The sequence below is a fragment of the Misgurnus anguillicaudatus genome, chromosome 13 (genome assembly GCF_027580225.2).
Source record: "Misgurnus anguillicaudatus chromosome 13, ASM2758022v2, whole genome shotgun sequence".
Lineage (NCBI taxonomy): Eukaryota > Metazoa > Chordata > Actinopteri > Cypriniformes > Cobitidae > Misgurnus > Misgurnus anguillicaudatus.
Window position 1 is genome coordinate 3,655,891 of NC_073349.2, and position 109,530 is coordinate 3,765,420.

General features: G+C 38.8%; 1 protein-coding gene and 2 long non-coding RNA genes across 5 annotated transcripts; 2 read left to right on the plus strand and 1 right to left on the minus strand.

Annotated features, from left to right (window-relative positions):
* Window positions 1-9,522: 9,522 nt before the first annotated feature.
* Window positions 9,523-73,521, minus strand: LOC129430434 (alpha-2,8-sialyltransferase 8F). Of its 3 annotated transcripts, none has more exons than XM_055187617.2 (7): window positions 73,205-73,521; window positions 64,429-64,515; window positions 62,406-62,492; window positions 22,633-22,777; window positions 22,229-22,341; window positions 11,162-11,242; window positions 9,523-10,167 (listed from the first exon to the last, which is right to left on the minus strand). In XM_055187617.2, exons 1-7 carry the CDS (start codon window positions 73,336-73,338, stop codon window positions 9,705-9,707), a joined length of 1,110 nt encoding a protein of 369 aa, XP_055043592.2. In that variant the 5' UTR covers window positions 73,339-73,521; the 3' UTR covers window positions 9,523-9,704. The 3 variants fall into 3 exon arrangements, with proteins under 3 accessions (XP_055043592.2, XP_055043591.2, XP_073730956.1); XM_055187616.2 differs by lacking the exon at window positions 73,205-73,521 and adding an exon at window positions 72,704-73,015; XM_073874855.1 differs by lacking the exons at window positions 9,523-10,167; window positions 73,205-73,521 and adding exons at window positions 12,081-12,297; window positions 72,704-73,097.
* Window positions 49,166-52,582, plus strand: LOC129428219 (uncharacterized). The gene is made up of 3 exons (XR_012372824.1): window positions 49,166-49,320; window positions 50,390-50,540; window positions 50,650-52,582. It is a non-coding gene; the product is annotated as an uncharacterized lncRNA (long non-coding RNA).
* A 12,834-nt stretch (window positions 73,522-86,355) lies between the features above and the next one.
* LOC129432770 (uncharacterized) lies at window positions 86,356-89,631 on the plus strand. The gene is made up of 4 exons (XR_008640254.2): window positions 86,356-86,485; window positions 87,055-87,218; window positions 87,687-87,803; window positions 88,477-89,631. It is a non-coding gene; the product is annotated as an uncharacterized lncRNA (long non-coding RNA).
* The last annotated feature ends 19,899 nt before the right edge of the window (window positions 89,632-109,530 follow it).

Genomic DNA, 109,530 nt, shown 5'->3' on the forward strand with positions numbered 1-109,530 from the left:
GATGAACACGGCGTAACCGACCGAATAGTTTGAGTTTAACAGCGACAGGACTAATGACCTTGACAATGGAGAATGGACCAACAAAGCGGGGCAATAGTTTGCGAGACGTCTCCTGAATAGGGAGATTTCGGGTAGACAACCAAACCTTCTGACCGCAGATATATCTAGGGGACCGAATTCTGCGGCGGTTGGCAGCTCGACGCGTGCGTTCTCTAGTCTGACACAATCTAGATCTCACCCTCCTCCAGGTACGCTTACATCGCTTAATAAACGCCTCGACAGACGGGACCGAGACTCGAGACTCCTGAGCAGAAAAAATAGGCGGCTGGTAACCGAGACAACCCTCAAACGGAGAAAAACCCGTAGCGGACGAAGGGAGAGAATTATGTGCATATTCAGCCCATGACAGCTGATCACACCATGACGCAGGACTAGAGGCGGTAAGACTACGCAACATGCGACCCAAAATCTGATTTGTCCGTTCGGCCTGACCATTGGTCTGAGGATGGAATCCCGACGACAGACTGGGGGAAGCCCCAATCTGGCGACAGAATTCCCTCCAAAACTGAGAGGCAAACTGCGGACCTCTATCAGACACAATGTCCAAGGGGAGACCGTGGATCTTAAAAACGTGATCCACCATAATCTGAGCTGTCTCCTTAGCAGATGGTAATTTAGGAAGCGGAATAAAATGGGCAGCCTTAGAAAAACGGTCCACGACGGTAAGAATGACCGTGTTCCCAGCTGAGATAGGGAGACCGGTAACAAAATCCATGGCTATATGAGACCAAGGACGTGTGGGAATAGGAAGAGGTCTGAGAAGACCCGCCGGAGGGTTATTACTGGACTTAGTCTGGGCACAAATAGAGCAAGCAGCGACAAACCGCCGAACGTCACGCTCACGAGTGGGCCACCAAAATCTCTGACGGATCGCGGCTAACGTACCTCTGACCCCTGGGTGAGCGACCAACTTAGACGCATGACCCCAACGAAGGACAGACGGACGGACGGACTCGGGAACATATAAAGTTCCCTCGGGAGAAGGAAGGGGTCTCCTAATCTGAGAGAGCGCTTGCTTAACCGTCCGCTCCACCCCCCAGACGGCTGCCCCGACCACACAGTGTTGAGGTAAGATCCCCTCATCGGTCGGGACTCCCTCTGGAGGGTCGAACTGCCGGGAAAGCGCGTCGGGCTTCTGATTCTTCGAACCGGGTCTAAAAGAAATAGAAAAATCAAACCGGTCAAAAAATAAAGCCCAGCGAGCCTGACGAGCGCTCAAACGCTTAGCCGAACGAATATACTCCAAGTTACGATGATCCGTCCAGACAATGAATGGAACACTGGCTCCTTCGAGCCAATGTCGCCATTCACCGAGCGCGAGACGGATCGCCAAAAGCTCTCGGTTACCAACGTCATAGTTGCATTGCGCGGGAGAAAGACGGTGAGAATAAAAAGCACAAGGATGAATGCGATCATCCTGGGAGGAGCGCTGCGATAAGACAGCTCCGACTCCAATACTAGAGGCATCGACCTCCACAATAAATTGACGCTTAGGATCAGGCGTGATCAGGATAGGTGCGGAGGTAAAAAGTCTCTTAAGCTGATCAAACGCAAATTGAGCAGCCTCGGTCCAAGAAAATCGGGTCTTGGATGAGGTGAGGGCAGTAAGGGGGGCGGCAACCTGACTAAAACCTTGAATAAAGCGCCGGTAAAAATTAGCAAAGCCCAGAAATCTCTGAAGCGCGACTCGAGACTCGGGAACCGGCCAATTTAGAACCGCCTGGACCTTATCAGGATCCATACGAATCCCCTCTGCAGAGACCACCGAACCGAGAAACGTGACAGATTGAGCGTGAAAGACACATTTCTCAGCCTTAACAAAAAGACGATTCTCTAACAAACGCTGTAAGACCCGGCGAACATGTTGTACGTGTACCTGGGGAGACGGTGAGAAAATAAGAATGTCATCAATATACACGAAAACAAAAACATTCAGCATGTCTCTCAGGACGTCGTTAACTAAAGCCTGAAAGACGGACGGAGCGTTTACGAGACCGAACGGTAGAACCCGGTATTCAAAGTGACCGATAGGGGTATTAAAAGCGGTCTTCCACTCGTCCCCCTCTCTAATGCGCACTAGATGGTAGGCGTTACGCAAATCCAATTTAGTGAAGATCTTTGCGCCCTGTAAGATCTCGAAGGCTGATGACATAAGAGGCAAAGGATAACGATTCTTCACCGTTATCTCGTTCAGCCCTCGATAATCGATACACGGACGCAAAGACCCATCCTTCTTCTTGACAAAAAAGAAACCAGCGCCAGCGGGAGACGAAGATGGAACAATAATCCCCGCGTCAAGAGACTCTGTGATATATTTCTCCAGAGCCTCTCGTTCGGGCGCTGAAAGGGAATAAAGTCTACCGCGAGGGGGCGTGGTGTTAGGATGGAGATCAATGGCGCAATCGTAAGGACGGTGAGGCGGTAGAGACACTGCCCGGGAACGGCTGAAGACAGATCGCAGATCATGGTACTCCTTCGGTACCCCAGACAAATCACCTGGTTCCTCCTGGAAAACAGAAACAGAGGTCACGGGAGACACAGCAGACACTAAACAATTAGCATGACAAGACAATTTCCATGAATGAACCCCCCCCTTAACCCAGTCAATCTGAGGATTATGAAGAACAAGCCAAGGGTGTCCTAACACAATAGGGGTAAAGGGAGATTGAAAAATAAAAAAAGAAATAGTCTCTTGATGATTACCGGAAACAATCAGACTAACCGGACAGGTAGAGCGGTGAACAGTGGTGAGCTCTCTGCCATCCAGAGCGAAGACGGAGGTGGGTTGAGGCAATTCGACCAATGGAATCTTGTTCCGACGGGCCCACCCCTCATCGACGAAATTGCCCTCGGCTCCCGAGTCAATGAGAGCAAGACCAGCGGCAGAGTGCCCAAACCAGCGGAGATTAGCAGGAATCATAGTCCGGGACCGGGGAGAGGAGGAGATGACAGATGCGCTCACCAGTACTCCTCCGTCTACTGGCGAGCCCTGGCTTTTAAAGGGCAGTTGGAGGCGAAATGACCAGCGGTGCCACAATAAAGACAAAGGCGGTTGATGATTCGACGTTGACGCTCCTCTGAAGAGATGCGGACGCTGCCCAACTGCATGGGCTCGGCTTCAGCCGAGTGACGGGAAGGAATAGCTGGAGATAAAGAGTCAACGACAGAGCTGGGAGTACGAGCTCGTCTTCTCTGCTCGAAACACCGATCCAGACGGATAGCCAAGTCAATCAATGGGTCGAGCTCCGCAGGAGCGCCTCAAGCATAAATCTCCTCTCTGAGCTCCAAACACAGACCCTCCAAGAAACGGGCGACCAGGGCAGGATCGTTCCACCCACTGGTAGAGGCAAGAGTACGAAACTCAATAGCCACAGATCTCCTTCCCTGACGTAGAGTAGCGAGCAGACGAGAAGCCTCACTGCCAAATACAGACCGATCAAAAACCTTGGTCATCTCCTCCTTGAAGAGACTGTACTTGCTACAGCATATGGCGTTCGCCTCCCACACAGAAGCTCCCCACTCGCGTGCTCGACCCTTCAAAAGGGAGAGCACAAAGGCCACACGAGCCCGATCCTCCGCATACGTCTGAGGTTGAAGAGAAAAGACAACCTCGCATTGGATAAGAAAGGCTCTGCACTCAGCGGGCTCACCGGCATAGCTGGATGGGTTGTTAACCCTGGGCTCAGCGGGATGGTGCTGATTAGATGGCACGGCCACCCCCTGATGAAGATGAAGTAGACGAGCAGACAGATCGGCCACCTGAGCAGATAGGCGCCCCACAGCCTGATGTGCGGCGGCTAGTTGTTCCTCATGCCTGCCAAGCATGGCCCCCTGCACCTCAACGGCTGAAAACACAGACTTCTCCTCTGCAGCCTCCATAATTATGGTCGGATTATTCTGTTACAATCGAAATGATAAATCCAAGGCAGGAATCACAGGGAATGAGTCTTTAATGAAAAAGGTAACAAAGGCAGTCTGGAGATATCACACAGCACTGGAATGTAACAAAAAGATGCTTGACTCCCAATCCGGGAAAACGAAAGAAATATTCCCTGGAGCTGGCCCGGGGCGCAGCAGTTGACAAATCAGGTACGGAGAAATATATCCTCAGCCTTCACACACAGCTGAACATCAAACGAGATTGTGGTGGTACTGGACAGGACAGACAAGACAAGGTGAGCTTAATCCAAATACACGACACGACAGAGTAAAGCTGTAGAGCATACAGAGAACATGTGTAATTCAATAATCCGACAAAGATACTGCCGAAACAGCCACTAGATAAATGCTAAGGGCAGAGTGGGAACAGGTGTCACAGCAATCAGCGCGAGCGCAGATTGTAATGACAGACAGGTGAGAGGGGAGAGAGAGAGAGGGAGAGAGAGAGAGGGAGAAAGCGTGTGTATGTGAATAAATGAGTGTATGTGCATGTGTTTTGTGTGTATGTGACAAAAAGGCAGACAGAGAAAACCAGATTCATGACAATATGTTAATAATAATATTATGGTGTTTTCTGGCTCGAAGAGTGAAAACTCGCTGTTGTATGTCTCGAAAAAAATAAAATAATGCATTTTGTGATTTATGTAGATTAGATATTGCACTTAAAAAAATGAGACTATAAATCGAGGGGATGGGGGCAGTGGTGTCTGGAGAAGTGGGTATACTCCTAATGTATGCCCTCAGTAGAAGTGGGTATACCCCATGCCATCAAATAAAAAGGTGGGTATACTCCGTATACCCTGCACTACACCACTGGATGGGGGCCTCCAAAACCTCTCAGCCCCGGGGCCTCACATTAGGTTAAGGCGGCCCTGACTGTTGGGATGATGAAATAGTATTTTTCCAGAGCAACTTTTGTTTCATCAGTCCATACAATATTTTCCCAGTAGAACTGGGGTTTGCGAAGGTGCTGTTTTACAAACTTCAGGCTCACAGCACAGAAAGCTGGGATCTAAGTTCTTATAAAGTTGTGATGTGAACAAGAGAAGGTCTGAGATCACTTCAGTTCTGAAGAGCACCAAAAAAAGAAATGGGTCCTCTTTTGAGTCCACTTTATTGTGAACACCAAAAGGACTGAGGTCACATTCAGCTAGTTCCTTTTCTGGTTCACTTTAAGTGAACTGGGTTTGGTTCTTTTAAAATTAACTATATGTGAAAACCCCCTTAAACTCTGTGCCCCTGGGGGGTGAGAGCATCAAGGAATACATTTCTTCTAGATTTTCTCCTGAAACCTATCTATGACAGTACTGACATACTGAACTGACATGCGATACCAAAAAGACCTTTAGTAGAAATTAAGCAGAACACTCATCTTTTTCTTTAATCCCCAATAAATGTAACCATAAATGCCTCGTAGTGGCTGCCATAGATTGACCAATAGCTTTGGCTGTCTCCTTGGTAGACTGGAGAAACAAATCTGCTGCCTTTCTGATTTCTTCCACTTATTCTGTATCCACAGGTTTACTCTCTCTAATTGACCTGTTGCCATGTATGCTTTACCCAATAAACTAGATGTAGTGCGACACGGTTTAGGGAGAAATGCCGGGGGCTTCATGGACAATGTCAACCCGGGGGACAAATAAATGACCAGGTTATGCTGGACTTGTGGCATTGCCCCGTAACTATTTTCTCTATAATCCATTATGTACAAAAAACTACATGTAAATCTTGTTTTTATATGTGAAGAAAATGGTTTATTAAATTCACAACCTCTAATAACTCCTCATAACTGGAGGAGAGAGATGGTTCTCTTCCGAATCCCCGGCATTTAAACTCACAACATTTATCTCCTAGGAGCAAGAGTATTGCAATCCCGGATGGGAAAAGGCACAGGTTTGTTTGACCTCCCTTTTGGTTCTGCCGTCATGCGTGAAGTCATCTCCTGGCGCTATAAAAGGCAAGATAGTTCAACACATTATTCAGGCAAGTGCATAGTGTCATAGAGAACTGCTAACTCCTCCAACCGTCAGCTATGTTTTAGAATGAATCGACAACTACTCTAGATCAGAGAGGTGAAATAATAACAAGACAAATTCTATATTTTTCTCATTAAATTATAGTTATTATTATTTTTACACCTAAAAATACTGAAGTTGGTCACACCCTCTTCCAGTTCACACAGACAATAAACCATCTTTAAAAGCAAGCTGTTGGTTTGGGGATCCTACACAACTTGCATTCTTCGCATATATGGAAGTTCGGGATTGATTGTGCCAGCAAACTTCAACAAACTTGATTGCAGTTTTTTAACAGTTAAAGGAATAGTCTAATATTGAAAATGAGTAGACCATGTTATTACCTTAACTAAGAATTGCTGATACATCCCTCTATCATCTGTGTGCGTGCACGTAAGCGCTGAAGTGCTGCGACACTTCGATAGCATTTAGCTTAGCCCCATTCATTCAATGGTACCAATCAGAGATAAAGTAAGGGTGTTTTCACATATACACTGTTTAGGTCGGCCCAAATGACGTGTCGCTCCGAGTACGGTGCGTTTGGGTCAGTGTGAACACAACAGCCGCACTCGGGTGCGCACTAAACGGCCGCTCCGAGACCGCTCTAAACAGGTGGTCTCGGAGCGGCTGTTGCCAAACTCTGGGGCGACCCACCTGTGGTGTGAACACTGCCGGACCTCGGGCCGAACCAAATACAGGAAGTTCTCCACATGTTTGATCCACTGGGCTTCCGTTGTGACGTGAGCCGGGTGTTATATTGTGGGTTAACAACAAACAAGCCAATCCTGGGGCCCGTACCATGAAAATGGTTAAACAAACTCAGGGTTACAGGATTAGTTTCAGATTGACAAAACCAAGCCAATGTGCAGGCCTTGTTGGTAAAAGCTATTTTCATGGTACCCAAAACCCAGGATTTGCACAAACTAATCCTAAACAAAGCTGGCTAACCAACTAAACCAGCTTCATGGTATAGGCCCCTGGTCTGCTGCATAGAGAGTCGCTGTCTCCTTTACGTTTGAGCTGATGATTTTATAAATGCATAGCTGTCCTCCACACACAAATAGTGACATTACGGGCTTTTTAGCAAACGGCTCCGTGAGAAAGGCTTTAATAGAACAGCTACGCAATTTCGCGTTAAAGCAAAAAAAAATTTGCAAAGACGTGCATCGTTTATCTCCACATCTTGATAGCTGCGCTCTCCCTGTCAGGCTGGTTGTCGTGGAAACGTGGGGGTGGTCATGAGACGGTAAGAGCTGTCAGAGACCAATGACAGCGCTGACCGTTGTCACATGGCGTACGGTGCGGCATTTCGAGTAAAGTAAAAAATATATATATGTGAACACGGACCGCACTAACTGAAAAATGATACAATGTATTTTGGTGCGCTCCAAGGCCGCACCACGGTGCGCACCAACATATGTGAAAACAACCTTAGAAGTGACCAAGCACATCAACGTTTTTCCTGTTTGGGACGAGTGGTTGTGCAGGCAAGTTTGGTGGTACAAAATAAAACGTAGCGATTTTCTAAGCGGATTAAAAGAGGAACTATATTTTATGGCGTAATAACACTTTTATGAGTACTTCGACTCGCCTGAAAAGTCCGCTCCCCTTCTCACTCTCATAATGGGAGAGGGAGGGTGTTACTGCGCCGAGTCGAGGTACTCCCAAAAGTGCTATTACGCCATAAAATATAGTTACTCTTTTAAATCCGCTTAGAAAAGCGCTACGTTTTATTTTGTACCACCAAACTTGCTCGTATAACTACTCGTCTTAAATAGGAAAAACGTTGATGTGTTTGGTCACTTCTAACTTCATATCTGATTGGTACCATTGAATGAATCGGGCTAAGCTAAATGCTATTGAAGTGTCGCAGCGCGCTCCAGCGCTTACGTGCACGCACACAGATGATTCAAACAACGTTTACAGTTTTTTCCAATTGCTAACACACAATTTTGCAAACTAGTCTGGTTTTATCAAAAAACTTAACACAATTTACAAAACCACACACCCTAATAGCAAAATACCACATATATCCTGCAAAATGAAGCACTCCAACCTAAACTACATACAACATTATCAAAATCAAACTTTGACACAAATTGGAACACACTTCATTCATATTACCAGATTTTTGTCTAACCAACTACACACAGTTGGGCATAATGAAAAGTGCACTTTTCTTTAGTATGCTTTGCCATAATACTAAAATACTGTATGTATTAGATTGTTCACATGCACAAAAATATTTGCAGATACACACACATGATGTTGAATTTTTTTTATTTTTCACCAAACAAGTCACAACGCCTCGTCCACATCACAGGCAATATTCCCTTGCCAGACATCGAGGGAAGAAGCACCTTGAGCGCCTTATCCATCCCTAAATTGCACCAACATCAATCCCATCACATGCCTCTTCCATAGCCTGCAAAAGATTCATGCGCACAAAGGGCTGCTGGTTATATACCTTCCATATAACTCTTCTATGGGGTTCAAAAATGACGAGTATGGTGGGAGGTATTGCACGATAAATGTTTGGTAGTCAGCAAACCAGTTTTGGACTGGAGCTACACGATGAAAGCTCACGTTGTGCCATACTACAACATACCGGTTTCTTTGGTCTACATCATTCATACACTCTGATGGTATGAGAATGTTGTGGAGTCTTTCTAGAAATGTGAGAATATGGGCTGTGTTGTATGGTCCAAGGTTGGCACGACGGTGGAGGACACCATTCATATTGGAGATGGCAGCACACATTGTGATGTTCCCACCACGTTAGCCAGGAACATCTATAATGGCTCTGTGGCCAATGACGTTCCGGTGGTCTTTTCTAGTGCTTACATCCTGATTGAAGTGTTAACAATTAACCATTCAGGTGTTTGGGCAGGTGGCACATATATTGGCCATTTAGCTCGTGTAGTGTCATTTTGAATGGTAGTGTTTTGAAAAGGCAAACATGTGACTTTATGTCAGATTGTTGTGTCTTGTGCAGGGAACCGTGTTCAGTGCATTTACAAAGTGCCATTGTAAATTGCAAAATGTGTGTAAAGCAGAAAATGTGTTTAGACTTTTGGAGACTTGAGAAGAGGTGTTGCTCTCTGTGTGTCAGTTTAAATAGTTGTGCTGTTCATGTCATTTTAGTGTGTTAGCAATTGGAAAAAAACTGTAATATTGAAAATGAGTAGACTATTCCTTTAACTTTAGTATAACAATAGGTACATTCACAGTGTGAGGCATTTTAATGTCAGTAATGAGACACAGAATAGAATTTATATTTACCGTTTGAGGAAAAGGAGTGAAACACTTGCAGAAACATTTGCACAAATCAAAGTAACTTTTTAAATAGAAAACGTAGTTATGCAAACAGAAATCGCCCATTCAGTGTTTGCAATCTTATAAATAAGCAAATTATTATTTTTTTAAATACAGCATGAAACAATAAACTCTAAACACACACAGGAATCAGTATTTACTCAGGGGGAAGTATAAACTCCACAAAAGAAGATAACCCAAATGTATTTATTTAAATATATAGGAGTTAACTGTCCAAGGTCACAATTCAAAATAGAAAATATTTAAATAGCTTTATGTACCAAAGAGCAAACCAAAGGTAAGAAAACATTCACAGCCTCCCTCCTCACCAACCAACCATTAAATAATACAGTGCATTCAAATCACTAACAGCTGTTATAAGCAGGGCTGTACGTGCAGTGTTAGCGCCCCCTGGCTGTGGAGCTTCAGCAAGTTGAGAAACTCTTTTGGCATTTCATGAACGCCCGGTTTGGGTCCTACATTGTCGAAATAGTGATGTGTAAGTTCCTGCTGCTCCAGATTAGTGTCAAATGGCCAGAATCCATAAACGTGCACGTGATCACACACCTCTAGTGCCACATTAATTAACATGAACCCGGTGGAGAGACGAACAGGTTTCAGGCCCTGTCTCTTCCAGAAACCATGCAGGTTCTTCAGGTAAATGGAGGAAAAGAAGACCATCTGTTGTTGAGGTCTGATTGGCTGGAGCACTTTGAATGAATTGACGCATAGCTCAGTGTTGGATGCATATACAAAGGGTGAACTGATGATTGACGAGTTACCATAGACACTCACACGCTCCAATAATGGACCTGGATTAGACATAAAATTTTTATAGCTGTAGAGAAACACAAAAGAGACACATTCACAATCATCTTAAACAATAGTTTATCTGCTTGTCAATTACATGATTCGCCTGAATCCAGAATGTCTTTTTTAACACCCGTGTAAAAATTCCCAGCCGAATTACCCACTGTCATGTGGTAATTTTATGCCATTTTAATCCACATATGAGTTTATTAATTATACAACAGAATTCCATATACATATAAACCAAGTCTACAGGTCATGTGAGTTTATTTAACCAGATGAGCAGAGCATTAATCTAGGTGTATAGAATTATAAACACACACATTCACCACAAATGTATCTTCATCCAAATGCATGAGTTTTATCGTGGAGGCATGCAAATGTATGTTTGCAGACATCCTCATGAGAAACAATTACCATTTGAATAAAGTTGCTACAATGAAAGTGAAATTTGTACAAATAGGGCATTTTACTGACTGACTAAATAACCTTTTCATTGCCATAATGGACTCTGGTCCTATGAATTATTTGAAAATAATGCACACCGGTCCGCATTACCACCTTGGTTGTGCATTATTTTCAACAGCCCGTTGAAACTATTTGCTACATAATAAATATCTTTTCATGTTTAACTACCGAAATCATAAGTGACTGTAGACAAATGTTCTGTAAACGTGATGCATTTTACAGTGAAGATGACAGGGGATTTTACCTTTACATTTCAAGACCTGAAAGTTCAAAGGGCCTGATTGTTTTTCTTGGTATTTCAATTAGGGCCCAAGCACCAAGGTCCAGATAGGTGCGAAAGCAACTAATCGGGCCAGTTGGGCCTTTAACATGAGTAAAAACTCTTAAAAATTGGCACGCACATCAGGCTGGAGAATTTGGAGGGTGTCGCCTTCATAAAGTTTCGAGTGACCTCCAACTGTAGACAGGCGTTTTTGTTATGCATCTTTACAGAGAACAAATAAACGCTCCACCCTGTGAATTATCATTAGTAACTGCTGTTATTGGATTCTCACCGTGCGAGCTGACTAGGATTAACGGTGATTAAATCAGTCTTTAGCCCTACATCACTGTCATTAATGGGAGCCATGTTAAACCTGCAGAAACAGAAAAAGACAGAAGATTAAAGGAATGCTACAATTTCCACAAAATATAATTTCGGTGTATATTTACTAGCCTCTAAACTGACTTGACTTACAGATTTGATGGAATTACACTATGTTTATGGTACTTTGGCATTATTTTTCGTACAGGTATATTGTATTTTCTTTAATTGTTTGAAATAAATAAAGTGCTCTGTTCCCCCTATTAAAGAGTATTTCTTGCTAGACAAGAAATATACCAGAGAACATGTCTAGCTCATAACAGCACAAACTACTGCAAATTTACTGACTGTTCACACGCTCTTATGTGCAATGTGTTAATATTGTGAAGGGTCAAGCCCTGACAGACCTAGAAACAAAATTCATTTTTCCACCTAACATCTGGGCACATCTAGAGTCGAAAGCATCGTTTTTGGACAATACCTCAAAAGCTGGTGGATCTGACTTGAAGACCTATCATGTGCTATTATGACAAATTCAGCATACGATTCACCTACGGAGACTTGACCACTGAATGGCAGAGGATAGATGTAGGCTAGGGTGCATCGAAAATCACAATTCTTGAATTTTGATATGGCTGGGTGCTAAAAGTGTTCTATTATATGTAGAAACAACACATGCAAAATATTTTTCCAGTACATGATGATTGTGCCACCGCAGATCTGTTTTTGTTGGATAAAGAGGTTAACAGTGCTCCATGGTCGCCATGGAGATCTGAGGTAAACAACACTACAGCTCAAGAAAACTGAGCTGATCTTTCTGTTTGAGGTGATCTTTCTGTGTTGGGTATGTATTATTAAATATTACTATCATACCAGTTGTATCATCTTACAGTGGTGGTTGGAGATGCAGAGTGGCTGAAACTGCAGGCCATTGCGTCAAACACCGGCCATCTCACAGCAACCTGCATTGCCATACAGCTCTCACTGGGCCGACCACTGCTTTGGTCTGGGTGTCGGAACCACTTTGGTGAGGTCCTCCTGAACCAGGTTTTCACAGACCTGAAGGAGGAGTCATCACGCTCACGAGAGATTACCTTGTTCACATGTCTGAGAGAGAAATGGAACCTGTTACCACAAGAATCCAGCAGCCAACGGTCCCGCTACATTCTTGGCAACACCGAGCAACCACTCCTGGGCAATTTACGTGCGCAAAAGAAGTCACTGACCACAAGCGAGGTGATTACTATGGGTTTTTGTGCAGCTGTGTCTTGTGTCTCTGGATAGCAGACTACAGTGACCTTCCAATGACCGGGAGCACTCCACAAGGCACGATGGATGCACTATAAAAAATTTCTGTAGAAATTACAGTATTACTGGATATTACTGGCAACTATTACTGCCAGTAACTTACTGTAGATTTTACATTTGTTATTTACTGGCAACTGGTTTGTTCAAAGTTAAATGAACATGAAACATTTTCAGTCTTTATCTTCTACAGTAAGTTACTGGCAACCAGCTGCATAATTACAGCAAATTTTTACAGTGTGGTTGACCAATGCTGCGTTCAAAAAAGTGAGGTCAATGTACGTGCAATGAATGTCCAACTTTTTCACAGTGGCAAGGAAGGAGCAGCATCTGCAAAATGTGCTGTAGGCAGTTGAACATGAACGTAACCAACAGCCAAACCTTTCGCCGCTGCAAACTCAAGTGACGTCACTCTTGGGTGGCAGGTGGGGAGACATATCTAGGGAGAGACGCACTGGCTAGGCTCAGAGTTCAGGTTCCATTTCCTCTCTCTTTCTCCCTGGTGATGTTGCTCAGTGAATCAGACTATGGCACAGACTAAGCAATTAAGTTTGAAGTTAAGCAGCCATATCACCCTGTAGCCCAAGACAGCTTGCCCACTGAAGCTAAGCAGGGCTGAGCCTGGTCAGTACTTGGATGGGAGACCACCTGGGAAAACCAGGTTGCTGCTGGTAGTGGTGTTAGTGAGACCAGCAGGGGGTGCTCACCCTGTGGTCTGTGTGGGTCCTAATGCCCCAGTATAGTGACGGGGACACTATACTGTCAAAAAAGCACCGTCCTTCGGATGAGACGTTAAACCGAGGTCCTGACTCTCTGTGGTCATTAAAAATCCCAGGATGTCCTTCGAAAAAGAGTAGGGGTGTGCCCCGGCATCCTGGCCAAACTTGCCCATTGGCCTACTAATCATCCCCTCATACTAATTGGCTATATTACTCTGTCTCCTCTCCACTAATAAGCTGGTGTGTGGTGAGCGTTCTGGCGCAATATGGCTGCCGTCGCATCATCCAGGTGGATGCTGCACATTGGTGGTGGTTGAGGAGTTTCCCCCATTCATATGTAAAGCGCTTTGAGCACTGGAAAAGCGCTATATAAATGTAACGAATTAATTATATATATATATAATTTTATTATATAAAGTTAGTGTCAGCTCTTACCATTAGGCCTTGTTAGTTGCCAGTAAGTTAGCCACTATTACTCTAAAAACAAACTAAAAGTGGTTCACTGGCTCGTAATCATAGGGGAACCATTTTAAGTGCCATATAACACCTATGTAGCACCTGTGTAGCACCTGTATAGAACCATATTGTGATATATAGAACCATATGTGGTGCTATAGTGGTGCTATATGACCCCCGTATGGCACTAAATAGCACTATATAGCACTATGGCACAGACTAAGCAATTAAGTTTGAAGTTAAGCAGCCATATCACCCTGTAGCCCAAGACAGCTTGCCCACTGAAGCTAAGCAGGGCTGAGCCTGGTCAGTACTTGGATGGGAGACCACCTGGGAAAACCAGGTTGCTGCTGGTAGTGGTGTTAGTGAGACCAGCAGGGGGTGCTCACCCTGTGGTCTGTGTGGGTCCTAATGCCCCAGTATAGTGACGGGGACACTATACTGTCAAAAAAGCACCGTCCTTCGGATGAGACGTTAAACCGAGGTCCTGACTCTCTGTGGTCATTAAAAATCCCAGGATGTCCTTCGAAAAAGAGTAGGGGTGTGCCCCGGCATCCTGGACAAACTTGCCCATTGGCCTACTAATCATCCCCTCATTCTAATTGGCTATATTACTCTGTCTCCTCTCCACTAATAAGCTGGTGTGTGGTGAGCGTTCTGGCGCAATATGGCTGCCGTCGCATCATCCAGGTGGATGCTGCACATTGGTGGTGGTTGAGGAGTTTCCCCCATTCATATGTAAAGCGCTTTGAGCACTGGAAAAGCGCTATATAAATGTAACGAATTAATTATATATATATATAATTTTATTATATAAAGTTAGTGTCAGCTCTTACCATTAGGCCTTGTTAGTTGCCAGTAAGTTAGCCACTATTACTCTAAAAACAAACTAAAAGTGGTTCACTGGCTCGTAATCATAGGGGAACCATTTTAAGTGCCATATAACACCTATGTAGCACCTGTGTAGCACCTGTATAGAACCATATTGTGATATATAGAACCATATGTGGTGCTATAGTGGTGCTATATGACCCCCGTATGGCACTAAATAGCACTATATAGCACTAAAAATGGTTCCCCTATAATTACGAGCTAAGAACCACTTTTAGTATTTTAAAATACATCAGTGCCCTTTGTTTTGCCTCAAAATGCACACAAGTAATGTTTTTAGTAAGGCATGTTTGTTAAAAATAAACAATAAGGCCTAGTCCTGGTTTAAGCTAATCCCTGTCCGGGAAACCACCCCAGCATGTGTGTCCGACATCCATCACTGCTTCACAAAATTCAGGGTAAGGCCACTTGAACATGTCCCATTGACTTCCATTTATTTTGTATATAGGACAATTGAATAGAGAATCTTCAAATTTTCATAGCCAAAGTTCATGTGTTGGGTGGCACCACTAAATCTCAATGCAATTCCTCAAAACTTTGCAAAAGTCATTTTTATGTTAAGTGGAACAAAATGCAATGCCAGCTAAATTGATATTTTTAATTAAAATTTCCCTTTTAAATTGATGCACCCTAATTTAGGCATTGTCACTGGCTGCACAATCTCAGTGATCTTGTTTTCCGCTGCAATTAACTTTTATTAAATCAGTGGAGAAAATGTGTCGAGGCGCAGTGTTGCCAAGTGACATCTAGCAGGTGCCTATAAAAGCATTCATGGATGTGTGTAGTAATGCAGGACTGTAAATAACCATTTATCAGGTGATGAATATCATTACTGCTAATAACAGATGTATTTTGGTGAATAGAAAATCTATCTTCATTGATGATTGGTGGAAGATGCTTGGAGTGTTAATTGAGAATAATTTCATATGTTGTAAATAATTTGTTGTTGTTGGTTACATTTTACATTTACAAATGTAATTTTTGTAAAACTCCTCCACGTTTTGTAGTGTTTAAATATAATTTTTTCAAAATATTTGAAGATTTTAAAAAGTATGAAAAGTCACAAAGCAAGATATTTATGTACCTTAATACAGGATTTTGAATTGGAAATGTGAAATCCCCCTACTACGTTGTTTATTTTGGATGTATTTTTTCTCTTTTCATTTTATTTACACTAGTCAACATTTGAAGTGGATCAAAACCTTTTCTAAAAGTTTTCTTTAAACCAATATCCAATACCCATTCTTGTTTAGGACAAATTTGATGAATGTTTTTGATCCACTTCAAATGTTGACTACTATATTTATTTATTTATTTTTTTACTTAATATGTACAGAAGATGAATGTAAATTTAGTGTATGTTAGTGTAGGCAATAATGCGTTCCTCTAATTAAGAAAAAAAAGAATATCATTACTGCTTGGCTAAAATGCTGAAAATGTTACTGTTGGAGTCCACTACACAACATGAAATAAATGCAGTGGTGTCAAAAGTATTCATATTCATTACTCAAGTAGAAGTATAGATACTAGGGTTTAAAAAGACTTTTGTAGAAGTTGAAGTATCAACTCAAGCCCTTTACTCAAGTAAAAGTGAAAAAGTACTGGTTTCAAAACTACTTAAAGTATAAAAGTAAAAGTAATGTAAGGAAAAAAATGTCATTATGGAAAAAAGCCTAGGCCGCGCCACAGGGGCCTTTTGTGCACTACCCTATCTCCTCTAAAAAACGTTTCTAAAGGCCATAATAACTAAAGTGTTATATTAAAATGTTAATGTTAAAAAATGTGGGATGCACTCGGGCCAGGGGTATGCAATGTCCGTCCTGGAGTGCCGATGTCCTGCAAATTTTAGCTCCAACCCTTATAAAACCTGGCTACCTGTAGTTTCAGGTGACTTTTTCAGGGGCTTTTGATTAGACCTGGAACTAAACTCTGCAGGACATCGGAACTCCATGTTGCCTACCCCTGCACTAGGCTATCTGTTTCAACTGCATACGGTATATGCCCATTAAAAATGAACGCATTTTAGTACAATGCAAACAAGTACATTAAAGCAGTGGTTCTCAAACTAGGGGCCGCGAGATGGTGCCAGTCTTATAATAATTTATGAAATACTTTATTATAAATTCTGTGTAATTAAACCTCAGAACAATAAGGCTACTAAACAAAAGCAATACATTGTATAATTTAATATGTTTTGTTTAATTCAAATTTTATGTTTTAGAATGTTTTATGTCATACATTTTCTTTGGGAGGGGGGCTGCGAAGGAATCCACTGTACACAAGGGAGGCCACAAAAAAATGGTTTGTATACCACTGCATTAAAGAACCTTATATGTGTACTAATGAGCATTATATATAAATATTAAGTATTGTAATGGTGCAAAAAGTCAAACTTCAGAGCAGGGCCGCTGTGTGAGGATAGAAATATGCTATTGTTATCATTTATAATTGTATTTTGACAGCAACACTAACTACAATTACACACATATGCAATTATATATTAAAGCCTATATTTCTGCATCTGTACCAGTGTAGCTAATGGACTTCAGCTTAATCTAATGTGACAAAGCTGATCTTACATGTCAGTATATATCCAAGTAATTTTGAAGATTGTCTTTCTTGTAAGTAAATTAAAAGTCAGGTTTAAGGAAACAGCTGATGTCTATTAACAAAGGCAAAAGTTGGTATGTATGGTTATGTGTTTGATTGATTTAACACTCAAGCATTTAGCTAAGTAGGTTTTGTTAATGCAAATAAAATTTAGGACAGTTATTACAAAACAACAGATGTCTTTAGCATATCTTTGCCATGCTTCAAAACGCAACGCAGCACAATGTCATTTAAGTTGAACAACTGAAGTTACATTATATAAATTGGTACATTGTTATGCTATTTAAATCACACAGATGGGTTGGTGTCAGCAGCCAGCTATATATTTACACAGGCTTGTGAATGTGAACTGACCTGAAAGTGATCCGCGAGTTTTATTTCGTACTTTCCATTTGAAGGCAGAATGCCGCGTTCTGTTACTGTACAAACAGATGGCGGATGATATCAAAGCATCGCGAGAGCAAAGTGCTCCGCATGCTTTCTAATCGCTCTCGCGGTTCTTTTATGTTTATCTTTGCAGCGCTATCAAACAAACTTTTGATCATCTGCAGTCAGCTGGGGGGGCGGGGATTGCGTACGGCGGGGATTGCGTACAAACCAAAAGGGTGTCGGAATGGTGTATGTTTATACTTCTCATCCAACCACAATCGCATTCATCCAGATGATGTAATTTATCAAGATAGGTTTTTACGCTGACAAGCCGGAATGTAAAAAAAAGAAAACAAGCAGAAATTAAAAGAAGTAACAAGGCGATTTTTGAAATGTAAGGAGTAGAAAGTACAGATAATTGCGTGAAAATGTAAGGAGTAGAAGTAAAAAGTTGTCTGAAAAATTATTACTCAAGTAAAGTATAGATACCCAAAATATCTACTTAAGTACGGTAACGAAGTATTTGTACTTCGTTACTTGACACCTCTGAATAAATGTACTATGAATCTGTAAATTTGAGTATAATGTGGGTTTATATAAGTAATTAACTAATCAAGGTAATCATTCACACACAAACACCAAAGGTTGCGATAGACTTTTTCAATCTCCATCATTATTTGATGAACAGCGTTGTAAAAATCCCATCATAGTCAATTATTATAATAATTTAATTTTATGTATTAATGATAATAATTGTTTTCTTTCACATGTTCATTTCTCATCATGAACTTACAAGACGAGCATACAGGTCAAAATGTGTTTGTTTATTTGTGTAGAGAACAGATAAACAGAGACCGTACATCAGAAGTCCAGAAACCATGTATTAGAGAAGGGATGTATCAGTTCCGTTTTAGGATAAAAATTCCATCATTCCAACAGTCCAAGAGAGACCACTGGAGAGTTTGTGAAAGTGGTACAGAGGAGAATTCAATGACAAGCAGAACGTGAGATGATTATCCAAGCAGACACATGGATGACAACCCTACAGAAGAGCAGCCTACCTGGCAAGTATAAGACTTGGGGTTACCAACATGGGGTACTCCCTAGGCTGCTCTTGCCTCTGTTAGTTTATGAGATACTTGTATCCACTCTTGAGGGATTGGAAAGGAAGATTAACACCTATTTGAGGAGGTGGTTGAGCGTTCCAAAAAGCTTCTACTCCATTGGCTTGTACAGCACAGATGGCAAGCTGCAGCTTCCAGTGACGTGGTTGAGGGGTATAAAGCAGCAAAGACAACGCAGGCTGCCAGATAGTAAGAGTGAAAGACTAAGTCAAGCAGTCATAATGATCAGCTAACAGAGTACTGAGCTGAGCTAACAGAGGCCGAGACACCAAGGAAGGTTGGTCCCAAACTGATGACCTGCTGCAGCTCCCAAACTGTACAGCTGTGAGATGCAGCCAAGCCCTAGCCTGGCCAGGGAGAAGCGGATTGTGCTTGAATGGAGGAGAGAAGGAGAGGAGAAAGTGATGTCACTGGCTCACAGATTTCGCAAGGGAGAGTACCTGTAGTGTCAGACCCTGTACTAAATATCTTTAACTCATCACTAGAATTAGGATACGTTCCAACATCTTTTAAACTAGCAGTTATTAGACCGCTCATTAAAAAACAAACCTTGACGAGGGAGATATTAATAACTTTAGACCAATCTCAAATCTACCTTTTCTTTCTAAAATATTAGAAAAAGTAGTGGCAAGCCAGCTACGCACATTCTTAGTAAATAATAGTACATATGAAAAGTTCCAATCATGATTCAGGCCCCACCATAACACAGAGACAGCACTGCTTAGAGTTACAAATGACCTCCTTTTATCATCCGATCGTGGTAAAATCTCAATCCTTGTTTTACTAGACCTTAGTTCAGCCTTTGACACAATAGATCACACAATCTTACTCAATAGACTAGAAAACTATGTTGGCATCAGTGGTCAGGTGTTAGCCTGGCTTAGATCGTATCTAACCAATCGCTATCACTTTGTTTATGTAAATGAGGAAGAGTCATATCATACCCGCTTAAATACGGCATACCACAGGGATCAGTTTTAGGCCCTATCCTATTCTCGTTATTCTCGTAGGAGATATTATCAGGAAACATAACATAATTTTTACTGCTATGCGGATGATACACAGCTTTACATATCGTCACATCCTAGCAAAACCCAACAGTTTTCTAAGCTAACAGACTGCATTAGTGATATTAGGGGATGGCACATAACTTTCTTATGCTAAGCTCCAATAAGACAGAGATACTTATTATTGAACCAAATCGCTCCAAACACAATATGTCAGACAAGTTGCGCATAGATGGCTGCACTATGGTAACATCTTCCATGGTTAAGAACTTAGGTGTGATGTTCGACAGCAATCTATCTTTCGATAGTCATATCTCCAACGTCTGCCGCACAGCATTCTTCCATCTTAGTAATATCTCAAAAATACGCACAATGCTGTCTGCATTAGATGCAGAAAAGCTTATCCATGCTTTTATGACCTCTAGAATAGACTATTGTAACTCGTTACTCGGGGGATGTCACGCAAATCAGGTAAACAAGTTATAGCTGGTTCAAAACACCGCCGCAAGAGTGCTTACTCGATCTAAAAAGTATGACCACATAAGTCCAATTCTGGCATCTTTACACTGGCTACCAGTTAAATATTGCATACAATTTAAAATATTACTAATCACCTACATAGCCTTAAATGGTCTAGCACCCTCGTATATTAAAGAATTACTATCAGAAAACAATCCATCACGTACACTGCAATCACAAAATACTGTCCACTTAATTATCACTAGAATATCAAAAGTGTCTAAAGGTGGTAGATCCTTCTCCTACTTAGCCCCTAAGCTCTGGAATGATTTACCAAATGATGTTCGAGTATCAGACACTTTAACACTTTATCAATTTAAATCTAAACGTAGACATTCGTCTTTAACAAAGCATTCACATAAAATGTCCAGTAAATGTACCTATCCCGCAATAGTTCGTTTGTCCAGAACAAAGCATTCACATAACTCATCTAGGTAATATACTTATGCCGCAATAGTTAGCCTGGAACCGAGCTGATTTAAACCACAATACTGTATGACACTTGCATTACATGTGAACGGCCCCTACGCTAATAGGATTCTGTTTCTCTCTCCTTGTCTCGTCCTCAACCCCGAGGACAATGAGACAAACAGACCCAGTTCCTGCTGCCGTGAAGGTCATCACACCACTGATTTACTGACTGTCCTTTAAAGTGATGCCCAGCCGATGCCTGACCAATGACCACCGGTGGAACCAGTTTAATCTGCTTACCTGTTCACATACCCCGATAGTATTTATATATATAATTATATATGTATCTCTCTCAGGGTTTTTTCTCCTCCTAGGAGTTTTCCCCCTGGACTAGCCAGGAGGGTTTTTCTCCTAGGGTTTTTTCATCCCCTGGAGAGTCTGCCACCATTGGCTTAACTTACTTTACTGTATTCGTTACATTATTACTACGCTCGCTTTTCTATGCTTTTTCTACTTCTATTAATGTAAAGCTGCTTTGAAACAATTAACAATTGTGAAAAGCGCTATATAAATAAAATAAAATTGAATTAAAGGTGGGCCAGTTTCAATAACAACATCATATTTAAAATAAATAAATAAAAATAATGTCTTGGATGACATTGGCTTGAGTAAATAATCAGGAGATAGAGTAATTTCTTTTAAAGAGCAAGTATTATCCAATTTATGATTTTAAAGTAAACGATGACGCAAGTAAACGATGATGCAAGTTATCAGATTGTAGGCAACAGTTTACTTCCTGGGCCGGTTGACGGGTCCCAGGAAGTTTTGTGCAGTGCAAAGTAGTGCTTGTTGTTTGTTGTTTCTACGACCAGAAATGCAGACATGGGTTAACGTTTTAGTATCCTTAACTTACCAATCTGTTATGTTCTGCTCAAGCCGCACTGACAAAGTTGATCAATCAGCTTGTTCATCAGCATTTTCTGGATCAGATTCGGTTCGTATTGATAAGGTAGTAAAGATGATATTAACTCCTGTCAGTATTGTATTGGGAGCTAATCTTCAAAACATGGTAAAGAGCGTCACATTTCTGGCTGACGTCAGAGGTATTTAGGCCAATCACAATGTAATGGTAAGCTGTCCAATCGGGAACACAGAGCTTTTCAGATCGATGAGCTTTGTAACAAATCAGAGCGTTTGAGGAAGACAGGGCATAAAGAAGCAACGATAACGTAAGGTCTGTGAAAATAATGTGTTAACCATAAACCACGCGTGCACATTGTATTATACCAAATACACAAAATAACGTTGTTTTTTTTAGCAACAAAATAGGTGCTCTTTAGCTTAAGAGAGATTATACAAATTGCGGCTTGTTCTGTATTTAGTATAGCCCTGAATAAGTTATAAAAACATGCTAACATAGAAGTAACAGATTAATTAAAAAATAACCCACACTTCATTTTTAATACTTTGATGTAACCTGGATGATCAATTACTGTTTTTATATTTTGTGAAAGTTCTTATGTTATGTTATAGATTCTTTAATGACTCAGATCAAACAAGAGGCACAAAACACACATTATCTGCTCTACAGAAGACTTAACACATCATGAGATGTGTCCTTTAATACCTGATAACATAGTCTGCAGTGTCGATCTCTCTTCCACAGCTACTGTTCTTCAGAATCCCTGCATTCCCAACCACAGCACAGTGACCGAGAGTACGTCCACTCCAGGGAAAATCCTTTAAAGACAAAAGTTTACTAGCCTTCGTTATTAAACAAGGCATTATATCCACATGTACATTTTAGATGTGCATAGAAAAGCATATAAAAAGATCTGACGTAGCTTTAAAAGGAAACGGTTTAGCAAATACTAGTACAGTATATACTAGTGATGACAAAAATTAATCAGGAGATAGAAATTAAACAATTTAACAATGAAAATATTTTCAACCCAATGACCTGCAAAGTTTAGGAGGGTTAAATACCTCCAAATTAAAATATTGAATAAAGACATAAAAATGTCACTTCACCTCAGGAAGAATGTTGTGAAGTTCCTCATTTATTTGATATGTCAGTTTTGAGTCCGTCTCATATGTAATATTCTGATTGACAGCCGTGTTCTGCTTTGTGTAGTAAAAAACACCTGTTGCGTTACAACAGGCGCGCAGTCTTACTCTGTAAGAAGAGTGTAAGATGATGTAGAACATGTAAATGTATTTATTTGGATGGGGTATATAGTATTAATGTACAGTTATGTTCAAAATAATAGCAGTGCAACATCAGTAACCAGATAAACCACTGCTATTTGTAGTAATATTTCTGCATTGGAAATTATTTACTTTCAGATGTAGTAGTGTAATAGAAAAACAATAGGGTCATTGGTAATGAAATACAAAATACTTGTTCTGAGTGCTTGACTTATTTAGTGAAAGTGGCAAGATCAAAATAATAGTTAATTGTGAGGGTTTGACAATGAACAAGAGAACCCAAGCGCAGACGATGTCGGGGAAAGTGAACAGTAAACATTTATTAACATGAAACACAAAAAACAAAAGCCCACGAGGGGGCAACTCAACATTAAACATGATATACAAAATACTAACATGACATTACCGACTAGACTTGGATATAAAACTAAACTGAAATCAAACATGAACTCAACAAAGTACGACACGTCGGTACACAATGAACCAGCGCAAGACGAGAGAAAAGAGGAGATTAAATAGGGAAAAACTAAACAAGATAACGAGGGCAACACAGGTGAATGGGATAAACTGATTATGAATAATTAACAAGGAGAACAAGGGGGCGGGGACTAAGAACGAGAAACCAGAGGCACATGACCCAATAAACAAGGCCATGAGCCTCCACATGAAACAAGAGACTGTCAGAACCCTGCCATCACGATAAAACATAAATATAAAACAAGACCTTTATGGCAGAGTCCTGACATTAATTCTGTAGTTTCTTTTTGTTCATTATTAGGAAAGAGGGGAAGCAAATGTTTCAGATTTTTACATGCACCCTCATAATTTGCTTATAATGGGATTTTGGCAATTTTGCGATTATACTTTACATCATGTAAAACTCAATACTTGGATGGCATTTTGATGGGTTTACATTAGCAACAGCTAGTGCAATCACACATGGCCAGACACCTCTTAGACTACTTTTACATTAGTGCATTTCCAAGGGCTCTTTTTAATCACACATAAATGTGTATTCATGCCACAAACACCCAAAACAAGAACATAAGTACTACAATAAACAATTTTACTGTACGTACACACCACCTCAGGCCTCCCGGTCAAGGACCCTTGTCAAAAAGTACGAGGAAGCTTGTTGACGCTATGGCCGCTCTGAAGTCTGTGTCACTATGAAATGTTAAACCCAATACAATGACATTATAAAACTTTTATTATTATTATTATTATTATTACTACTATTATTGTTTGCATCTGTGCAATTGGTTAAATCTGTGTTACAGTGAGCGAATGAAACATGAATCACGGATCAACTACAATAGCTACATATTTTTCCTCCTATGGATTCGTACATTGTGATATTGATGCTTAAATGATACACTATGCAGTCCTACTGGCTACACACAGACACATTTGAATATCTATTAGTAAAATATTATAAATCATCAGCACACACCAACTATACCAGCTATTTTATCCCATGCCTCGTTCTTTTGTAACTGGTCCCTATATGAAAATAAAGTCATATCATAAATGATAGGAAACCCAGCAACAGCGATTTTTCATTTCTCCTCCATTTTCATTTTAATGTCTTGGTAGGAACAAAAGTTTACATCGCATGTTTTTCCGGAATCAGCCGCTATATTCCGATTGGTTGCTGGCGTTTTGTCGCTGCTTGCCGCTGAGCCGTGTCATAGCTCATTACCATAAAGTTGAGCTTCTTTCAACTTGTTCTTCGGGGTGATTACAGTCTTAATAGCTAAAAAAACATTTCATTAAAGGAGACATTTCCCAAGATTTTTTAAGATGTAAAATAAATCTTTGGTGTCCCCAGAATGTGTATGTAAAGTTTAGCTCAAAATACCCCACAGATAATTGATTATAACATGTTAAAATTGCCACTCTGTAAGTGTGAGCAAAAATCTGTTGCTTCTGAATGTGTCCTTTAAAATGCAAATCAGCTGATAACTAATGCAACTAATCGCCATGATGTTGGTTTGTTGAAATTAAAACTAAATTGTATTGTCAATTATTTTCTTTCTCTCTCTCTCTCTCTGCACTAAATGGCAGTGCCTTGGTCAATTTCAATGAGCTATTTTTTCCACATGCTTGCAGACAATGGTTTACCAAAACTAAGTTACTGGGTTGATCTTTTTCACATTTTCTAGGTTGATACAAGCACTGGGGACGCAATTATAGCATTAAACATGAAACAAGTCAGATTTTCATGAGACACCTTTAACCCGCAGAAATGTCCAATCCCATCTGCACTTTTTGAAATTGCGCTCTCATGCTTTAGTTAAGTAAATCTGGCCCCAAGTGTTTAGTTATTTAAAAAAAAAGTTTTTTTAATTTCCTAAAAAGTTGTAGTTTTGAAGACAAAATATTTCGTTCTGATAGTGATGAAAAAGTATGTACTATGTTTAAATGTACACTGTAAAAAAAATCAGTAGAAATTGCACCTGGGTTGCCGGTAATTTACCGTAGATTTAGATTTAAACAGAAAAATGATGATGATGATTTCTGGTTTCCAGAATGCTTTGCATGAGGCTGTTGTTGTATAGTTTTATTCTGTAAAGATAAAGACTTGTTATAATTTAACTTTGAACAGACTCTTGCCGGTAAATAACGTGAATTTAGATCTACGGTAAATTACCGGCAACCCAGCTGCAATAACATTGTAATTTCTACTGAATTTTTTTTACAGTGTAGTTAAACTAGTATTTTTTCATGTGGGTTAATAACTAAACAATGGATATTTTATCACCATTTGAGCAGTACATAAACAATATACTATAGTTTTGAGAATGATTCAACTATTAACTTTCACAAAGTCTGTTAACTCCAACATTTCCACTGAAAGAGTATAGCTGAGATCATGTCAGTGATTTTCTGGGTATACAAGTGAAAGTGTTGACATGGGCAAGGCTGGAGATCAGTCATGTTGACCGACTTAAAATAACAGACTGGAAGCCTTAAAAAAAAGGGTGGTGCTTGACATCAGTGTTTATCCTCTGTTAACCATGGTTACATAAGAATGAAACACGGCTGCCCTCTACTGGTCATGTCTTTCATGCACCAGAACATCACACATGTTACTGCTTTGCAGCATGAAATCACAGGATCCTTCTCACTGTGAGACATTTAAAATGGCCAAATCTGTAGTCACACTATAATGGTGATAGGTTTCAGGAATAGTCAAAAACATTTTTAGCTTCTCTCTCTCTCTCTCTCTCTTTTAATAAACACAAACACACAGTAATAGTGATTGATCTGTTTGTAGCGCAACCTTCTGATTGGTCAAGCTGGTGTAGTCTGTTGTGACTGGTCACTCGCTTGGAGTGTGTGTCAGAAAAGTGCGTCACATTTTTTTATATGGGTTGTGACAAAACACGAGATTCAAATTTGATATTTCCATGTAACGGACTGCAAAGATGCAGGGGCGCCACTAGCACTTCTGGGCCCTATGAAAGAACATGAGGTTGGGCCCTTACCACTCCCCTTTTGCCCCAAAAATACAAGCCAACCTAGTTGTCTAAAATCTTTGTCTGCTGCAATTTAATAATACAAACCTATAAAGTTTGCTATTGTTTTTGATCACTATAATCAGTGTGTAGTCAGAAAACAACCATGTCTGTGGCTATAAGATGATTTATTATTTTTATATATTACAAATGTAAATTTAATAGAAAAATACATTACAGTAATAATCAAATATTCAGAGAAAATGCACCATTCTTCAAACAAAAATTAAATATACATGATATGGTGTGCATGAACCTTTAACTTCATCTACTAGATAATTTTGAGCCTCCCAGCTGAAGTATTTATTTTTGTGAAAATATAAACTTGATATCTTTAATATTCACTGAGTAAGTTCATGTCAGCAATTGAAATTATAGTGACATAAATGTTTGAATTCAAACTTTGATGCTCTTTGACTTACAGACTCACACTTCGATTTGAGACTTTAGTCTGGTTTTCATAGGCAGAGTCTCACATGCATAAGTCCGCTGGCAATGTGCTAACAGGAGAATGCTGGTAAGTGGCTACAAATTCATGATCTATATATATCTGGACAAAAATGATATCCTTCTCATTTTTAACTGTGATAAGCGTAACCTTGACCATTAAGTACGATTAGTGCAGGGGTCGGGAACCTATGGCTCGCGAGCCATATATGGCTCTATTCCGGATTTTATATGGCTCTCCAATTTTCAAATGTTGACTTAAAAGACACCCTCGAACACGATGACAAAATTATTTTTAAACTATTCGCATACTCCATTAATGTATAATTATGAATGTGTAAAATAAAATAAAATGTTTAAAATATTTAGGTAAGACACTCGCAGGCGTTTGGCCTGTAGCTAGCCTACCTGTCAGAGAGCTGAATTTTAATTGGACGATGTGCCTGTGTCATGTCCACCTCAAGTTAAACAACAACCTAACTAAAAATTAAAAATCATCATCAACGAGAGCAAGATGGCAAAAAGAAAAAAAGACGACAATTACCGTTCATTCCAGCCCGAATGGACGGATCAATTTGCATTTGTGGAGAAGTTGGGGTCCGCTATGTGTCTCATTTGCAATGAACGTATTGCGTCGCTCAAAAAGTCAAATGTTAAGAGACATTTTGAGACGCACCATGCAGCATTCGCCGCAAAATATCCCGATGGGGAATGCAGGAAAAAAGCTTGCGCTGAGCTGCTGCTTGCATGGACCAACAAAGGCGGGAATTTGAATTCTGCGAGCTTTGCTGCCGCTCTGGAGATTGTGCGGAGTGGGAAACCATTTACAGACGGAGCCTACATTAAGGGTTGCATGCTCAGTGTGGCTAAAGAACTGTTTAACGACCTCCCAAACAAGAATAAAATTATCCAAAAGATCGAAGACATGCCTTTGTCAGCAAGAACTGTTCATGATCGTGCACTCATGATGGCTCGCCAGATAGAGGAGATGCAGATCAACGACATCAGTTCAGGTAGTTACTTTTCTCTTTCCTTGGATAAGTCTACCGATGTGAGTAATAAAGCACAGCTAAGCATAGTCGGGCGGTATGTGACGGGTGATACAGTGCGTGAAGAGAGTCTCGCTGTTTTGCCGATGAAAGATACAACAAGAGGCGAGGATGTGTTAAAATCTCTGATGGATTTTGCTGCAGAGAAAAAGCTACCACTGAATAAACTTATATCTGTGTGTACTGATGGAGCACCCAATATGTAAGGAAAACATAAAGGATTGGTTGCACTTCTGTGTGAGCAAGAGAAGCGGACCATCTTAAACTTTCATTGCATTGTGCATCAAGAGGCACTGTGCGCTCAGTCGTGTGGAGAGGATCTTCGCAAAGTGATGTCATTGGTCGTTCGCATTGTGAACTTCATTGTGGCCCGAGCTTTGAATGATAGCCAGTTTAAGGCCCTGCTGGATGAAGTGGGGAGTAATTATCCAGGGCTGCTACTGCACAGCAATGTGCGTTGGTTATCCAGGGGAAAAGTGCTCGCCCGCTTTGCTGCCTGTTTAAATGAAGTGAGGGCCTTTCTGGAAATGAAAGGAAATGTTCATCCCGAGCTCACTGACATTGAGTGGCTTCTGAAGTTTCACTACCTGGTGGATATTATAAGTCATATGAACCACCTCAATGTGAAAATGCAAGGCATTGGAAACGCAATCTTGTCCCTGCAACCAGAGCCGGATTAAATAAATGGACTACACTAGGCAGGCTGCATTTTTTGGGCCCCCTCATCGAGGTTATTTATGAATTGAAATCTGAAACTTACCAACGTTACTAATAAAAGTGAATTCACATTTTACATAGCCTAGTCTTTGCTTACAAATTGGTTGTTTGTATACCAAATTAAGTCATGTGTTGTATATTAACCAGTCTATCAGACAATTTTTTGCTAAATTTATTATTTATACGTCATTACACGGCTCTATTAAATGCTATTAAATTATCCTCACCTTATCCATTGGGAGTGTCATTGTTAAGGCAGTAGTACAAGTAAATAACCAATAGGTGTCAGTAATCCACGGGAGAGCTTCGCTGCATATTTCTCTTCAAGATTGAGAATCGCAACGAAATCCTCGTCGAGCAACACGTCCACTGAGGTAAATGTCCTCAAAACACTGGTTATTTATGTTTCAGTTATATGAATTATATAATAACAGTTTTTATATTATGTATAACAGCTTTATCTCGAAGTAATGGTAGTGCTAAAGTCTAATGTATCGTTTCTGAGGCTGCTAGATTTTTCTTTACGGTATTCACGTTTGTGAAGTGAATTTAAAGCACATATTGCTTGCATTTGACTTAGTTAGCCACTATCCATTGGTTTTTTTATCATGTTTGGTATCTAACGTGATTTTTGTGGGGCTTAAAGAAAAAAATCTTGACCCCGCTAGTTCTGCCATTGCAGTCATGAATTATTATGCAAGGAACTGTTTTTTGCCTCGTTATTATACGCAAACATGCCTTATATAACGTAGGGAAATGATTGTTTGTCCTTTATTTATTTATTTTTTGCAGCAACCATGTCTGTGTCCTTAAAGGAACTCTGTCAGGTACAGATTAGAACTATGAACTTGAAAATCAACCATTCTGATGACTGGCGTCCCCATCCGAGTCACCACCTCAGACAACAACAGTCATAAACTCACAAACACAAATACACTCAGTAATGCGCTTAATAAATAAAGACTTAACTATGATTTTATCTGTTTTAACCTATGATATCAGTTATTGATGTATTTTAAATATTTACGTATTACTAGGCTTATCATACATGCATTGAAGTTTTAAAAATGTATCTAATATAATACTGTAATTAAATTGAATGTTTTGGATACCACCATTAAATTATTTTGTGCATGTAAAACACAAGCAGCAATGTTTTTATTGAATTCAATTTTGAATTAAATTGAATGTTTTGCATAACACCATTAAATTATTTTGTGAATGTTAAACACAAGTAAATGTTTTATTTATTGGAGATAAAATGGCTGTTTAATTAATATAATACTTCTGTTTGTTAGGCACTAACAAGTGAAAATAGTTAGGTTTAAGTACATTTATTAAAACTCGATAGCTGTAATGCTTCTGTGCAGAAGAAAGCCCGTGAGCCACGAAGGTAAGTTTGCGAGCAGATTCATTTCCACTTATTAGACAGCAGTCCGCTCATCGTGTTTTGTATTGCATCACTTAAAGATCGTAAACCTTTAAAATCGAGTTTAGTAAGATGTATACTACAGTCAGCTTTGGTTAACTATTGAAGCATCGTCTTTAAGGCTCAATGTGACCGCAGTATTTGTTGAACACTGCTGGCAGCGGCGATGTCTGTGTCCGTACCATTTTATCAATGAGAGCATAAGTTCGTATCTCTCTGCTCCCGAGCCATAAAGCTCGTCTTCAATTGAAATAATGTTTAATAACTTAAAAAATACGGCGTTTTTTTAATTTCCTGAAAAATAATGGTTTTGGAGATACGGGGATCCCGCCCGACAGCGGCGAAATTGTAGATGGGACATTTGTAAAAAAAAAAAAAAAAAATCACCCTCTGTCTGGGCCCCATCCCGCCAATCGGGCCCTAGGCACGTGCCTAGTTTGCCTTTGGGTAAATCCGGCTCTGCCTGCAACAGGCAGTGTTTGCATTTGAAACAAAGCTGGAACTGTTTATCAGGGACATTGAAAGTGGCTGTCTCCTGCACTTCAAAGCATTGCGAGCATACAGAGAGGACTGCTTAGCGAGGGACCCCACTCATCATTTCGACCTCAGGCAGCTCGCAGCCTTTACGTCTGATTTACTGATGTCATTCAAATCACGTTTTGCGGACTTTCGCAGACATGCAGATTTGTTCAAAGTCATAACTCATCCACATGTGTGCACCGTGGACGCACAAAGCCTGAGTGTCATCCCTGGCATCTCCATTGGAGATTTTGAGCTGGAAGCTGCTGAACTGAAGGTGTCAGATATGTGGGTGTCAAAATTTATCAATTTGAATTCTGAACTAGAAAGCCTCGCTCGTCAGTGGGCAGAACTGGCAAAGCAACATAAGTGGGCAGATATGAGAAAACTACAACGCGAAGACAATCTCATCCTGAAAACCTGGAACGAACTTCCAGCCACTTTCAGCACAATGCATCATGTCAGTGTTGCTGTGCTGACAATGTATGGCTCAACATATACATGCGAACAGTCCTTCTCACATCTGAACAACATGAAAAACAACCTGCGCTAAAGGTTAACCGATTAAAGCCTGAATGCCTGCACGAAGCTAAATCTCACCAGTTACGACCCCAACTACAAAGCACTCAGTAAAATGATGCAGCAACAGAAATCTCATTAATGTAAGCAGGGTGCAATGCACTTCTTGTTAATAACTTGTTTATGATGCCTGTTTCTAATTTTTGTGGTGTCTTAGTGCTGGTTTCTAGCACTTCTATGTCAGTGAACAAAATATAGTGCTTTAATGTAGTATTGTTTGTAGTACCCTACAGTTAGCTTGGGTGTAAATGAGTTAAAAATAACTGCGTTATTGACACCTACTGGTGTTGTATAAAACTACCAGAACTACTACCAGTGTAAGTTGTATATACTGCTGTTGTTATTACATAAACATGTGCAAACATTTCTAATACATGAGTGTAAACTTTGCTGTGGCTCTTTTGAAAATTTTCTCTCAAATTTTTTGTTTGTTTGGCTCTTCTGGATAAAAAGGTTCCCGACCCCTGTATTAGCGGTTTGTTATAACTGACGCTAACATTACGTCAAAAGGAAGCTCTGTGAATAAATTACCTTTCTCTAATTAATATTGGGTAATTGTCATCACATTTTCTCTCTCTCTCTCTCTCTCTTTGACCTTTGCAGTCTCTTTTAGTTTCTGATGTCCAGACTTTGTTTATAGGCGGCCGGCCGGCCGCATATATGAAAAAAATACACCTAGCCCTAAAAAAATTCTAACAAAAGGTTTCTCAGCTGTTTTTTGTAGTATTAGGTGTCCTTAATAACATACTAAAAGTTTACCACTAGAAAGGTGTAATTTTCAAGATGGCATCCAAGACAGGCAGGGAGCCCTTAAAATATCCTAACTCCTTCATTATTTGACCTAGCCAAGTAATCTTGGTGTCTAACCCCATGAATTATGGGTCTATGAATCCATTGGGCTTGTCTAAATTGCACTGACATGATAACATACTTATGGAATACATGATTTTGTGAGATTACTATAAGGTTTTATATTTGTTTGGGGGGAATCAGAGATGTAAACGATGTAGCCTATGCCATGTAACTACCTTCATCTGACTTAATGGCTGATGATTTTGCTTCTTTCTTTGTGAAGAAAACCAACACTATCAGCAGTCCATTCTCTGCGCTACCACCTCTTGCACATGCTCAGACTCCTGATGCATGCTTGCTTCCCTCTTTCTCTCTTCTAGCTGAACCAGATGTTTCCATGATCTTTGTTTCTAACCACCTGACCCCTAGATTCCATACTCACCCATCTCCTTCAGGCCATTCCTCCATTGTTTATCCCTGCTCTCACCCATATAACCAAGTCATCTCTTTCCACTGCTCCATTCCCCACAGCTTTTAAATGGGCCCGGATAACACCACTGCTGAAGCCCACAATTAATCCTGCAATGTTAGGAAACTACAGAACGGAATCTCTCCTTGCTTTCATTGCCAAGACTCTTGAGCATGTGGTTTTAGACCAGCTCTTCTCTTTCTTCACGCAACCAGTCTGGTTTCAAAAGCGGTCACTACACTGAAACTGCGCTGCCCTCAGTCATTGAAGCTCTAAGGCAGACAAGGCCAGCCTTCAAATAATCTGTACAGTGGCCGGTTGCATAAACATAGCCGTGACGTTAAGACTGCGTCTTAAGAATGATTCTGACTAACTAGCAACTAGTTAGGGCTAATCAGTCTTATTATTTGGATAGACCAATCTACCTTTCTATGTCACATACTTAAAACAGTTATGATCAGTCTTGAAGAAAAAAATTAATGACTAACTTTTAAGACTAGTCTTAAAGTTTTATGCAACCGGCCACTGATCCTACTAGATCTATCTGCCAATGTTGACATTGTCAATCCCCACATCCTCCTGTCGACCCTCAAGGTTTAGGTCTTACCTCTCAGGGAGGTCATTTAGAGTATCCTGGAGAGGTGAAGTCTCTGAACCCTAACGTCTCAATACCGGGGTACCTCAAGGCTCAGTGCTTAGACCACTGCTCTTTTCTATGACATTGACATGACATTTTTGGGTTCTATCATTCGGAAACATGGCTTTTCCTACCTCTGCTCTGCCACTCTGGATGAAGGACTATCATCTCCAGCTGAACTTCGTAAAGACAAAACTGCTCGTCATATCATCTGGCCCTAAGATTCATCACAATCTTTTCAATCAACTTGGTTCTTTGATCATTACGCCTTTCAGGACAGCCAGAAACCTGGGTTTGGTCATTGATGGTGAGCTTAGACTCACAGAGCATGTTGCCAGCACCGCCCGCTCTTTTAATTCATCCTCTACAACAGGGGTGTCAAACTCAAGGCCCGCGGGCCAAATCTGGCCCGCCCCCTCATTTCATCTGGCCCGCGAGAGCTTACAAATTATGTTAATTATGTGGCCCGCCAGAGTCTACAAATTATTTTATTGGTATTATAAGTTTTATTTTTTGCAGGTTATTTCCTACATAGATTTTTTTAGCAGCCACCAAAACAAATTTTTGTCCCGCCAAAGTCTTTTTGTAATGTAATTACAGTGATAATGTTGATAATTGCAGGAGAGAGAATGAGCGGCCCGCACACGCGCACTACTAGAGTGGCCGTGTCTTAATGCTAAGGCTGCAGCTTCCGGAGGTCGCATTTCCAGGCTGCATACGTCATCAAGACTGTCTTGTTTCAGAATATTAACAATTATACAGTTGAATATTATTCTTCGTTTATAGTAAATAGTTGTAATATGCGTATGACTTGCAAATGTAATGGTCAGTTAACTTAAATAAACCAGGCTTGACGACCTCCGCATATGGAAACGGACAGTATCTGCTCGTACTTTCTCTCCCTCTCTCGCGCACGCTCACGTGACGTTAGGGTTGCCACCTTTGATTTGTGAAAAAACGGGACACTCAGATGAAATTTATTTTTGTTTTATTTTTTGGAGGGGGGATCAACTAATATTTGCAAATATACTATGTTAACAGTTGTAGAACTCTATTCCCTCTCTTACCTATATTTGCCCTGAAGTCGATGCACTCCCTGAAGTAGAGGCACTCCCTGACATAGATGCACTCACTCTGGACTCCTTTCTACATTAAATACATACATTAAATACATTTTTGTATAAACATTGTGTAAACATATACTGCATAATTATATTCTATTACAAAATATAATCATTTGTACAAATATAGGATATATTCTTTAGCAATTAATACATGATTACATGTATTATAATAGATTATAAACAACTTTGTTTTGTTTTTGTTAACTTAGTAAATTTTGGCAACCTAAAACTGACTCTTTTTACATGTGTATTTCTCATCCCTTTTTGCTGCCTGCAGAAGTCTCGGCTGTCCCTCAATGAATGCTTTAAAATTAAACTCCAAGCATGATCATTTAAAGTTTAATCTAATTTGAAGTTCAGCTTTGACCAACCCCATTGATCGTTTTAAAAGCTGACTAGCAACTTAACTCAAACTATTTCAATCAAGATGTGTGCAAAGAGTGCTTCTATACTCTTTGATGTGTGTGTGGAATCTGTGGATGCGACACGTGCGACCAACCGACAGCATAGTTGCTAGGCGATAAGTTGAGCTTCCAATCAAATAAAAGTAAACGCCTGGCCAATCCACTGTGTTACCCGTTTTATTTTACCCGGTTACGGACACTGGATTGGATGAACACAGAAACGGTGGAAGGAAACACTTCAATTTGAAACCAGGAAATTCTGCTTTAAAAGTTCATTTTCACAAAATAACGGGACAATTCGTGTCCCGGGAAAGAATATAAATTTTCCGGGGCTGTGACTCAAAAAAAGAGAACAATCCCGGGAAAACCAGGATGGGTGGCAACGCTACGTGACGTGCATCCAGCGAGAAAATGTTTTCCGTCTCGTTTACAGAAATGTTTTGCGATGTCCAGCTGGGATTAGTTTACAACGCGTCTATTCCCAACAGTATCTGTCTGCGTCCTGCAAGACGGAGGCATGAGTTGTAGTAGGCGTGTCTTGTACTTTTCTAAATCGCGGTCCACCACGCGAGATCTACCTCGAAGTCAGAAGTGAAATTATGAAAGTTTTAAGACTTATTTTAAAAATATGTTAGCAATTTTGTGCATCAATGTGTTTGTAGTGAATTTCTCATTAAATTAGTAGATTTAGAGGCTGTTTGAAAACGGGTCAGGTTAGGACAGGCTGAGGATAATGTAATCACATAAAAAACACGAAAGCCTTTTAATGGTAAATTTCGTTTTGGGCATACATTTGTGCATATTTCAAAAAACGTATGGGTGGAGTGTTTTTGGCACTGTGATTCTGCTGGTTAATTAAATGAAATACAATGAATTAATTTATTAATTACTCGTATTAATAAAATGTATATATATTAACACGTTCAGGGATTAATAATAATTGAAAGTGATGACAATGGCATTTTTCATCAGATGTTTATATTTACAACAAAAAGAAAACGACACTAAGCCAGGGGTTTTATTATAATTTATAATAAATTAAAGAAGTGCCTTATGAGTCTATTTTTTATGTTATCCTTTGTATATTTATAAATCAAACCGTATGAGATACATACACAGCACACAGTCAATTGTATATTATAAACATTATAAGCTTACATACTGAAGTCCTACTACAAACTCTCTCCCGTTTTAATAAAAACACCCTGACCTCTGCATTACATTTGAAGCCTGCAAATTAGGCAATTTTGGGAAAAGATTATTCTCTTAACTTTCGAGATGTACTCGAGGAGAGCTTGTGTGATCCGTGAACCGCGATGTAGACCGTACACACTGCATATTAATTGGGTTGTTACTTATTAATATGGTTGTCACTTATTACTATGGTTGTCAATTATTAATTCGGTTGTCACTTCACCTTTTAATGCTTAATCCTGTTCTGACAACCGCATAATACAACCGAATTAACTTCCGCAAAATGCATAGGACAACCGCATTTATAGAAACTCTGCATAGTGTGTACATAACAACTAAAGTGTTCAAATGTGGATTATGGATATGACAGGTCTCTCTTCTGAAAAACTAAATTTCAAGAAGGGGTAAAGTCTTTTGCGTGCATTGCAGAAATTGACAGAGAGCGTTTGCTGACTAGTGTTGCCAGATCTTGAACTAAAAAAGTGAAAAGGAAAATTCCAATAATAAACCGAAATAAATCCAAATGCTTTACCTCAAAGATCAAAATAGTGGGTCCCGGCACCTTTACACTTTAATAACACCAAAAACTTGTTCGCTTCATGAGCCAAAAGCCACAAACGGTTAAGCGCCAAAACAGTACGTACAAAAAACACGAGGACCTGGCAACACTGCATGACAGCGCGCTGTTTTACAAACGCGTGCAATGCACAACTCCAAGACGGTGGTTTATTTGCAAAACATAATGCTGTTAAATTTATTTGGTCAAAGATTTGAGACGCGAGACGGCAGAACGTTGCTATGGTTATCTCTGTGTCAATCATCACATTTTCGGGAGTGATTCTTGTTCCGTACAGACATGTAAAGAACATTTAGGGGATTCACTCCCGCATTTAAATGCGGTTGTCACTCCCGAAAGTTTGCAGTGTGTAATAGAAGATTTAGAAGAGCTTTTTTTACCGTGAAAGAGGAAGATCTCGCGTGGTGGACTGCGATTTAGAAAAGTACAAGACACGCCTCCTACTACAAGTCACGCCTACTACAACTGACGCCTCCGTCTTGCAGGACGCAGACAGACCCGACTCTCTATTCCCGCTAAATACGCAAACTAATGACTCATCTGAACCGAATACTTTATAAACGATTGAAACTATTGATCTGTAGCCTACAACACTGAACTCATGAGACGTCAGTCAATCAGACACTTAAACCAGGTAAAAAAAAAAATCACAGCTTTTTTGCAAAGAGGGCAAGAAATGACAAGCTAGAGTATCTGTGTCTAATAAATGCATATTATGGTGGAGATTGTAAAACTCTTTATTAGTATCTTAAAATGCCTCTCATTTTCTTACCTGCACTTATGAAGGATAACAGCACATTTTGAGTGTGCTCATATACAACATGTGTTTTTGTCACCACACTTATTTTTAAAATAATCTGTAGAATAGTTGTACTCTATACACTTTGTCATTATTTGCCTGGGATTCTACGTTCAGAGCTAGGTATTAATTGAGTTATTAACAAAACCAATAGTAAGTAAATGCAGAAAAAATTATGCAATGTACAGTAATAAAAGAGTTGAAACATTATACAGTCCTTCAAATACAACCGGCCCTTTGAGAGCAACCGTAATGCTGATGTGGCCCGGAATGAAATTGAGTTTGACACCCCTGCTCTACAACATTAGTAAAATAAGACCTTTTCTATTTGAGCATGCTACACAAGTTCTAGTCCCAGGCTCTTGTCCTGTCCAGACTGGACTACTGCAATGTGCTACTGGCCGGACTCCCAGCCAGCACAACCAAACCCACTCTGAAGTGGTACTAAACTTAATAGAAAAGCTAACCAAGCCAAAGTAAAGTAAGCTGGCACGACCTGACCTGTGGGGTCTATGCAGTGGAAAGACTGCTGCCCCAGAAAGCCTCCTGCAGATGATTCTCTGTAATTGCACAATTGTCTGCCGAACACAACAGTGCAGTTGGAGGGCATATGGACTACTTGTGGACCATGTCAAGTTGGGAATTGTGAAAATCACTATAATCAACCTCGAAGGAAACAACTGAAGAAAATAGAAGATATTTTTATTGGAATCAAAAGAATGGAATTGAACTACAGAAACCACCAACACTAGGCAAAACAATATGAGAAAGGAGAAATATGCAAGTACTTGTAATCACTCATCTATTACGCAAATACGCTTATTAGAATATTACATGGTTAAAACATGTATCTGGCACCAGAATTCCTGGTTTTGGGAATACAAGGGAGTAATGGTCATTTTAAGGACCTGACGGCCGCCAATTTGAAAATGGGGCCTTTCTTGGAGTCAAACATTGGTAAACTTTTAGTATGTTTTTAAGTAGATCTGATACTACTGTAAACCACTGAGAAACCTTTTGTTAGAATTTTTTAGGGTCAAACCATATTTGCAGCTGACTATTATAAGTTACTTGCACTTTGCACCACGAAACGAGTCTCCGCTGATTACGCGCGCGTCTCAAATGGACGTGCCTCTCGTCTTTGGACTCCATGAGACTGGACGAAACCATTCAGTGAAAAGGGGGAATGCATTTTGCTAGAAATACAGATACAAGCCATAATTTATTTGTATTTATCATTCTTTGTTAAATACATTTAGAATGTCAATAACATTACTACTATTAGTGTTACTAATAAAAATTTTCTTTGGGGGCCCCAAAATTGCGTGGGCCCTAAGAATTAACATTAATGCGAGGAGAGTATTACATTTTGCCAGAGGAACATACTTTAAAATAAATATATAGTTTGCCAAGCCATGCATGCTATGTTTAATTTGCTGGAGAAAAGAGGAGGAGAAGTCACGAGAAGTAAAATCAGGTATTTCAAAACTTATTTTACCCTTCATCTTTCGTCCTCCGGTTCATAGTGTACTTTTACTTAGCTGGAATTTCACACTCCGCAGTCCGCATTTTCATTGCCATGTCCTGCCGAGGTCTCTTATTTGCGACCCTGTACTAATTTGCGCTGCTCTTAGTAGATTGCAGTGGTCATTAGAGAAATGTGCTTATGTCATTATTGTGCCTGTGTATTTTATTTGCGACTTTGTAGTAAATCACACGCAAATTTTCAACTCCGGCGCTTATTTGGAATTGACCTCTCACGTCCTTTTTAGTAAGTGCCCTAAATTTACTAAAATCTCAATTTAAGTTATGATAATAAAAGTGTGCAAATAAGTTAAATTATTCTGTTCAAATATAAAGAAAAACAAAATGTGTTAAGGCATTCTCTATAAATACAAAAGACATCATACGGGACAAAATATGTTAGCCAAAAACAATGCAAAAGTTTTTTTTTGCATAATTTGAAAATGCAACGGCAGCGGGAATGAATATTATAACATTATTTAAACATTAATTATAGTTAATAAACTTTGTGTCTTTAGAAACTATTCAGGTTCATTAAAAATAGTCAGATCGTTCTTGAGTTGGACATCGCTATTGTGTTTTGGATCATGCAGCGCATTTACTCTTGACGGCTAATTATATTAATGATAAGATTAAAATTACAAAGTTGTCCTTTTTACAATGCTTTCCTCACAAAAATCAATCGTAGGTCAATGACTGGACAAACGAAAGACATTTTTGTTAAAAGTAAATGAGATCAAAGCAAAATGTAAATCTTTTCGCGTACCCCCTGGAAACTCTTCACGTACCCCCTGGGGTATAGCAACACATAAACAGCATGTCTTATCAAGTCCAACACGGTATATTCTTAAAGACAGCTACAGAGTCAGCAGATGATGTCGTGACTGGCAGATCATTCCACAGTTGGAACAGCCCCTGAAACCGGTCACATATGCTGATTTACAGAAAGGAAAGAATGTCACATTTCAGGCTTTTTGACATACAGTGCCTCAGGGGTGTATAAACAAGTACTCTGGAGGATGTTAAATACAATCCATAAAAATTAGTTATAGTAGAGTGCGAGCTACTCATTGGCGGTTGTTACCCGCGGCCCGTTTCTCCCCCCACTACGCTCGTTTTCACCTGTCGGTTTAGAATAGGGGAGTTTTTGTCTTCAGGTGAATTCACTGCATTTAGCCAGGCCCTGTCTTACTATCATTCCCTTCTGAACTACACAGGGAATTTACTACCTCGGAAGGTACCATTTGGTGCCATTCGATGTTGTGAGTGCGGTCGCTCTCACCTTCCTCGATGGTGTGGCAGCTATAGGATATGTCAGTGTACCCAGATGAGCATGCTGTTGCGGTTCATACGTGCCTGCATACGATGCTATCTGACCGCACAGACGAAGTCTCCCTTCCAAAGCCTGTACATTTTTTGGCACCTGTGTTGAATGCTTGCATGGCTACGGGTAAGCAGCCTCCGCCCCGGACGCCATGGTCATCCTGCATTAGACCAAAGCATTTAAAACATCTGCACGAGGGTAGGTCAGACCACGTGATCTGGCAGGAACTGCTTGCTGTCATTGACCTCACCCTTCGATGATGAACGTGACAGCATGCCCTCTGAGTCAAGCGATGTCCACTTTTGTGGTCCAAGAGAGATGTCTCTGGCTTTACTTGCACAGATGGGAGATGCGGAGAACGTTTGCTTTCTTGTAATACCCATCTCGTGAATAACGCTGTTTGGTATACTGCGCAGGATCCTGCTCAGATTTCAGGAAGCAGATGGAGGCTGTTAAACGTTTCACCTCGGCGTGACTCGACCGTTCTCACTGTCGCAGTCTCGTCTGTCGTCTGCTACCAGGCAGCCTCTGCTTTCGACGGTTTTGGTCTCGCCTTCAATCTACAGAGATGGCCGGCCCCAGAGATCTAACCGCAGGAAGACAGGTCGTTAGGTGACTGTGGGGAACCCTTTTGGTTCCTGAGCAGCCCTGACAGTCCCATTCCAGGGAGGAAATCTTGACCAGGCCCTATGAGCCATTTTTATCGTTATTGGGCCTTTGCGAGACAGATCCCTTTCCGTCTTATTTTCAGTTGGGTCCCCATGGGCCCACATGGTCGATAAAAGAGTAATTTCCATTTTTCCTCCTGGGCTATGTTTTTCTTCTCTTTCAGGCACCGGACGACTCTCAGGAGCCCGACAGTCTACAAGTATGCCTGTCTCCTCCAACAACGTCTTCTCGGGTAAGACGAATGATGGCGGGGGAATGCTTGCCTTCCCCCCACACTACACCATACAGCTACGAAGTGGTGTCTTTCCTCATCTTGGTATTCCTCTCGTGGAGAGGACCCACAGAGGTGCGATGTCTGTGTAGTGTAGTCCTTTTTACAGGAGGGTTTGGAGAAACATCGCTCTCCATCTACCCTCAAGGTGTAAGTGGCTGCTATCTTGGCCCATCACTTCGATATCGAGGGTAATCGATAATCAGAAAAATCACGGAATGCTCTCCTGAAAAAACACAATTTCTCCTCGACCGAGCAAAGAAAGACACCAACATTATGGATGACATGGTAGTGAGTAAATTATCTGGATTTTTTTTAAAGAAAACGGACTAATCCTTTAAGAGGGTGAGGGTGTTTTTTCCAAACCGCCCGTAGGACTTGATTGACATTAATGTTTATTTACAGAGGTAGTGGTATGAGTTTGTCCGCGCAGTGCTCATCTTGTCAACAGCACATGGAGCTCGAGGATGCTCATGACCAATGTCCAAACTGTCTTGGCATTGATCATCTTAAAGAGGCGCTGGAGGATCCATGCATGCATTGCAGCGTGATGCCTCTAGAAGTGAGACGCATTCGATTTGCGGCATTTAAAACGATTAAGGAGGGGGGTGTAAAACAAAAATCATTGGCCTCCGCTTCTTGTTAAAAAAAAAAAAGAAGCCAAAAGAGATATTACGCGTAGAGTAGATGAATTGGCTGATGGTATGGGGAAAATTCAGGACTTTTTGGCTAAATTACATCCCCAGCCAGCTTCTGAGATTTTTGAATCGGGTAGGGAGGAGTCTGAAGCCCCGTCCCTTCCACAACCTGATTATACAGTATCCTTGGATGATATTGACTGTGTCTCCGTGGCAGTCACAGACTCACTCTTCTCAGAAGATCAGTTTCTTTTAGATAAGGAACCAGGGATGATTGATAGTGAGAATGATGCGGACAATCATAGTGAAAGTTCGCTTTCATTTGATGATCTAGTTAAAATAATAAAGACTGCTTTACCGCAGTTAGGTATGGACCCCAGTTGAGCAACGGAAACGTCGCATTCAAATTGCCTTTGCCATTCTTTACCGCAATCCAATGTGTTTAATATTCCTCAATTGCCAGATTTTACGGAGGTATTCTCACAAGCATTTTAATCGGCTCATTTAACCAGACTAGATTGTGTTTTACGTCTGTTGGCAGCAATGCAAGGACCTGGTCCAATAGGGCTAGGGGCGATGCTCACAGTAGAATCTGCCGTGGCATCTTTAATTGTGCCACCCAACGAAGCATTAAGGCAGAATCCGAGATGCCCGAATATGGAGAGCAGAAGGACAGGAAAAATACATAACAGGAGAGTTTAGGTAGAACGGTTAATATACTAGCAAATGTCCTATTAGCAATCAATGCCTCTCTCAACTCACCTAATGCTACAGCTGCAGAGCTGATTAATGTAGCCCTAAGGTCGGTGGGATCAATAGCGGGTCATTGTGGAAAGGCAGTGGGTTTGTTAGTTCAAGCTCGCCGCCAGGTATGGATTGCAAAGTCACCTATTTCAGAACCTTGTAGGGCTGCCTTACATCAGCTTCCATTGGTACCTGGTCAGATATTTGGAAGAAGCATTGGACCGTAAACTGGTGCTTCAGAGGCACGGAATCAGTTGGGAAACAACGCACTTTATTTAAAGCACCCGGTTATCCGCTCTGTTAGTTTTGTGGGGGTAGGTCTGCATTTTCCTCACGCCCCCAGTTTCCCGTTCAGGAGCCGCCACCAAGCGGACCTTACAGAAGCCAGCAAACCCATCCATATGGACCTTCGCCTAGAACATTTAATCGCTTGAGATATATAGGGGCCTCTGATAATCACCCCCCCCCCAAAGATACAAAATCAGCTCATATTCAGCGTTGACTCATTAAGGCTGGTGGCGACGAACAGGCCAAATGGTCAATCGAGCCAAATGCCAGCTTAAGCAGATGAAAAGCATTCAATTTCTCAAGGTTCGGTTAAACTCTCGCGCAATGACTGCGTCTCTTACAAAGAAAAGAGCTTAAAAAAATTTGAGCCTGATAACCAAGATGACACCAGGCAGAGTGGTGAGATATCTCACCCTGCTACGACTAGTGGGTATGCTGGCCGCAGCGGCGCCTGTGATCAGGTTCGGTATGTTGCACCTAAGAACCATTCAGCACTGGTTGACGGGAAGACACCTGTCTGTAAAAACTCAAAAGTACACACTAGTGAGAGTGATGCATGCTGTGCGACGGGCACTACAGCCTTGGCACAGAATGGAGTTCCGTCTTTGCAGGGTTCCTATGGGTCCACTACTGGTGAGGGTAATTGTTACCACAGATGCGATTTGGGGAGAGAAGCTCCATTTTCAGCATATCAATTATCTAGAGTTGAAAGCAGCATTCCTAACTCTACGATATTTTCAGAATCAGCTGATCCACGAACATGTGTTGATACTGTAAGGCCGGACAATATGTCAGCAGTATTCAATATAAATCACCAGGGAGGCACAAGATCCTTAAAGCTGCTACGGGCTGCGCATGAGCTCTGGGTATGGGCAGATGTACATCTAGCCTCATTGATGGCCATTCACATTCCGGGGCAGACAAACACAGTAGCGAACGCTCTGTCACAGAGTATTCTGCTGTCAGGAGAATGGCAATGTCCTCACTCATTCGCTATAACCCATATTCTGGAACTTTTACAAACCTTGTTAACGTTGGGTCGGTCATACTCCACAATAAAGGTTTATGTGGCAGCATTTGGCCCGCACGGTAGGGATAGGCGATATGGCTTAAAAAATTATCACGGTAATTTCAGTTGTTGTTGCGGTGACGATAAAATGACGATAAATTATTTTCTTCTGTAAAATATCAGATTACGTTATGTTTAAGTTGTGTTCCACTGTGACTGTGCTGAAAAACATCACACAACAACAATTACACAATAATAATTCAAATCAATTACAAGTTTAAAATGTAAACACAGATTCTGTATTTACTCTCATGGTGCAAAAATAGTGCAAAAGGAAAAGTAACAATGTCTTTAGATGTGTTTCAAAATTACAACAGAGTACAACTGCAAATAAACCCCGATAAAGTAACAAACATGTTAAAGTAACCTGATAAAGTAAAGAAGTTTAGTGTGGAAAAGTCAATAGTCCCTTTCACACATACAGTCTTTACTGGTAATTTACTGGTAAGTTGCAGTTAACAGGTAATGTGTGAACAGAACGTTTCCGGTAAATCTGTTTTCCCAGTTTAACCAGTAAGTTGTAAGATTACCAGTAATTTACCAGTTAGTGCTATTTGTGAACGAAAAATATAGGATTACGAGCATTTAGAACAGACGACGTCAGACCGCGCTGACAGCTTCGGCTTAGGGCCAATCAGAATTTTTTTTTTATAGATGACGCGTTTACCCCCGCATGTTTCCACACATGTGCTGCTTAAAAGTCGAGCACACCTGAAGTTAACATTCACATTTCTTCACCAAAGTTGTTTCAAACAGCTTAACATCTATTTGCCAAATTGCCGACGTCCTTAGCACACCCTCTGTAGTTTGCAGACGACCCCTAAAGCAGCCTAGGCGGATATGCAGCGAATATCAAACCTAAAACTAACTTTACCTCGCTCCTCTGTGAAGCATAATGTGCAAATGTAGGTTCCGTTTGACGTCGCCTAACGCAATGTTGTTTGGTCACGAGCAACTTCGCGACCATCAGCGTTTGCCACAGATGTGAAAACAACAAAATACAGACGTGGATATTAAGTCATAACCCGCCATTGTTTACAAACACAACACTGAGCTCGCCGGCCGCGTGCCACAGGTAACTTCCGCTTTCTCTCTGAGTTTACCGGTATTTGAAACATGTGAGTGATGTCTTACTTGTAAAAAGACGGAACATCACTGCATGTGTGAACAGCACGTTTTTGTATTTACTGGTAAATGCATTCTGGTAAATTCATGGTGATTTCACCAAGTAGGATGTGATCCTGGATCAACACCATTGTTGCTCCTGGATCAACATTTTCATTAACCAATCAGATTGCCGGATTAGTGTGTATGTTAGATTTAGTTTTAGGACTGGGTTAGAGGCTTTTAAAGAATACTCAAACTATTATTTCACACTAATTTGAGGGTTTAAAAATGGTTAGGGTTTGAGTTAAGGGTATGTTGGGGTATCTTTGATTAAAACGTTGGTCCAGGATCAACAAAAAATGTTGATCCAGGATCACATCTTACTTGGTGAAATGGATGGATGGATGGAAATTATTTATTTGAAACAGGGACAATGCACAATTAAAAATTAAACTTGTTAAAAACAAGAGAACATGTCTCGAGCCATGTTGTAGCAACAGTTGCTAATTTTCACCTGTAGTCCCTGGGCAGGTATAGCCAGAGCCGGACAGTACCAGAGTACATTTACTTGAGTACAATTACTTAAGTACAATTTTGAGAGATCTGTACTTTACTCAAGTATCATTTTTGGGGAGTACTCTTGACTTTACTCAAGTACATTTGAGAGGCAAATATTGTACTCTTGTAAGGGTTTTGTCTTGTGTTCTGTTTGTATTCTGTTGTTAGGTCTTTAATTTTGAAGTCATGTCTCTGGTCTTTTATTTTGATATCATCTCATGTCACACTTCACTATATATATATATATATATGTATATGTATATGTATAAAGCCTGTTCTCACACCCAGACAATCTGCGAAGTATTGTATGTGTCAAGCTGCATTACCAAGCGTTCTCTGTTTATTGCCTTGTTTCCTGTTCTTGTTCTGGATTTTGACCTGTTGCCTGTTATTTGGATTATGATTATGATTATGATTTTGGATTGCCCTATTTTGGATGTGTTTGCTAGCCTACGTGAAATTTATAATAAACCTCCTTGCGCATGGACTCATCTCTTTCTTGCTTTGTGTAAGCAGCCCACGTTACAACTCTTTACTCCACTACATTTTTATCCATAACCATAAGTACCTGTTACTTCTTCTAAAAAAAGAAGGGAAAAAATTGGAAACCCTCAATTTGTTCTTTCCCTTTTCTCAAACGTGATTGTATTGTGCAGGTGCCAGAGCTACCCTATTTAAACCTACATGTTTAATACATTGGCCATTTACTAAAACATCTGGATAAGTCTTAAGTATAGACACAGCGACCATCAGGACACAGAGGTCTCATAGATGGTATTTCTGTCGGGACGCATAAATTAGTGGTTGGTTTTTTAAAAGGTGTAAACCCCCCAGTAGAATTATGATTCTGCAATGTGATCTTAATATTGTCCTAGAAAGTCTTTGTACCTTGCCATTTGAACCACTGTCTACAGCTGCTATTAAATGGCTTTCTTTAAAAAACACTTTTTTGTTGGCCATTTCGTCTGTGTTAGTGAGTTAAACGCACTCTTGGTGGCTTCGCAATGCTTAAAATGGGGTCCAGAAGAATCAAATGTGATGTTGTGACCGAATTCAGCCTTTTTACCGAAGGTGTTGTCGAGTAATTTCGCTAACACACCACTGATGCCACTGGATTTATTGCATTTTGCAGAAAAAAATAATCAGTTTTTATAATAAATCTTTAAAAATCTAATTATGAATTTGAATTTTTTTATGTTATTATAACCTAAAGATGCTATGTGAACGTTTGTAACAGAAAATAGTGGTTTTCATTTTCTCACTTTCTTGGTAAAGAAAATAAATTTTTACCCAAATCAGTAAAAATTGATTTATTGCGTTTTGAAACCAAACTCTTCATATGTAAAAATACCTTCGGCCCACCTGTTAGCCATTGACATTTCGGAAAATCACTCATACTATATCATTATTTTTGCCAAATGGTGATGAAATATGAAAACCTCAATCTGAGAGCTTTCCAACGATATATAGATTCGTGCTGGTTAAGACTATGAAATTATTGTTTTAAATATGTAATGCCAAATGTCACACCTGTGGGACCGTGACTGAATTTTCATTTTTAAGAATTTGTGATCCTGGGGTCTCTCATAATACATAGTAATGATGAGATGAGGAGCATCAAAGTTTGATCTTCAACATGATGTTTAATCTTTAACATGATCTTAGCCAACATTAAAGATATAAAGATTAATACAATGTACTTTACATTATGTAGGATGATTTTATGTAGGATGATTTTATGTAGAAATAGTAAATCTGGGTTTTTAGAGGCAGGGTCACATTTTATTTAACTTAGTTAAAAATAGCATTTTCATTACAACAAAGAGAGCTTATGTGTGGAATTCTTTGCTTAAACCTCTCACTTATACATTCCTCAAAATCACTTCACTACACTTCAATATTTATTTCAGTAAAATCATTCATGTGAGCAAGCATGAAACCAGATGAACAAGATATGACAATTTTTTGACACTTCTTTTACGATTTACTGATGACTTTGATGACATCTATAATGACGTGGCGCTAACATGCACACAATAAAATGCCGCATTAAGACCTTGGGGCGGTTTCCCGGACAGGGATTAGACTAGTCCTAGACATAAACACTTTTAAGAGCTCTCCAAACTGAAAACAACTTACACTTACATATCTTAAAATACATCAGTGCCCTTTGTTTTACCTCAAAATGCACACAGGCAATGTTTTTAGTAAGGATGTTTGTTAAAACTAAGTTTAATTAGGAAATATAACAAGGCCTAGTCCTGGATTAAGCTAATCCTAGTCCGGGAAACCGCCCCATTGTTATTGGCTCTGAGAACAGAGCAATGTTAAATGTCAGGCATTGTTGACAAATGCTTTAAGGTGTTTGTCCCTTGCACACTGGGACATTAGGTTTGGGGTTAAGGTTTAAAAATTTCTCTTCACAATTGCACATTTCTCTTAAAGTGCCCATATTATGAAAAACTCACTTTTTCTGGGTTTTGGGGTGTTATTTTGTGTCTCTGATGCTCCCACACGCATACAAACTTGGAAAAAAATCCATCCATGCCGTTTTGAGTGAGATACAGGTTTCTGAATGTCCTCTGCCTTGAGTCTCAGATTGCGCGAGTTCAAACTCAGCTCCGTTGTTACGTAACAAGCCGTTTCGTCACATTCAGTTTGAATTTTCCCACCCACCACCCCACTCGCAGGTCTCCACCCACCAGGTAGCTAGAGAGAGCACAGAGCAGTCAGTCACTTCGCTGATCCCCTGCTGTTATCATGTCTCACTGAAATAACAGCGCTATTTGGACATTATGGATTATACTCCCGCCTACTTTTAAAAACAAAGTTTTAACGCGTGGTTATTGGAACCCGGAGTAATCTTATATACAGTGTGTTACGACGCAAATAGTCATCAGATTGTAGGCGATAAGACCTTCATGCGAAATCTGATGTAAACAACAGACTATGTATCTATATTTCACGGATTATACGCATTTGTGGACAAAAATGGTCATTGGATGTATTTAATTGGACTTTCATGGATCATTCACACATCTGAAACAGACTGGATTCGATTCGCGATCGTTGTATCAACACAAAAGGTAAGAAGTCACGTTATATTTTGCATGTTGTCATCTTCTGTCACAAAATACTACATTTATGATGCTAGAGCATCTGTATCTCAAAACAGAGATCATACATAGATGCTAATCCCGTAAATTATACCTTTTAAATGTATAGTGATGTTAAAATTGTTTGTAAACAGTAGGCTATATAGATATTTTTGCAGGCTAGAGAGTTTACAGCGTGGTTTCGAAAGAAAAAAATTTTTTAACGGCTATATTTTACAATTCTACAAGAACTAAGTAATAGTGCTTTGCCAAACTAAAAGTTTTTTGCCAAACAAACCGAGACCGGGCCTTACCGCCCCGGCTTTTCTGACGAGGCTAACGTACCCCCGAGCCTCTTATAACTTTACGGTCCGGACCTCCCGCTAGCTTCTAGCAATTAGCACGCGGTCCACAAGCAGTACCCAGATAGCAGTCAGTTCTGGGCCGATTCTGGCTTTTTTCCGCCAGTGTCGGCTGAAAGCCGGACAGATTTTTAGTGTATGCGCCAGAACTGGCCCAGATGAGGAAATAGTATACCAGTAGTAAACACTATTTATAGCTGTTGGCCCGAGTGTAAGCATACTCAGCTGAAGTCCGGGTCTACCAAAGTAGCATCTCAGTGTAATCGGGCCAAATCTGGCATTGTGTAGTCGGACCGACTATGTTGCATTGTGCCTGGACCGATTATGGTTTGATATGATAATGCCAAGATGTGTATGATGTCAGAAATTCAGTATGTGGCCCGATACCAGTGGAACTGACACATGCCGGTTGTAACGCTGTTTGGCGGCAATTTAAAAATGTTTATGCTTCAGACGGACAGTATACAGGACACGGCCCGATTCCGTGATGCGGCAATCAGCCCTCTAGCTGTTGAACGGCAACATCACCACTGCTGTTATGATTTGAATCAAGCAGAGCACAAAGCTGAGCTCCCGTTCGACACAGACACCATCATCAATAACTGGTAAGTCACTGATTTAGTTTTTATATGTTAAAAATGCATGATAACAATAAAAAGGAATTGTTTGCTACATATTCAAAACCGTGAATTTTCCGGCACATTTAGCCAGCTATCACGTTAGCTTAAATATTGTTGTTAGTAAGCTGAATCCATTTAGAAAGATGTAAATAACCAGTCGTCGTTCACGTGCAGGTTAACAGGTTTTTAATAATCAAGCAGAGAATTCAGACACACGTTCGTATCTTCATAAAAAGGAGCAGTACACACAACCTTATTTGAGCTAAAGTAGTTAAGAAGTTAAAGAGCACCCTGCTGAAAAATCCAGCATCAAACCAGCATGGGAATTATGCTGGTCTTTGCTGGTGGTCACCAGCATAACAGCACCAAAACACAACATATGCTGTGGCCTGCTGGTATGACCAGCATGGGATGCGGGTGCTAATGCTGGTTTGGTGATGGTCCTGGTTTGAGGCTGTTTAGCTGGTGTTCACTAGCAAACCAGCACCAAAACACAACATATGCTGGTCTTGCTGGTATGCTGTTTTTTTCAGAAGGGCACATTTTTCAGATTCACGAATTTACACACCCTTTGATGTGTAAGTGTTAAAGACATGTGAACGATGTGCAAATGTACAAAACCCTACACTGTAAAAAATTTGCTGTAATTATGCAGCTGGTTGCCAGTAACTTACTGTAGAAGTTAAAGGCTGAAAATGTTTCATGTTAATTTAACTTTGAACAAACTGTTGCCAGTAAATAACATAAATGTAAAATCTACAGTAAGTTACTGGCAGCTAGTTGGCAGTAACACCCAGTAATACTGTAATTTCTACAGAAATTTTTTACAGTGTAAGTAAACAATGACGCCAGTTATCTTCTTCAACTTAAATCTCTTTTCTTGGACTACAACAAACACACAACAGTTTACTTCTATGGATTGCACACAACTTTTCTTAAATTAGCACACAAAAAATAGCATGCATCACCTCTTTGATATAAGCAATCAACTACTGTATGACCTGTGTCCTGTATGAAACTATGACCAACTATTAAGACTATAAATCTGTTTCAGGTTAACTGGTTGGGGCTTATTGGCGGGACAGATGTACGAGACTGCACATGGCATATATTGAAGAGGGCGACCGACAACTCCCTGGCTTAAAACCTCAACTGGATGGAAAAGACTTTATTTGCCACCCTCTAACTCAGAGAGGTAGTGATTGGTAAATATATCTGTTAATTATTTGTTAATAAAAATTAGACATTTCTTTTTAATATGCTCATTAAATGTTAAAGATTTCACAATGACAATATGGATTATTTATTTTAAAGATGCAGTTCGGAGAAGGTCCCTTACAGTTGTGGAGGGGACAATGAAGAGGTGGCTCGATCGAGAGGGTGGGTGCAAGAGACAACTTTAGCAAAAGAAAAGCAGTTAGTGTTAGCGCCTGTGTTTGAGTCTGCAAAGGAGAATGTTTTGTGCTGTAAAAAGAGTGGTGGTGTTTTGGTTAAATGTGTTTAACTTGTTTTAATTACTTGGCTTGTGTGTGAGAGGTGTGTGTGCGTGTGGGTTGGTATATGTGGTTTATGGGGAATAGTGTATAATGACATGTTTAATATGCTATAAACATGCTTTACAGGGACACAATACTAAGTGGTACTTTTTCAGATTAAAGACTTCCAACAGATTTTTGTTATGGTTGGGCTTAGGGACTGGGGTAAGTTAAGGCAATAGAATATACAGTTTGTACAGTATAAAATGCATTGTGTCTATGGAATTGTCCCGGTAAACCACATATGCCAATGTGTGTGTGTGGTGTGTGTGTGAGAGAGAATTTTTTTCTTTAAATGTTAATTAATTTGTTTTACATGTTGTCTCGCTGTAATTGCTTAAGGGGATAATTCACCCCAAAATTGCAATTTTATCATGAATCACTTCCCCTCTGTCGTTCTGGACCAACAGGTGCTTAGATTGTCTTTAGAACACATTTTTAGATATTTTTGATGAAAACTGGGAGGCTTCTGTCCGTCCCATTGATTTTGGTGGGTTTTACAGTCCGTTTGACACAGGAGAATGAAAGACATTGCCAAGAAGTTCAGTGTTCCATCAGTATTTCAATGAAAATTTTTTTCAACGGGTTGTTCTTCTCCTTGGTCGTTCAAAGCCTGTTAACGACCAGACTGCGGCGCATCCTGCTGACGTCACCTGCTGCTGACGTCACCTGCTGACGTAGTTCCCAGCGTACAGACAGAATAGGCTGCCAAGTAATTTGTACATTTATTTGGGCTGTTAAAGTATTGTTACAATGTTTGCATTATGCTTTAAAAAAAGCGTAGAAAAACAAAAAAAAAACATTGGTAACCACATCAGCAAGTGACGTGAGCTGCAGGTGATGTCGGCAGCATCGCTGTAGTCTGGTCTTGAATACACTTTCAACGACTAAGGAGGAGAACAAATTGTTGAAATCGTTCGTTTTATTTTCTTTGTGCACAAAGTGTTCTTGTCACTTCATAATATTATTATTAAACTACTAATGGAAAATGGACCTTTTTGGCGATGTCTTTCATTCTTTTCTGGGAAACGGATTGTGAGACTGGCTTGAGTCAATGGGACGGACAAAAGCCTCCCGGTTTTCATAGAAAGATTCTGGGGATGTGTTCTGAAGACGATCGGAGCACTTGGTGGTTTGGAACGACACAGGGGTAAGTGATTTATGAGAAAATTGTAATTTTAAGGGTGAACTATCCCTTTAAAAATGTTTATAAAGTGGGTTATGTGCTTGTAAAATGTGTTGTGTAAGAGATATATGTCTGTTTGTATTTGTTGGGTTTTTGTAAAGTGTACTGAATTTGTTAAGAATTAATATGTTCAAAATTACGGTTAATTGTTGGTACATGTTAAAACATGTTCATATTTATGTATTTGTTAACTGTTAATTCACATTAATGTGATGTGTGTATTTTTTTAATAAAAGGCTCTTAATCTTCTTAAATGGGTGTATTTTTCTTGAAAAATAAAAAATATACAATATTTACCAGTTTCTGGGCCACATCTGGCCCAGGGACCATGCAGATGTTGTCAGCCACATAAAACAAAGGGTCTGGGCCAGACTTGGGCCAAATAAGCAATTTAAGTCACTTTACAGTGTGCTAGCCAGACCTGGGCCAAATAAGCAATTTAAGTCACTTTACAGTGTGCTAGCCAGACCTGGGCCAAATAAACAATTTAGGTCACTTTACAGTGTGCTGACCAAATCTGGGCCAAGTCAGTATGTAAGATCTATTTTACTGGGTGTGGGCCACAACTGGCCCAGATTTAATAGTTTGATCCAATTTTTAGTGTGTGGGCCAGTTTTGGGCCGGGGACCCAGCCAGAACTGGGCCAGAACTCAAGCAAATATGTGGCCCAGTGGTGGGCCAGCCAGATTTTGCTATCTGGGTATACATCCCCCGCCGGGTCTTAATTTCTGTAATTTGCGAAAATAATGCGTTTGAAAATGTTTTATAACGGGAATATGTTAGCATTGTCCAGGGAAAACGAGTGTATTGTTGAAACTGCTACATCACAATTAACTCTGGAATCATTGTGTGTCATGATGAGTTTCTGCTCCTGTAGTGTACTTATTAGTGAAACTTTTCTGCATTATTTGTCTGTTGGCAACATAAACCGTTAATAATAATAATAATATATAAAAATAATAACACAGTATGGTCTGTACTGCTCACGATATCACTATGCAAGCGCACATGACGTTAGTAGTGGGGCGTGATCAAAAGAGCAGCAGCTCATAAATATGTAATGACTAGCTCAAAACGGCACAATCTGAAATGCCCTGAAACAGAGCCTACTAGAGATGGGTAATAATCTTTTCCTACAAGCTATTTCGAGCAAACAACTTTTGAAACATGCTTTATGGAACTCACACACCTATTTAACTTGTGGAAAAGCAGTCATAACATGGGCACTTTAATGTAATGGTATTACTACAACCTTAGTCAATTTACTATGTTTTTATATTAAAAAAGTCTAAATGTTCATTTCATCTATACGGAATTTTGGCAAAATTTTTTATGTGCATTATAACACTTTTTTTTGATGTTCAGAATAAGCTTCATGTCATATTTCATGCAAACGGGCTAAATGAGTCAGAAAATGACTGAATACATTTCTTGCATTTTTCCTTAGCTAATTTTTTCCTTATATATGTTTCCTCTCTTCTTGTGTGTAAACAGGTCATTGGCACTGCTGTGTAAGAATTTCACTGATAGACACCTTAAGACATTTTAGTGGGTGTAACTGGAAATCTTTTATGTAAATCTGTAATATTCAATTGCTATGTTTTATGTCTTAGCAAAACAGATCTCAACATCATTTGCTGTAAGTTGTTTTTAACCAGCTGTGTTTTTGATCTTAACCATACTGTCATATTAGTTTTATCGGAGAAAGGACATGCCACCTCTAAGCCATCTGTTTCTCTGTGCAGGGCATGTACATCTAGGATGCGGCCTATCCAGATGAGATTCTCTCCAATGCCAGCAAACCGACAGTGGAAGACACGAGCCAGCACTTCTCCCCCCACATTGCCTCAGGCTTTTGAGATAACCACTTATAACTGCTCCCCCTTCATGAGACCGGATGCTATGTTGGGATCACCGGGGCCTCCATCGCCCGGCATGTACACGCTACATCAGGTGTAGGTAAGACGCACACTAACTGCTTCCATGGTGCTTGTGTTCTCAATGTTTCTGTGCAGGTGCCTGGGATAATGAAGACAATTTGGGTTGTTGTGTTACACGCCAGGTGAACAACATCAGAGTGCGGCAGTCAGAGATCCTAAAGAAGGACTCCATATGTTTAGTCGAGACAGTACGCCGTACATCTCTTATGACGAGTATATTTGTGTCAGGACCGCTTTCCCGATACTGACAAGGACATTTAAGGTTCAATGGACAACTTGCTTTAAATGAATGGTTAATGTCTGTAGCCCTTTTCACACACACATTATGGAAAAAATACAGAGAACACATAAGGGAGTTGTTCGGGATTATTTGATTTTGGTTCATTCACGCTGCCAATAGTTTTCTGAATTTGTTTGTGCTTTCACACACATGCCATAAAGACATGACATATTTAAAGTCTTGCACTTGGTAGTTTTTTTTTTGTAGCATCTGTAGTTTGCTTATCCGTGATTTCTCTCTCGAGAAACCACACGTGTATTTTTTTGTTTATGAAAAGATCATAAAGGAGTGCGTTACACCAGTGCTTCTCAATCCTGGTCGTCGAGCACCCCCTCCCAAAAAGTTTTAGATGTCTCCTTATTTAACTCATCAGCTTGTTAGGGAGACATGTTTACCATTTTGGAAGGAGGCTGATAACTTGAATCAGGTGTTTTAAATAAGTTTTTGGGAGGGGGTGCTCGAGGACCAGGATTGGGAAGCACTACGTTACATGCTGTTTTGTTATGCTGATGAATGTTCGTAGCTGATAGTGACGAGCCCCATGATTTCTTCTTCAGTCCAGTCTGCAGATATTTCTCATTGTGAATGTTAATCTGCATTTAAATCTGCCATGTCAAAGGGGAAAAGGCTATATTTTTGTCGTGATGACACAATATTAAGTTGAATAATTATCGACGTTGAAATTGACACCCCCGATTCTATCGACCAAACGCAACAGCTCTAAGTCTAGCATACACATAATTGCATTCACTAACCATTGCCTCGGGTTATAAATAACTTAATAATCACAACTATCCACTACCTAAAAAGCTATGAACAGCAGTCATGCAAATTTTCTCAATTTGCTTTTCTATTTCTACTAGCAATTATGTGAGCTGCAGTCTGGATCCTGCCTCTGTCAAATGACCTAACACAAATTGAAAGATGACATCGGCCCTTGCAAGGACTTCAGACGATGCCAGCACTGGACTACATACAGTGGTAATCATGTGCGTTTCATGTTTAACTTTATGCCTTTTGGAGATCATTTCATCTTCCCCTCGCTTAAATGTTTACATTAACAGAATTTTTTACCCAAACTTGTGCATGTCACTGTACTGATATATACTATACAAATAATGTAAGTTGAATTTACTTATTTAAAACACATTATACTAAGCACTATACTGCAATGTTGTTTTTAACGTTTGTGCATAATATATTATTTTTTGTCTTTTCATTCATTAGATTTTCAGTAGTCCATGTCAAATTTTATTTCAAGGTAAGATAGCTTTACATGTCTTTCATTGTGCTTTCAAAGCAACAAGATGACTTGGTTCAGACAACTCAACCCTTTTAAAATGTCTTTTATTTAACGGTGCATTTTATCCTTTATCTTAGACAAAGCAGAGCATGTTAATTTCATTTAATACATTCTGGAACAAATCTGGGTCCACTTATCATTTCTACTTACAAATTAACATTTCTGTTGTGCTCCGTTTACAGTGTTTGGGTGAGATCTAGACAGAGGACTAAGGCGTATACTAGGACAGAACTAAGTGTTGTGGCCCACAGGTGAGACAAACTTTGCTACTTGGTATCTGTTAGACACGATACATTGAAGAAGGGCCCATTCATATTATACTTAAACTTGGTCCGGGACCATTTGATTTTTGGTTCATTCACACTGTCAATGATTTTCCGGAATCTGTGTTTATGCCGTAAAGACACATGATGTGTTTAAAGTCCTGCACTTGATAGGTTTTATTCACAGTGTCTGAAGGTTTGTTATTATTGGTTATTTCTCTCTGCAGAAGACTGCATTTTTGTTTATGATAAGACTATAATGGAATGTGTGATGCGCTGTTCTAGTATGCACATGAATTAACCCAATTTCAAAGTGGATATTTGAAACTCCCTGAACTCTGTCCTAGTCCAGTTTGCAGACATTTCTCATCGTGAATGTAAATGTTCATTTAAACCCCCGTTTTAAAGAGCTGAACGGTATATCTTGTTGCGATGACGCACATGTATTTTGTTTAATATAAGCTCATGTGAGCGCCTGACACGCTAGAACTTTTATGCTGCTAAATGATCTCTGCTTCAGCGTGGATAGTGACGAGCTCCCTGATCTCTCTGCTTCAGTACAGTTTGCCGACCTTTGTAAAACCCTTGTTTTAAAGAGCTGAACCATAACTTAAAAACTACGCCATTGTTTCTGCATCTCATTCATAAAGAGGGCTTTCCAGGTATGTTACGGTAATGGTACTAGGTCCTCTTTCCTGGTACAATCCCAGAACATCTACAGCACATGTTTGCCTTCACACAAATGCCTGTCTGCCAATTTTATGGATATTTTCTGGGACCAAAGTGCTGTGTGAATAAGGTTATACTTTACTCGATTACACGAACACTGATGCAAGCACTTGTTCAACACAGTTTGGTGGTAAGCAAGTGGGTGACTGTTATCTTTAGATATCTTTCACAATAAAATGTATAATTTTCAAGACATTTGCATTAATTCCTCCTATAGCACTTATTTTAAGTATAGCTGAGGATGCAATGAAGAATTAACACTGTTTATAATGCACAGCCAGACACATTCAGGAATGCAACAACACAGTAGACCAGATGTTTTATATGCTTACATAAAGTACTGTATGCTTTGTGGACCTTTTTGATTATCTATCCAATATACACGATTGTTCATGTTTGCCATAGGCACCTAAATTTAAATATAAAAATGTGATCGTATGATTAATAATTTTTTTGGATGTTTCCATTTCAGGTGATCCTAAAGCAATAAAATAGGAACCATGGAGAGGAAGAAGTGGTGTCCAGATGTTTAAAAGGCGGCGTTCGGGACAGGAAACAAAGGCAACAAAGAGCAACCTCTAAGGTCTAAAGGCGCTGCTTGCAGAGACGAGTGTAGGAAACAAAGACAGAAGACCTGACGAGAATGTTTTATGATTAAATGTTTTTTGTTATGTACATGCACATTATTATTTACAATATATTTCTAAGATACATAAATATGTGACCTTGTATATGAAATCCAGGCTACTGTCTTAACATCTAATGACATCTAAAGTTTGAATTTACTGATTTAACATTGAGTTCAGTCTTTGGCATGACCTTACTCAGTCAGTATTGAAGATGTCAAGATTATATTTTCAGAGAATGTTTTCTGAATTGTGTAGGATGATTTTATGTAGAAAACAGTAAGTCACAAAGAAATACTTTGCTGGGTTTTCACAGGCTGTGTCCCATTTGTACAACATATGTGAAATATCCTGAGACTAAAACTTCTGAAATCCAAACTGTTATATTTTAGCATTTCAAATGCAGCCACCCTTTGCCTAGAATTTGAAATATATACCCTTGGGTTTTTACAGTATTTTTTTTAGATCTCACCCCGAGATATTTTTAAAGAAATTTCCATGTATTATGGGCTTGAATTACTTGTTTATTTTATCATTTTGTCCAAGTAATTTGAAAAAAAAGTTTTAAATTAAATTTTAGTTCTCAATTTAAATAAATGTATATGTTGAGACTATATTTTTGTCCACAAATGTAATTGAATCATATACATTAAGAGTATATTATTTTGAAGGGTATAAGAAATATTTTAGTTACGTGTAAGTAAAACGTTTACACAGTAGTATAGCAGTGTATAATAGTTACAGAATATGTAATTTATGTGTGACACATCTAAATATTCTGTTGCTGATTTATCCAAGTTGTTTATGTGTTATATTCGTCAAATGAATAAATTTGCAACGGTTATTGACAGTGGTGTACTTGTTTTTAGTTGTTATTGCACAGAAGCACATTATTCTGAATAAGTGTGAATGAATAAAGGTTTAAATTAATAAATAAATGCCCGGTAAAGCCCGTGCAGAGCGGCTGAAATTGAATCGTTTAAACATCGGCCCGAGGGCATTTGCGACGAGATGCCGACATCTAGACGACATCTTCCCAATGAGCAAACGCTCCCTGAGCGACATCTTGCCGATGGAACTTTGAAAGTCGGCACAACGTCGGCCAGATGTATGTGTGCTGTCTGGGATGTTACAACAGGACATCTCTTACAAAGCAATAGTGAAACGCAGTAACTTTATCTATACAATATAAATATACATTATATACGATATATCACATTTAAAATAAGTACACTATACAATAAAAAACATTGAGTCATGCAAATGAAAATAAACTTTAATTCGGTTAACTATGTGTATATTGACGGTTTCAGCAGTAACAACATAAACAAGCGGCTGTCGTGGTCCCCATGTAACTTCTGGTAATCACTGTTAAGAATAAATAACAACAAAGTTCTTTAAAATAAGTTTATTTATATAACAAGCAAAAAAAAAAAAGATTACCTAGGAAACCAAAACATTTGCTATTTCGACGAGGTATTTGTTCAATAGATCAGTTTAGCAACTAGTCAGACCATTAAAAAAATGGTTCGGATCCAGACGTGTATCGCGTCAGCGCACGTGCGTTTGATGAAACCGTCTATATGTACGTTACCGTTCTGACTGGTGATCACGTGGTGCACGCAATGACAGTTAGGTAATTATCTCTCTACACTTCCAGTGAAGTGATGTATCGACGTTCCCTGATTCCCTATGCCGTGCGCAGACCCCTTCGAACTAAACATGTTCGCTCCCTTCGGATTGGAATCTCACTTAAGATGGCGAAACACCCAGTGAAGTCCACTTCGCAGTCCACTTACGGTCGAATGGAACGTACCTTTTGTGTTTTCCCAGACGGTTCTTTCACAACCGAACACTGGTTTCCATGGTAACTTATAACAGATCACCGCGTCAAAATACAAGTCTCTCAGAATTTTTTTTATTTAAAAGTCATTATGGTTACATTTGGCAATCTTTAAAGAAATGTTTACTGAATGTTGAGATACTGCATGGTTTGCTTTGCCCCTGGCCCACACGTGTGTCACACAAAGCTACGAAAGTGGTCGTTGTTTTTGGGTTTGGGGAGGTGTTTCAATTCTACTCTGACGACATCTTTCGGCACATTCCTGACCATTTTCCTGGCTTGGTGCCAAAAACTGTTATATTTCAGTAACACGGACGTTTTCAGTTTTGAAACTTGCAGGATGTTAATTTAAGTATGATGGCCTCTTATATAACAAATTATCCAGTTAAAATTGATTGTTTGATTCACCGCTCCCACATATTTTTTACAGTATAATTTAACTTTACTTAGAAAAGCTTATAAAATAAATTAACAAAAAACAAACATACGTAGAATTTACTTAAGTTTACTAAGTAAACTTTACTTAATTTTACAAGTGTAAAATTTATTTGAAAAACCTAAGTGTAAAAACTTTTTCAAAAGAAAAATTAAGTATTTTTTTCAGTGTGCGGTGTGGCACAAGAAGTCAAACACGGCTGCTAAAGCAGAAACCAAGAATAACCCAAACATGACACCACTGACAAGCATTTTTTTAAAACAATTTTCTGAATTCAAACATTCATCAAGTCTAACACAGTATACATGCCATGGGTTAGTAATTATTATTATTTTGACAGAGAAGGTAAAGAAAAAGTGGGGTGTTGGCTGATGAAAGAGATTGTTTTTTAGCCTATTCTTAAAGAAGTTGGCAGATCTTGTCGCAACTGGGCAGATCATTCCAAAGATGAGGAACAGGTAAGGGTGGTTTTAAAGGCCACGAGCAGAGCTTTAAATTTGATTTGAAACTCGAAACTTTAAAAGAAACTATAAAGCTCCGCAATGAGGGCACAAAGCATATAAGTTTCCAACCCAATCTAACGGAAATTCGTTTCATAGTCACAAAAATTTTGATTAATGTTTTCTTGTTATTGACACGATTTTCTGTTGTTTTGGTCTTTATCATGCCACCCAGCATGCATTTCTATGAATGGCTTTTCATGTCTGTGCGACAACTTTCTTTATCGCATTATTTTAAAAAAAGACTCAAAACTACAATTATTTGTGTTTTGTCAGCTTATGCACATCATGTTTGTCTATTATTGTGATCTAGATGAGGATCAAATCACATTTTATTGCAAATCACTGTAGAAAACTAGTTCATTTCTAGGGGTTCACTTTTTCTTGCCACTGTATTATAATCCTCCGATTTCCAGCCCTTGACTACCACAGAAGCCACACTTGATGCATTTCAACAGTTTAACTAGCAAATACCAAAATGTGTTTATACAGTAGCTAGCTATAACCAGTAAATCAGATATGTAAATGTAAGAGAGCACTATTGTAATAACTATAATAATATTTATTATGCTTTTGTGTTACTTAATGAAATAATCATTTAAAGTTCTACTTACAATTAAACAGTCAAGACGTCTTTTGAAAATTTGTATTACCTTGCATGCATGTCTGCTTATGACCAAACAAAATGTTTATTTACGATTGTATATGATATAGTATATCATTTTCCCTACATCTCCAAAACATTCCCATAAATTCCTGTAAATTTTCATAAATTCCTGTTAAGTTTCCAATTTGGAATATTTCCAAAAGTTTCTGGAAATGTACTAATTTACTTGGTAGCTTTCTGCCCCTTTGCAACCCTACACAAGAAACAGTCCTTCTAAATGCGAATAAGCATGTCAATCCATTCAAATATTTAATTTAGATTAATCGCATGATTGCCATGAGTTAACTCGCGATTAATCGCAAAATACACACATTTTTATCTGTTCTAAATGTACCATAATTAAACACTTTTCAAGTTTTTAATACTCTAATCAACATGAGTGTGTACAAATATAGATGCTTTATGCAATTGTATGTTTACACCAGCCTGTTTATATTTTCTACAGAACCATCTGCCATTGTTTTGTAAGACTTTCCTTCAGAAAACCCGTTTCTTTCTCCATTTCTGTTTGCTGCTGCATCATTTGTGATCCGTAATGGCACATTGAGTATATTGTGTCTAAGAATTTGCAGTAATATCATAAGGTCTTTAAGATAGAAGATGTATCTTATGACTAAACTAATAATAACCAAAATTACAAAAAACAAAGCTAAGCTAATGTCAGCAATCTCTAAACCCTATTTACACAGCATGTTGATCCAGAAAATTCCCACACTGTAAAAAAAAATGCAGCACAAATTTAAAACAACTTGGTTTTACAAGTCAATTTAACCTACTATTCTAAATTTAGCATAACTTATAAAACACATTGAAATACTTTCACTTAATTTGCATTTTTACAGTGCACGAAATTGCCAAAAAATAAAATTGCCTTTGTCCCGTTTATTGATTCGGGGATCGTTCCCATAAAAGAGACCTAGTAATATTTACTGAACCTGTCCAGTTTGACCAAAAGACAAAAATCATGGCGTAAGGTGTTTGTGAGGATGTGAGTATGCTTGTATCACAACAAGAAGTTATGGTTTAGCTCTTTGACATGGGAGTTGCAGATCAACATTCTCAATGAAAAATGTCTACAAACTGGAATAAACTGGCAGAGATCATGAAACTGACATTGATCGCCAGCATAATATACAGTAACTGCTCCTCATGCATTCTTTTATGATCTCCAGACAAATCCCTGACACATTTTCCATGTATTTTCTGTAGTCTGTCAGTGAAAATGGTTCTAGTAAACAACCCAAGTAAACAAGGCGACAGTGGCAAAAAAAAAAAACCCTCAAATGGTGTATAAAATAAAAAAAACTTTTGAGAAGCCAGGCTGAGCCAGGATAGAGACAGTTCACCTTTGACACATTAAAATTGCAATCCATAACCTGTTTGGTGGCCTTGTCATGCTGGCTAGCCAAACACTAGACACATTGATCATGGTAATTGAATAAGACATTGAGAGACAACAGCCACAACCAAAAACAAATAAAACAAGTCTGAATAATTGGCTTAATGCCATCTTTTATTCCCAGAAAATGGGGGTGGAGACTGGAATGCAAATTCCACTCGTCAAATTCTCTCTGGCCATTTATTAAAAAAATCAGAGGTGATTGGGCCTCCCAAAAGTGAAGTGAGCGACAGAATGGGAACAATATACCTAAACAGTTTGTGTAATACAGCTAAGTAGCAATAAAACTTCATATTTTGAGTATTTCTTAAAGTAAATGTGATTTCTGCAGTATATGGACAGAATATGGGGAGTGGGACATACCTGTTAAGTTCTTTCTGGGTGATATTTGACATTGGTGGACACCTCATCAATGTAAAGAGATCCTCAGGGATGTTCTTGATTTCAGTACTGAGACAGAAAGAAAGAACGAACGTGTTTTTGTTTGTATGGACCAAGAACAAGGCGTTAGCAGTAGGGCTGGAGCTATTGATTATTTTAGTAATCGAGTATTCTACTGCAGTGGTTCTCAAACTTTTTCCGCGTGTACCCCCCCCTTGTGTACAGTGCATTCCTTCACGGCCCCCCCAAGGAAAATTTATGACAAACTGTTCTAAAATGTAACATTTTAATTAAACAAAACATATTAAGTTATACAAAGTAGTGCTGTTAGTTAGTAGTCTTATTTTTTTAGGTTTAATTACACAGAATTCATGATAAATGAATGTATTTTATAAAATGTCATAAAACTGGGGCCCCCCTGGCACCATCTCGTGGCCCCCCTGGGGGCCCCGGACCCCAGTTTGAGAACCACTGTTCTACTGATCATTCCATCGATTAATCAAGTAATCAGATAATAAAACCTTTTTCTAATACTGTAATACTAATTAGTTTCATTCTTTTAAACCATTAACATTTTAATTGCGAAAATTGCATCTATACAGACTGCTAAACTCGTAAGTACGACCCTTTCTTTTAAGAGACATCTTCCCTCTGATTTTTTCACAAATCACACCCTAATTGGAAGCAAAATTAATTAGGCTAGTCCTTAATAATTACTTCTTGCACAGACTGCTTTAAAATCAGAATGTGACCAGCGCGTTTACAGCCTAAAATCAACACGCATTTACTCTGTTAGCATCTCTCACGTGCAGGCAGCTGTACCACTTTATTATTATAAGTTTAAATAAAAACAGTGTTAAAGTTAGTAGTTAATGATGCTTTTACTATTGATCTAGGCCTTGTCCACACGGACACGGGTATTTTTATAAACCTGACATGTTTACATGGTTCGGCCGTTCGTCCACAGGGAAACGCAGTATCAGGTCACTGAAACCAAACCAGGGTAAGGATTTTCAGAAACGGCGGTTGAAGTGTTGTCGTGTAGACAGAAAAACTTGGGTTTTTGCTTCTGATTGGCCAACGTGGCTTTACGATTAGGGTTGTATCACCGCCTGCTGGTGTGGCATTTTTCTTGACCAGTGGCGGCTGGTCAATGGGGGGGCACTGTGGCGCCGCCCCCCAAAGTTGACCAGAGAAGAAAGCTACTTTAAAATGTTACAAAAAGGTTAAATATATAAATGAACACAAAATAAAACCGTTTAGTTATACAATTTCACTGTTAGTCAAGTTATCATTTATTTAAAAACAAAACTGAGTTTGGTGTGTGTGTGTGTGTGTGTGTGTGTCATGTTTTTGTGTCTGGGGCGCACCCCTAATGAATGTCTATGTAGGCCAGTAAAAAGGGTAAAAGCATGTGACCTTAGGCTGAGCTCTAACTGGCTGTTTAAGATCTGCCCTGGGGCACAGGGGCACCTCCCACTTATGTTGTAAAAAATCAGAATAGTTTATGTCTTTGACCTCATCTGACTGGATTGTTATCTCATAAGCGTGTAGCAATTTGACATGTAACTGCTAGATACAGCACTGATCAGTGAAAGCAAGTGAAATACTTTAAGATGAAAGAAAATATGATTTTATGCTTACAAAATCACCTTAAGGTGTTTAGTTGAAGATTAAATAAAGGATTAAGGAGCTTGGACCAGATTGAGCAGCAGGAAATTATTATGGTCGACTCTTTCACAGATCGTTATTAATATTAATGTAAAATATGATTGTTATTTATAAGCAAAGTTACAATTCAGGAAGAATAATCAACAATTATAACTTGTCATAATCGTGCAGCCCTGATTTAGAAGCAAATATGAAAGAGGCTCAAAATCAGATCAGATTTTTGTGCGGTTCTCAAAGTCATGCAAAGAAACAGATCTGGGTCGAATACGAGCAATATTTGACTGCAGTGTGACAGTGGCCTTACTGTGCTGGATTAGTCTGTCATTATACATACCTGTTTGAAGTGATGTTGGAAAACTTGTGACGGAGTTGCTCGCAGTACTGTATCTCTCTTTCTGTATATCTCACTCTTCTTAACTCACTGCAAAATAAGAGAACATCTTCATGTATTACACAGCAAAGTAGTACTAAAAAATAAATGTAAAATCATATCAATCACAGTTAAATGTTTACTGCATAGACTGCTTTAAATCGAACATCTCTGGTAACCAATTGTAGACTTCAGATTTACACTTGACAGAATTTTCAATGCTTTATATGACACAAAACACAGCCTGTCTCGATGCAGACATGATGCTACAGGCTCAGCTAGTGAGGAGCTTAAATCATATTGCACTGTAAAAAATATTTTACTGTAAATTTATTAACAGTAAAATACCATATAAGTGCTACAGGATAAAACCGTATTTTACAAAACATGTAACAACCATAGAACTTACAGAGAAAAACTGTAATTAGTTTTACCTAATTAGTTTAACCTTAAATTTAACAGATAACAACATATAAAAATATTGTTTATTGCAGTACAATATACGGCAATATATTGTTTTATTGGTATGTAGAATATGAAGAATATATACTGTACAGAACATATTACAGAATATTGCTGTATTAATGTTCTTGCACCTGCGGAAACAATTAAAAATCACAGACAAACAATACCAAAGCTGTAGATGTGGTATGCTAAATAATTAACATTACTGTTAAAGTTTTCTTGCATTTATCTGTTGATAAATTGAGTTTTGTGTTAGAAGGGATCAATTGATAAAGCCAATTTATTATTATTATTATTATTTATGGATTTATAATTAACATTTGCCTTTCCATGGGCAACAACAACAACACACAAATTGTCAGCCAACCTTGATTAGTTCTCTTCTTATTACCTTTAAAATATGGGTAGGTTTCTTCAAAAACAGCAAAAACTGAGCTACAGTAATTACGTTTTTGTGAAAGACTTTTGATAGAGATTAGATTCAGAGCGGTCTTCAAAACTTACACAGAGTTCTTACTCTGTTAAGTAAAGCATTGCTTGCGGGTTGTATGCTGGTTTGTGCAATCAGTTGTCTTCTTACGAATGACTTGTTCAGTGTTGCTAATGCAAACTAGGCCCTTCATTACTGGTTGCATATGTCAGAATTTTGCATCACTCAAAGTCATAATAATTGTTGAAATTAAAAAATGTTTTGGTCCCCAATGATTTGATAAATACAATTTTTTTAAAATAATTATAATTTTCTAACCCGAGTTAAAGTAGCTGTTTAGAAGAATCATGATATTTTGGTTTGCATACCTTTGCATTAATGACTGCCTGAGTTGCTATGAATACACGTGCTCTCAGTTATCTTGTTATGAATGACTTGTTTGTCAGTGTTGTTAATGCAAACTAGGCCCTTCGTTACCAGTTGCATATGTCAGATTTTGCATGACTCAAAGTCAATGTAATGGTGAAGCAACAGATCAAATAGAGATTAACTGTGGAAGCTTTGTGAAGACATTTCATTCTCCCTTGTTTAAGTATTTTTTAGTATTTAAAAAAAAGTCTGTAGTTTATTTTGACGCATGTTGTGGCTGCTGTATTTTGTAGTTTATTTTGATGCACTTAAATACATTTTGATGTATATTTGCCCAAACCATGGATACTGCCTTCTAGCAGTCTGCATGTGTAATTGCATGTCGACGTGGACGAAGACGCAGAAGTGTATATGAAAACCGACGTGTAGCCTATGCCGTCGAGGCTATGCCGTAGGACCTACGCACACCTATAATGAGTCATTTAAGGGGTGTGACGATAACACACTAATTGGAAAGGATTCTGAATTGGAAAGGTGATGCACAGCTCTACAGTAGGAAGCACTTATTAATCTAAAATCACAGTTTCTTTGCTTTGATTAATGTATAAAACTAAATGTTCTGTTATTTATGCGGCTATTTGCAAAAATTATAAAAATAAACCCCATATTATATGAACACATCTGTAATGTAACACTCATTCAATTGTATTAAAATTGTGTGTGTGTGGGGTGGGGGGGGGGGTGACGAGACACTTTACTCCACAAGATGGAAAACCTGGAATTCCTGGAAATTGAATGAGTAATTTTCCAGTGCTGAAAAACACATGGAAAATGAAAGAAAACAGAAATTGTCCTGGAAAATCTTGAAGTTGTCCTGGATTTTTAATAACGTTCTTTTTTAAAGGGATTATTCACATAAAAATTCTGTAATCATTTACATTTAATAATTTGGCAGATGCTTTTATCTAAAGCGGCTAACAATTATTATGCACTGGGCAGATATATCACTGCAGAGCAAACAGGTGTAGTGACTTGCTCAAGGTGTGCACGAATGTTTGAATATTCGTTTCTGAAAAATAATTAATAATTAAAATGCTATTCCATCATCCGTATTTTTTCATGAGAAAAGAAAACTATGTAACCAGTGTTAAGCCTTTATTAGAATTGTCTCATCTTATTTAACTCTTTTTTTTTTACTTCATATGTAATGACTTATAATATACAGAATATAAAAAAATAATCTGTAGGCTTTATGTTCCTAAATCTTTGTTCACTAACATATCAAGCGATACTTCAAATATCTGCCAAATGCGTACAGCGGCCTGCATGGATATGATGATATAACTGGTGAGCATCAGAATTCAATAACATTACTTAATTACATTAAAATGTAATATTAAATGTAATTAAATTTTAATTTATGAATAACCATAACCTATTGGGGCATTTTTTGTGCAGTAATTAGTAAATATCTTCCTCAGATGACGGTCACGTAATAAACAGGACAACAAGCACTTTGTTTTTAGGATCTCAACAGTCGACATAAAAGTATCAAGCCATTTGCTTTATTTATTATAATTTTAAAGGCAGATATTCTTGTCATATCAGGTTTGTTACAGGGAGTTGGAGGCGCTGTTGATCCGTTTGCTTGCTCTGGCAGAGAAACAGACTTTCAGAATATAGGCCTATATGCAAAATTTTCTTATCAATAAAATTAAATAAACAAGATAAGTATACACCACAGATAGTCAGTATACACCAATATTATATTCTCTATATAGTTTGTTTGTGTTGCAACTCTTCAATGATAATTATAAGCGTGATGTTAAATTGTGACATAATAAAAATGTAAAAAATGACATCTTAATTTAAATAAATTTCTTTTTTTCTGCTGAACACACAGGAAAATATTTGGAAGAATGTGAGTAACCAAACAGATCTATTTATTTATTATATATTATATCAGTAATTACTTTTACTACGATAGCAGTAAAATTAGGTTTGTTTGGTTACATAACTGATGACAGAATTTTTGTTATTAATGGACTATCCCCTTAAGTAACAATCAATACATTTAGAGTTTGTCTAAAAAAGTTTTCGTTAACAGAAAGCTCCCTGCCAAATTGAAATACTATGATTATCCTGAGATAAAATGACCATTGTGAAACAGTCATGGCAATTTATGTGGTCCTGGGTCCTAAACGTTGGTTCTACGTCTATACGCTGGTCCTTTGCTGCCAATTACTGTGTTTACAACCAGTGAACCCTGATGACATTTACTGACTTGGGCTGTTGAAAACGATTTAGGTGCCATCATTATACAGTCTACATACATGTTATACCTATGTTTATTAGATCTGTGTCATGCACAGTGTGACCTGTCATGATTTATAAGATAATTGAAATGTCATTGTCTGTAGAAGGCTTTACGCTGTTAATTCTCTCTACGTCATAGTGATGCTGCCCTGCTGGATGTTGCAGGGTCTTGGACAGGCACTTTTTTGTGTACATGTTATTTGTAAAATATATCCTAATATATCTGAATAGAGCAGGGGTCTCCAACACGTCGCTCGCGAGCTACTGGTAGCTCGCGTCTTAATTGGAGGTAGCTCGCTTGTTGGTTTATTTTCTGTGTTTATGGCGCATTTGGATGTCTGGTTAGTGTTACAAGCGCCTGTGGTAGTACAGACTGGGTACGTGTTTGACGTCGCGTTGAGCTGTGTAGACCGTCGTATCATATGACATCAGTAATTTAACATGTATGATTAAAAAACAAACAAATAAGTCCGCGCACCCGCGCCGGACGATCTGCGCAACGCTGCCCGTGCCGCGGAAACTGGACGATCTGCGCACCCGTGCCGTCATTTTCGGATTCATTTTTGATCAAATTAAAATACAGTCGTCGTCACAAGTTCAATAGGTTATCATCTCATATTTAAAGGAGGAGTCCATGATGTTTGAAAGCCAATGTTGATATTTGAAATCACCTAAACAAACACGCACCTACCCCAATAGAATCTGGACCTTCTGTTGATAGACCCGCCCCACACATACACAACCCGGCATTTGATTTGATTTGATTGGCTATAAGTGTGTTTTGGTAGTCGGGCCGTCTCCTTTTCCAAAGCGTTTATCAAACATCGTGGACTCTGCCTTTAAACATCAAATGTCAAGAGATACCAGAGAGCCATACGTGTGACATACATGCACATCCCTATTATGAATCCAAATCAGTAAATACTTTGTGTTTGGATCATCTTTCTAAATCTGATCTTTAATAATTTATTTTTTTATTCAAAATGTGGTATTTTTGGACAAATCCTACCCATATAAGAGGTGATAAAAAGTATAATTAAAGACAACATGAATTTTTTTTGTTGTTGTTTAAAAGGATCTGTTCTTTTATTTAATGTACCGTATGTTTATGTTTAAAGAAAAGCATTTTCTGGAAGGAATTACAATTTTGTGAAAAATAGAAAAAAATGCTGGCACTGGCTGGCAACTTAAAAAAAGAGTTGGAATGCTGGAATAGAGCTTGCTTTAATCATATTTAAAAGTGGGAACCCTGATGAGACACAAGATTGGATTGGGTTCACGAGAACGAGACAAGGTTTTTACACTTTTTAAGAAATCCTAAATGATACTATAAATGAATGGGAAACTGAAATCATATTATTTTGAAATGTTTTATCTAATCTAGGATTGTCCCTAACAATTATTTTGATAATTGATAAGAAAGTAATTTGATATTTTTGATAATAAAACAGACCCAAGTGAGCAATAACCTTTAAAATGAAATAATAATGTCAATGCAATAACAATTGGTTAATTCAAATAAAAGTATTGAAACAAGTAAGCACATTACATTAGTCTATGGGGCTGTTTACACTTGGTATTAAGATGTGTTTTCATCGATCGGATCACAAGTGGACGAGAGAGACACATTACGTTTACACCTGGTATTTAAATCCGTCTCTTTTGTCCACTTTCGACCGCTTCTGTGCTGAATACTATGAGGGGGTGGTCTGTGAGACGGTGGGCGAGTCTCTCTGCTGTCATTCAAACCCGAGCGGGAGTAATTATGAGTTTATATGGACGCAAACTAATATTATGTCGGAGTGCACTGCCTGTTTAGCAAGTAAACATGCTGCACAGTGTTTTGTACATGAGTATGTAAGAGCTTTCTTTGAATTTTCAGCGCAATTGATGAAATAGGATCGCGCAACTTTCACACGCTTTCAACCACATGTGCGTTCCGCAGCTCCAAAGCGATCCGATCGAAAGTGGTTTCGATCACCTCTGAATGTGGTTGAAAGTGGTTGAAAGTGGACGAGCTCAAAACTTTTTGAACACTGTTTACACCTGGCATTAACGTCGTCCACTTGTGATCCGATCGACGAAAACACATGTTAATGCCAAGTGTAAACAGCCTCTATGTAATAAAAAAACAGCATTATGTATTATAATGAATGCCTGCAGAGGGTGCTAGCGGACTTGCAGATTTTATCTTTACTTTCACTTTAGATTGAGAAGATGCTTACACTGTTAGACTTTTTATTGTATATATGCGGTAACTCAATGGTCACGTGTTGCCAGTGAGTTACTGTAACTACCCCATTACAGTACCATAACTGTACATGTTTTTTACAGTATGATGCCTTTACCGCAGTTCCATTTTACAGTATAATACCCTTACTGTAACCTATATAACATAAATAACACTTTTAAATTCAAGAAGTATGTGTTAAAAGCAGTTTTTCCATAAGATTTTCCTTGAAAACGGAGGCAGGATGCAACATTTTAAGGTTTTCCTCAAGCTCGTTCCAAATTTGCGGGCCTCTACAGACTACAATGCGACAAAGTGACTGCCAATCGGAGTGAAGGGGCTGTGTGATGTAGGTCTGTGGCTCAAGTCGAAGAAAATAATTCAAGATGGCGGAAAATGCGTATTTCTCTATATATCTGATAAGTTAGGCATGTTACCTCATATTTTGTTACTTTTATCAAGAAATAAATACTTTTAAATCCAAAAACATTGTTCTTGTAATTTAACAATACCTCTGAAGTGACTTTTAATACCACTTTTAGATACTAGCCAAGGAATGCAAAATCAAGCGAGTGCGTGTCGCTCGGTGTCGCTCACTTTTGTAGCTAATGTGACTGTAGGGTTATTGTGCTTGGATGTGCTCTCTATGCTCTTATATGCATGACATTCACTCGATTGTCAAGTTGACTTTTGTGACATTGGGCTTCACACCTGGTATTGGTGGTTTGGTTTGATCAGTGACACGCATAATCTTTTGTTCAACACTCATCGTGAAATACAGGTAGAAACATGATAGGCAATATAGACACCATACAGAGGATTAAATCACCCATATTTTGGATCTCATCATTGTCATTAAAATATCACGTAGCCTATGTCTATATGCTTGTTGTATCTCAGAGTAAGTTTGTTTCTGCAATATGAACATGAGAGTTATGTGATCTGTTTGTTAGATCAGTCTGAATTATAATCACAGAAAGTTATGGGCAATAAAAAAATTGCCTATATAATCTATCAAGCTATTCTAAACAACATTTTGGCTGGAAAGTAAGCACATTTAAATATAAAAGGCAAAGAGTTACGCAATGTTTTAACTTCGCGATGAATATCCTGTTGCTAAAGTTATCGCTAATGTTACATATCTGCTTTTTAATCTGTTTAATGCAGTTACATAATGCTAACTTAGAAAAAAAACTATAGCGTGCAAACTGTACAGTTTGTAACAGTGACTTAAAGGAACAGAAATTGATATCAATTAATCATAAAATGGCCCTGATATGTCACTAGGCATTAAGAAATCATTTTCATTTCAAATACTTATATCACTGACAACAGATGTCCGGCCAGGATATTGTCATTTAAAAAGTGGAGTTGCAGCCCTCAACTGATGTTTATGTTGTCATTTTGTGTATTGGCCACCAGTTGGGAGATTGCAGTACCAGTTTTCGCCACAAGTTTTGTGATTGCAATACCAGTTTTGGCCACAATCCTACATACTGTTCCTTTAAGCATTGCCCATGGCCGGGGTTAAATGATTATAAAAGATATGGTTAGGTGAGTTCAACAAGTTTAATTTCATGTGCATATTTTCCAGGCCAGCTAGTTGCCAAAGCTACATGAAAACGACAAACTCCTTACACCTGTATAAAGTTGCAATGGAATATAAATAAAAAAAACATTTTACATAAATAGTATAAGCAGCTTATATAAATAATAAAAGTGATCTACATAAAAGTGATCTACATAAGTCTGCTGTAGTGCACTGTCCTCTGCAACCATGCAAATTCATTGTATTTTTTAAATACATCATTTCCAAATTAGTGCAAATACAGTAGCCTAAAAATTATGATTTTTGTCATAATCGTGCAGCCCTACAATAAGACATTTAATATTATTCAAGTACACTTATTCAAAAACTACTGAAAGGGAACAAATGTGTTTGAGTGTTCCCCATATATTATTTGGAAACCACTGATATCATATACAATAGCGCAAGCAAGAATTATCAAGTAGGCCTATGCATTGGAAACAAATGGAAAAAATCTGTTTTACTTTTTCTATTTAGGCTTAAAGTAAACGTTGTATGAGTATTAACTGGAAAAACGCCTATTTTCTGAAAAAAATACAAACAGGGCACCAGTAAATTCCTGAACAGCCAAGACTTTGGTCTATAATGATATACCTTCAGATTTTGTAATTTAACTAACTTTTTTTCAAAATTTAAACCTGTTTTATCCAAATTCCCAAGAATCACTGCTATACGGAATCGAATGGAAAAAGTTAAATAAATTAGTTACTCATGTAAGCAGTTGTTAACTGTCTTTATCAACAAACTAGTCACAGTACATATAACCATGTTAGGTCTATCCCCCAACCTATCCCATTACCTCAAAATTAAATTAGTGAATAAGAATAAATTAATTTCTCACCTCGTGGTCGTATTTGTGTCTTTGTATAAAACAGCGCTTGAAAAGATTAGCACAGTAACTGTCAACAGTGCGAAGATTAGTTTCATAAACCTGTGGTCCATCTGGAACTTTGGTGTTGGTGGAAAATACGTATACGATAGCCAGTAGTTAAAAAAGATATCTTCTTGTATAGAAAATAAGTAGGTTTCAATGTTTGAGGAGATATTGTCCGTCAAAAACATATAGAGGCGGAGCGACTTTGTTTCAAATGCAGTAATAATGCAGTGCATGTCAACTCCAGTCCTCGGGACCCACTGCTCTGCATATTGTGCATGTCTCCCTTATTTAACACACCTGATTCAGATCATCAGCTCGTTAGGATAGATTCCATGAACTGAACTGAGTGTGTCAGATATGAGAGACATCCAAAATGTGCAGAGCAGTGGGTCCCGAGGACTGGAGTTGAGAACCACTGGTTTAATGAATTAAGCGGCAAGTAATAAAATAATTAAGTTAACTTACCATAATTCTCTCTCTGACTTTTTGAGCCGTGGCTGGATTTCCCGAAGTCGTTGTAGTATTCCGTTTGATAAGCCATCATTAAAGTAAAAATCTGCTTGATTACGACACTGTTGTTTAAGTAATGGCAAATTCATCTTGCGTTTTCATTGATTTTACAGGGTGGCCAAGCAGCAAGAATAAAAACCAGCAAAGTACAATAAAGTTAATGTTGGCTGATTTAGCATTCCTCATCTTCCTCCAATTCTCCGTGGAATGAAGACGGAAAAAGAGGAAAAACTCCCGAAGGCACTATAACCTCATGCTTCTCCCTTCTGTGTCATGGTAACTCTTTAAGTCAGTGACACACACACACACACACACACACACACACAAACACATCATCTGCTCCAATACTGCACCCTAGTGTCCAAAAACACTCTATCAGGAGGCTGCTGCCTCCGAAGGTCGAATACGTCATCAAGACTGTCTTCAGAATATTAACAGTTATAGTGGTGGTTTTTCTGACAGGGTTTAGATAAATTCAGCACTAGGCAGTAGTTTTATTATGACCTTAAAGGGACACTCCACTTTTTTTGAAAATATACTTATTTTCCAGCTCCCCTAAATTAAACCGTTTTGGAATCCATTCAGCCGATCTCCGGGTCTGGTACCACTTTAGCATAGCTTAGCATAATCCTTTGAATCTGATTAGACCATAGCAAAAAATAACCAAGGAGTTTCGATATTTTTCTTATTTAAAACTTGACTCTTCTGTAATTACATTGTGTACTAAGAATGACAGAAAATTAAAAGTTGAGATTTTCTAAGCAGATATTAGGGCTGCACGATTAATTGTTTTTAAACCGAAATCGCGATTTGGATGGGTGCGATTTTCGAATCGCAAAAGCTGCGATTATTTCGATTCAGTACTATCAAATATAACAATCAGGGGCGCTGCTAAGGATTTTGGGCCCCGTGAAAAGAATCTTGACAGGGGCACCAACACAGCTGAGATTTTTTTCATATTAATTTACATAAAATCATGCGCTTTTATGGTATTTTGACTACCAATGGGGTAAGAAAATTTTACTTGAATTAAGTGTTTAAGAAAAAAGAAATCTTATTTCACAATTTTTTTCTCACCCCATTGGCACATCATTTTGCTTGTTTTAAGGACAATTTCACTTAAATTGTATATTAATTTGTCTTAAACCTAGACTCATTTTCTTAGGTAATTTTGCTCATGAAGAAAAATCATCTTAATTTAAGAATTTTTAGATATTTCTACTGAAAACAAGACAAAAATACTAAGTAAGAAAGTCATTTTTTGCAGTGTTGAATGTTTAACTAAAACTGTGTATTGTTATTTTTTCCAGCGTTTTCTTGACCTTGAGAAAATTGAGTTCCCCTATCATGCACTTTTAACACTAGAGCGGCCACCAGTAGTCATTTTAACCGCAACGTATGCATTTCCAAAAATGATTTTCAAGCAAAAAAAAGTCTGCCAATGGGGTAAGCAAATTTTTCTTGAATTTAGTGTTTAAGAAAAATGTTTAAGATTTTTTTGCTTACTCCATTGGCAGATTTTTTTGCTTGTTTTATGCACAAAATCCCTTAAATGTAATATTTTTGGTCTAAAAACTAGACTTATTTTCTTGGGTCGTTTTGCTCATTATGAAAAAGCATCTTTATTTAAGAAATTTTAGATATTTTTACTGAAAACAAGACAAAAATACTAAGAATTTTTTTCTTGAAAATTATTTTTTGCAGTGTGGTACTTATCTTTAACACTAGAACAAACAAGGCGTCATTTTGACTGTTTGAAATTTGCATAGTCAATAACTTTGTCTAAATAAATCACATGCATAAATAAACGTGCTTGTCAAAAAATGCTACTGTAGAGACCTGGGGCCTCGTGTACAAAGCGTGCGCGTTAGCACAGAAAAGTGCCGTAGGCTACGATCATTGTCACGGACGGGTGGTCCACTAACAATTTAGGCCTACTTACAAATCCACCTTGGTAACATAATGTCGACCCTTTGCCTCTTTCACTTCTTATTTTTTTCTCTTTCCGTTTTTGACTTCCAGATTTTTTAGGCATTTTCACTTCCTTGTCAGTCAAGTAAGTTGATATTCTGCCGGCACTATAAGTGAAGTCAAGCTATGTCGCCTGGATTATACAATTTGGGCGGACTGAACCATTTTATTACAATTGAGAGGGGGGAAAGGGGCCCACAGACGTTTGTGTTTCCTAAACAAATAATTTTTTGATACCAGGAAACAGCAAATAGAATAATTTAAAGTTAATAATTTTTACTATTAAATATTTTTTAGCACCACAATTTTGGGGGCTTCTCTGGGCCCCCTCTTACTCGTGGGCCCCGAGAATCATCATTGTTTACCCCCCCCCCCTTTACAGCATCCCTGTTTCCCTTTATACATATTGTATTGATCATAAAATTGAGTTTTGCACTGCAGTTTCTTTTGAAATCTTTTTATGTTTTTGTTTGGTTGGGTTCAGTAAATGTAAACATTTTGTTTGTTTTGCTGCCAAAAAAATGAATCATCCATCTCAAAGTAGCTTTATAGAATGTACAGTTTGTGAACTGTGTACTGCAAGATAACAAACATATTCAATATTGCTACCATTTACAGTGTAAAGTAAAAATTAAAAAATTACAAACAAAAAAGCCACAGAAGAATACAGTAAAAAATCTCATCATCTCATTTACTATTGCGTTTCTGTTTGGCCACATTTTCTCATTCACATCACACCTGATATCTTCCCTGGCAAGGCATCTTGGGAAAAATCCTTTGCCATGACTTATCCACCCCTGACATTATTCGCTTGTGATGTCTGGGAATGCACCATCTATTGCATCCAGATGGGACTGGAAGAAAACCTCTACCTTGTCCTAGTGGTCTTCCGCTGACTCATGCAGGCATTTATCTAAATTTTTTATGTTGCTGATTATTGTTCCTTTTTCGAACCAAAGAAGTCCTCTTTCACTTTTTTTCATACCATATGGTCATGCAATTGAAAGAACCTGAGTGTGTTTCTTAGATGAGAATCAGCTGTAATTTATATATTTGCATTGGTACAATCAGCAGTTTTTCATTCTCAGTGGAATAAAATATAAGGTGTATATTTGTGTTTCAATTCATAATATACATGCTGTGTTAAAGCATTTGTAAATTTGACATTAAAAATCTATTATTTTGGTCTTGTTTGAGCTTGTGTGTAAAAGAAGTTAAAGCATTTTAAATTTGTGTTAATTTTATTCATTTCGTGTTAAAGCAACAAGAAATGTGTTACAGTTTTTACGATTGCTATGACATATTTTTCAATACTTTTAACACGTTTCCAAAACTCCTAACGCAGCAACACACCTAAAACACATAACTTGCAAAATCATTAATTTCATGCTCAAAATCACAAATTGTAAACAAAACTCTCACACTGTTTACAAAAACACTGTAAACATGTCACAGCATCAACTAGTTATGCCAAATCACCAACACATGTTCTCTTCCAACAGAAACATTTAGTCAATCATAACACAATGTCATAAAACACAAACATAAGATGGCAAAACAAAAACTGCATTAATTTACGTGTCAGTCTGTCCTTATACAATAAACAGTAGATTGTATTGATTATAGACTGAGTTTTGAAAACTTTTTTTTGTTTATATTTTTGTTTAGTTGGGTTTAGTAAATGCATGCATTATGTTTGTTTTGCTGCGGAAATTGAACAGAAAGAAATTGCTGTAGTAAAGACTTTATGGTATTTACAACAGGAAATTGCTGCAAGATAACAAACATTCAATATAACTGCCATTTACAGTATAAAGTAAAAATAAAAAAAACACAAATAGAAAAAGCTACTGAAGAATAAAGCAAAAAAGACAATCTTATCTAATCTATTGCGTTTCTATTTGGCCTCATATTCTCATTCACATCACAGCTAATTTCTTCTCTGACAAGGCATCTTGAGAAGAATCCTTTGCCATCTTATCCACCCTGACAGTGTTCAGTTGTGACATCTGTGAATGCACCATCTATTGCATTCAGGAGGACTGAAGGAAAACTTCTCCCGTGTCCTGGTGGTCTTCCGCTGACTCGTGCAGACAAATATTTTTCAATCACTCCGTAAAGAGACTTAGATAACTCTGCTGATTTTGGACATACAGATATGATTTATACATCATTTAAAACGTTAAAGTGTCTAGTTTTTTTTTCTGTCCACTCCCAATAAAAACAGAATGTTGTGCTTTTCGCAAAATTAAGAAAATAAACATGATGCGCGTTTTGTTCTCTCTCCCTCAGTGAAGTCCTTTCAGAAACGCGTCAGAAAATTAACTGTAACTTCACGAATATATGTCATATAAACAAAAGATAAATGTCTACATAATGCTTGGAATGTCAGCTTTTAAATGATGTAAGTGAGATCGAAAACATATATTGTCATTCGGTGTAAACTGTATGAGAAGTAGGAGAGGGACCGTCTTTCTAATGTTACCTGATTATCTGTAATGAGAAGAGATTGACACGCCCCCGCGCCATTGAAGTGAATGAGCAGAGACATCCATATGCATAACTTGAGCCTCCTGCAGTCAATGGATACGCAATCCAGTCCACAACCCAGTCTCTCCATTCCTTGTTGTTTCATCCGAATGCACCAAAACATGACATCTAAATCCTTATTTACATGCGTATGTGTGTCAGTATCTCCAGACGCAAGTGTTTTCATTGTTCTTCCGTCAAACATTTCACGCGAGTGGAACACACATAAACAAACACACGAGTCAGGAAACTCGACGCGGTTTTTGGTATTCTTATAAAATACGCGATTGAAAACAGTACAATCCTTATTTACTTGCGTATGTGTGTCACTATCTCCAGACGCGAGTGTTTTCTTTGTCTTCCGTCAAACAGTTCACGCGATGGGAAACGCATGCACAAACACGCGAGTCAGGAAATCGACGCGGTTTTTGGTATTCTTATAAAATACGCGACTGCAAACAGTACAATCCTTATTTAGTTGCGTCTAAGCATATATCTCCGCACAGCACGTTTATTAAACACAGGATCACTCGCATGTGCACACATAAGTTAATAGGCTTGTTTGACTTAATGCGGCGCCACAAGAACCGGCAGCCGAATGACGTCAGAGTTTCGCGAGAGCGATTTAAAAGCAAACTCTTCCATATGATTTCGCGGATCACTCTCGCGGTAGTTTGACGTCACCCGGCTGTCGATCTTTGCAGCGCCGCATGAAGTTGAACAAGCCGTCTGCTTTCATGAGCAACACGTGAGGTAATGGCGGCGGCTGTAAACAAACATTGAGCAAGTTTATCATGCTTGTCCCTTGTTGTGTTTCTACTATAATGATATAATGATTACAAAAACACAACTAAGAGTCCAAACAACGATAGGCAGTTGTTCTTTTGAGCTTTTTGCTGCACACAAACCCTGTGTTCACTTTGATTAGGCTACTATGGTTTTTAAAAGGTAACTTATAGCCTACATGTGAAATTAATGTTATATATATATATATATATATATATATATATATATATATATATATAGTGTGTGTATACTATATATATATATAGTGTGTGTGTATTTACATTTAAATTGAAAAGTAAACCATCATGGTTTTACTACAGAGAAAGTTACATTCCTGTTGAACATCCCCACAAGGCTCATGTGGCTAATTATGCAACCCTTTTGTCTCTGAGCTGTCAATCACTGATTATTCAGGAGCTTTCCCGCCTCCACACATACAGCCTTTCCCAAGCAAAAGTGTCTTAGAAATTGTAAATCAATATCTTGCTTTATGTGAACGAGTAGGCCATATGATTTTCACATCATTTTGAAGAAAAAACTCTAGACTACTAGATCCTGTTTTGAAAAGTCTTGGGAAAACATGTTTAGAATTAGTTTTGTGGACTTATATCAGTGACTTAAAATTTTTGCTTTTTCAAAAACCACGCATAAACATTTTTCTCTCAAAAATACAAACATGTACATACATGTTGATTATATTATATTATTACACGGCTCTCTGGAATGCTTGATTCTGATTGGTCAGTTGAGACATTTGCAGGTTCGTTCTTTTTAAATAATAACCGCTCCAAATTAATAACGCATAGCCGTACTACTTGCACGAGTGAAATCGCTCCGCGCCAATAAAGATCAATAAAGATCAATAAAGATTACTGTCTGTTTGGCGCCATCTTGTGACAAACACTCGACAACCATGACAAGACACAGACAGCTTGAGACTGAACTTGACAAAATAGAGCATGACAGCTACGAAGCCAACACACAAAAAAATACAGAATGGGGATTAAAACTTCTCAAAGACTGGCTAAAAGAGAAAAAATGGAGACAGACAAGTATGAAGCAGAGGATCTTAATAAGGTATTACGAGCATTTTATGCATCTGTGCAAAGTTTCGCGGAAGGATAAAAATGTTAATTTAAAACAAATATGCCAATAAAATGTTTAAAATTCATATTCATGTCCAGTTTTTTTTCTTATGTGGCAAGTAGCCGTGTAATAAGCGGGATAATGTAGAGGCAGCCGGTAGTTATTGGGAAATAAGCCCCTTCAGTGTGATACAAGACCCTCCGCTTCGCGTCGGGTCCTGATCACACTGTCGGGGCTTATTTCCCAATAACTACCGGCTGCCTCTACATTATCCCTTACTTGTAGCCCAGTTTGTGCTGAACGCAGTGTTATGAGACTTTTGCCATTAATATGTTTTTAAGCAACTGAAAAAAGCACAAATGTCAGTGCATGTCAAAACTTCCCCAGGGCCCTAAAAACCCCTTAGACCCCAGAGGGTTACAACTACCGGTGACAGCTACCGATGCTCGTGTGCGCGCCGCTTCTCCTCTGTCACGCGCGCTCCAGTCAGATGAGAGCAGTGAATAACGGACACACAGTGGAGCTTCATGACAAATGCGTCCGCACATCTTGTTCATTCATTATATAACAATATCTGACCTTCGCAATATTTCCTGCCACATTGCTTCGTTAATCAATACAATATATTGTTTTATCGTCAAATGGTTTTATTTGAATAAGATCTTTAGATTACCAATGTATAGTGATTTATAATACAAAAAAATACATTACCTTTGCCTGCATAAACTGTTTATTTCCTTTTTGAATGTCTTGTTGCTGTTTAATTACACCGGCAAATTCATCATAGCGCAGATGATGAGTTTAATACATAAATAAGTTTTAATCTAAGATTTGTAAGCCGTGTTTAAATGTAAGTGCAACACAATTAAACTGAGCTCAACAAACCTTTTTTTTTAGCTCTAAACTGTGCTTATTTTAATCGGTGCAACCCACCCTGAATCCTGCGCGATGTGAGGAGGAGGGGTTCTGTTGTCTTTTAACGTAGGTTGAATCATAACGTGAAAACTTTATTGCGTGATTTGTGTCATCACGACATACTGTAACATTATCTAACGTGTGTTTGATGTAGGCTTATCGTCCTTTGCATTTTTCTGGGGTGCCTTTTATACCAGACTGCGTAATAGTGTAAGAGTTAAAAGTATAATAGTTAAAAGTGGAAAAGTTAAAAGTATAGCACATTATATTAAAATATTAATTCTGATGTTATATTTGAATATCTCAATGTTAATTTAGCAGTATATACTTGTGTTAAAGTGGATGTTGTTGTAAGGACTTTTATTATGAGGAGGGGAAGCCGGAAGGTAAAAGAAAAGAGAAAAGAAAATAAACAGGGGGTAAAGAAGAACTCGTCTGTGTCCGAGGGTTTTATAAAGTTATATTTAGTTTTAAGCCCCGAGAACACCCACAAGCAACTATTACAATAGCAAAAGTGAATGAACAAACGAAAATTCACAAGAGCAACAAGAGATTTGAAGCTCATGCACCCAGCCAACATGTATATGTGGGCCCCACATGGGTTTTACTTGGGCTACATGGGTACCAAGTGGGCATGGTCCTATTATGGGCATCTTATATGGGACTCACTTGGGTTAGTGTAGTAGGCCCCACATGGGTTAAAAAACATAGGCTCCCTATATGGGTCCTAGTTGGGATGTTAATGGGAAATGAGGGCTTGGGCTCATAATAGGAAACACATATGGGGCCCTCTTGGGCAACCAATATGGGTCTTAAATGGGCTAACACAATAATTCCCATATAGGTTCCTTATATGGGTCCAAAGTGGGACCCACATAGGTTATGAGTATATGTGATTTGAATAAGGAAACACAAATGGGACCCTTTTGGCCAAACCATATGGGTCCAACATGGGCAAACACAATTATTCCCATATAGGTTCCTTATATGGGTCCAAAGTGGGACCCACATAGGTCACCTATATATGTGTTTTGAATAAGGAAACACATATGGGACCCTTTTGGCCAAACCATATGGGTAAAACATGGGCAAACACAATTATTCCCATATAGGCTCCTTGTATGGGCCGAAAGTGGGACCCACGTAGGTCACATGTCTGTGTTTTGAATAAGGAAACTCATATGGGGCCCTTTTGGCCAAACCATATGGGTACAAAATGGGCAAACACAATTATTCCCATATAGGCTCCTTATATGGGCCCGAAGTGGGACCCACATAGGTCACCTGTATATGTATTTGAATAAGAAACACATATGGGACCCTTTTGGCCGAACCATATGGGTACAACATGGGCAAACACAATTATTCCCAAATAGGCTCCTTATATGGGCCCAAAGTGGGACCCACATAGGTCACCTGTATATGTGTTTTGAATAAGGAAACACATATGGGACCCTTTTGGCCAAACCATATGGGTACAACATGGGCAAACACAATTATCCCCATATAGGCTCCTTATATGGGCCCAAAGTGGGACCAACATAGGTCACCTGCATATGTGTTTTGAATAAGGAAACACATATGGGACCCTTTTGGCCAAACCATATGGGTTCAACATGGGCAAACACAATTATTCCTATATAGGCTCTTTATATGTGCTGAAAGTGGGACCCACATAGGTCACCTGTATATGTGTTTTGAATAAGGAAACCCACATGGGACCCTATTGGACAAACCATATGGGTACATCATGGGCAAACACAAATATTCCCATATAGGCTCCTTATATGGGCCAAAAGTGGGACCCACATAGGTCACCTGTATATGTCTTTTGAATAAGGAAACACATATGGGACACTTTTGGCCAAACCATATGGTTACAACATGGGCAAACACAATTATTCCCATACAGGCTCCTTATATGGGCTAAAAGTGGGACCCACATAGGTCACCTGTATATGTCTTTTGAATAAGGAAACACATATGGGACACTTTTGGCCAAACCATATGGTTACAACATGGGCAAACACAATTATTCCCATACAGGCTCCTTATATGGGCTGAAAGTGGGACCCACATAGGTCACCTGTATATGTGTTTTGAATAAGGAAACACATATGGGACCCTTTTAACCAAACCATATGGGTACAACATGGGCAAACACAATTATCCCCATATAGATTCCTTATATGGGTCCAAAGTGGGACCCACATAGGTCACCTGTATATGTGTTTTGAATAAGGAAACACATATGGGACCCTTTTGGCCAAACCATATGTGTCCAACATGGTCAAACACAATTATTCCCATATAGGTTCCTTATATGGGTCCGAAGTGGGACCCACATAGGTCACCTGTATATGTGTTTTGAATAATGAAACACATATGGGACCCTTTTGGCCAAACCATATGTGTCCAACATGGTCAAACACAATTATTCCCATATAGGCTCCTTATATGGGCCGAAAGTGGGACCCACGTAGGTCACATGTCTGTGTTTTGAATAAGGAAACACATATGGGGCCCTTTTGGCCAAACCATATGGGTACAACATGGGCAAACACAATTATTCCCATATAGGCTCCTTATATGGGCTGAAAGTGGGACCCACATAGGTCACCTGTATATGTGTTATGAAAAAGGAAACACATATGGAACCCTATTGGCCAAACCATATGGTTACAACATGGACAAACACAAATATTCCCAAATAGGCTCCTTACATGGGCCGAAAGTGGGACCCACATAGGTCACCTGTATATGTCTTTTGAATAAGGAAACACATATGGGGCCCTTTTGGCCAAACCATATGGGTACAACATGGGCAAACACAAATATTCCCATATAGGCTCCTTATATGGGCCGAAAGTGGGACCCACATAGGTCACCTGTATATGTCTTTTGAATAAGGAAACACATATGGGGCCCTTTTGGCTAAACCATATGGGTACAACATGGGCAAACACAATAATTCCCATATAGGCTCCTTATATGGGCCGAAAGTGGGACCCACATAGGTCACCTGTATATGTCTTTTGAATAAGGAAACGCATATGGGGCCCTTTTGGCCAAACCATATGGGTACAACATGGGCAAACACAATTATTCCCATATAGGCTCCTTATATGGCCCGAAAGTGGGACCCACATAGGTCACCTGTATATGTCTTTTGAATAAGAAAACGCATATGGGGCCCTTTTGGCCAAACCATATGGGTACAACATGGGCAAACACAATTATTCCCATATAGGCTTCTTATATGGTTTAGAAGTGGGACCCACATAGGTCACCTGTATATGTGTTTTGAATAAGGAAACACATATGGGACCCTTTGGGCCAAGCCATATGGGTAAAACATGGGCAAACACAATTATTCCCATGTAGGCTTCTTATATGGGTCTGAAGTGGGACCCACATAGGTCATGAGTTTATGGGTTTTGAATGAGGATACACATTTGGGACCCTTTCGGCCAAACCATATGGGTACAACATGGGCAAACACAATAATTCCTATAAAGACTCCTTATATGGGCCCAAAGTGGGACCCACATAGGTCATGAGTATATGGATTCTAAATAAGGAAACACTTATGGGACCCTTTCTGTCAAATCATATTAGACCAAAATGGGCAAACACAATCAGTCCCATACAAGCTCCCGACATGGACCCCCATATGTAATTGTCATTTCATGCCCTGTTTTAAACAGGGATCCTGAAAGGTTTATGCCTATGTTTTCAGACTGTCTTACTTCACAAACCATGGTGACGCTAAAAGCAAGACATGTAGCCTAATAGTCCCAAAGGACTGCAGGATAACTTCTAAGTAAAGACGGCTGCATCAATGTAACAGAAGCCTTGCATTTTTTACCCAAAGCTTGCATGGGTATTAGTGCATTTAAAATGTTATTTGTAATATGATGACAAAACATTGCAAAAATTAGTTAGGTTCAGGCTCAGGTTAAAATTTTCCTGCAAGTCTAAAGCGATCTAACATAATTAGCAAAAGTGAGAAAGTGACAGACCATATTCACCGTATTCTGATATCTAGACCAATCAGTTTTCACTGTGGGCAGGCTTACAATCAACCTCTCTCTTCAGCTCAGTAAACCACTGTACAGTAGTTTATTTACAATGTACAGTAAATGACAGAGTGTCCAAAAAAAACACTGGAAAATAATACAATATTTACTTTATTTTTCAAGTACATAAAAGTGTATCTGTGTGTAAACCCTCTGCTTTTAAACAAAACAAAAACATTTGATCCTATCTTTATTTGTTCCTTTTTATCTTATTTTAAATATGTGTAGTTTTTTATAAATATAGGGTCAAAGGAGTTTAAGGTGTCCTTCATAATTGTACATATATTTTATAGCTGTTAAAAGAGCAACCATATTAAAGTAGGCTAATAAACAACATAACACAAAATAATATATAATTTATATTGATGATTTAATTATTTTAAATGTATGTTTTTTTTGCGGGGGCTTGTTGGTGAGCTTCCTTCCCAATCAGTTTTTGTAGGGTGGGATGTCTGAGTGTAATTTTAATAAATTAAACAGTCAAAACTGCACAAAAATCTTTTATTTACATTGTCTCCAATGTTTGCTATACTGAGAGGATTTGTTCATATGTAGAACTGATTTTATGTTTTGATAGATACTAAGTGAATTATCACCATACACCAAAGGCCTCTATCATGCTCTGGCCAGACCTTCAATACTGAAAGTGTTTAGAATGTTTAGCCAACATTGAGACAAGCTGAGTCATGCTGAGTCCATGAGTTTAGGTCCATGAGAAGAGCATTGAGCAACTAGGCTCTCCTGATTTTGCCAAGTGGTTGATGTCCTCAGGGCAACTTTATGTTGACCCGGGGGTAACATTTCAATCAACCAATCAGATTTCAGAAATAAGTTTACAGTTTGTTTCACCAACTATGGTGTGGTGCAGGGGTGGCTGGTGACTTCTCTTGTGAAGGATTCAAAAATTTGTGTTTGGGGTGTCATGTGTGTTGCTCATCATGTCAAAATATGTGTTTGTTGCGTCATGTGAACCATGTGCATCATGCATCGTGCCTGCTGGACACACATCGAAAGGATTTGTAATTAAAGAGGCGCTCACAAAATACTTGCAAGACACTACACTAAATTCATGCCACACACATGACAGGCTACATGTTGTGATGAGATTTGCATCATGTGCCCTCGATAAAGAAGTCACCACGCGGCCGTCACTGCGTGAATGGCTACTGGATTTTATTTATTTGGGGTCTATGGGCTACAGTTTTCCAAAATATACCCTTATGAAAATTAAATAATTAAATTAAATTAAATGGTTTACTACAGTTTAAACAACAAAAAAAACATACTCTAGTAAAACCATGGTTTTGCCAATAGTAGGCCTAATCAATACCAAAAAACATTTTACTGTACCACAAAAAAACATGCTTAATTTTCGTTAGCTAGGCTGTCTCTTTTTTCAATGGGCTATTATACTTTCATGTAGAAAATTAACCATGGTTTTACTATAGTTAAAACAAAAACAAAAAACATAGTAGAACCATGGTTTTGCTAGTAACCAATACACCAAAAAAACATGTTTACACTTTTACCACAATAAAACCATGGTAAATTTTCGTAAGGGCTATATGCACATTGTGTTTTGGGGTATATTTATGCAGATACAGACCCATACAAATTCTAAACCGTAGACATTGTGTGTGTGTGTTTGTGTGTGTGTACGTGTATTGCAATAAACTCGAATTATATGTGTATCCTACAGAAAATGCAGTATTAATGCTAAAAAGTGATTTGTCCTGCATCATCACTATGTTGTATTCGTTTAAAAAAACGGCGCCAAGAAAGAAAGGACATGCGCATTGTTCTCCTGAGCCAGTTAACGTAGAGCTGGTACATTGCTGTCTTCACTGGAGTGCTGCAAGCTCGAAGTGTGGTGAGTAGATCTGTTTTATTACAATATATGACATTAAACTGTTGATAAAAAGTATATTCAAGTAGTCAAACATTAAAATATTCTTGGATGTTATTCTAAATCAGTGGCGAAGCTCGCCGGGATAACGTTTGGTGAATGCGTACGGTCGAGGTTGCGAAAATCAACCTTGTGTTTAAATTGTTAGAGTTTTAAAACATTACATTTACTCTGTTAACGTAACATTTACTTAAGAAGCGCTTTAGGATAACAGTTATAGTGGGTATTTTTACTTTTACTCGTAACTCGATGATATTTCTATTGACATGCCCTCAGTTTTGCACGACGCACTTTATTTTAATGCAGTACGAAATGCGAACTTCAGATTATTATTATTATTTCATAATTTGCCGAAGCATTTGATTTGTGAATGAATGACTCTTTTGAACGAGTCGGTTCTTCACAAAATATTGCAAATGAATTACTGTTTTGTACCGGGTCGATTCTAAACTAGCTATTGATTGAACGGTTTGAATCAGTTTGAATGATTTGTTCCGTTTGCTGCAAGATCTGAATCATCTGTACATCTGCAGGCTGCAGCACTTCTCGCTCGTAACGTGAAACTTAAAAACACGCCAAGGAGTGGATGCAAGTGAACTATCAATCTACTGAAACAGAAGCGGGAAATGTATTCGAAGACGAAAATGCTCGCGCGACCTGTGCGTCAGACCCGGATAAACGCACGCGAGCTGACAAAGTAAGTTAACGCGCTTTCAGAAATGTTCACTTGAATCACAGCAGGAAGAAAATCCATCGACGATTGGCGTCTGATTCGCTCTAAAAAGTAATGTTTGTTCAGATGTGAGTGCTTTTTGTGACACATTAGTTTGATAATATTAGATAACACGAATTACTGTATTTTTACTCAAGTAAAATATTGACTGCTGTCCCCTCCTATGGAAATCACGTTTTCGTTTGGCTGCATCTAGTAAGAGCACTATTTTGTTTGCTCAGTTTGATCACTGATATCTATTACAAGTTTTAATGTCATTTTGGATGTAGGGAAGCAATTAGGTGCAGCGTTATAACAAGACTGTTGACTTCTATGCCTACCTTTACATGAATTTTTTTTAGCGTACATACTGTATAGTATAGACTTGGTTAGTGAACTTTAACAGTAGCTGTTAACTCATATAATTTTGTCATTTTTATGGATTTTTTTCAGATCCTGAGTAGCTGTTATTCAACATAAACACATTTCCGCACACATGAAGATGGATGACGATAGTTCATCTTAAAATGAAACTTATGTTTATCAGCTTACCCCCAGGCCATCCAAGAGGTAGGTGACTTTGTTTCTTCAGTAGAACACAAATGTAGATTTTTAACTCCAACAGTTTCAGTCTGTCAGTTGTATAAGTGGATGGTAACAAAAACCGAAAGAGAAAAAAAACATGCACAGACAAATCCAAATAAAACCCTGCAGCTCGTGACGACACATCCGTGTCCTACTTAAGACACAAAACCTTCGGTTTGTGCGAGAAACCGAACAGTATTTATATCATTTTTTACCTCTAATACAACATTATCCCCAGAGAAACGGCAGCCTCTACGCCCTCATTCTGTGCACCCGATACAGTAGGTGGCAGTATGCACCTATGAAGTTGTTTTGCAACCCGCTATTAAACATTAGATGAATAAGAAGGTGATGTGTGAATGCGCGTGTTTCATTTTAAGATGAACTATCGCTATAAACAGGCCCATTGGCTGCCTACATATTATAATAAGCTGTTTTAAATTTCAAATGTTCAATGCCTTATTGCACCGAGCACAACCCGAACATAATTTCTAAATATCTATCCGAACCCGGCCCGTCGGGTACCGTCGGGTCCCGCTGGCTCGGTTCGAGTATCCATCCTTTAATACCTACTGTATGCCAAAGACTGTCATTGTAAAAAGTACAAATGTGCCATTTTTAATATTTCTTTATCTTAAAAATGTATTTGGTTTTGCAGATGCTCTTAAGAACAACGCCCTGATGTCCAAGGTCAACCAGCAAGAAGCTGAGAAGGCACTGCCAAAATGGTTTACTGGGGCAAGGGACAGAGGAGGACAGAGAGCATCAAGAATGCAGAAAAGGATGTCTGTTTGAGAAAGGTTAAAACTACAGTTGTTGATTTGAACTGTTGTAGTTCTTTAATTTTTCTTAAAGGAAAACACAATCATTTTTCAATATTTACCATGTTCTTCCCTCAACTTAGATGAATTAATACAAACCTCTCTTTTCTCAATGTGTGCACTTAAAGGTGGGGTGCACAATTTCTAAAAAAAACGTTTTGGAAAAGGGAGACAGGCCGACTATCAAAACACACTTGTAGCCAATTAGCAGCATGTCTACTAAATGACATCGTTGCCTGGGTTGCGTATGTGTGGGGCGGGTCTATCAAAAGAAGGTCCAGTTTCTATTAGGGTAAGGGTGTGTTTGTTTAGATGATTTCAAATATCAACATTGGCTTTCATGCACCCTGCCTTTATTTGTTGTAAAGTGTGGCGTGAATGTGTTAGCATTTAGCCAAGCACCATTCATTCATTAGGATCCAAACAGGGATGAATTTAATAGCCACCAAACACTTCCATGTTTTCCCTATTCAAAGACTGTTACATGAGTAGTTACACGAGGAAGTATGGTAAAAAATATAACTATATTGTATGGCGGAAGAGCACTTAGTTTGTAGCACTCGACCTTGGGCACAGTAACATCATCACTCCTGACTACTCCCCCTCTTGCTTAAACTACAGTCAACATAACCAACACGCCTGTACTAATGTTAGTACATTGAGCAGACTCTGCGAAATATCAAGTTAAGTTTAAGTGTACGCATTGAGAAAAGAGAGATATGTATTTATTCGGCTAAGTTGATGGAAGAACATAGTAAAATATTGAAAAACTGTGTTTGTAATTATCTTACTTTCATTTACTTTTAAGGGCCCCATTTCAATAATTTTTTAAAGGGGCCATGGCATGAAAATCTGACTTTTTCCATGTTTAAGTACTACAATTGGGTCCCCAGTGCTTCTATCAACCTAGAAAATGTGAAAAAGATCAACCCAGTAACTTCCATTCTCTGCAAGCATGTGAATAAATGGGTGGTTGGGATTTGGCTCTCCTTATGATGTCAGAAGGAGCTCTTATTATAATAATACCACACCTTAATCTGCACTATCCAACCACAGCACTGCCATTTAGTGCAGAGAGGGAGAGACAGAGAAAAAAATTCGCAGCACAATTGGGTTTCGGTTTCAACAAGCCACCATCATTGTTATCAGTGTTTGAATTTCATCAGCTCATTTGCATTTTAAAGTAGGGATGCACCGAAATGAAAATTCTTGGCCAAAACCGAAAACCGAAAAAAAGGAAACCAAGGCCGAAACACCGAAAGAAATTATTATGCAAATTATAAGTACAATTGCATTCATGGCTATCACTGTGTACTAACTTTACTAGGGGTGTGTGATGGATAAAAAAAACCTCACAGTTCGGATCACATTACAGTTTTTGAGGCACAGATCAGATTATTTTTCGGATCAGCAAAAAGCAGGTGGGAAAAAATCTAATAAACAATAAAGAAATTGCAAACATTTACAAAAAAGAACAAAGTTGTACATTAATAAGGTCTGAAATTAGCATTAGGTACAGAAATCAAATTAAATGAATCATAACACAATAAATTAAATGTATTATTATTTTTAGAGCTATTTGTCTCTTTGTAATGGGTTGTTTGATTAACATTAATGACACAGACTTAAGTAGGTTAATCTGACTGTAATCTATACATACACTTAAGACATAAACAAATGTTTTTATTACAAAAAGAATACTGTGGAGATTATTTTGTTTATATGTGCCCTGTCAATAACAGAGAGATTTTATGTTTGCTTGTTTTTTTTTTTTAAACGCGTTTCTCTCGTATGTGCACTATTAAACGCGCGCACACATAGAGAACGAGGGTGGATCCCAAACAGCGCAACAGTCGCTCCACATAAAAACGTTACGTTGTGTTTCGTTGCTTTATTCGCCGAATGTATGTTAATGGATTACAGTATGAGACATATTAGCGCGACTCTCTCTAAAGTTTACACATCAAGACATGCTTAATCTTTGCAGACGCGTGCAAACAGCTCGACCGTGAGTGAAACCTGCTTGAGCACGAAGGGGAGGGGTGGGAGACGACTGATCACCGTGAGTGAAACCCAAGCGCTAGTGCACGGATGGGAGGGGCGCAGTTAACATTCATTTTCGGTTGACTTTTTCGGCTGGATTTTTTATTTCGGCCCGAAACAGATAATGCCATTTTCGACCGAAAATTTCGGCGACCGAAATTTCGGTGCACCCCTATTTTAAAGGACACACCCAAAACAGCACATTTTTGCACACACCTACAAAGTCGCTGTTTTAACATGCTATAATAAATTATTTATATGGTATTTTGAGCTGGAGCTTCACGTTTGTGCTCTGGGGACACCAAAGATTTATTTGACATCTTAAAAAGGTCTTGTGAAATGGCCCCTTTAAGATGTAAAATAAATCTTTGGTGTCTCCAGAGTACATATATGAAACTCTAGCTCAAAATATCGTATATATAGATAATTTGTTATAGCAAGTTGAAATTGCCACTTTGTAGGTCCAAGCAAAACTGCGTCCTTTAAACGTGTCCTTTAAAATGCAAACACAGATCACAATGATGGTGGTTTGTTGAAATTGAAACTCAGTTGTTCTGTCAATTATTTTTTCTCACTCTCTGCACTAAATGGCAGTGCCATGTTTGGATAGTGCAGATTAAGGAGTGTTATTATTATAATAAGATCCCCTTCTGATATCACAAGGGGAGCCACATTTATATTACCTATTTTTGACATGCTTGCAGCGAACATTTTACCAGGTTTTCATGCTATGGGCCCTTTAAATATAATTTTTTTTCTAATTGTATTCGCAATATACTTATCAAAGTACATACCTCCTTATACTATATATGGTGGCAAGAAAAAGTATGTGAATCTTTTAGATTTTCATACTTTTTTTTATAATTTTTTCATAAAATGTGATCTGATCTCCATCTAACATAATGTGTCTAAAAAAATAACACAACTTCTGATCTTTTATGTCTTTATTGAACACACTTAGTGGCCAACCACATCAAACGTGTTTATGGAAGTTGCAGGCGCCTTTTTTTGAATGATATTTTTTGGGCAGGGAGCGTTTGCGTGCTGTTTATGCGTGCCGAACGGCTTGCGGTTTTTGCTGCCAGTCGCAGCACTCGCTTTTGAAGGAGCGCTGAGAGCGGAAAAGCGCACGACGTCATTCGCGTCTTTCCATTTTCCAATCGAATGAGGGGAGAGGCAGGCCTTACGGTGTGGTGAGGGAAGTTTACAGTGCTTTGAAGAACCGGACTCTCTCACTCTCTCCTGCGTGTTTGTGCACCTCTCACCCTCAAACAAGGTCACAGTAAACGCCCTCTTTTTAAAGTTTCTGCTAATATGACAGTTAACAGCAAAAGAGCGCTCACGCTTCAATATTTGGACGTCTCATGTGTATGCCGTTCTTCAAGTCAATCCATAAAATCTCTATTGTGTTGAGGTCTGGGCTTTGACTTGGCCACTCCAAAAGGCGGATTTTGTTTTTCTGAAGCCATTCTCCTCTGGACTTGCTCCGGTGTTTTGGGTCTTTGTCCTGTTGCATCACCCAGACATTCCTCCTACAGACATTCACACATTATCCTGAAGAATTGTCTGATAAACTTGGGAATTTATCTTCCCCTCAATGATTGCAAGCTGGCCATACCCTGATGCAGCAAAGCAGGCCCAAATCAACAGGTCTTCTCCATAATACTTTACAGTTGGGATGATGTTTTCATAATGATATTGCGTGCCCTTTCTATGCCAGATGTAGTGCTGTGTGTTTTTCCAAATAGTTCAATCTTCGTTTCATTAGTCCACAAAACATTTTGCCAAATACCACTGTTGGAATGTCAATTTGTTCTTTTGCAGATTTCAGGCGTGCAGCAATGTTCTTTTTAGTACTGTAATTAGTGACTTCCTTTGGTGTCCTGCCGTGAATACACTGCTTGTTCAGTGTTTTACGTGTTGTAGACTCAAATACAGAGAGTTCCAATAATGCCTTCAAATCTTTGCCTGTCATTCTGGGTTGTTTCTATACCTCATTAAAGGAATAGTCTACTCATTTTCAATATTAAACTATGTTATTACCTTAACTAAGAATTGTTGATACATCCCTCTATCATCTGTGTGCGTGCACGTAAGCGCTGGAGCGCGCTGCGACACTTCGATAGCATTTAGCTTAGCCCCATTCATTCAATGGTACCATTTAGAGATAAAGTTAGAAGTGACCAAACACATCAACGTTTTTCCTATTTAAGACGAGTAGTTAAACGAGCAAGTTTGGTGGTACAAAATAAAACGTAGCGCTTTTCTAAGCGGATTTAAAAGAGGAACTATATTTTATGGCGTAATAGCACTTTTGGGAGTACTTCGACTCGCCTGAAAAGTCCGCTCCCCTTCTCACTCTCATAATGGGAGAGGGAGGGTGTTACTGCGCCGAGTCGAAGTACTCCCAAAAGTGCTATTACGCCATAAAATATAGTTCCTCTTTTAAATCCGCTTAGAAAAGCGCTACGTTTTATTTTGTACCACCAAACTTGCTCGTATAACTACTCGTCTTAAATAGGAAAAAGTTAATGTGTTTGGTCACTTCTAACTTTATCTCTAAATGGTACCATTGAATGAATGGGGCTAAGCTAAATGCTATCGAAGCGTCGCAGCGCGCTCCAGCGCTTACGTGCACGCACACAGATGATAGAGGGATGTATCAACAATTCTTAGTTAAGGTAATAACATATTTTAATATTGAAAATGAGTAGACTATTCCTTTAATGAGTCTTCGTGGTGCTCTTGGTGTCATTCTGACTGGGTGTCCATCTCTTGGTAGAGTAGCAACAGTCCCAATGCATCTCCATTTGTAGATTGTATGTCTGTAGACTGGTGAATTTCTACAGTCTTTGACATAACTTTTAACCCTTTCGAGCTCCATGTAAAGCAACAATTCTTGATTAAAGCTCTTTTGATAGCTCTTTTTGGTGAGGCATGGCCCATATAAAAAAATGAACTCCAAAAGTAAACTTTAAAGTAGCTGTAGTCCACACCTCCAAATACATTATCTTAAAGAGACTCCAGGTGTGATAAAACCTGACTCCATTTTGCTTTTTCGAGGTCTCGTTCGCTTAAAAGTTCACATACTTTTTTCACAAGCACTATGAGTTTTTAGGTTGTTCTTAAATAATTCTGTTCTTTCATGTCTTTATTGTTTTGTTTTTTTAGAACCATTATGTTTGTCAATACCCTTGACTTGATGAAGACCAGATCACATTTTATGACAAATTTATTTAGAAAGCTATGAAATTCCAAAAGTTAATATACTTTATCTTGTTACTGTATTTCTTGAAGGACATACTTCTTTTCAAAACACTCAAGACTCTAAAAGGTTCTAAAATAGTTTTGTGCCATTGTAACAAATGTGGCATGATGGTTAGTTAAATAAAAATGGAATTTGAAAGGATTTCAGTGTCACTGTGTGCTTTACTTCTTTTTGCCCTGTTAATACAGGGCGTCATCACACTCCTCTCATTACAATACGCTAACTGGATAACACTGGATATGTCTTATTGAATATGCAGTTTACTAAAATAATGTATTTACCTGCAACAAATTAATTACAGCCTAACTATAGTTATTGTATTTACTAGCTGCTGACCTAGGATTTATAGTTATAATTTTAAAGAAATCTATATTTTGCTGTACCTTTTGTTGTGAATTGTGTCTTTTGGGGTATTTTTTGCCTAAATATAGTCAAGGGGGTTGTATGATTCTTTGGTTCACAACTTCCTATTCTGAAAGTTTGATCAATTCTGCAACAAATGTATTTATGGTAACAGACTCAAAAAGTTTTTCTTGTGTAGTTTAATGCAAGTTCAGACTAACATTTTAATTTTTTTGGTTTAACCTCTGCCACAGCTTTTCAAAGCTGAAACTCATGTAGATGTAGCAGAAACGCATACAATCCCACCAGCAACCCAGATTTTAGATCAGGTAGTCTTCGTGTAGCACCCATTTAGAGCTGTAAGATGGGTCCCAGATGGGTTTTGCTTATGTTGTACATTTGGGAACTACCTTAAAACCGAGTAAAATCCTGCATATAACCTACATGGGCAATTGACAAGGGGCAAACATGGAACCCACGGACAATCTCACTTACAACCCATATTTCATGACCATGTTGTCCCTATGTAGTACCCACATAAAACTCAAATCTGGGCCCAACATGGGCATTATGCATATTGCCCAATTGGGGCCCACCAAACACCCAGTGAAATCCTGCAGATAACCTACATGGGTAATTGACAAGGGGCAAACATGGAACCCGCGGACAATCCCACTTACAACCCATATTTCATGACCATGTTGTCCCCATGTAGTACCCACATAAAACTCAAATCTGGGCCCAACATGGGCATTATGCATATTGCCCAATTGGGGCCCACCAAACACCCAGTGGAATCCTACAGATAACCTACATGGGTAATTGACAAGGGGCAAACATGGAACCCGCGGACAATCCCACTTACAACCCATATTTCATGACCATGTTGTCCCTATGTAGTACCCACATAAAACTCAAATCTGGGCCCAACATGGGCATTATGCATATTGCCCAATTGGGTCCCACCAAACACCCAGTGGAATCCTACAGATAACCTACATGGGTAATTGACAAGGGGCAAATATGGAACCCGTGGACAATCCCACTTACAACCCATATTTCATGACCATGTTGTCCCCATGTAGTACCCACATAAAACTCAAATCTGGGCCCAACATGGGCATTATGCATATTGCCCAATTGGGGCCCACCAAACACCCAGTGGAATCCTACAGATAACCTACATGGGTAATTGACAAGGGGCAAACATGGAACCCGCGGACAATCCCACTTACAACCCATATTTCATGACCATGTTGTCCCTATGTAGTACCCACATAAAACTCAAATCTGGGCCCAACATGGGCATTATGCATATTGCCCAATTGGGGCCCACCAAACACCCAGTGGAATCCTACAGATAACCTACATGGGTAATTGACAAGGGGCAAATATGGAACCCGTGGACAATCCCACTTACAACCCATACTTCATGACCATGTTGTCCCTATGTAGTACCCATATAAAACTCAAATCTGGGCCCAATATGGGTGTCGTGCATGTTGCCCAGGTGGGGCCCACCTAGTAGCAAGTGCAATCCTGCATGAAATCCATGTGGGCAACTGGCATGAGGCCATTATGGAACCCGCGGACAATCCTATATAGGGCCCATTTTTCAGCCCAGTTCATACCCATATGGGCCCTATATACAAATGTTGGCTGGGCAGACGCGCCCAAGAGATGATTCGCTCTGTGATTGGCTGAATGTTAGAGGCTGTTTACACTTGGCATTAACATGCGTTTTCGTCGATCGGATCACAAGTGGACAACGTTAATGCCAGGTATAAACGGTGTTTAAAACGTTTTGAGCTCGTCCACTTTCGACCACTTTCAACCACATTCAGAGGTAATCGAAACCACTTTCGATCGGATCGCTTTGGAGTTACAAAACGCACATGTGGTTGAATGTGTTCGAACAGCCACACGCGACCACATTCTCTCCGCCCATTTATCTAATCTGAGGTATTAAAAACTTTTTTGACTTCTGGCGTGAATGGTGAACAGCGCTATTTTTAGCCTTTCATTGATAAAACTAAGCGGCCGATCTCCGTAGTTTCGTTTTAAAAGCGTGTGAAAGTTGCGGGATCCTATTTCATCAATTGCGCTGAAAATTCAGAGAAAGCTCTTACATACTCATGTACAAAACACTGTGCAGCATGTTTACTTGCTAAACAAGCAGTGGCCTCCGACATAATATTTGCGTCCATATAAACTCATAATTACTCCCGCTCGGGTTTGAATGACAGCAGAGAGACTCGCCCACCGTCTCACAGACCACCCCCTCATAGTATTCAGCACAGAAGCGGTCGAAAGTGGACAAAAGAGACAGATTTAAATACCAGGTGTAAACGTAATGTGTCTCTCTCGTCCACTTGTGATCCGATCGATGAAAACACATCTTAATACCAAGTGTAAACAGCCTCTTAGTTCACTCAAATCTAAGTAACAAATCAGAGAACACTGAACACATGACGTGCCGCGCTGCTGCTCGCCGGGGCTCGCCGCCGTCTCTCATTAAAAATGAATGACTTCTGGCCACTTTGACGCTTGGTGGCCTTGTGAACGCACAGTAAAAGTGGTTGCTACGCCCCTGCCCCTGTGCATAGACAGGGTGAAGTTTCCGCTGCATAAAGACAGGATGAAGATTCCGTGACGCGATGATAATGTGACCTCCGCTGGATACAGACTGAGAAGGGCTCCACTGTACGTAGACAGGGTGATGATTCCGCTGGACGATGTCAGCGTGATGAGTCCGCTGTACGAAGACAGGGTGCGATGAAGACAGCCAACAGTCTGAAGTGTATCCGCCGCGGATGGTCAGCATACACCGCTGGACAGCGACAGTACTGAAGAGACGGAGAGGTAGTCCGAAGCAGCGAGTATCCGTGGTGCAGTAACAAAATAAAACGTAGCGCTTTTCTAAGCGGATTTAAAAGAGGAACTATATTTTATGGCGTAATAGCGCTTTTGGGAGTACTTCGACTCGCCTGAAAAGTCCGCTCCCCTTCTCCCTCTCATAATGGGAGAGGGAGGGTGTTACTGCGCCGAGTCGAGGTGCTCCCAAAAGTGCTATTACGCCATAAAATGTAGCTCCTCTTTTAAAGGCTCTCTAAGCGAATCTGCGAGACGTTAGTTATTGTTGACGTTTGAAACTGTTTTCAAACAGACGGAGCGTAGCTAACTCTTCCCCCTCTCTTCCGTGCTTTCATGAACGCGCCCAACCCCTACCCCCAAATCCTTTTTGTCGTTTATTGGCTGGAATACTTTGTTTTGTTTTGTGATGATAGGTTTGGCTGGGTTTGGCCACTATGTTGATATTGCCGTTTGTGAAGCCTGGGCTGTCTACAGAGATGGCGTTTTTTTACAGTTTGATCAGCGGACAGGCAGTAAGCAGATAGTGAGGAGATTTTTCCGGTATGTAACAAAAAATGTGTTATGGTCTAAAACGCTTCAATTCGCTTAGAGCGCCTTTAAATCCGCTTAGAAAAGCGCTACGTTTTATTTTGTACCACCAAACTTGCTTGTATAACTACTCGTCTTAAATAGGAAAAACGTTGATGTGTTTGGTCACTTATAACTTTATCTCTAAATGGTACCATTGAATGAATGGGGCTAAGCTAAATGCTGTCGGGGCGTTGCGGCGCGCTCCGGCGCTTGCGTGCGCGCGCACAGATGGTGGAGGGATGTGTCGGCAATTCTTGGTTGAGGTAGTGGCATATTTTGGTGTTGAAAATGAGTAGACTATTCCTTTAAAGCTCCACTGTGTACTTTTTTTAGTTAATTCTTAGCAAAAACCCATGTTTTCTTTCAAAAGTATGTGCTCATTCATGTGTAATTACTTCCACCCCACTAATCAAAGTATTCTCGTAAGTGTAGAATCTGCTATTTAAAATACATACCGTCGAATCGCTCTCTGGCTGAATCCATGTTGTGCCTCCATCTTTGAAATACATTCGCCGACGAGGGACATTCCTGAAATTCAAGCTTTTCGCGCTTTCAGACTAAACTCACGCTGGCCGCTAGCTGAAGCCTCCGGAGGTTGCATGTGTAGGCGGTATACGTCATCAAGACAGTCTTATTTCAGAATATTAACAATTATAAAGCTGACAATTATTCTTAGTTAATTGTAAATTGATATAATATGCTTATGACTTGCGAATGTAATGCTCACTTAATTTAAATAAACCAGGCTTGATGACGTATGCAGCCTGCGATCTGCGTAGACTGAATCCTTCGGATCCAACAGCCGCACGCCGTGATAAACCTGCGATCTAATGCTTTGATTTGAAAGCCTGTTGAAGACATATTCTCGAGGACATTAAAACAAGTCGCCAAGGAAGTGAAACAGGGATTTTAAACGACAACGCGTCAGGAAAAACATCAAGACCAAAGTCAATATTGGAGTTAGTTTTCCAAGATGGGGCTCAATGGACACTGAAGTTGCTACTTTCTATCTTCTCCACAGGAAATTCAGCATATTCGTTTACATCTATACAGTCTATGTTGTAAACTTGAAGTTTTATAGTTCCTTGGCCAACTATAGCATGGGTATGCATTTAGTGTAAACACTCATGTGGTTTAATGTGTTCGAACAGCCACACACTGTCTCTCCGCCCATTTATGTAATCTGAGGTAGTGAGATAAATGTTTTTCATCTTTTCTGACCTCTAGCACAAACACACGGTGACAGCCCTATTTTTAGCCTTTCATTGATAAAACTAAAGCGGCTGATCTGCGCGTCTTTCGTTTCATTTTACAAGCGTGTGAAAGTTGAGCGATCTTATTTCACCAATATCAGAGAAAGCTCTTACATATACATGGACATGTAACGTTTACTTATAACATAAGCATTGGACTCTGACATATTAGTTTTGCGTCCATTTAAACCTGTGATTACTCCAGCTCATGATTAAATGACAGGAGAGGGTCTCGTTTACAGACCATCTCCTCAGTAATCTGGAGAGAAGCGGTCGAAAATGGACAAAAAGAGAAGGATTTAAACACCAAGTGTAAACGTGATGTGTCTCTCTCATCCACTTGTGATCCGATCGATGAAAACACATCTAAATACCAAGTTTAACAGCCCCTGGGATATTTCCTCGCGTGGATGAAAAAGGAGTGTCTTAGCTACATATCATGACAATCAGACTTTTTACATGTTTAACATACATCTGTGTGCTTTGACGGATCACAGGCAAAGTACATTGCAAATTGTTCATTTTTTCATTACTTTAGCTTTAGTTACTGGAAGCCATGTTAACCTTGGCATGACAGGGCCACCGTACTAGTTAAAATGCGTTCCGAATGGGGGGGGGGGCTAGAAAGTAATATTCAGTTGGTTGTCATATAGAATTTTACCGCTAGATGGGAGTAGATCCTACACAGTGGAGCTTTAATTTGTTATTTTTGTTTGGAGTTACCATTCGCATGAAATGGAACATGCTTTGGTCATGTATTTTATATATTGTTACATTTATTTATTATTCTATCCTTAATTTGTCAAACCATTAATTCTTGCTTCTATAATTAATACGTTGTTTGGTTGTGAAACATTCAGTGATACAGCACTTTCACCAGCAGAGGTCCTCATCGAGCTCTGATTTGAAATGCTTCGAGTAATGAACCTTTTTCTGAAACAATTGGGTTGAAAGCTTCACTGCTTCAAGAAAGCTTCACTTCGCCATCACTACCAGGCAGCACGGAATAACACAGCAAAGTGCACAGAAATAAACTCCGAAAACTTGAACTAGATAAAGAAACAAAAAACTGGACTGGACATGAATGGCGAAGCACTGAAATAAAGAACTCGCAGGGAAACTGAGGGAGGAAGAGAACTAAATAGCAAACCGTGGGAGAGAATAATTACCAACAGGTGCGGGATGCAGGTGAGAGTAATGAGTGGAAGAGGAGGAGCACCGGAGTGAGAGATGCGCACGTGAAAGCTGTCAAAATACAAAACACACAGACACAAGACAAAACCCAAAGCAAAGGAGATCGTGACAATATGGTCAATTGAAAGAACCTGAGTGTTTAGATGAGAATCAGCTGTGATTTACAGTTTTTTACAGACGCTATGACACATTTCTCAATACTTAGGTCACTTTTGCTAAACTCTTCACACAGTTCTCCTAACCAACTTTCAGCTTGGCAAAGCAGTTAATTTAATATTCAAAATGCACTACAACTACCAAAACACTTTATTCAGGTCTCAAATTAATTCATTCTTCCAGAACACAAAGGTTGACAGCCGACAAACACACTTTGTCACCCACAAAACAATGACCTAAAAAACACAAACAACATGTAGCATTATACAATGTTTTCTTGTGTAAGGACACATCTCTGTTTATAATTCACTGCAATATATGTTACTGAAATGAATCAGACATGATGCAGAATTCTTCATTATTTATGTCGTTTATTTATTTTTCCTTTTAAGTAAAAAAAAGTAAAAAAAAAAATTGTGGACAGCTGTCACTGGTCCAATTGTCCAATTGTTTTCATAGCATTTAATATTAATATTTAAAATATATTTCATTAAAATATTACTGTAGAAATGTAGCAAATTGCTGTCTTATTCAGTTTTGTATTATGTTATTGTTTTGAACATAAGTTTAACAGTTTTGAGAACAGTATGTGAGCATGTGCAAATTGGCATGTACTTACAAAGAGTTTTGGCAGTTGTTGTGTCTGAGTGAGAAAAGAATTTATGAAATTTGAGAGATGTAGTTATTGAATGCATTTTGTGCCAAAGCAATGATAATTGATCCTCAGTTTATTCCACATAGACTTCTGTTGTGCTCACTGTGTGAAGAGTTTTGCAAAAGTGACCTAAATATTGAGAAATGTGTCCTAGCGTCTGTAAAAAAACTGTATATATTTGCATTGGTAAGTTGTTTTTCATTCTTAATGGAATAAAATACAGGGTGTATATCAATTTATCATATAAACAGCAGTCAGGTTTAGCACATAATGTTATCAGGGGTGGTAAAAGTACTCAAAATGTCACGGCTAGTCCGTGACATGTTTTGTGTTTTGCACTTATCCGTTTCACCTGGACTCTCATGGACTAATTACGCCAACACACCATACCTGTTGTATGTTTGATTGTGTTTGTATTTATACGCCTTTGTTCCGTCAGCCTGTGCCGGATTTAGAATCAATTATTTTTTTTTATTTTTTTTTTATTCAGTTTCTTTAAAAACCCAAAATGAATTGCACCTCAGTCCAGCAGATGGCGGTAATACACTTTGATTGTAAACTGCCATAAAACTCAACAGAAGAAGAAGAAGAAGAAGAAGCCTGTGCCGGATGATTGGCATTACTACCCTGTCTGTTCCCCGTGTCACATTTTTGATGTTCCTGTGTTTTGCTTACCTGTACTCCTCGTGTTTTATTCCAGTTTTATTATTAAATGTTATTTATTTGTCGGAACTCTGCGTTTGTGTCCTCCCTCCATTCCCGCGTTGTGACACAAAAGTTATACTCGAGTAAAAGTATTTATGCCCAAATAAAAAATGACTCCAGTAAAAGTAGAAAGTCATCCAATCAAACATCACTTGAGTAACAGTACAAAAGTATCCAACTTAAAACGTACTTAAGTACCAAAAGTAAATATTATAAATAACTGTATAGCAATAATTAGGCAGATCAATTGATTTGACAGCATGCAGGGAGAACCAGTTGTGCTTACTAGCTTCCAAGCAAACACATAACGTTCCCCTAATGTTCAAATATGGTTCCCATTTGGTTATTTTGGGAACCAAATAAGAACGTTCCCTGCAGGTTATTTTTAGGTTTAAATTTAACCTAGAGAGAACGCTCCCAGAACGTTCCCTGCAGGTTATTTTTAGGTTTAATTTTATAAGAGAACACTCCCGGAACCTTTCCTGTAGGTTATTTTTAGGTTTAATTTCATAACCTAAAGAGAACCTTCCCAGAACATTTCCTGTAGGTTATTTTTATTTTTATAACCTAGAGAGAAGTCCCACTGCTCCGTATGTATTCACTACTGCGGTTATCCATCCATTTTTTTGGAAATTAAGTGAAAGCATCATTAAATCCATTGTATTCTTTATTAGTGCGTAAGTGCGCACTCCACTACTCCAGCACGCGCTTCTCTACTCTGGCTACGTTCACACTGCAGGCTGAAACGACCCAATTCCGATTTTTTTGCCCCATGCGACCTGTATCTGATCTTTTCATGACAGTCTGAATGACACAGATCCGATCTTTTCAAATGTGACCCAGGCCACTTGGGTATGTGGTCCTGAATCCGATACGTATCTGATCCGTCTGAACGGCCAGGCCACATGTATCCGACCCGTACGTCGTTGATACGCTACAAACGTCATAATTCTGCGTTGAAGTAGACGGGAACGAGAAGATAAACAACTACCATGGTGGACGATGCTGCTGAGACCAGTCAATGGAAGGGAAGCGAGGTCACAGATTTAATTAATATTTGGGGTGACAGCTCTATTCAGGCCAAACTCAAGGGCTCTTATCGGAACCGGGCGGTTTACACTGCTCCACAAAACGCCATGGCCAAAAACCTTGCTCTCCTCCATCTTTTAAATTTTCTTCTGAAAACGAGAAGATTGTAATTGTGCTGGCTCCGTTGGGAAAATAACTTTAATATTGCAAAAAGAGCTCTGCTGTTGACTACACTGTTGTTGACATCCATGTTTAACGTACTTCCGCAAACAACGAGTGACGTCGTTGACCGTTGAGTACTCTTCTGCTCATGTGGGTCACTTCTGGGTCATTTCACGTTAACACAGGAGATCACAAAAGGTCGCATTAAATTGGAAATGTGAACGGCTTTGCTAAAAAATCTAATTTTTTCAAAAAATCTGAATTGAGCATTAAGTCCTGCAGTGTGAACGTAGACTCTGTCCCTCCAGCATGCGCTTGCGAACTTAGTTTAATTTTACCTCAGAAACAAACTTCTTTTCTTTCTTTCGTCATTTAGTAATCTAAATATGAGAGAACAAATATACATTTTAGTGGTTTTCGATCGTTTTTAACGTTTATATGAGGAGAATATGATGTTAAAAAGCTTTTGATTGATGTGAAACGGAGATAGCTAACGTGGTAAGATTTGTTGAAGTGAATGAAATCTCTTTATCTCAGAGAATACATATTTTACCAAATTCTTTGATCTTTTTCTTCATTTAGTAACGTTAAATTAAATATGTGTGGGCACAAATATATTTCAATGATTTCCAATTGATTTAACGCGTCTTATAAAGAGAATATGATGTAAAGGAGAAACTTTGAATATTTTATCTAAAAACGGATTGGCGACTAACTGCAGTGGTAAGATCTGTAAGTGTTTCTTTATCTGTCAATAAATATCCGTTTAAGTCCTCTATATCGTGATGAACTTATTATTTATATATTTTATAAAATACAATGTAATCTAAAAACAATGTGTGATGCTGAGGTTTTTATAATTAAAAATAAGCTCCAGTTCATGTTCTCTGAACAATAAACACTGTTTAACACATGATTTTTAGTCTGATTATTTGCATTGAGGCATATAACAAAAAGGTTAGGGGAACAGCAGCGAGAGCTGAACCTTCACCTGTTTTTGCGGTCATCTTCCACTTCGCAATGCACGCCGAACTGACTTTTGAAAAATTGTAAAAAGTATTGAAAAATCTGTCATAGCAATTGTACAAAACTGTAATAAATAGGTTGCAATAAAGGTCACAATAAAGTGGAGCAGGTTCTGACATGATTTATCTTGGTTTCGTTTTTTAAATGACAAAAACCTGCAAAAAGTGCATACCTCACCTGTAAAAATCATTAAACAATTCCATTGATGTTTCTTAGTTTAAAAAAGCTTTTTATTTTATTAACTTTTTGTTATTGCACTTTAATTGTAAAGATGTTCCTACAATTAAAAACAACTAGTTTTATATAGATTTATCTACCCATTCTCACCAAGATGCGTACAAATGACACGCAGTGTGATTATCGTGCAATTCCGATTTTGTGTGCATATGATACGCCAGTCCTTCCCATTCACTTAAATGTCGAATCGTTTCTTGTCGTTTTATTTATTGTTTTCTCATTTGTTTTCTGTTTTTTTTTTAACATTTTCGCTTGGGTTTAGGGTTAGATTTCAGATTTGTTTAAGCAGGTTATTTAATATACAGGTTTCTCCATGTTTTTGTCTAAGCCATGGTCACTTGGAGTTGGGGTTAGAGATGGGGTTTGGGTTAGGATGTCATTTTTATATAACAAAAAGTTGTTCTAACCCTAAACCCAAGGGACAATGGTAAAAAACAGAAAACAAATAAGAAAACAATGAATAAAACGACACAAAACGATTCGCCATATAAGTGAACCTAGAATCCTCCACCTCTTCCCGCTGTAAAAAAGTAACTTTTACTCTGAGTAAAGTTAAAATGACTTACTTTTAACTTTTACTTAAGTAAAATATTATTAAAGTAACTACTTTTACTTGAGTACAATATTTCATTATTCTTCCCATCTGTTTTAAATCTCATGAAAACGTCAGCGGTCTTCGGCTCCGCTCCGTCATTCAGCAGATTTTTATTTTTTTTTCTGATCCTGCAGCAATGAGTCAAAGTATAGTGTACATTAACTGATGACATCAGCATCTGTGTAAGTTCTTTAATAAAAAAACAACAGTTTACAAAATGTGATGTCGGAGCATTATTTTTTATATATATTTTTGCTATGTCATGTTGCATGGTGGGTACCCCCCATAAGACCTGATTCACTTTGAGCACTGCTTTTGACACCACTGGAGAAGGCACAGGTCTGTTTGACCTTTGTCAGTTGCTCTGTTTGACCTCCCTATTCATACTTCTGGGGCACGTTCAATCTCACACCGGTGCGCAACGTTTTGCTACGGTTTCCGGGTTGAACGACATGTTTCCTGGAAACGGTATGCAACGGAGTGCAACAGGTTTTAGAAGCATTTTCTCTTGTTTGGTGGGTGTGTCAGAAATGTCGGCCCAATCAGTGGCAAGATGTATAAAACCACACGGTAGTAAAGAGACAGCTTGCTCAATAGAGGGTTTTCACGACGCATCATCAGAGCGGTAGTCGCCATATTGGAGGCACTCTGCATTACAACAGAGCACAGGCACTGAAGTATATCCCGAACGTCGTCAAGGAAAATGGCTAATTATTGCCGTGTTTGAGATTAGGACAGTTTACCATAGGACAGTTTAAGAAAAACCTTTGGAATATTATCGACTTCTAAAAGTTATTAAAAACCAGGGAAAGGGATGCAAGAAATTATCAGAGGATGCGCTTGTGGTTGGCAAAGCTCAAGAAAAATAGTAGTATTGTATTAGAAATATGATTGAAGGACATAAAGTATAAAACAAGTATGCTTCTAATTGTTGTGCCTTATTTAAAGAGTAATATGCACTTTTAGTGTTTGCACAAAATGTACTTAAACAAAACTAAAATTTGCGCTGCAATGCCTTAATGCCAGTGTGCTTAATTGCTCATAGCAAATTTTCTATTGTAATGAAAATAATATTTTTAATAGTAAATGGTAAAAACAATTATTGCTTTTATTGTTTTACTGTGTGCTTATTTTACTGTAAAGCACTTTGGTAGGACACTGGCTATTTTAAATTTTCTATATAAATAAAGCTGACATATTTATATAAATAAATAAATATTATATATTTATCACATATGGGCTCGGCATGAAAACCAGGTAGTTGACTAACTTATATCGGGATATGCAACTGAAGAAAGAATCGCTGGGTCCTCACGGATCCAAGAAGAGGGAGCTAACTCATATTTGCACCGCCTATAAATTGTAATTTCTCGAAATATCGTGCCTTTTCTTGTGCTCCAAGTCCTTCCCTATATGCCTTTGTATCTTGGACGTGTTTTCTGTTGTTTAGACATGTCTACATTCACTTAAAGTTTCCAAAGCGCACAATAATCCATTGTACTCCATTCAGTTCTTTACACAGAGTGCCTCCACAATGGCCGCGCATCCGGGTTACCGCCCAGATCGTGACGTCGGTGAAAACCCTCTGTGGGTTCAAGTTGGGATGTTGTCTTTCATTCTGGACGGCAAGGTCAGTGACTGTAACATCGATTGTATTTTACAGTATTAAACACACATTTATAACGATTTCATCAGGCTTCAGAAACATTTAAAAAAGAACACAAAGAATGGCCTCTCAGCTACCGTAGTTGCAACTCTTGTGTCATTACAACAGGGTGTTCAATGCATCACCATTTCTGATGTAATAAACGTTGTGCAACGTTTTGTCGGGGCTGAACGCAGCCCTGGGCTGAATCCGTAATCGCATACTTACTAGGTACTGAATTTCACTGGGTACCTACTTAACGTGCGCTAAGACAGTACCTACGTTCGCGTTAAGTATGGAAAGCATTCACCATGTTGACGTTATCATGTGACATATGATTTAGTAGACTTGTTCGAGTTCATGCAGAACCACAAGAATCGACAGGAGATTGACATCACAATACCGCGAGAGCCACATGAAATCAGACTTCTCCATATGATTTCTGGAATCGCTCTCACTGTACTTTGATGTCATCCACCTGTTGGTTCTTACAGCGGTGCATAAACTCAAACAAACCTACATGAAAACATATGCGTGGGACAGGTGCACTAACACCTGATTGCATCAGTAACTTGACAACTCTACTACCGTCTCTCGGTGTTACAGATATATTACATAATTTTGTATTGGACAAAAATAAGTAAAACAAGCACATTGTAATTTAATATCTATTGTCAGATGACAGCTGTGCTTGAATACAAACTAGACAATGCAGCCAATGTGATTATATACATTTTAGTGAAGCAATCTCTTGTATTTACTTAAAACAACAGGAAACATGAATAAAAAATGAATGAATAAAACCATCACAATAAATGAAAACGTATAGAAGTGAATCCCATATCAAACAAAACTTTATTAAAATGTATTTTTCTAACAAACCATCACATATTTACTGTCATCTCAACACAGCTGTGATAATTCTACAGCGTTATTTTCATGAATCAGCTGAGCACTTTGTGGTATATCCTCTGGGTCTGTGCATGAAGTCAGGGTGCTGAGGAACAGCCCTGTAACGTATCGATTGGCTGGTCTCCGGTCGATTGCTTTGCTTTCCTGTGGCATCATGGGAAAGCTGGGGTAGAAGTGTCCATCCGATGCACGCTTCAGAATCTGGGCGGACTCAGTAGGGCATCCGGGGATTTCTCGCCTACTGATTTTATGGATACTGAGGATTCGGACGTACTACTCTGTTCACGTGCTGTTTCCCCTACTACATTTTCAGTAAGTAGGCGGTTTCGGCCGATACTTAAGTACACGTGCCTCTGAATCTCGCGAGAAGTAGTCCAAAATCCCACTAATTCTCGCCTACCCTTTTACGTATACTGAGGTTTCCGACATACTATTCATTCGCCTACTGCTTTTTGCCTACTATATAGTATGGCGGTATGCGGTTTTGGATTCAGCCCTGGTTCCGCCGTCATGCGTGACGTCATCTTCCAGCGTTATAAAGTGCAAGATAGTTCAACACATTAGCCGTTTAAAATTTTATAAATGAGGAAGCACAAATAAGAATCGAGAAGTACCCTGAGAAATGGTAGTGGTGGGCAGAGCGAGGCTTAATTGTGCCGTATGTTTCGAGACTTCGAAACATCAATCCGAAACCGCCTCCACAGTGACACCTAGCGGTCGTTTGCATGTCTTTACATAAAGCAGCCTTGGCAAAATTGTAGATGAGTGCTGACAAATTCTATCTCACATGTTGTTTGATTGATGGGGAAGTGGATAATGCTCTCGACTCCCATGCATGCATCTTAGGATCGAACCCGGGAAATGCATGCGCAATATCATCATAATAAAATACTTTGTTGTTGTTGTTTTAACATCTGTTTGACAACTACATAAGCTTTTAGGCTCACAATTGTCGGAACTATAGGCTATTCGGGTCTATTTAATAAAAAAAATTGGAATAGAGATATACCAAATAATAAATAATAAGAGATTCATAAAATATATCAAGCCATAATATGCCACATTGTTTACATATAAAGATCTTTATTCAAATATATAAATTGTTCTGTGGTGATAAACTCAACCAGCTTTTTTTATATATAATTTCTCCAACCTTTGCAAACATTCTCACACAAGGGACACTTGTTGCTGACATGCATTTTTTTGTAAGTAGCCTATATGTTACATACAAACGAGGAAAAAATACTTTTTTTCAGTAATTTATAGTATTTGATCTTGGCAAAAACGCATCTGTGAGGTATTGTCAGATTTGTTTCCTACCCTGTCAGATAAAGATTCGATGCAGATTCGGCAGGTATGCCACCTTTCGAAACACTTGTGAAATACACCGCTTCGTTTAGCCATAGTCACGTGACTTTGGTGTTTCGAATCACTTCATAATGTGACATGGGTGTTTCGAATCACATTTCGGAGCAGTGTTTCAAAACATCTACGCTTCGGGATCTCGAAACAGTGTCGAAACGTCAGTTTCGCAGGAGCCATCCCTAAGAAACGGCTCGTTTCTCAGGGTATTCTCAATTCATATTTGTGCCTCCTCGTTTCCTTTCCTTGCTTCCTTTCTTCGCGTCTTAGCGCCACCCTCCTAGGATACAAGCGAGGAAGAACGGATGAGATGAACTATTAAGTGAAATGATCTTCTTTCCTTGCTCTCTTTATAATGTTTTTTTATCTGTTATCAAATAATCAAGTGCATTAAAAAACCCAAATATTTAATAAAATAAAGTTAAATACATACTTGAGTTATAGTATATATCCGTACTACATTAAAAAAAAGACATTCTTAAAAGTGCTGTAAAATTAATATATCTATCTGATCATTTATATAGATCTGTGGTTTATACATAAATATTAAATATACTGTTTGAATGAGTCTACATTTACAGTAATTTAATGATTAATAGCAAGATTTATGTGTGTTTAATGACGTGACGATGTGAAAGGGGAGGAGATTTATATAAACACTTCCGCATAGGATACACTTGTGTATCCTCGCTCATGACTCCTCAGAAAGCCTCCTAACTCCTCGTTCCTCGCCTCCTCGTGGTGCAATTAAATAATTGAGATGTCCTACATGATGGCGGAGCTCGATCAGTTTCCAGGTCGTAGCATGTAGGACGTAGGACCGAGGAGACGAGGAAGCATATTAAGAAGCACCCTCAATGTCA

Excerpts from the sequence above, each read along its gene's own strand:
- LOC129430434 (XM_055187616.2), bottom strand. The coding sequence starts at position 72,972 with ATGCACTGCATTATTACTGCATTTGAAACAAAGTCGCTCCGCCTCTAT. Across the intron at positions 62,493-64,428 it reads TCCAACATCACTTCAAACAG|TACTGAAATCAAGAACATCC; the intron begins GTATGTATAATG and ends TTTCTGTCTCAG. Across the intron at positions 22,778-62,405 it reads ACCCAGAAAGAACTTAACAG|AGTAAGACTGCGCGCCTGTT; the intron begins GTATGTCCCACT and ends CTCTTCTTACAG.